The 134,288-nt window shown below is 33.6% G+C and overlaps 9 protein-coding genes across 11 annotated transcripts; 5 read left to right on the top strand and 4 right to left on the bottom strand.

Annotated features, from left to right (window-relative positions):
* Positions 1 to 8,663: 8,663 nt before the first annotated feature.
* Positions 8,664 to 10,240, top strand: LOC133286259 (fasciclin-like arabinogalactan protein 10). The gene has a single exon (XM_061483654.1). It carries the CDS (start codon positions 8,810 to 8,812, stop codon positions 10,073 to 10,075), a length of 1,266 nt encoding a protein of 421 aa, XP_061339638.1. The 5' UTR covers positions 8,664 to 8,809; the 3' UTR covers positions 10,076 to 10,240.
* Positions 10,241 to 19,050: 8,810 nt separating this feature from the next.
* Positions 19,051 to 25,623, top strand: LOC133286258 (uncharacterized). The gene is made up of 7 exons (XM_061483653.1): positions 19,051 to 19,382; positions 20,133 to 20,563; positions 21,722 to 21,836; positions 22,588 to 23,262; positions 24,174 to 24,251; positions 24,872 to 24,985; positions 25,141 to 25,623. Exons 1-7 carry the CDS (start codon positions 19,065 to 19,067, stop codon positions 25,402 to 25,404), a joined length of 1,995 nt encoding a protein of 664 aa, XP_061339637.1. The 5' UTR covers positions 19,051 to 19,064; the 3' UTR covers positions 25,405 to 25,623.
* An 11,969-nt stretch (positions 25,624 to 37,592) lies between these two features.
* On the top strand, positions 37,593 to 50,453 carry LOC133286255 (uncharacterized). 3 transcript variants are annotated; one of them, XM_061483649.1, is made up of 13 exons: positions 37,593 to 37,883; positions 38,408 to 38,580; positions 38,692 to 38,795; positions 43,342 to 43,422; positions 43,724 to 43,827; positions 43,911 to 43,997; positions 44,343 to 44,545; positions 47,131 to 47,332; positions 47,418 to 47,468; positions 47,558 to 47,656; positions 47,746 to 47,805; positions 48,152 to 48,273; positions 49,095 to 50,453. In XM_061483649.1, the coding sequence occupies exons 1-13, from the start codon at positions 37,659 to 37,661 to the stop codon at positions 50,233 to 50,235; spliced, it is 2,652 nt and encodes an 883-aa protein (XP_061339633.1). In that variant the 5' UTR covers positions 37,593 to 37,658; the 3' UTR covers positions 50,236 to 50,453. The 3 variants fall into 3 exon arrangements, with proteins under 3 accessions (XP_061339633.1, XP_061339631.1, XP_061339634.1); XM_061483647.1 differs by having other exon boundaries at positions 48,149 to 48,273; XM_061483650.1 differs by lacking the exon at positions 37,593 to 37,883 and adding an exon at positions 38,243 to 38,312 and having other exon boundaries at positions 48,149 to 48,273.
* An 8,390-nt stretch (positions 50,454 to 58,843) lies between these two features.
* On the top strand, positions 58,844 to 59,856 carry LOC133286278 (protein LITTLE ZIPPER 2-like). Its single transcript, XM_061483672.1, has 2 exons — positions 58,844 to 59,220; positions 59,310 to 59,856. Exons 1-2 carry the CDS (start codon positions 59,108 to 59,110, stop codon positions 59,524 to 59,526), a joined length of 330 nt encoding a protein of 109 aa, XP_061339656.1. The 5' UTR covers positions 58,844 to 59,107; the 3' UTR covers positions 59,527 to 59,856.
* A 1,654-nt stretch (positions 59,857 to 61,510) lies between these two features.
* On the bottom strand, positions 61,511 to 64,414 carry LOC133286257 (4-hydroxy-tetrahydrodipicolinate synthase, chloroplastic). The gene is made up of 3 exons (XM_061483652.1): positions 64,147 to 64,414; positions 63,115 to 63,195; positions 61,511 to 62,598 (listed from the first exon to the last, which is right to left on the bottom strand). Exons 1-3 carry the CDS (start codon positions 64,236 to 64,238, stop codon positions 61,671 to 61,673), a joined length of 1,101 nt encoding a protein of 366 aa, XP_061339636.1. The 5' UTR covers positions 64,239 to 64,414; the 3' UTR covers positions 61,511 to 61,670.
* Positions 64,415 to 73,307: 8,893 nt separating this feature from the next.
* Positions 73,308 to 81,888, bottom strand: LOC133286270 (replication protein A 70 kDa DNA-binding subunit E-like). Its single transcript, XM_061483663.1, has 14 exons — positions 81,739 to 81,888; positions 81,622 to 81,649; positions 80,993 to 81,089; positions 80,769 to 80,893; positions 80,564 to 80,648; positions 80,336 to 80,468; positions 80,069 to 80,226; positions 79,860 to 79,983; positions 79,549 to 79,731; positions 79,402 to 79,467; positions 79,148 to 79,309; positions 74,027 to 74,132; positions 73,836 to 73,908; positions 73,308 to 73,314 (listed from the first exon to the last, which is right to left on the bottom strand). The coding sequence occupies exons 1-14, from the start codon at positions 81,886 to 81,888 to the stop codon at positions 73,308 to 73,310; spliced, it is 1,497 nt and encodes a 498-aa protein (XP_061339647.1).
* Positions 81,889 to 85,767: 3,879 nt separating this feature from the next.
* On the top strand, positions 85,768 to 87,975 carry LOC133286287 (uncharacterized). The gene is made up of 3 exons (XM_061483684.1): positions 85,768 to 85,834; positions 85,931 to 86,257; positions 87,830 to 87,975. The coding sequence occupies exons 1-3, from the start codon at positions 85,768 to 85,770 to the stop codon at positions 87,973 to 87,975; spliced, it is 540 nt and encodes a 179-aa protein (XP_061339668.1).
* Positions 87,976 to 89,565: 1,590 nt separating this feature from the next.
* On the bottom strand, positions 89,566 to 93,395 carry LOC133286264 (laccase-7-like). The gene is made up of 6 exons (XM_061483658.1): positions 93,303 to 93,395; positions 92,270 to 92,421; positions 91,896 to 92,140; positions 91,584 to 91,712; positions 90,138 to 91,103; positions 89,566 to 89,696 (listed from the first exon to the last, which is right to left on the bottom strand). The coding sequence occupies exons 1-6, from the start codon at positions 93,393 to 93,395 to the stop codon at positions 89,566 to 89,568; spliced, it is 1,716 nt and encodes a 571-aa protein (XP_061339642.1).
* Positions 93,396 to 130,094: 36,699 nt separating this feature from the next.
* LOC133286265 (laccase-7-like) lies at positions 130,095 to 133,851 on the bottom strand. Its single transcript, XM_061483659.1, has 6 exons — positions 133,762 to 133,851; positions 133,297 to 133,448; positions 132,574 to 132,815; positions 132,275 to 132,400; positions 130,783 to 131,745; positions 130,095 to 130,225 (listed from the first exon to the last, which is right to left on the bottom strand). The coding sequence occupies exons 1-6, from the start codon at positions 133,849 to 133,851 to the stop codon at positions 130,095 to 130,097; spliced, it is 1,704 nt and encodes a 567-aa protein (XP_061339643.1).
* Positions 133,852 to 134,288: the final 437 nt, after the last annotated feature.

Here is a 134,288-nt window from a genome sequence, read left to right as displayed (position 1 = left end):
TCTTCTCTCTTTTTATAATAATATCTTTTTCACTCATCCCGATTTTGTGGATAAAAGATATAATATAAAAAATAAATAAATATGTATTAAAACACGGTTATTTTATTTAAAATAACATAAAGAGATACTTTTTTCTTAAAATATATGTACAACCCTTGAGAAACATATAGAGCTATTTTTTCTGAATAACTTTATAAAACATTTAAGAATATCATTGTGTATCTATGAACAATGTTGTGAAAATCGATATCTTAAGTAAAATCGGAAGATAATTAAAAAATCGTAAAAAACGTAAAATCGTAAAAAATCATAAAAGCGTAAAAGCGTTTGGAAGATTAATAAAATCGTTTTGATGAAGAAAAAAAATCGTAAAAACGTAAAATCATAGTGATAAATTGAGATTTTAATAACAATGTCTATGAAAAGTCATATGCATTAATTTAAAACAAGGAAAATATTTTTCTTATTTTGTTGGAGATAGCTATCTCATGTTATACACTCATCGAATTTTGTGCCAACTTTTTTATTTCTTTTTCCTTTTATTTTTAAATGTAGACCCCACATATTCATCTCACATGAGAGAACTATCTCAAACAACATGAGATTAGTAACTCTCTTAAAACAAATACACACATGCAGTTTATAATTAAGAACCTTTGTTTGTGTTTTTTTTTTAATAATAATTTATAAAAGGACACGCTTCTATATAAGGTCGGTTCACAATATCAACCTTAAAAAAATATGTAAGAATACAATTTGGAAGAGAAAAATTACTGCCACTGGTTTAATTACATGCAAATTAAGAAGTTATATACAAATAAATACAAGCACTTACTATTACAATTTTTTTTTAATTTCTCCACCAATTCATCAATTAATTAGTTAAAGGCAGAGCGATAAAGCCCTTCTTATTAAATTTTTTTTTTTTTTGATAACAGTCTTATTAAATTTTTAACATTACCCAAAACTCGAATAATTAGAATAGATCTTCAATCACCGAAACCTCACAGGAGAGAACATTCCGTGGTAATTTATTTATCCACATAGGAAACATCCAAAACTGAGATAGAAATCAATAATCAATCATTCATGAAATCATCCTGTGACTTAAATACATTCTGCATACGAGATTTGTGTTCCAAATGCAATCTGAATCATTTGATATGAGTCAAACTCAGATCCACCCAAAAATGTCTTAAGGTTTATATTTTCACGTTAGGAAGCATCCAAAACAGATAGAAAGAAACCGAAACTGTAGCTATAGGAAAATATTTTGTTTTATCAATAAAATAAGAATTCATATATATACTTTTTGGGAAATAATACTCTCATGCCACATGAGATACTCTCATTTTTCTACACAAATTCGTTTTCCGTGCCAAATAATTTTTCTTTTCTTTTTTAATATAAAATATGGGACCCACATTTAACTTCTCTCTACTTTTTTTCTCTCCTACAATCCTACAACATAAGAAAAGCTAAACCCATACTTTTTATTCTCTCCTTAAGAAATTTGATCGCACACTCACGTCTTATTACTGATAATTAATAATTCATAAATGATTATGTGATTTAAATATTATATTAGATCAGTATCATTTTATACTGGTTTAAATTATATTTAGAGTAAAGATCCTTTTTGATCCCTATTAAAAAATATGGTCCCCACTTTAGTCCCTTACAAAAATAAATTAGTCAGTTAGTCCTTAACAAATTCAAGGTGGACTCATTTTAGTCCTTTTGAGGGACTAATATGGGTCTTTTTTGAATTTGTGAGGGACCACGATTTCAACTAAATGGGTCCACTTTGAATTTGTTAGGGACTAATTGACTAATTTATTTTTGTAAGGGACTAAAGTAGGGACCCGTGTTTTTTGTTAGGGACTAAAAATAGTATTTACTCTTATATTTATAATCTTGATTGTTGATCCTACTTAAATCTAACAGCTCTAGCTTTTTAGTAATGTGAGTCATTAAATATAAATAGACCAATAGTTAAAATTGAGTGTAACATATTTTATTCTTATACAGACGTAAGAATATCCTACCCGATATTATATTTTTATGTTCAAATATAATCTGAATCAAACGAAGCAGATCCACCAAAAAGAAGTGTCTGATATCTATGCACACGGTTGAGCTTCAATAAGACCATAGCAACACATGGCATACGATGAATAAGTGCGAAACAGCTTGTAATTTTGTATTCATGCCAGTTGTGTTACTTCGTTGCCTGACAATATCTTCTGTCTCAACCACCTCCAATCAAATTGAATCCATGTGTTCTTAAATACGCTTTTCATCTCCTTTATTTAGTGATAAAATAATTTTTAAAACAAATTGTGTGAAACTTTCTTTTCTCGTTCAAGTCTTTATATATTTATAACAATTAATCATTTAATGTTAATTTTTCATTTATGTTTTTTTGTTTATCTAAAGAAGTATACATATTTATTATCAAGTTTCTTGAGGCGCATTTGAATAATATTTTATTTATGTAATAAATACGTTATTTTTTTACGTATTTTATAAATGAAAATGAATTTTAGTTAAAAATATTCTTATCATTTAATGTTAATTTTGCATTTATGTTTTTTAGTTTATCTAAATCTCCGTAAAATAAAATGCATGTACCCTGAAGAAAATGAAAGCATTAAAAGCAACTTCTAATTCTTATCATTATTGGACTGTTATGGTCCATCCTAAAGACACATATTCTAGAAGGCCTAAGAACAATAATATTAAAGAGGAAAATAAAATAAAAATATATATAATGTACCAATAAATATATAAATATATATAGGGTTCATTTTTTCTGCAGTTACTGAATATAAGTTATTTGCAGTAAGCCCAATACGACGTCGTTTTGAGACAGAAATCATGGTGTATTTGTAATTTTAATTTATTTCAGGGTTATAATCGTCTTTATATTATAATTTTTAAGATTTCAATACCAAAAAGACGTCGTTTTGGGAATAAATGCAGATAAGTTATCTGCATTAACTGCAGAAATATTTTTCCCATATATATATATGTGTGTGTGTGTGTGTGTGTGTTTGATACTAATCCTAGTGCAACAGCCTATGAAACATCGACACTTCAAAAACCCTGACGTGTAGTGTCCGACACTCTTCGACACTCTGACACTCCAACACGCGTTGTAGATACTTAAAAAAAGTTCAAAGGGGGGGTGCATTGTGTTGTGTTTTTAGTTACAACTATTAGATTCGTTGGATTACGATTACCATTTATTGCATTTAATATAAATATTTGAGATATCTTATGTGTTCTTTGCAAAATTGATGGCTATTATAAGTTTAGTTTCATTTTTTTTGTTAAATTATTGAATATTAAATATAATATACACTACATAAATTAAAAATATTATTTAATATCAAAACGTATCCTAATGTCGAAATCTAATATTTTTAGAATTAACGTGTCAAAGTATCGTATCGTGTCGTGTCTCGTATCTCATGTCGGTATCGGTACTACATAGGCGACAGCAACAGACCAAGCATTAGGCCCCAAAAAAGTCTACTAAAGGTTTAGAATTCCATTACCCATAAATTCTATAAACAAGAGGTAAAGCCTAAAAAAATAACACTTATTCTTTCTCATTTCTTGCTGTTACTATGCACACACACCATCTATTTCACTACGTTGTTTGACTACCCATAAACTCTATAAACCAGTTATTTGTTTATCTCTAAGGCATTTTCTTTATAAATACTTAAGAGAGTCCTTATATCCAAGATCAACTTACTAGTTTTTGGCTAGACACTTCTATACCTATAATAGAACAAAAATAAATTAGATAAATTTATGAATTTCTTGTAATTAAAGTCAATAAAAAAACCCATTTCTTATATCATGGTTGATTGATCATTTTGCTTCTATTTTAATTATTATTATTTTACCATTTTATTTCTTTTCTCAAATTATGTATCAATCTATTTATTCCCTATTTAACCATCAACAATTAATTAATTAAGTAAATGGACAAATTGATCAAACAATGTCCCTCAAATATTGGTCAAAGAGAGTCAAATTAATATCTAGTTTGAAAAGAGAAGGAAGAGAGTAAGGTGATAAAGTAACTTTAGGGGGTGTTTGGTTCAAGTTTTTGGAGAGGATTACCGGTAATCCTTCTTTGGTAAATGTAATTACCACGTTTGGTAGAAGGAATAAATTACGATTCCCGGATATCCAAGGATTACCGGTAATTTGATTTATAAAGAAAAGTCACAATTCAGATTACCAAAAATAATATGGTAATTCGGAATACCAATCAGAATACCAAGTAAAGGGAAAGCACAACAATAAATTTTGAGACAAAAATACCCCAATACACATAAAAATCTAGACCCAAACTATCAATTACAAAAGTAAAAATAGTTTGGGGTTATTTTTGTAAAATAACCTCATATTCCAAGTCATATTTCGTTTTAAACCAAATATGGAATCAGTAATTTTTACCCAATATTCCCGGTAATATTTTGGCGAACCAAACACATCTTTCGTAAGATTCCAAGTAAACTCAATTTCTACTGAATTCCCATTAATCATGATTTCCGGTCACCAAAAAATTTCTCCTGTACCAAACACACCGACAAAATGATCAATCAACACTCGTAATAGGCTAATAGCAACTTGATGTAAAAAAATCCGTAGATTACAAAACAGTGATCTATTCCCACCACGCATATGTTGATGCAATTATAGAACTTTAGAAGTATTAGTCCTCAAGTAAACAAGGATTTTATTTATTTATTTATTTATTAAATTATCAACTTGTAAAACAAGCAAAATCTCACATTTTTGCCCATAGTACAAAGGTAGATTTATGGAATTTTTCTTTATAACGTTGTGAAGTAACAATAGAAGACAACTGTCATATTTAATTTTCTCTTGTAACAAGCAAAGGGATGGAAGCTTTTGTGAAGCCAAAGAAAGACAAAGGAGCTTGATTAGTACCTTATGTTGTTGGCATAAATAAGAAAATTAAGCTACCAGAATTGGTCTATCAGTGGGCATTTGGTTCAGGTAAAATTATTTTTGACAAGAGAAATGAAATTACCAGAGATCTGTAGAAAAAGTGAGTTAGATGGGAAAGTTAAAAAAAAAAGTTGTTTGGTTAGGTCAAATATTACTAGGCAAATTGATTAAAGTTTTTGAAATCTATGTTTGGTTAAAGATAAAATGTTGATGGGTAAATAATATAAAATTACAAAAGTAACCCCATAATAATTTTTTAATATTTTTTTTTTGATAAACCTAATTTTTTAATATTAAAACAAGTGGACATGCACATAACAACACAACACAAAAGTAACCCCATAATAATTTTTTAATATTAAAACAAGTGGCTATGCACGTGACAACACAACACAAAAGTAACCCCATAATAATTTCAGTCTATTTTTGGTCGTCCATGTTTTCATTTAGCCAGCTAAATGCATAATACCATGCCCAACTTGTCCTTCTCAAAAGTGAATTATGCTTGCCTTTCATGACCTTTTCTAAATTGCTATGCAATACAATGAATGAGAAAATATTTTGAAACTATGTACCAAACATAAATGTCATAGATTGCCAATATCATATGCATAGAAAATTATCTCAAAGTCTTGAATCAACACTCCCTTAGTGAAGAGTTTGAGTAGTTGTATTATATTATGTGTTCAATTCTTATATATATATATATATATATATATAGAGAGAGAGAGAGAGAGAGAGAGGTAGGATCCTTTGACACCAGTGTCAAATTTGAAGTTTGACACCTCATCTGAGAGTCGTTAGATCAAAAAATATCAATAGTGTCACATGCTTATAAATCAGAGTCGTTGATCTTTTTTGATCTAATGGCTCTTACATGAGGTGTCACTTCAAATTTGACACCGGTGTCAAAGGATCCTGCCTCATATATATATATATATATATGAGTTTATCATCTATCATTTAATATGACCACAAAAAGTTTCCTACACACACAACATTTTGTGGGACCCGCAGCAAAAAAAAAAAAAAAAACTTCGGCACGCAAAACGAATCTCTATAACATAACACAATCACTTTTCCTACAACATAACTCTTATAAAACCCTATATATATATATATATATATATATATATATATATATATATATATATAAACTGGCCAAAAGTAGTGAGTCATAGAAATGTTGGGGACATGTGCATGATCACTTACCTTATGATATGCAGCCCACTTTTCCCAAGCCATAAATGGATCATGCCGAGCACTAGGTCAACTCGTTAACAAGCTTTTTAGCATTTCACAATATTATTATATCTTTTTAGCATTTGTTTGGCCCCATCTCTTTTAACATTACAAGCACTAAAGTTGGCATCATTATATTAGTTTCTTCTTGCCATCCATTTGATTCAACATTTCTAAATGTATTGCAGAAATACTTTATAAAGATAGAAAGACACATCTCTCATGTGTAGAATGTTAGATAGTATGTACATTTATATAAAAATAATAATAATACAACTATATATAAGTATTTAAAAAATTACCTGTAAAGATTGAAAATTGAAAAAGCAGTTCCCACGTAAGAGCTGAAACAAACTCATCATAATAAGTGGTCTTTGAACGGGTCAGAGAGTGAGAGAAAAAGCACTTGAGTGCTGAACTTTCAAACCTACAGGTAAGTGTCCCATTTTCAAGAGAATGAAGACCCTTTATAATGTCAGTTTACGTTGTTTTAACTAACCATGTGCAGTATAGTCTTCCCTGTCAGGTGCAACACTTTTCTTGTTATGCAACTGCGGAGTCCCAGCTCAAGGAATAAATAACATTGAAACTACACACATATGTATAATATGGACAAGTTCTAAAACTGAACAATAATTTAAAGTTTAAGTTTTAAAATTAAAAATGAATAAGGCAAGTGGAGATATATATACATTAAAAGGCATAAATGTAACTAAAACTTTTAATTGTGTGAAGCGCTGATTATTTTTTTGCCTTAGCTTGTTAAACAAAACTAATGTTTTTTTATTTATTAATTTCATAATAAAATGTAGCATGAAACCCACAAACATAAATATTAGCTTATATAAGGGATATGTTATTCTACTTACCTTTTTTTTTTATGCCTACTTTGTCTATTACTTTTTAACATTATTAGATCAGAATCTATTAAATGTATTCAAATAGGATCATCCTAGAAAAAATGAAGTCTATAGTCCTATCTCTTTTCCTATGAACTAACAAGGACTGGTTTAATTAGTGAGATAAAATTGAATTAATACAATTTTTTTTGCTCAAACAATTTCATATCTTCTTAAAAAGTAAAGATGATAAGATTACCAAAAAAGAGAGTAAAGATGATAATAATATTTTAAATTTTGATTGAAATAAAGTATAAAATATTATGTTATTGATATATTAATAATTCTTTAATAATAAAAACTTCGCATTCAATTTTTTTTTAAATAAATGATTGAGGATATGTCAGGTTGATAAATTACTCTGCTGCACTAATAGACATGCACAATTTGATTACCATACATATTGCATTAATTGTAGAATAATGTATCAAAAGAAGATAAAATTTTCTTTTTATCTCTACGAATCATAGCAACGACTCCATGCTAACGTTACAAACCTCTCGCATACGTTTCTAATTTAGACCGTTACAAACACACAGAAGACACCAATTCATTAGACCCCAAACATTTTAAAACTCAGAAAGAGACCGAAGAAAGAGAAAGAAAAGGGCACACAAGTAATTTCATAAAAAAGAGCAACCAACGCAACAAATGCCACGATCACTCTTTCCATTTCCAGCTGTGACCAAATCATCCTTGTCCCCTTCCCTACCTCCGTCACATGGCCATTCCATTCATAACTCAACTCTAGTAAAGTAAACCTTTCCTTAACCATGATGCTTCCTTTTTCCTTCTAAAAAGCATAGTGATGAATTTACACTGATATCTTGTCTCTTTAGAAAATTAAAAAAAAAAATAATTAAAAAATGAATTCTATGCTATGATTGTTATAAAATGAAAAAATAATTTAATTTTTATTGCATACAAATGAAATCCACTCAAATTTTTGTAATGGACTTCATTCAATTTTAATTGATAATCTAGACACTCGTTTTCTTACTAATTAAATTGTTTAACTTGTTATATAAGTTGTCTTGGATTCTTAATAATTTTAAACAGAAAGCGACAAAATCAAATCTAAGCTAGAATTATTACAGCAAAAAAATAATGAAGAATCTAATATTATTTTGTTATTTACTAAATAAACGTAGGGATTAATATTTCTCATGTTAAAATAGATAAATTTATCACCTACATACGTAAAAATATATAGAGTCTATGTGAGACCATATAAAAAAAGAGAGAGAAAGAAAAAGTATAAATCCTATATATTTTTAGGGAAAAATATTTATCATTTTAAAGGATGTAAAGTTGTGTCATTTTAAGTGAGAGAAAAAGATAGATAAAGAAGGAGAGAGGGTGGACAAAAAAATACAAAGATATGAATCTCACCTATTTATGAGAATGAAATAACATAAATTATGTTATTTAAATGGACATCTCATATTTTTACGTGTATCTAAGAGATAAATTTATCTATAAAATATTAGACTCATAAATGCGATGAATAAAAATATGCAAAAATAGTGTAACCATGGTTAAACAAACCCAACAAACACACCACCACCTTCTTCCATCTTTAACTCCTGCTTCAACTCCTCACTTGCACACTGTCCAAACTCACTCTCTTCACTTCCATACATTCTCTCTCTCTTACCCATTTCACCAAAATGGGTCACCACTCAAACCTCTTACTCCTCTTGTCACTCACCGCCATCGCGGCCACCGTCTCCGCCCACAACATCACCGCCATCCTTTCCGACAACCCAGACTACAGCGACTACAACAACTTCCTCAGCCAGACAAAACTCGCCGACGAGATCAACAGCCGCCAGACAATCACCGTCCTTGTCCTCAACAACGCCGCATTCTCCGCCGTCTCCGGCAAGCACCCACTAGCGGTAATTAAAAAAGTCCTCAGCCTCCTCATTCTCCTCGACTACTTCGACCCAACAAAACTCCACCAAATCTCCAACGGCACAACTCTCTCCACCACCCTCTACCAAACAACCGGCAACGCCGAGGGAAACGCCGGCTCCGTCAACATCACCGACCTCCAAGGCGGCAAGGTCGGCTTCGGCTCAGCCACTCCCGGCTCCAAACTCGACTCAACATACACCAAATCCGTTAAACAAATCCCTTACAACATCTCCGTTCTCGAGATCTCCGCGCCGATCATCGCGCCGGGTATCCTCTCGGCTCCTCCGCCGTCAGCCGACGTTAACATAACGGCGCTCATCGAGAAAGCCGGCTGCAAAACCTTCGCCTCATTAATCGTTTCTAACGGCGTCATCAAGACGTTCCAGTCAGCAGCGGATAAAGGCTTGACCATCTTTGCGCCGTCTGATGAAGCTTTTAAGGCACGTGGCGTCCCTGATTTAAGCAAGCTCACCAACGCTGAGGTGGTCTCGCTCTTACAGTATCACGCCTCCGCTAAGTACCTTCCCGTTGGATCTTTAAAAACCACAAGGGATCCGATCAGCACTTTGGCCACCAACGGCGCCGGAAAATTCGACTTCACCGTTTCAGTCGCCGGCGACTCAGTCACTCTTCACACCGGCGTTGATTCTTCGAGGATCGCTGACACCGTGTTGGACTCGACTCCGCTCTCTATTTACACCGTTGATAGTGTCCTCCTTCCATCTGAGTTGTTTGCGACGTCTCCGTCGCCGGCTCCGGCACCGGAACCAGCCGGTGCCCCTTCTCCGTCTCCTGCTTCGACTCCTTCGCCGGCATCTGCTCCTTCTCCGCTTCCCGCTTCTCCTCCGGCTCCCGCAGGTGAGACGCCAGCTGGTGCTCCGGCGGATGCGCCGTCGACAGCGGCGGAGCGTAGTTCCGGCAAGTCTGCAGGTGTTCACGTGAAAGCTTCTGCGGTTCTTACGCTTACAGTGACTGCTTTGTCTGCTATTGTGATTTCCTCTGTTTTCATGTCCTGATTTGTAATTTTACGGTATTCTGCTTTTGTTTTGTAATTTTCTTTAGTTTTTTTTTTCTCTCTCTCTCGTTCCTGAATGTGATTGGTTTGGAGAATTTTTTTAATATTTTTTGTTAAAAATTAATTTAGGCATGTGATGCTGTACGTGAAGGTTTCGGTTTTTTTTGTGTGTAATTTTTAATTTATTAATTTTTGCGTTATAGAATTCCGCTATGGTGCTTCGTATTTTACGGTATATGTGCATTTGTGGGATTGGATGCCACGTGGTGCAGTCCGAGTGGGTCATAACTCATACGTGTTCCCTTTGGAAAGGACCAGCGCATGTTGTTGTACTTTAATAGTGGAACAACAGAACCCAGATCTGGTTCTGAAGACTGTGTGGCGAATGGTTTTCCAATTTCCAACAATTTTTTTTTTTAATTTAAGTGTTTTTAGAAATCTAGGTGACGCGCGAGGCGCGTAGCTTTTGAATTGGGAAATATCATTGACTCCATTTACCATCAATCATTGTGCCTTTTTGAGTTTTGAAGGACCAGGCTTTGGCGTGCTGATTAATATCGATTTCTTTTTTTTTTTCTTTTTTTTGGAATAAGGGAATTACAAACTAAATACAAGCTCTAAGGCTACCAAAGCCTATTTCATCTCTACGAAGGAGAGACAAACAACCGTCAGGGGGTTGTTGTAGGATACATAAATTCCAATCTTCGTGGTCATGACTAAAGCCTGCAAGCCAATCCGTTACAAAGTTACCTTATCTAAAGGTGTGAGTTAATGTAGTTGTCCAAGCTTCCCTTAGGTAGTTTCTAATTCTGGAAGCAAGAGAGGCTAAAGGGTGGTAATCACCACATTCGAAACCATGGAGCAAGCCCCAAAACTCTGCTTTCAGGGCCGAACCACTGCTTGTGTTTCTGTGGAAACCCATGATCCACTTACCATCTTCTCCCCTAATGACTTCTCGACAACTAGACTCGGAACCTCCATGCATGCTGGTTGCTGGATCCGTCAACATTGACCTTGATCCAACCTTGAGGGGGAGCCTTCCAAGTAATAATCCGCTCCACTCTTTCGTCTCTTCGAAGGCCACTGTTGGTCAGCTCCTTGTTGGCGTTGCATAAACTCCTAGCGTAGTCCACAGCTTTCCTGATGACTGATAACTGGTGAAAAGGCTCCCCTTCAAAAATGAGTTTGTTGCGAGCTTGCCAAATTTGCCAGCATAAGATGCCAAATAACACATTCCATTTAACACCCTGCACTCTGGTTTTCATAGCGTACTTAAGATTCCCATCAATCTACCTGGCAAGATCAGATTGGAAAAAATCTTTGTGTCTATTCGTAGGAACCAAGGACTCCCAAATAAGGTTGCTGCTGGTGCAGTTTCTCATTACGTGGAGACCGTCTTCAGTTTCATAGTTACACCTGGGGCATGTAGCATTAGGTGCGAGATGGCTCTTTTCTCTTGGCATTGAGGAGCCAGATGAAAGTTCTAATGCGTTGGGGCCCTCCCAGCCCCACACCTGCTTCCAGTTACTTAGGTGACTATCCTGATGGTTTTCCAAAAGGGAGTAGTAAGCAGTCTTAATGGAAAAAACACCATCTTGAGCTTGGTCCCACACCACTCTATCTTCTCCTTGGTTCGGGTTAGGAGGGATCATGGAGGCTGTCTTCTTGCACGCCTCCTCATCAAGGAATGATTGAAGAAGAGGCCAATTCCAATTACCATCCCCAGCTATAAATTTTTCCACCGTCCAAACGAGTTGTTCCTCAGGAATGTGAGCATTGGAATGCTGAGCCAAGCAGTCCCAGTTAGGAATCCATCTCTCGAACCAGAACTTAGTTCCTCTACCATTGGATGCTCGATCCTTCTACAATGTTCGGCCATAATTTGACGATCCCTTTCCAGATGAAGGAAGAGTTTCGATTAGACTTAATTATAGGAAACAAGTCATCTCCCACTCTGTACTTGTTCTTCAGAACTCTCACCCAGAGGTCGTTACTCTTAGTAAGTAATTCATGCCCTAGTTTCATCAAAGCAGCCTGGTTAACTTTCTAGGCTTGACGCATGCCAAGACCACCATCCTCCTTGCGCCTACAAACCTTGTCCCAGGCAACGACATGGACCTTCCGCTTATCAGCTGTGGAACCCCAAATGAAGTCCCTCACCCTCTTATCTATATCCATACACGTACGGGCAGGGAGGGGGCAAGACATCATGGTATAGAGGGGCATAGCTGACAACACGGATTGAGCCAGGGTAGTTCTTCCTGCCAGGGATAGAGTCGTTCTCTTCCAAGAGCTCAGCCTTTGGTCCATTCTCCTGAGGATATGAGAGAAAGTAGTTGTGTTAATCCTACCATGAACAAGAGGGATTCCCATGTATTTGCCAAGGTCAGAGGTAACAGATAAACCCAGAGCCTGAGTGATGGCAGAAGTATAATTATGGTTGATGTTCTTGGAGAAAAAAATTATTGTTTTCTCTCTGCTAATACGTTGTCCCGATGAAGAGCAAAAACACTCAAGAATTCCCGAAACAAGGTTGGCTTGCTCCAGAGAAGCCTCTGCGAAGAGGAGTAGATCATCCGCGAAGAATAAGTGAGAAATCAGAGGACCATTCTTCCTAAGGATGACCGGTTTCCAAATCTCTCTGTTACATGCTTCATTAATAAGATGGGCAAGCCTTTCAATGTAAAGCACAAAGAGGTAGGGAGATAGGGGATCCCCTTGCCTTATTCCTCTTGTTGGTTTGAACTCCCTCGTCGGTCTACCATCCCAAAGAACGTTCATTGAGCTGGAAGTGACACACTCCATGATGAGCTCAACAACCTTGGCCGAGAATCCAGTTGCGATGAGGGTCTCCCTAAGGAAGTCCTAGCTCACACGGTCATAGGCCTTCTCCAAATCTACTTTGATTGCCATCCACGCCTTTTTGCCTTTCTTGGTTCTCATGGAATGGAAGATCTCTTGAGCAATGATAATGTTATCTGAGCTATGTCTCCCCTTGATAAAACTGCACTGGTTAGGTTGCACAAGAGTGTTCATGTGGGGTCTCAACCGGTTGGAAATGAGCTTAGTCATAATCTTGTAAGCCACATTACAGAGACTGATCAATCTGAATTGTTTCAGGTGAGAGGGATTAACAATCTTGGGGATGAGGCAAATGAACGTCTGGATAATATCTCTTATTTTGTCAGGACATTCAAAGATGTCACGAATAAGGGTGGAAACAGATGGACTCACTTTACCCCACTGACTCTGGAAGAAAATGGCTTGGAGGCCATCTGGACCTGGCGCCTAATAAGGATGCATTGCGAAGATGATGTCCCTAAGCAACAGAAAGACTCCTCCTCGATCAAAGGAAAGTGATTCTTCATCGGCCAAGAGGGGAGGTTGACCTCACTACCAGAACATAAGTTCTCAAAAAAACCTACCACCATAATTTTGAGCTTTTCAGGTTCGATCACCCAGGAATCATTGTCATCAAGGAGCGTTAGGATCTTGTTAGTTCTACGCCTGATCACAGTTGATGTATGGTAAAAACGAGTGTTCCTATCACCATAGACCAGCCAATTGCATCTAGACTTCTGAAACCAATTAAGCTCCTCTTGGAGGTAGATGCGATTAAGTTCATCCTATAAATCGTTACGCAAGCTCTCCAGGCCATGGATGGGATGGTTGCTGAGCTCATCCTCTACCCCTTTGAGACGGGCATGAATTCTGAATTTTCTGTTGAGGTGGGCCCTGTAGGTATTGCAATGCCATTCCGTCGCTTCATCTTTGAATTTGTCGCAGGCGTTCGTCCACTGAGCGGCGTTGGTCCAGCATCTGTCCACGACATTCCCAAAGCTCTCACAGGTAAGCCAGGACGCAAGAAAACAGAAGGGTCTCTTCTCCCCAGCTCTTCTACGAGCTGCATTATCACCAAGGAGGATATGGCGGTGATCGGAGTTGAAGAAGGGAAGGTGCTTGACAGTCCTTGAAGGGAAGCACGTGATCCAGACTGCGTTTGAGAGGGCACGATCCAATCTTTCAAGGAGCTGGCCCCTCTTCCAAGTAAAGTTGGGACCAGAGAACCCCAGGTCTAGAAGGTTAGCTTGCCTGATACACTCACTGAACTCCTTCATTACACCTTGGCAAGGAGATTAAAATCGATTTCTTGATTCCAGAAATGTACATAAAATTATAGGGTTTTATTTTTCTTATGTTGCAACACACAAAAAGTGGGTGGGATCCACTTCTTTATTTTCTCTTTCTTCCTTTTTAGTGGGCCCCACTCACTTTTTGTGTGTTGCATGAGACAACTTGTCTCATGCAACATAAGAAAAATAAAACCCAAAATTATAACGTGTTTATTAAAATTGATATATTAATAAGAAGGATTTAACGTAGAAATGTATTTTTTTAGTGAATTAATAAAATTATTTTTGCCACCTCAACCAATTAGTTGATTTATCGATAAACCAATAGAAAAATTAAAAAAAGAAAGAGAAAAATTGTATAAGCATGACAATTTTTTTTACAGTAAAATTAAAATATTGTTAATAAAAAATAGTTAATGGAATAGGGTGATTTTTGTGTTTTCTCTGAACTTTTTACCTTTCAATTTAAGGAGATGCAAGTGAGGCATACGATATGATGTTTATATAATGGGCAATTATTTTCTCATTTATGACATAAGTGGGTCTCACTTTGAATTGTTTTTTCTCACTAATATTTTGTAAACTCCACTTATTCCATGAGTCAAGTAGGAGAAAATTCCTTTAAAAACAGAAAATATTTTCTCTTATTTAATTTATGGTTTTTTTGCAGGGATTTTCGCGGTCTGGATTGGATCAATTTTGGAAGCAATAATCATCTGATTCAGTCTCTTCGGTTTGATCATGTAATCTTCCATTCAGTTTGGATTTTTTTTTCGAATCCAATCCAATTTTTTTCGATTTGGATTAGATCAGTTTTCGATTTTTTTTATAATTATTGTGCAAATAACATACGTTTTGTATGTATTGTTTCGTAATTTTTTTTTTTTTTTGAAATACAGAAGCATCAGTAAACGATAATCTATTTTTTTTTTTTGCGCAATGAAATATGAAGCTCTAGACAAATAAAATTTTGCTAATGATGTGTGACTATTTAGTTAATGGGTTGATGGGTCTTGGGTTAGAATTTTTTGGGCTATGATTAGAGAAAGACCCAAGTAGGTAGAGAGAAATTAATATATTGGATCCAACTAAACCGAAAATCGATCCAATCCAATTAAAATTTGTGATTTTTTTCTTCAATTTTTGATTTTTCAATTTTCGGTTAATTTGGTTATCGATTTTTTGGTTTGGTCATTGCGGTTTGGATTGGTTGATGAATACTCCTATTCTTTTGGGTTGCACCGTGGGAGAGGGGTTAAGGGGTGATTACTCCTTCACTTTTCAATATCAACTATTAGTATTGTCTACATATTTGTATAGTCATGGTTAACACCATCCATCGTGTTATTACAAGAATTGCTTATTGTATTTTTCCTAATTTTGTTAAAATATAATGCTTGAATTAGTTTTAAATATACAAAACTATGAAACATAATGGGAATATATAGAAGAAGTGAATTTGTAGAAAGTATATTTAAAGCATAATAGAATTGATTTTGTTTCAAAAGAAGGTTATTCTTACAACTTATTTTTGTTTACGACCTCTTACAATTACATCTTAATCGTTGATTTCTGTCAATCAATTATAATTGTTGATTGGCAGAATAAAAATTGATTTTGTTTTCTATCTAATTTGAAAATAGATTTAATAATTATCTAAATATCAATTAATGAGGAGATAACTAGGGGTGAAAGTGGGCTGGGCTGGGCCAAGCTTTGCCCCGAAAAGCCCAAACCTATGTCAAAAAAGTTTAATTTGGCCTGGCCCAAGCCTAGTACGAGTCTAACTGTTAGCTTGGCTTGACCCGTTTATAAAAAAACAAATGGCCCGGCCTAGCCCGTTAGCCTGTTAATTTTTAACTTCCAAGCAAAACCATGAATCAACTTTACAAAATACTCAAATTCTGTTGCTAAACTAAAAATTTTAATGTCTAAACAGAATCATGAATCACAACAATACTCATACATTCTGCATTTAAGTCAATTTCAAAAGTAAAATGTTCAAACTAAATAACATATATTTCATCAGATCCAACAAACAAATTCATACTATGTAGATTAAAATAACAACATGAATCCAACAAACACATCATGATGCTTGTAATAAGTATAACATCTCCCAAAAATCTTTTAATATATTCATATACACAATCTAACATGCTGAGATGTTGGTTCCTTCTACATAAGAAATAAAGTCAGATTTCTATTAAAATATAATCGAATATAATTAAGTTATAAATAATTACAATTGATTAAATTTATATCTTTTGTTTTTTCTTCAAGTCATATTTATTCTATTTTATTTTATTTAAAATAAATAATACAATATAGCGGCCTGTAGGCTTATACGCCAGGCCTTGTGAAAGTGAGCCCACGGCCTTTTTATTAAACAAGTTTTTTCAAAGCCCAAGTCCGGCCTATTTTACGAAATATACTAGATAAGGCTTAGCCTGACGTAGGCCCCTGTGGGCCGGCCCGACCCAGTTTCACCCCTAGAGATAACCCTTATTTCTAAATATCTTTAAAGGGTGTATTGTATTGAGATTTCAAATGATTTTAATGGATTATTTTTGGACAAAAAAATTCATTGGTATTTAATTAGGATTTTAATGGATTGAAAAAAGTCATATTCGATTAGGATTTTAAAATATTATTTTAGAGTCCATCCAAATCCGTTGGTATTCAATCAAGATTTTAAACAATGGAAAAATAATCTTATTGTATTCAAAAATCTAACGATTTTAATAGACTTTCTATTTGTGTGGATTTCGTGAGACTTTTTAGTAAGAAATATAAATATGATGTTTCTCTCACAATCTCACCCTAATCCCTAAGATTTCTTGAAATTTCTCTATTGCATTGTTTTCTTCTTCCTTTGGTAGGTTGACCCGCTCAAAATTGGGTTCCGCCATGGAAGCTTCGTCAAAACTCTATTTCTGAGCGATTTTTATCACAAACCAACCGAGAAACAACAAACCAACTATATTTTAATATATTCTATCTCGAAACAGCATATTTTTAGCCATTTTTGAGAAATTTTGGAAGTTTAAAAAATAATTTTTCAAGCTATGGGTCGCAATTTTCTTGGCACAAAAATGTGTGATTTTTGTATTAAAAACAACATAAAATATTGGAAAAATAAAAGGGGGAACTAAAATCCTCAAACCAATTTTCGATTTACATCAATGAAACAATATCAATTTAAAGAAAGATTGAAACTTTCATAATATGAATCCTATATTTCGTAACAATACATTCATACACAAAAATCCTTCACTATAAGAAACTATTTCAAACAATTTTTGTGTCAATAGATAACTAAAAACTTATTTTTCAAAAGCCCTAAAGCAATTTAAGGTTTAAATGTATCGATTGAAAGAAATTTAAGAAAATTTCTAAACTTTCATGTAATAAAACCCAGAAATTCATATTCGAGATTTTCTTAGAATATTTAATGAAAATACACATATGATATATGGTTAGAAAACTCTCATCGTATAGAACAAAAACACTAAAGTTTTCAATATCAATTGCAAAAAATTCCAAACAAAATTTTATCATGAACTTTAGGTTCTATATGCATATTTAGAATTATTTTAAATTGGTTCTTTTAATCGTATATGCATATCTTTGATACCAAATGAAGAAGATAATTTTCAACCCATTGATAAATCCAAGAGCAGAACGAGAAATCCTAATGCGTGGATGATTAGTATAACTTTGGATATATGAAGAGTTATTGTTTAGTAATTTTCAATATTTGTTAAAAATTATATTATGTTTTATTAATTAAGAAAATTATATTAGGTTTTTTTTTTATTAATTTCATTGCATTTCTTTGTTTTTTTATTGACTCTTGTGATTTTAAATGTTTGCTAAAAATTCATATGGATTTTTAAATCTTATAAATTCATATTATCCTTTCAAATCTTATAAATTTTATTAAAATCCTTTAAAATCCAATCTTATGAGATCTTGATTGTAAAAAAGTATTTTTAAAAAGTTTTTAAAGTCTTTCCAATTCTAAATAGTCTTTTAAAATTTATAAAAATTTTATCTCAAAAAAGTCTTTTAAAATCCTAATCCAATACACCCCTTAAATTTAATGATATATTTTAATAGAAGAAAAAAAAACAAGTCTGTAAATTTCAATTTTTGTACTGAATTAAAGGTACCAACTGCCAACAGTTTTTTTTTTTTTTTGAAAACAATAATAAAATTTATCCTAAATTTTTTTGTACTGAATTAGATCATTTTGGTGTTACTGATTAAGATTTCAAAGGGTAAACTCATATAAGAGTTTATCCTAAAAATTTATTATATTAAAAATTCATTAATATAATCATGACTCTAAAAATATGAGAGTAAATCTTCCAATTCCCATGTAATATTCACGGAAATAATCATAATAAGAGATAAGAGTATTAATATTATAATAAAAAATAATAAAATCATCCCCGTTTATTTTATCCTTTGAAATTTTAATCAGTAACACCAAAATAATCCTAGGGCTGACGGCACCTTAAATTATCCCTAGTTTTTAAGGATATCATCTTTCGAAATAAAATTATTTTTTACGCACATATAAAAATAGGTAATCCCATATAGATCAATATAAAGAGAAAAAAGAATACAATAATATAAATCCTACACACTTTTATATATGTGCAAAAAATATTTTATTTTTTATATTAAAATTAAATCCTTAATTTAAACCGTATCCTTATACGGTTTACTTGCAATTTTATTTATTTATTTATATTATTTTTGCGATGGGATTACTCAATTTAAAAACCCGAAAGGTTACTATTTATTGATTTTCAGAATTTGATGAGCCAGTTGGGAGACTCTGCTACTATGGCAGCTAATATTCCCGCAACAAGCTCTTCTATGACGACGTCGTTTCACCAGAAACGACATCGTTCCATATTCGAAGTTCCACCAAACTTCTTCGATTCATGTCGTCTTCTCCCTTCTCTTCACTCACCCGTTTCTGAGAACCACAACGAAGGCCTCAAAACTATTGAACCACCCTCAAACGACGTTGTTGTTGACGATGCCCCTCCAAACGCCGTCGTTTCGGCAACTAGGTTGACATGCAATACCTGCAAGGCTCAATTCGATTCCCTTCAAGACCAGCGTTCCCATTTCAAATCCGACATCCATCGATTCAATGTAAATCTCTCTGTATTCGCCATTCAATTTTTGTAATTAGTGCTTTTTTTATTTTTTTTATTTTCAGATATTACTTCCAGAATGTTCCTTTTTCAGTAAATTTGGCAAAATTTTGAATACCCTTGTTTGGTTTAAAGAGAAAAATTCGAACTTTTTTAATTGTTTCGTGGACTTGCAGTTGTGTTTTATCTTTTTTAAAAAAATTTACTTCCAGAATGGTACTGTATTCAGTGAAATTAGGTAAAATTTAGGATACCCATTATGCTTTGAAGAGCAAAAACTCATAACTTTTTTCTGATTGAGTTCCTGGACTTGCAATTGTGTTTTGTGTATTGGAAGCTTGATATGATCATGTGCAAGTTCAAATGCCAGCATAATGTCTATTTTGGTATGTGGATATAAAAGTGAATGCTAGTGATTCTTGTAAAGAACCAATTCAACCCAAAAGTTTAAGTTATTGGGTGAGGCTACATTAATAGTTTTTATATATCTCAACATGCCCCCTCACCCGAGAGCCCACTGGGCTTGAAGAGTGGATGATGCCAGGCCCACCTACCTGTGCGAAAAAAGAAATTCCACTAGAAAGAAAGTGGGGGTCGGTGAGGATCGAACCCGGTACACCGAAGCTCTGATACCATGTAAAGAACCAATTCAACCCAAAAGCTTAAGCTATTGGGTGAGGTTACATTAATGTTTTTATATATCTTAACAATTCTCATTAACTTCTATAATGGGTTGTATTGATAATAGGTGAAGCTGACAATTGCTGGAAAGAATATTGTGAAGGAAGAAGATTTTGAGGTGCTTACATCTGAATCTGTCAAAGACTATGATGTGTCAAGTATTTCAGGATCAGAAAGTGATGATGACAGTGACATTGAGTCTCAAAGTCAAAAGGAAGTGCGTGACAAATCAAGTGAAAGTTTGAAACAAAAGCTACTTATATGTCTTCAGACAGGGCAGAGAGTTTCTGTCTGGAAGTGCTTGATTATGAATATGACTGAAAATGTATCGTATGAGGATGAAAAATTGAAGAACGAAGTGATTGAGAGGTTGAAATCTCTGACTATTGAGCCTAGGGATAAAACACACTTGAGGGTCGTTCTTCTTGCATCCGGTGGGCATTTTGTGGGTTGTGTCTTTGATGGTGATGCGGTTGTGACCCACAAGACATTTCACAGGTTTGAATATGCTTCTTGATAATAAACATTAGAAATAAATGGTTCTAGTTTTTGTAAGAATTATTAATGACAAGTGGATATGATTAGCTTTTCATTTAGGCAGACAGTGTGGGGCGGAGACTACCTATAGCGAAATATGCATAATGCATACACCATTCAACCATGCCCAAAGACTAATATTAAAATATCTGTGAAGCACGTATCTTTATCACTTTTTATTCTATTGGAGGTCTAATTCATTGGAATTAGTTCATAATGCATCACCCATTGTATATTCCCTTCCTGAGAATAAGTATAATGTTGAGAACACCTTTCCTCAAGGAATCCTTTTTCTTCATTGAGACAAGCCCCAGGAATTAAATCTCATATGACTTTGAATCGATTTTATTTCTGATTTAGCTATTCACATTATAGCTATCTATTACCGAATAGACAAGTGATTAGGTGCAGTAATGCCTATCAGAATGAAAATGTATAACCTCTTCATTCATTCATCTTATAGTCTGTTTACTAATTTTCGCTGGAGGTGTGAAATATTATATAATTTGTGCTTGAGCTTCTGCAAGTAGTTGTTTCACTTGTCAACGGTTCTTTTCTTTACTTCCCCCTGTTTTTATGCTCTAAGGCAGTAAGGCATATGTTGTACTTCCCAATTATTGACCAAATACCTGTATCACAATTTTCCTTTTTCATTTTTATTGTTGATAGTTCTATTTTCTTATAAATTGTAAATGGAGTGTTAGGCACGAGCCAAATCCTAATTAGGAGAATAAGCATTGGAGGGCATAGTCAAGGAGGAATAAAGATTAGGGGGTTAGTTAGTTAACATAATTGGTTACAGCAGTAGTTAGTTAGGAGTTAAAGTTTAAATAGCAGGAGTTGTACAGAATAGAGTAGACTGAAAAGATAGTTGACTAACCAAGGTTTCTTAGTTTTAAGGGTATTACCCTTGTGAGGGAGATATTCTCCTTGTACATCTTCTCTCTCCCTCTCTCTCTCTCCATAACTGAGTAAGAGAATTCTCCTTCTCCATCTCTCTGGTTTCTTTCTTTCCCTACCATTCATCCTGCAATTCTAGTCTATTTTTATATGGGTTCCTATTATGGAGTTTTAAAATTTGTGTCTATCTATTCTTAAACTCTCATTATTCTTATGCAGATATGTTGTAAGGGCCAAGGCAGGAAAAAAACAGTCATCAAAAGATGCTTCTGGCAGGGCTGCACATTCTGCTGGGGCTTCACTTCGTCGTTATAATGAACTTGCATTAAAGAAGGTATTCTAATCAAAGCTATATTGCTTTGCTTGCCAATTTTTTATTTCCATGTTAACCAATTGTTGTTTTTCCCTATGGTTTTCTGAAACTAATTGATAGAGCAAGCATATTTATATTTTATCATGGAATTGGAGGTAGTTGTATATATTATACAGGTTAATAAGTGTGTGATGTAACCAATGGCACTGTGCTTTCTTATTTCATTTGAAGATGTGGGAAGTGGGAACTTTTGTGTGGAGGGAAATATAATTAATTGAAATTAGTATGGCAAAGTATTTTTTGAAAACTACCAAGTTTCTTTCTTCTTTACTTAATGGGTAAGGGCAATATAATTTGTTATTGTGCTTTTTGCTATATTGAAAAAGGTGTATAATATGTGTAACTTTAACTGTATTAAGAATTTCTCCCCATAAAGTACAGACTGCCTACTCTCATTTATTTATAATTAAAATAACAGCTACAAAGCTTGGTTTCTCTATAGATTTTAGAGTGACTAATGTCAGCTGTGTGATTGCATATAAATTGTTTTACTAGTAGTAATACAAATGCGACAATTGGCCCTATTGGTCATGAATTTTGACAAACTAACTGTTTAAGTCATTATTCTTACAATTTTACTTACAGTTCTCAAACACACGTGGAGGTGCAGAAAAATTCTTGCTTATTGCCTTCTTTGTTTGTGTGTGTGGGTGCATGTACATTTGTGCACAATTTAAATCGGGACTGATTAGTGGCATACCAACATTTTTAGGAAGTTCACGACCTGCTTATTGCTTGGAGACCTTATTTCGATGCTTGCAATTGCATTTTTATAAATGCACCTTCAAGTAGTCGTCAACTGCTTTATGATGGAGAAAGACCATATTTTACCAATCGGCAGTGTGCTATTAGAAATATTGCTTTGACTGTACGGAGGCCTACTTTCAGGGAAGCAAAGCGTGTATATAGCCAGTTGACCCAAGTATCCAATGAAGCAGATGAGAAGGAAATTTTACAAAGCAACCAAGAGGACTTAGTATCAATTGACATTGCTAAAAGAAATGGTAGCCCACCCTCCAGCAAAGGTGACATGGCTGAGTTGGATGACAAAGATCACACTGAAGCTTGTTCGAGTAAACAAAATGATAAACTCCCCATTTCGAGTGATGAAGAGAGTGAAAATGAGCAACCTGGTAAATCAACTCCTTTACATCAAGCAGCACAATCTGGTGACTCTCAAAAGATTATGGAACTCCTGGAACAGGGCTTGGATCCTTGCATCAAAGATGAAAGGGGACGGACCCCATATATGTTGGCAAATGAAAAGGAAGTCAGGAATACATTCAGAAGGTTTATGGCGTCAAACCCTGACAAATGGGATTGGAATGCTGCAAAAGTGCCTAGTGCATTGACTAAAGATATGGAAGAATCACAAGCTGCTAAGCAGGTGATTCTGATAGTTGTAGGAATAAGTTTTGAAATCTGATTTAAATTCAAAATGATTGCATTTTTTATTATCCGCATTGTTCTCTTTACTTTGGATGACTTGCTGATAAATATTATTGGCAGCAAAAGAGAGACTAGGGAATAAGTGTGTGTGATTGAAAAACGTGTTCTTCATATCAGGGAACCTTGTTTCTGAATATGTTTCCTGCCAGATCCCATTAGACATGATGCATTTCTATTGTCAGACGTTGATTATGTGCCTAGATGCTTATATATAGCTAGCAACATCCAATAGATAAGGAATATTGTTTATATTTTTTTTAATAGGAAGGGGCATGTGAATTTTTTATGTGCATACATATCAAGGGAGGATGTTCTATAATTATATTTATATAAACCTGTTCAACAATGAAGTGAAAAAGAACACATAATAAAGTCAGGAATTTTGAGTTTTTCCTATGCCAGATTTGCCACATAAGTGGCATGTTTAGTGGTTGAACAGACTAATTTTTGCAAGACATCCAAGCATTAAATAAAATTTATTTGCAACATGGCCTTCCATTTGGTAGAAACATTTGTTGGATTGTTGTTGCTGTGCAAGAGGTATATTTTACATTATCTGCTTCTAATATATACAATGTTCTCTGCTTCTTAATGTAATCAAATCTCCATGGCTTATTTGGCTTAATAAATGATCAAATCTAACAACTTTTAACTGTATCCTGCCCTTTTATTTGTTGTATATATATATATAGCTTATTGAAATATTTCAACTATGGAGGTGGTTCTTTTTCATTCTGCTAATAATATCCAATGTTCATTTCTTCTTGATCTTGAAGTTTTGACTTTTGATAATCAAATCTAAGAACTTCCTTGTCAGAGTAATGATTGCCTCCTTTTGTGCTTGTACAGGCAGAAAAAGATGCTAAGAGGAAAGCTAGAGCAAAAGAATTAAAGAAATTGCGTAAAGCAAAAGAAAAGAAGGCTCAGGTACATCTTAACTGGTTTCTGTCTCCATGTTATATGATGGACGACCTTGCATCAGATTTTAGGACCTATCTCTGATAGTATTTTACCTCGGTTTATAAAATGAAATTCATTTGGTAGTATCATATTTTTTGCACATACAGCATTCAATCTCGTGGCTTCAGTTTATTAGGGTTTACCTTAAATATTTGAGAGTTAGCATGGTAGTATTGACTGTTGAAGTAGTTGGCCGAGTGAAAATGGTACATGCTCCTTCAAATAACATTCCTCTGTTTCTTCCACCTCTGGTTACCAAACATTACACGATTAGCTTGTGATTGAGTCTTGAGCAAGTGTGCATGAACAAATGAGCTTTCTTGTGTATTATGAAAGGGACTTTTACACTTCAACAACCGATTTTTAAGTTCTATTATTGTTCTTTGTCCTGTTGCTCGTGGTTTCGGTTTGAGGGGCCAATATTTCAGCCAGCTACAGATTTTTTTGCAGAATTTTCATCAAAAAAAATAAATTGGTTTGCCATAATTTGCATCTTCATTAATACATGTTTCTACTTTTTTACTCATTAATATTCATTCCTTCTGTTGAAAAACATTACTCTGACGAATCTCGAATATGGTGTTCAGGCTGAAGCTGCCTTGCCTAAGAATGATTCCAAAACTGGAGAAAAGCAAGTGACTGCTCAAGCATCTACTAAGGGACAATCCCAACCAAAAAGTGGTGTGCAATTATCTAAAGAGGTTGATACTGAATTTTTGGTGGCTGAAAATCTAAATAAGAAAGTCTTTTGCACTTTTAATGATGGGTTGAATCATGCTACACATTTAGGAGATTTCATAACTCTTCCATGTGAGTAAAATTTTAATTTTATCAATCCACTTTTTATCTTAAACAGGAGGAAATAAGAGCATCTCAGGCTGCAGAAAGAGAAAAGAGAGCAGCTGCTGCAGAGAGAAGAATAGCTGCACTCAAAATTCAAGTTAATAGTGGAACTGCTGCACCTAGCAATTCAGAGCCTAAAAGTGGATTAGCCAGTGACATTTACTGTTCCTGTTGTAATTCATCACTTGCTGGTAAAGTTCCCTTCCACCGGTATAATTACAAATACTGCAGCACATCATGCATGCATGTACACAGGGAGATCCTAGAGGATGGATGACAATGTGTTAAGATGTTTTACCTCCTTTTTTTTTTTTTGGTACATACACTCCTACTTTTTTTTTTTTTTTTTGGGTACATACCTCCTACTTTTTTTGGTGTGTAAGTTAAGATTACTCCAAATATCCATTGTTATTGATATGGTTGTAAGGAAAGAAAAAAAAAAAAAAAAGCCCTGGTGGAAGGAGTGAATGGAAAATAACATGAGTTTAGGATGTTTGAAGGGGAAAAAAAATTGTTTTCCAAGCAACATTGATGCAGCTAGAATCATAGGACCCAAGCGCACATGCCAAGGGTAACAAGGTAGCATAACCATGGTAGTTAAAATCGGAACAAGAATAAAAAATCGTAAAACGTAAAATTATAACGTAAAAAAATTTGTAAAAATTTGTAAAATTGTAAAAGCGTTTGGAATTTTGATGAAATTATTTTGATTAAAAAAAGTCATACAATCGCAGATTTAAATTGGAATTTTAACTGCCATGAGCACGACTATTAAAGAATAAAGAAACTAATAATTAAATATTTTCATAAATAGTGTAAATATGTATTGCTATGTCATTGAAAAATACGACCTCTTATGTACTTTATTTTATAATTAGATTATTTTAATTATGTAGCTATACATGATTGGATAAAAATTATAGAAAGGGTTTTACGCTTATAGCATATAAATCAAAATTAAGGTCATGATTTGAATATGGATAGTTATAAATCTTTATTTGTATTATACTCAAAAGTTCAACAAAATCATACGGGAATATCAACTGTTAAGATCTATTAAACTTTAAAATAAAAATTAGGTATTAAAATTACTTTAAACTAATCTACGAACATGAAATCTTTGTATAAAATCGTAGAAAAATTAAACAAACAATAAATCTAACAAAATATAAACAACAAATACCTGTATTTAGGGAAATGGATATATGGTATGTTGTCAGATAAGGTTTTGTCGTTTTTCCTTAACTAATGGAAACCAGAACCTAGAAAATAAGAATGAGAAGGTGAGAATGATTTTGGAGAACGTTTCTAGTGGAGAAAAAAAAATTTATCGGAAAAAAATAATTTTTGAGAATATGATGAGAATTTTTTTTTCCTAGGTAAGTTACTAAAGGTATTTGGTAGGTCAAAATTTTTTGAGAAATGTTGAGCTAATTTTATTGATGTTGTGTGTTAATTTTCTCACCACATGAAAAAAAAAAGACAATTCCATCCCTTTCAATGATAATCTTTCCCAACTATTTTATATAAAAAAGCAAATGATGGGAAAAAAAGAATTTCAATCATATTTTTACTTCATCTCCTACCAAATATAGACAAATAATTTTCCTTAAGAATTTTTTTTTCACCTCTTACCAAACACCCTGTTGATATTCCTTGAAGATTGATCCAGCTACTGAGAATTAGTGGCAATAAAAAATCATAAGATAGTAGAATTTAAATAACTTGATTCCTTGCCAGCTTGATACTTTGTGCATTTTTTTGTTCAAACTTGCAAAATACAAATCTTCAAAGCAGGGACACTCCAAGTTGGATCCTCCATCGTTATCTCAGACTTGGCATTTTCGGAAGTCAACATGGATCCTACGCTGTTATCTCTATTTTCCATTTCCTTTCGTTTTCCAAAATTTTTGTTTGTCATTCCATAATTGGTTGCAAGTTGTAAGAAAAATCTTGTAGGGTCGTAAAAATCCAAGACACCAAATTAACATCAAACACGGCATAATGCATTGGCCATGCATGGATAATTTGGTTGATAACAACATTATGCTCAATTGATGTGACAAGAGTAATGAGAGACTTTTAACATAATATGTATATATTGTTGTCACATAATCACGTTACGCGGAGCCATAAAATTTTGTGACAGGAGAAATAAATTTCACACTAATTTAAACAAGGTTACACTAAGTGGGTTTATATGGAACCCAATTTAAAATGAGTATTATTTTTCTCACAGAAAAATCATCTCGTGTCCATACAAAGTATAATGTGGATCCCGCTAAATAAATGAGAGAAAAACACAAAGTGAAATTCACATTACACTTCTTGTGTGCATGAGAATTTCTCTCATGTAACATAAAAAAAATAACACCCATTTAAAAAAGAGGTTGCATTTTCTTATGCAACATGAGAGGAGCTTTTTTCCTACACATACAACCAAGTGGACTCATTAATTTAAAAAAAAAAAGAAAAAGAAAAAAAATATTAACACGAAAATCGAGCTCTCACTAACATGAGAGAAACTTTATTTCTACGATATAAGATTTATTTATCCCTTTAAAAAACTCTAAGTTTTCATATATAAGAAATAATAGGGACAAAAGTTCAAAGGCTGAACTTGAGGGGTGAGGAGCATACTTATTTATATCAAACAAATTTGGAAGTTTGAATAAAGATTTACACGAACTTAAAGGGGGATGATTGCCCCTCCTGTCTCCACTCTCCACCATTTACATTCACATAACAAATGAATGAACCAAGTATAGAACTTTGAGAGGGAAAAAAAATTTAAGCTCCCGTCCCATCTTAAATTCTTGTGGTCCCTCTCACAATTCAATTTTTGATTTTCCCATTTTATTCCTGTTTTGATTTTCATTTTCCTTTCTTATCCTCTCACATGTGAGTGGGAGTAGCTAAGAATTCTATGAGCCTGGACCATAGTATTTTTTCTCCTTTGAGAGATGTTATGCTTGTAACATTTTTTTGCTTATAATCTCTTTCAATTAAATTTTAACAGTTGATTTTCATCAATTTGATAGTTATACTTATTAAGTCACACTTATTAATTAATTATTAATTTTCAATAAATTATAACCATCAGATTGACAGAAATCAACGGTTAAGATCTGGTTGTAAGTTTACTAGTTTAATTTCCATAAAATGAAATCTAACTAACATTAAAAAATTCCCAACACAAAAATAAATAAATAAAAAAGCAAAAGAATATGCACCTCTGCACACCTACATAGCTTAATAGCATACATCACAGCTTATGAATATGGCTGGTCCATTTGAAGCCACCTTCTTTGTCCACCAGCAAACCTTCAACCTAATCACTCCTGTCTCAGTTGTTTGCAACTTTGCTCATGATTCCTTCATTACCCACCGCCATAAAATCAATACATTTACATTTCCCACATTGCTAATGCTGGGCTTCCAAGTTCAAAACTTCCCCATTCCAAGTTCACCCTGTGACCACTAGAGCTTCTGTGTTTGGTATATTAGGTTACTACTTGGCCTTCAGGGCCTGGCTATGTTTGCCCTTATATGCTACTCAGTTAAGCATTGCCATGGCAGTTTTTGGCTCATTTTCCTTGTCTTCTTTGGAACAGTGACCAAAATGTCACTGTTCATCAACTTTTTTACCTAAATACCACGCGAACAGTGTTATTTTCTAATCTGTCACGGGGGCAAGTTTGCTACCGGTGTAGCAAACTCGGTTTGCTGACGTGTCACGTTTCTAGTTGACACCAACTTGATTTTAACCAAGTTCGCCTACCATCAGGCGACCTTCATTTTTTTTTATTATTATTTTTTTTAAATTTGATACTTGTTATCCATTAAAAATGTGACACGTCAGCAAACCGAGTTCGCTACACAGGGTAGCGAACTTGCTCCCGTGGCATATTGGAAAATAACACTGTTCGCGTGGCATTTAGGTAAAAAAGTTGATGAACAGTGACATTTTGATCAGAATTCCGTCTTCTTTGATGTCACACTGCTTCAAGTATATTTTTTATGTTTTACTTGCAGTGATTGAGTTTCATCAAATGGTCACAATTTTGTATAACAAATATGGCGGGAGATTAATAATATTGCCCATGGGGATCATGACACACATACTTAGATTTTGCCACTGACATACATGATTTTTATTTTTACAAACTCAAAGTGTCCTCATCTCGTAGGACGAGATTAATCCCTTTGTGACTTGGAATATAACGATTTTCACCACTGGCTCCAAAATACTTTTCTTAAGAATCGAAACTATAACTTCATTAGTCAAAGGAGCGTGACCCTTTAACTACTTAGCAACTGAGCTACACCTTAAATTTGAGATACATGGATTTGATAGATAAGGCCTAATTAATAATGGAAGCATCAGCAAGCTACTCTTTCTTCACACTCATGCTAATTTGCCTCATAATTGCATGCTTCCTATATTTGCTAATGGAAAACCTGTCTTGTAGACAATTTTAAATTACAAAGACAAATTTAGGTATACAAAAGTGCGAGGTTGTTTTTTATTTCGGTCATAAAAATAACCTTACCGCAACTCAAAGGTTTACTCTCAAACTTTCGAAAAAAAAAAAACAGGCTTACTCTCAATTTTATTTAAATTATAAAAGTATACAGTTACACGATGTAAAAAATTAGTTTATAGGCATGTTGCTTCCAATAAAGTCTATAATCAACTTCTGCAATAAGAAAATTCTATTTTTTTTTTAACATTGAAGAGGTCCTTGGTTCAAATTCTAAAAAAAAATTCTTAATAATAAAAATATTGCTACGTGATGGCAATGGAGGAAGGAAACCCATCTCCTTTTATGAAGAATGACAGAATAGGAATGTTTGGCGAAATCATTTTTAGGAATCAATTTTGGATGGGAGTGTTTTGAAAATCTTGTACAAAACATATAAATGGAACGTGCTCATGTATAGATTCACATCAATTAAAAAAAAAATCCTCAAACCAAATCATTCATTTTTTGTATTTTGGTTCTCCTGGAGAATGCAGACAAAATAAAAAAACATCCAGTTATGTTTTTTTAAGGGAAAAACTATTCTTATGCAATAACATAAGAATAGTTTTATCTTCAATAGACCCATTGAGAATTGTGACATTTTTTTTTTTAAATAGCGGGCCCCACCACATGTGTGTCTACAATATGAGAGATCTTATTTTATGCAACACTAGTAAATTACCCGTGCAATGTCCGGGAAAAAAGAACAAAATCATTGTCGCCGTCGTTGGTTAATCATCACACCAGTAAATCTAACACTTTCATCTTGTTATTAAGCTCTGAACGGTACTATGGTAGAGGTATAAACATGAAGGAACAAAAAATAAAAAAGCAAACCTATTATTTGAGAATTATCTGAAATAAAAAAGAATTGTCTTACTATTTTTGAACTTTAAAAGGCTACAACATTCATATAAAACTTTGTAAATATCAACCACAAACAAAATTTTGCAATTCAAAGGCATTGATTATTATGCAAATCAAATATAGTTATTTACTCAATAATTCAATCTTCAAATATAACTACCAATGAACCTTCTGCTTTGCATTATTATTCAATATCATCCCGTCTTATTGATTCAACAGTACACAAAATTTGCTACAAAATAAAATCAATTAATATACATGAAGAAAAAAAATTAAATGTTCTGCTGATTGTTCATTTTGTTTAGATGAACTTTTATTTATCACAATATGATTGTTCATTTTATTTACATGTTTGTTTCTGAAATATTTACAGCAATAAATCTAATTATCTTAACCATACAAAGACGGGTTTGTTAGACAGTAGATATAATGGGGGCAAATGTGTTCGCGGACAGGGTAGGCTGGCCCTCCGGCCCGAGCCCATTTTGCCACCTCTAATTATCAACGTTTTATATCATCATATAAAAGAAGAAGGATGAAAATTCAATTTAATTATAAAAATGTGTTGGTGGGCCGGCCCTCCGAGCCGAGCCCAGTTTACCACCTCTAACTTTTAGCATTTAATAGATTTTTATATTTATCCACACAAAAAGGCTCTTATAGTTGCGTCTAGGTTTTTATATTTTATCTCAGAGATGAACTTTCATTTATTACAATTAGATTTAAAAAATAATAATACATAATTATTTTTTTCCAAGGATTTGTGTCGTTATTATTTGGAATTTTCTAAATTTGTATTTACAAAAATTAAAATATGTATTAGGAATTTAATTATAAAAAAAGAATAGTGGAATTTTAATTTAATTATAAAAACGTGTTGGCGGACGGGGCGGACATGCCCTTTTGGCCAAGTCCAGTTTGCAACATTTATCTATCAGCATTTTATGTAAATAATTATTTTTTTCAAGGATTTGTGTCGTTTGTATTTTGAATTTTAAAAAAACTGATATCAGATTTAGGAATTTATTTATAAAAGAAGAATGATGAAATTTTAATTTAATTATAAAAATTAGTTGGTGGGCTCGCCCTCCGGGCCGGGCCTAGTTTGTCACATTTAACTGTCAACATTTTATATCAGCATGTAATAAGTTTTTATATTTATCTACACAAAATTGTTCTTATAGTTACATCTAGATTACTATATATCTATATTTTTTACAGTTGCCTTTCAATCGACTCTTTGTGGTCTGTGTATTTGTGACATCTATAAGAGATAAAGAGTTGGAAAATATTTGAGTTCGTACGTTTAATATTCTATCAAACACTTTATAGTTGAAGTTGAATAAGGTAATATCAAAAGATCATTCATTAGTTGAATTATATAATAATAAATATTATTAATAGGGTTAAAAAAATAATATTAATAGACTTAACAATTTTCGATGCAGAAAGTTATGGTATTATTAATAGGCTTAACAAATCACCTATGCAAAAAATAGTGAGATATTAATATAGCTGTTTAACATCCAATTTTAAACTTTTTTCCCACCTATGAAGTTTAAATTTTAAATTTAAATTATTTTTTATCATCTATAAGTATATTTTTATAATTTTAAATAGATTTTTTGTTTAATCTATAATTTTATATTAAATTCAAATTTATTATATATATCTTTTTCCCACTGCAAAAACATTAAATGTTGAACTCTTTTCCAACCTATCAAGTTCATAATTAAAATTAAAAAGTTAACTTTTAAATATTAAATATTAAATATTTTCTCTCCCAATTGTAAAAATTATTAATAGACATAATAATTTTTCATACAAAAAGTAGTGAAAAACATCCATAGAAGATTGTGTACTTTCTCCAAATAATAACTTTTAGTTATTCATTCATGACATAGGAAATTGTGTTAATTATACTTTTGCAATAAAAAAATAAAAGTTTAATTTCTTTTTTATATATTAAATTAAAATTTTTATTTTTATAGTGATTAAATTTTAGAAATTTGTTTTTTTACAGAATGATAGAGGTCATTTTAATTTTATTTAAATTTTGATTTAGATTCTTTTGTATTAATTACACATTTTTATATGGTTTTTTCTCTCTTTTAATTTATAATTTTTATACATGTTTTTAAATTGGTTATACATGTATATTTAAAATATTTATATTAAATATTTTTTTAAAAAATACTTGTATGAACTTTTTTTTCTCTTTTTGTAATACGTTTTTAAGTTAAAATTTTAATAAATTTTCTTGTAAAGTATAAATACTTCATTTCTTATTTTTTATTTAAATTTTAATTTTAATTTTTTTTATCAACTATACATACATTTTATAATTTTAAATATATTTCTTGTTTAATCTATAACTCTATATTAAAATTCAAATTTCTTATATATATATATATATATATATATATATCTTTTTCCCATTATATGAACATTAAATGCTGAACTCTTTTTTTACTTATTAAATAATTTTCCACCCAATAAACATAATAATTAATATTATTAGTAGGTTTAATAATTTTCCATACACAAAGTAGTGAAAAACATGCATAGAAGGATGTGCACATTCTCCAATTAATAATTTCTAGATTTCATTTACGACATAAGAAATTGCAATTATTTTTTACTCTTACATCAAAAGAATGAAAGTTTAATTTCTTTCTTATATATTAAATTAAAACTCATATTTTTATAGCTATTAAGTTTTATTATCATTTTTTACAGAATGATAAATGTCATTTTTTATTTTTATTTAAATTCTTTTATTTTATTGAACATATTTTTTTATATTTGTAACACATTTATAATGAAGAAATATGAGTTGATACAAAAAGTATTCTACTAATCAAATGTTTGGTGAATTGAATTGAATTGCATTTAATATAATCGAATATTTTTGTATTAATTAGACATATTTTTGAAAAAAAAATTCTCTTTTAATTTATAATTTTTATATTTTTTAATATTGGTTATACATTTATGTTAAAAAAATACTTGTGTGAATTTTTTTTTCTCTTTTTGTATTACTTTTTAAAGTGAAAGTTTTAATTTATTTAAGGTATAAATATGTCATTTCTAATTTTTTTATTTAAATTTCAAATTTAAATTAATTTTTATCAACTATACATATTTCTTTATAAATTTGAAACAATTTTTTGTTTAACTTATAATTTATTATTTAAAACTAATTTTATTATATTTTTTTTCCACTACAGAAACATTAATGCGGAATTCTTTTCCCACTTATCAAGTTAAAAATTCAAATTTAAAAGTTTGAATTTTAGAATATTAAATATTTTCCCACCCAATAGACATAATAACAAATATTATTAATAGATTTAACAATTTTCCATACTAAAAGTAGTTGGAAACATGCATAGAAGGTTGTGTATATTCTCCATGAAATGATGAGTTTTCCATTTTCAAGTAACATTGGTAATGCACCTTCCACCTTCCAATAGAATAATTAAAATCCTTACAATTCCAATATAGAAAAGATAGTGGGACATTAATTTGATGTCTGCCACTAACACTTTAATTTTGAAATTTAATTTACTCAAAACTTATTTTTTAGTTATTTATTTATTTCAAAATTGGCAAGCAAGTGAGAACACACAGGAGGTAGAAGATTAAGCGTCTGAATGATTTGAAGGTTATAAGAAAATATCAAATGATGATTTTTCTATTTTCAAGTAACATTAGTAAAGAACCTTCCATCTTCCAATATAACAATTAAAAACCTTACAGGTTCCAATGTAAGAATGATAGTGAATCATTAATTAAATGTCTCCCACTAATTTCTTAATTTCGATTTTTGATTTAAGTAAAAACTTATTATGTAATTTTTTTTAAATTGACATTCAAGTGTGAACACAAAGCTGAAACTGCATGAGAGCTTGACACATCAATTTTTTTGGTTCTCCTTTTAAGTATATAATAGATGGAATTTTTTTTTTTGATGAAGATAATAGATAGAAATTTAATATAGTTGTCTCCTGCTAAAAGATGTTAAACCCCTTTTCCCACCTATATCAACTTCAAATTTTGAATTTTAAAAAACTAGTAGGATATCAATACACTTGTTTGCCATTAATTAATGCTAAACTCTTTTCGCACTAACTATTTAGTTTAAATATCTTAAATTTCAAATTAAAATAAAATGTTTTTCATTCATATGTGATTTTAAATTCTATATCTCGTATAGTTATTTTTCGTTTTCCATCTTATCATTATGAACATTGGCAACTCCCATCTTTACGAGGATTCCATTAACATCTCATTCATCTTAGGATTAACGATTTCTCATTTTTATTCATCAAATTGGCAACTCATAATTAGCATCAGCAATTACAACAATTACACAGTAAATGAAATATTCCTAATAGGTATATTAATTACTATTATTTTTTTTAACTGTTAAAAGACTCCTCGTAATATAATTACTTTGTGTTCTGAAAATGTCTATGGTGACCTTTGAAATTTTCCACGCAATCAGAATTATAATAGGAATTCCTTGAAATTTTCAAGACATTCAGGTTTGCATAATTTCAAAAGTTATTTTCTTTTACTATGAGATGTTTTTTGTATTTTAATATTTTATTTAAATTTAAAGCATATTAATTTTTGGAAAATTTTACCGAAATAAGTTTTGAATATTATTTAATTTTGTTGGAGAAAAACAAAAGAAAATAAAAAGGATAAACAAAGGATACATCATAAAAGTCATACAGAAAATAAAGAAAATTGATTTTTTTTAGATATACAAAAGATATTAGTAATGATGTTCGGTGAAGAGAAAAATAAAAAAAATAAAAAAATGAAAGGATATATAATAATACATCCTTTTGGTTATTATAAAGTCACAATTGCAATGGTGCACATACAAATAAAAGAAAAAAAAATGGGAAGCTGCAAAATTGAAAAACCAAAAGAGGGTAACCCATATCTTCATCCTCCACCTAATATACGCATAAACTATTCTTCTTCTTCTTAACCCTAATTTCATTAATGATATTGGTTTCATGGTTAATTGTTTGCTTTCAACGTTATAAAGACTTGATCTTTTTATTTTTCACCATTATGCATTTTTTGCATTTTCCTCACTGATACCCCTGAAACATAAGCATTAATAAAGAAAGAACTATAAATTTTTTTTCCCGAAATCCTTTTTCCATATTTTGAGGAGACTGATTATATGCTAAGAAAGTTTGTACTTGATCTACACATCGCTGCCACAAAGCACACTCAGGCTTGTGACCCATAGATTCTAAATTTCGCGTGCAAGGTTAGACCTTTAGACTGTTTCTTATAAATTCTTCCAAGATGCTAATCGCTAGCCACCTACAACCAATCTATTACGTGAACCATTAAAAGCAGCTCTTTTAGGACTAACAAAACAACAGGTCAATGAAAATGGATGAAAAAAAGAAGCAAGGAAAGCAAGCCATGTAAAGAGAAATTAAAAATGAGATAGATGCAGTAATAAATGAAGAAGAGAGACCTTTGTTCTGAAAGGGTGTTGCTGGAGTTGTTTCAAGTAATTTTTCAGTCCGATCCCTTTTTCACTAAAGATCCCATCTTGCTTCCTCTTTGACTGAAAAGAGGTAACTAGGTCCATGACTAATGTTTAAGAAAATGAGAAATAGAATGAGAGTGGATGAAGGGAAAGAAAAGGATGGGTTTGGGTAAAGAACGCGTTGTGAGGGAAAAATAAAAATGTCATTTTAGAATTTGGTATTTATAAAAATAAATGAGAGAGGGGAGGAACTGAAAAGTTTTGTTTAGGTAGTATAATTTCCAATATTATTAATAGAAATCAATTTTATGAAGAATGACAGAATTAGGAATGTTTGGCCAAATCACTTTTAGGAATCAATTTTGGACGGGAATGTTTTGAAAATCTTGTACAAAACATATAAGGGTTTTATTACTATAATGTTACATGATGTAAGAACATTTTTCTACCCTCACAATAAAGAAGAGAGAGAAGGTGGAATGATGAAAGAGAAAAAAAAACATGTGGACCCCACCTCTTAATTGTGTGTGTAGAAAAATTTTCTTGGATTATGTAACATGATAGTAATAAAACCCAACATATAAATGGAACGTGCTCATGTATAGATTCACATCAATTAAAAAAAATATCCGCAAACCAAATCATTCATTTTGTTATTTTGGTTCTCTCGGAGAATGCAGACAAAAAAAAAAACATCCAATTATGTTTTTTTAAGGGAAAAACTATTCTTATGCAGCATAAGAATAGTTTTATCTTCAATAGACTCATTGAAAATTGTGACATTCTTTTTTTTATTAAATAGCGAGCCCCGCTACATGTGTGTCTATAATATAAGAAATCTTCTCTTATGCAACATGAGATTAGATAAGCCTTTTTTTAAATCTAGTGAGTCCATGCTCTTTTGTTTCTAAAGGAGAGTTAATAGTTTCTCCACCAATTGAGAAATTTCTCAAACAGAAACTATTAATGCTAAGGGGAGTTTGATACAATATATTTTTTAAGGATTGATGAAAAGTTGAAGATGATAATTTTATTTTATTTATGTTTGGTACAAGATTTTTTAAATTTTTTTGAAGATGATTTTTTCGGGATTTTATTTTGTGTAATTTTTTTGAAAATATGATTATTTTAAAATTTTATTTTGTGTGTAATTTTTTTGAAAATACCATCTAAGAATATCACCTAGGAGTGATATTTAAGGATTCCCATGACAAGGAAAAATTTAACACAATCAAATTCAAAGGTAGCATCAAGTAAATTAATCCAACATTCTTGGGAATATTTTGCCTCACCAAATAATTTTTTTGATAATATTTTTGAAAAATTTATTTTTCTACCATATTCTTGAAAATCATGATTTTTCGATAAAAAAATTTCTCATCTACAAAAGACAGTAAATTTATTTTAAGAAAAAAAAAACCTTTAATTAAAATCTTTTTAATTTTTTTTTAATTGCAAGTCTTCCAAGGCAAGCTGTTTCGCACTTCACACGGTTCACACTTCACACTTCACTTCAGGGTTCACACTTCCACGCACAAAAATCAGGTAATTAGGGTTTCAAAATCCCCGCCAATTCTCTCTCTCTCCCTCTCTCTCTACGCAACTGCAATGGCGATGGAGGGAAAGAAACTCGAAACCCCCACCCTAGCCTCTACACCCATTGGTGGTGTTGGTGGAGAGGATTCTCCAAAGAACCATCCATTGAGTTTGAGCCCCAGAGATCGCATTGTCTCTGTTGCTTCCAACGTGGCTTCACAGCCTCTTATCAATTCTGATCCTAACGTTTGGGGCGTCCTCACTGCCATCTCCAACAATGCCCGCAAAAGGCACCAGGTTCGCTTTCTCCTCAAATCCCATTAACCCCCAATTTTCCTTTTGAATTTTAATTAGCTTGTAATTTGATTCTTAATTTAAATTAAGCATCCCATTCAGTCTTTAAATTTTACATGAAATTAGTTTTTTTTTTAATTTAAAGGATCAAGGTGGTTATTTTTTTTTATGAGAGTATATCTACTTTTTTGGGATTAGTGACTAATATTTTGGCACGTGTTTCATTTAATTAAAATATAAATACAAAATTAACTTGCTTTATTATATGACACAAATGTTTAAAATTTTGAATTTATTAACTTGTTATTAAACTGTGTTGTATTTGATCTGTAAACATATGTGAACTTCTAGAAAAAAAAAGTTATGCTGGAGTTAAATTCTGCATGGGGGTTTACTCTTGGCAGTTCTCGCTGTGACCAATCGATTAATCATGTTAGCACTTTGTTTGTCTTCATTTAATTGTTCTTTTTTTTGTTTGATTATACATTGCTCTATCAAATCTCACTTGTTTGAATGATTGTAACCAGGGAATTAATATTTTATTAACTGCTGATGAGCACTGCATCGGGCGATTGGTAGATGATGTGCGTTTCCAGATTGATTCAACCTCTGTTAGTGCAAATCATTGCAGAATATACAGGATGAGGATTACTACCGAAAATATGGAGAACACCTCATCAATATTCTTGAAAGATACAAGGTTGTGGATTCTTTTTAGAGTTTGGATCCCCCCATCCCTCCTCCTGTTCAATAGGAAAATAGATTTTTTTTTTCCTTCCTCATATTCTGATTTTTGTAAAGCCTTGTTCAGCACAAATGGAACTTACCTTAACTGGGAGAAGTTGAAAAAGAATGGTTCTGCTGTCAAAGTCTGCCATGGTGATATTATATCATTTGCTGCTCCTCCTCAGTATGGTAATATGAATTTCTTCCAATGGCTTAATATTTCCATATTTCTTCTTTTATTCATATTCCATTTTTTCTCACCATAGTTGTAGACTTGTAGTAGCAGATTTTTTATTTTATTTGTCAATGACTCAATGCTTCAGTTCTAATGGCTAATTTCCTATGTCTGCTCTTTTAATTTCCTTTATTTATGAAAAGTGCCATGAACCAGCTCTCCCAAAAGCTTTAAGTGTTAGGTGAAGACACGTGAATGTTTTATGTTATATTTCTAACATACCTCCTCCTATAAGAGCCTTTTGAACTTGAAGTGTGGGAAATACACATGCCCATCTATCTTGTGTTAAAATTCAACATTTATTAGAAGAACGGGGCATTATTTTAACTTTATTTTATTTTATTTTTAATTGTTTATTGCTATTTTTATGTGATGAACCTATATGATTTTTCGTTGGGGCGTACCCTTCATAGCGACGCGTTGCACCGGGCCCCGGGTGTAGCGAAAAATGGGCTAGGGTCCTTGCCACAAGGCAAGGCGCTGCATCGGGTCCGAGGTGTAGTGAAAAGTGGGCTAGGGTCCTTGCTCCAAGGCAAGGCGCCAGGTCTTCACCCGGATTTGGTGAGAAGTATGCCAGGGTCCCAACACGCAGATGGGCGAGCGTGGCGGGCAAGCACAGCCCAGGGGTTAAGGATGAGATTGGGAAGCTGGAACATAGGAACCTTAACGGGTAAATTGAGGGAGTTGGCAGATGTTTTTGCTAGAAGGAAAGTGAATATTGTTTGTTTGCAAGAAACTAAGTGGGCTGGAGAAAAGGCCAAGGAAGTGGATGGAACTGGTTTCAAGTTATGGTACACAGGTACGAACAAGAGTCGAAATGGTGTTGGAATTATGATCGACAAAAGTTTCAGAGATAAAGTTGTGGACGTCAAAAGGAAAGACGACAGGATTATTCTGGTTAAGCTTGTTGTGGGTGACTTAATCCTGAATATCCTCAGTGTGTATGCACCCCAAATTGGATTGCAACCAATTGATAAAAGCCAATTTTGGGAAGACTTGGAGGAGGTTTTGAGGGGAATACCTCGAGAGGAGAAGATTTTCGTAGGAGGAGATCTAAATGGTCATGTTGGTAAAAGCAACGGAGGTTTTGATAGAATCCATGGAGGTTTTGGCTATGGGACGAGAAACGAGACTGGAGAAGATATCTTGAATGTTGCACTAGCCTACGATTTGATGTTAGTGAACACCTTTTTTCAAAAAAGGGAGTCACACCTGATCACTTATCATAGTGGCCATAATCGTAGTCAGATTGATTTCTTTCTGGCTAGAAGAGAAGATAGAACTTCTTGTGTCGAATGTAAGGTCTACCCTGGAGAGTGTGTTGCTACGCAACATAAGCTGGTAGTCTTGGATGTTCGGTTCAACAAAGTACGTACAATGAAGAAGAGGGCTCAGAATCCAAGGATAAGGTGGTGGAAGCTTAAGGAGGGAAAAGAGAGAGTTCAATGATAGAATGTTGCACGAAGGACTTTGGGAGTTTGATGGAGGAGTAAATGCAATATGGAAGGAGATGGCTAAGTGTATTCAAAATTTGGGAAGGAGGGTGTTGGGAGAAAGCAAAGGAAATTGATTTCATACAAAGGAAACATGGTGGTGGAATGGAGAGGTGCAAGAGGCAATTAAACATAAAAAGGAGTGCTTTAGATCTTTGCATAAAAGTCCCAATGAAGAGAACCTGCAAAAGTTTAGATTGGCGAGAAAAAATGCAAAGAAAGCAGTGCGAGAAGCGAGAGGCAAGGTTTTCGACGAGTTGTATAAAAGTCTTGGGAGCAAGGATGGTGAAAGAGGTATTTATAAACTTGCAAGGATAAGGGATAAGAAAAGTAAAGACCTCACTCAAGTTAGATGCATCAAGGATGAAAATCAAAAACTTCTGGTGAGAGATGAAGATGTAAATGAAAGATGGTTGAAATACTTCAACAAGCTGTTTAATGGGGATGGAAATACAAGCGAGGTGGACTTAGGGGACGCGTATGATGATATGAATAGAAGATTTGTACGCAGAATTAATACACATGAAGTTAAGGAGGCTTTAAAGAGGATGAAGACTAATAAAGCCTTGGGGCCTGATGGTGTCCCTATTGAAGTGTGGAGAGGCCTGGGGGATGTGGCAATAAAATGGTTGACCAATCTTTTTAATAAGATTCTCCAGACGAATAAGATGCCTGATGTATGGAGGAAAAGTATGATTGTGCCTATCTACAAAAACAAGGGAGATATACAGAATTGTTCAAACTATAGAGGCATTAAGCTAATGAGTCATACTATGAAGCTGTGGGAGAGGGTTATTGAACATCGCTTGAGGAGAGATACCAAGGTTTCTGTAAATCAATTTGGATTTATGCCAGGAAGATTTACCATGGAAGCCATTTTTTTGATGCGACAACTAATGGAAAGATACCGAGAAAAGAAGAAGGACTTGCATATAGTGTTCATAGACCTTGAGAAAGCATACGATAGGGTTCCAAGGAAAGTTTTATGGTGGGTCCTGGAGAAGAAAAAGGTTCCATTAAAGTATGTAAAGGCAATCAAGGATATGTATGATGGGGCTACTACATGTGTAAAAGCTTGTAACGGATCACCAAGTTATTTTCCTATCACGGTAGGTGTACACCAAGGGTCGGCTCTAAGTCCTTACCTATTTGCCTTAGTTATGGATGAACTAACAAAAGATATTCAAGAGGAAGTGCCATGGTGTATGCTTTTTGCAGACGATATTGTGCTTATTGATGAGAGCAAGGAGGGTGTTAATAGAAAACTTGAATTGTGGAGAAGCACATTGGAATCCAGAGGATTCACATTAAGTCGAAGCAAGACTGAGTATCTGAAGTGTGAGTTTTCTCTGGTACAAGATGAGGACCAAGAACCTGTGCATCTAAATGGTCAAGAGGTACCTAAAAAAAATGCTTTTAAATACTTGGCTCCATTTTACAAAATGGTGGAGAGATTGATGAGGATGTAAATCACAGAATCAGAGCAGGGTGGATGAAATGGCGTAGTGCATCTGCATTTTTGTGTGACCGCAAAATTCCCCTGAAGTTAAAAGGAAAATTCTATAAAACGGCAGTACGACCGGCAATGCTATATGGAGCGGAATGCTGGCCAGCACATAGGCAACATGAGCATAAGATGGGAGTAGCAGAGATGAGGATGTTAAGGTGGATGTGTGGGTACACAAGGATGGATAAGATAAGAAATGAAGATATTCGACGAAAGGTCAGAGTAGTACCGGTAGCCGAGAAGATGAGAGAACATAGATTGAGGTGGTTTGGGCACGTGATGAGAAGACCCATGGATGCTCCTGTAAGAACAGAAGTTTGTTACCAAGAGCTAAACACAAAAAGAGACAGAGGTAGGCCAAAGCTTACTTGGGGGAAAGTAGTAAAACAAGATTTAATGGAGTGGGATATAGATTGGCGGACAGTATGTCTTAGAAAGGAATGGAGAAAAGCTATAAGTATGGTGGAGGGTTAGACCCGCTGTTATTCCTATGTTCCAGATGGTCCTTTTTTAGTCCTTTTCCCCTTCATTTCCCCCACTTCTTCTTGTCCCTTTCTTTTTTACTTTTCTTTATTTATATATACATATATTTTTATTTCATTTTATTTTATTTTATTATTTTATTTGTGTATTTTTATTTATTTATTAATTTATTTATTTATTTATTTTTTATTTTTTATTTTTTTTACTTTTTGTCAACTGTTTTGTATCTTTCATGTGGGTTCATCTACCACCGACCCCAATTAATTTGGGATAAAGGTGTTGTTGATGTTGATGTTGATGTTGATGTTTATTGCTATTTTTCTAATTTATATGGTTACTGATATTTTTGTTTTAAATTTTTTTTACCCCTTTTTTGTTTTGATATTTTTATTTTTCCTCAATCTTTTCGCACTTTTCATTTGGATTTATCAGCCACGGACCCCAACTAGTTTGGGATAAAGGTGTTGTTGATGTTGATTGGAAGAATGGGGCTGCAAATCTCAAATCTTAGACCACTTGGTCATACAGGCTCTAATACCTTATCACAAACCAACATTTCCAAAAGCTTAAGCTTTTAGGTGAACACACATAAATAAATTTTTATTACATCTCTAGCAAAAATATTACAAAAATGGAAAAAAAATATTAGATAAGATTGAAGAAACTTTATATTTTAGTGCTCTTTTGTTGCAAATTGGCATTGGAAAAGTTAATATAATGATATTTATTTATGTATCCTTTCTTTTTTTAAAATTTCGTTCTTATTTGTAAAAAGAAATAAACATTGTCCTAAATATAATATTTTCTTTAATTTTTATTGTATTACAACTTTTGTTACATTTTCTTTTGCTTCCGGATGTTGTTTATTTTCTGAAGTTAGACAGTTGCTGTGATTTTCTTGTTAAAAGTTGAGGAATTGCTGCTGTTGAATATTTGCTGTCTTCTGTATTTGCAAGCTTTTTGAAGTATGGGTTTGTTCTATTTCCATATTATTATAACTTGTCTCTTATCATGCAGAACTTGCATTTGCTTTTGTATATCGAGAAGTGCTTGTGTCTGCCCCATTGCCAGAAAATTCAGTTGCTAAAAGAAAAGCAGGTAGTGAATGATCAGTAGCACATATATTTACTATTTTTTTAATCATTCTTGCATTCTACTCTGATCTATGCTTGTAAATGAATTCATGCTTCTAATTTTATGTAGGTTTGAAGATTCACGTATTTGTTGATATTCATATTTCCCTATACGTTTGATTCTGACTTGCAATTTACTTCATATTGTATTGATAATTAAGATATATAACATAATATATTGATATTATACTGAAACTGATATTTGCTTTTGTTTCACTTATGCTTTTTTTCTTTCTGTCTTTCCTTCTCTTTTCTTGAATGTGTAGAGGATTTTGTTTCTGAGAACAAGAGATTGAAAGGTTTAGGTATTGGTGCTCCTGAGGGTCCCATATCTCTTGATGATTTTAGAAGCCTTCAAAGATCAAACACGGTGTGTTAACTTAGAAGGATTGCAGTATTAATTAGTCGTGCAAACTTTTTTTCCTTTAATTGTGTCAATTTTCTTCTTGACAGGAACTAAGAAAGCAATTGGAGAATCAGGTGGTTATAATTGATACTTTGCGTAGTGACAGCCGTGCAGCTATTGAGCGTCATGAAAGTGTATGTAATCATTGGTGAACTTACAGGGGCAGCACCTATTGTTAGCCAAGGGTCCCCCAAAATTTTTTCAAACTTAATACTTAACATACAATTTTATTTTACAATTTTTTATTTTTTTAAGATACTTTCCCGCCTAACCAATGGTATTCATGATATTGATACTCTAAGCTCTACCACTGAATTTATGACCTCTCCTTGTCTTACAAAGAAAGGCACATGTGATCTTCAACAACTATCTCTGCATTCTATGGATTCTAAAAGAAATATTTAATCTTGATTTAATCTTATTTATTCATGTATTTTGTATTCTGCAATATGCTACCTAATTTATGATCCATTCTATAGGAATTGAAAACAGTCAAAGAGTCGGTTGCAAAATGTTACCTTGATCAATTAAAAGAATTACAGCAAATGGTGGATCTAAAACAGAAGGAACTGGGGGATGTCAACAGAGCATCTGCTGAACAAAAACATGCTCTGGAAGACCTTAATGAAAGGCTTAGTGCTTCTATGCAGTCATGTGCTGAAGCAAATGCTATAATAAGTAGGTATGATTTAATTCTTCACTAAGTCGGAAAATGATATCATTTTCTTTTAATAGATTGATTCATTGGTGTAAGTATTGTAGACGTAAGTAGTTCATATATATATATAATGTTTCAGCTGCACCTTGGGTGATTGATTTTTATGTTGCCATGAGAATAGACAATATAGTAATGGTTTTCCTCAGATATTCCCGTCATTGTAGTCTATTAAGACTACATTGAATTGGTGCTTAGGTCCATGCTTTTTATTTGTGGTGTCAACGATCTCAGGGATGCAAGAATCCCTTCTATTTGCTGTATCAGAGGTTTATTGTCATGAACCAATTATTCCAAAAGCTTAAGTTGTTGGGTGAAAGCACATGAATGTTTTTTATATTTAACATACCCCCTCGTACAAAAGTCCTTTAGGATTGTTACAATCCTGAACCAGTAAAACAGAATTAAAAGGTAACAAGATGAAATTGTTGTACTATGATCGTGTAAAGAACCATTTTAATCCAAAAGTTTAAGCTGTTGAGCGAGGCTACCTTAATAGTTTTATATTTTTCTAACACACCCCCTCACACAAGAGTCTATTGGGTTTGAAGGGTGGATGATGCATCAGGCCTAGCGTACTTGTGCTAAGAAACTCCACAATATTTAATTATTTTTATTAATAAAATAGGGGCGGTGAAGATCGAACTCATAATCACTTAGTCATGTCGGCTCTGATATTATGTAAAGAACCATTTTAAGCCAAAAATTTAAGTTGTTGGGTGAGGTTACATTAATGGCTCTATCCAGAACAAGACATTAAGTTTAATAAAAGAGACATTATGTAGTATTAAAAAGATAATAATTGAAAGTTAATTTGAGGTGGCTTTTCTGTATACAAAACGAAATTAAGTACCTATTGAACCTAGGGTTGGCCAAAATGGGCCAACCCGGCCCCACCTGCATGCAACTCGAAAAAAATGATATGGGTTAGGGTTGGCTTGAAAAAAAAAAATCGAGACAGAAAACCAATCAAACCCGACCCGAGCCGGGTTAAGGTTGGCTCGAAAATATGGCTCGTGGGTTGGCTCGAAAAAATGGTTTGCAGGTTGGCTCGAAAATTGGCTCGCGGGTTGGCTCAAAATGGCTCGCGGGTTGGCTCATTTTCAGCCTATTTAAATGAACCTATAGTATTAATTCACCAGCTATGTGGCTTCCATAAGCTTAAACAATACAATTGTCTTACAAAATAGTTTATAAAAAAGAAAAATAGAAAAAGGTTACAGAATGAGAAGCAAAAGCAAAATGTTCTAGTTTCGAATTTTCTTCACAACAGATTTGCACCAACATTGAGAAACAATCAGAATACAAGAAGCTGGGAAATCAAAGAACAGAGCTAGGCAAACTTCCTAAAAAAAAATACAAACCTGATGTGTGGGTGTTGCAAAAACCGAGAATACAAGAAGCTTTCAAAGCAGGAATCGAGGCCAAGACTGAGCAGCTAAGGCGATGAAGCCAGGGGCTAACGGAGCGCGGACGGTGGTGGCTGGCGGCTGCGTCTCAATTTCTAAGTGAGAGACCGAACAAAAATGGCCCTAATATGAGAAGATTAGGGACTTAGGTTTAGAGAAGGAAGAAAGACGATGACAACATGTGTGGGTTTTGTCCCTTTTTTTATATTATATTTGGTATTTAAATAATAAAAAAACTCAACCCGCGTGCTAGCCCTTTTGACTCGCGGGTTGACTCATTTTTTTCCCGAGCTGGCTCGGGTCGGGTTGGCATCTCATTTTTGCCAACCCAACCCGACTCATTTTTCACGGGTTACGAGTCAACCCGACGGGTTGACTAATTTTTGCCAACCCTAATTGAACCCATGATTCAATCTTGGCAAACAAGTGGGTATGTAAGCTTGGTGGTTTGACATGAGTCAAGCTTGATGGTTTAGCTTGAGGTTGATTCACTTCGCTAACCACGGTCCAGATTCAAGATTCAGTGAACCCAAGTCTAGCAACTCCCAACTATTAGTTCAACTTGCGCATACATGTCCATGTTTGCTCACCTAGAGATACATTCATGTTAGACCTCATTGTCTTCAGTAAAAAGTGACTTATGTGGCTAAAGGTGGGATTTGTTTTGCTTGTCTATGTCGAAGTTGTGAAACACTTAAATTAGTTTTGAATTACTTAGTAGTTAGTACTATGACCATCATAGGAGGATGTATATGACACCATCCCAAAAACTTAAGTTGTTATGTGAAGACACACAAATAACTTTATATTACATTTCTAACTTGCCCTCTCAAGCAGTAGTCTTTTGGGCTTAAAGTGTAGACAATGTACAAGCCCATTTATATTATGCTAAAATTCAACTTTTTATTATAAGAATGAGGTGGCAAGAATTGAACTCTAGACCACTTGATCATAGAGGCTCAGACATCATGTCATGAATTAACTATTCCAAAAGTTTAAACTATTAGGTGAAGTTTCGTATTACATCTCTAACAAGTTGCATGCTTTCCACTAATTTGTTTCAGATGGATAAATCTAAAAGTAATAATAATATATGTTGCGCAGTTTAGTAATTGCATCTCTCTCTCTCTCTTATGGTTGCAGTCAAAAGGTGAATATAGCTGAACTTAAGGAACAATTAGATGAAGAGAGGACTCAGCGAAAAGAAGAGCGAGAAAAGGCTGCAGCTGATCTAAAAGCTGCTGTTCATAGAGCCCAGTCTGAGGCTCAAGAGGAATTAAAACGACTCTCAGATGCTGCTTTAAGAAGAGAAAGAGAGCTACAAGAAACAATAAATAAGCTACAGGTTTGAAGTTTTGATTTTAAATTAGTTAGAAACTGTTCTCTTTCTACTTGAAGGAGCTCACAAGCTTTCTTATTATATGTTTTAGGAGTCAGAGAGAGAAATGTGTTTACTGGTCGAAACCTTGAGGTCCAAGCTGGTATGGTTTCGTTTTTGCTCCTGTTACTGTAAGATAGGCCAAAATTTATGAACTTAATATAGGTCCTCTTTATTCCTTTTATGTTGCAGGAGGATACTAGGCAAAAGTTGGTTGCCTCTGATAATAAGGTTCGCCAGTTGGAAGCCCAAGTACATGAACAGAAACTGGCCACTGAAAATGGAATGAAGGTAATCAGATAATTTTATATCCAGTATAATGTGCTTTATCATATTTTGATTTATATCTAGCTGAAAGTAACTGCTAATTCATGGAGCAGAAAGTCGAAGAACTTGAACAGGAAGCAAGAAGATTAAGGAAAGAGCTTGAAAGTGAAAAGGTAGATATGAGAAATTCATGTCATCGAATACAAAGTTGTTTTTGTGGAAATGATGTCTGCTTTACACCCATGTATCTTGCTAATGTTATTTCAAAGAGACTGCAGAGTAAGTTATTGATATGACAAATGCCATGACTTTAACTGAGTAGTGCCCATAGTCCATAGAATATAGAATCTTATAACTTATACGTTGCTTGGCTTACTGATTGGTTCTTTTTCTTTCTTTTTGATTTCTATCTTATCCTTTATTTTTATTTATTTATTTATTTTATTTTTTTTGGGGGGGGGGGGGGGGGGTGATGTTTCCTTATTTGAAGCTGATATATTTTGTTGCTGTTGTTAGCAGGCAGCTCGAGAGGAAGCATGGGCTAAAGTTTCTGTTCTTGAGCTTGAGATAAATGCTGCAATGCGAGATCTTGATTTTGAGAGGCGGAGGTTAAAAGGTGCCAGGGAAAGACTTATGCTTCGGTAAGGATTGATTTTGTTGTTAATATGATCATGGGACATCTGCTATTTGAAAAGTATGTGGAATGAATTTACATGATCATTTTATTTTCCAACAGATACTGCACAGGCGTGCTGGCTTAGAATATCAAAGGATACAGTGCAGCCCTTTAGCTGCCATACTTCTTCCAGCTACTTGTATATTGCTATTCTTTGGTTTTCTGTGTTATAATAGTAATACTTTATGTAGATTAAAATAGATAGGAATTCTAAGAATTTTTAATAAGAATCTTCAAAACATTACTTTCATGGATCTTAAATAATTTTTATGCAGCTCTAAAAAAAATGAGATATAAAGGATGTAGAAACATATTAAACAAGGATAAGATTATCTAATGGCTCAGGGAACCTTATTTACATGAGATCTTTAGAGTAATTGCTGCTCATAAACCCTTGTTCTATTCATAAACCCTTAAGTGCAGGATTGAAGGGTATTATCTCTCTATAGGGCATGTCTGTACAAGCACGTGATCATAGCAAAAACAAAGAGAGGGTTCTGTGATAAATTGTATTGTTTTGGTTAGAATATTCTCTATTTGACATGTTATTTCAATTGAAATAGAGGATTCTGGTGTCCATAAGTAGGTCGTGTCATTCATGTTAATTTGATTCCAGCTGTATGTTTGCAAGTCTCTGTTGGTTGGCATGCTGCTGCATTGTACTGTTTGTATATGAAATGCTGTTTGACAGTTTTGCTTTGTGATGCAACATGTACACCTGCCTTATTATTCATGGTGATTGAAGATTTATAGATTTTGCAGCTGAAGCTCAGTGATGTCATGCAGGGAAGCACAGCTACGAGCATTTTATTCCACTACGGAGGAGATACAAGGGCTGTTTGCTAAGCAACAGGAACAATTGAAGGCTATGCAGAGAACTCTAGAAGATGAAGAGAATTATGAGAATACTTCTGTAGATATGGATGGAGTCGTAGGTGGAGCCTCAGGCAGGGAAAAAGAAGTTGCAGGATACCATAGCAACAGTGCTGCCAAGGCAGGATCAACTACTTCCGCACAGAAGCTCAACAGAGATCAAATTGAAACATCAAGCAACGAAGCAAGTGTCACTGAGAAGCATGACTGTGATATAAGAAGTGAAGAATGCCAAAATACACAAGAGGCAGAATTCACCAGTGCTGATCACAACCATGGTGTCAGAGGTGGCTTTGGCTCTGATATTGAACATGTTGGCACAGCAGCTATGATGGAGGGAGATGTTGTAGGCACTGAGCGGGTTCTCGAAACTGAAAGTCCTGCAAATGATGGTGAGCGGAATATTGATTTGAACAAGTGTGGTCCTCTAGATGGAGACACTATGCAGTTAGATGATGATATCAATGTACAAGAAACCGAGGAGCATGCTCAAAGACCTTGTCGTGAAGTTTTACATCACTCACAATCCAATAATCCAGTAGACACTCAAAAGACCCTTGAGGATGCAGAAGCTGGAGGCTTAATCAGAACAGCTGACCTTTTATCTTCTGAAGTCGCTGGTAGCTGGGCTTGCAGTACAGCCCCTTCTGTGCTTGGAGAAAATGAATCTCCAAGTAGAGACAATAATGAAGCTTCTGGGGCATTGCATGATTCAAATACCCTGGTGGCTGAGAGTCAGAGCACTCATTCTGATGCTGCTGCCGCCAGACAGAATGAACGACTTGCAGTAATTGAGATGATTGGCATTGTTGCTCCAGATTTAAGGGAGCAATTTGGAGGTTCTGGATATGATGGTGATCAAGGGAAAGAAGACCATGGTGGTTCATCTGACTCAGATACTGAGAGTTGTAGCGACCCTGGCAATGATGATAGAGCCTTTGCAAAGGGTGGATCAATATCTGATGAAGAAACTCAGGGTAGTGACCATGGCGAGGAGGTTCAAAAGCAGGATGATGCCATGGATGAAGATGATGAAGCCACTCAAGAAGATTGATTTTCTTGGATAGCTGTGGACTGTACGTAGATTTGTTGTAGATGCTGAAGGAATCTCCTGTATTTTTACTGATCAGTCTCTTGCTTTCCTCACCCTCTATAACTATATTTAAGGCTTTTTTTTTTTGTAATTAATTTATTAATCTTATGGGTTTTGTTGCCATTCTGTTTCATTAAATGCAAATAATGTATAAATGAGGTATGAACTTGCTAGTTAGTAACAGGCTTACATCTTGGATAACCAGCAAAAAAACATCCCAGTCCATTTAGGAAAGTACACCTTAATGATTTTAACTTCGACATGAATTTACAGTTGTTTAGCCAATGAGTTTCTGTCATATATGCTTGGAATCTGAATCTGAAGTTGGCTAGGCTTGACATGATCGCCTCAGTATGTTGCCACTTTTCCTAACGATATTGTCAATATAATATATATTATAGATATGGTTGAAGTGAAAATTAGCATATGACAATAGAAAATCAGAGACTCGCTCATTGTCTGGTGTATAGGAGGGGAACAAAACTTGAATGGAATTCATTGTAATGATTGGTATATAGGAGGGGAAGAGAATACAAATTAAGAGTGGTAGAAAGGAAAAGAAAGATGAATGGATGAAAAATCCCCTTACATTTGTTATGCATGTTCCATCATTGGAACGCTCACCCTTGTTCATTGTCTGGCCTTTATGAAGGGAAGAAAAATGATTGAATGGAAATCTTCTTGGTTGTTTGGTATACGGGAAGGGAGGAGAATAGAAATTAAGGAAGTGAAAAGAAAGATAAATGAATGAAAAATCCCCTTTCAATTTGAATTTGTTATGGGTGAGAGCACTTGAACGCTTACGCCCAATATAATAAATCACTCATTCAAATATAAAAGTTGACCAGGATGGGTGTTGCATATCTCAATGCAATACCAATCTAGATCAATGGCGATGGAACATGAGTGTTTCAAAGCTCAAATTCTTTCAATAATAAAATGTTAGGGCTAATGTTTCGGAAAAAAAATTAATTTATTATTTTTTTAATAAAAAATTACGAATAAGTAGTCGTTTTGCAAAATATTACGAATCTATAGCACCCAAACACGCCCACATGGGGCGTATTCTGATGGAGAGAGACACGCCCATGTGGGGCGTGAGCTACTGAAGGGGACACGCCCAATGTAGGGCGTGAGTGGCAGGAAAGAGACACGCCTCTTATGGGGCGTGAGCTGTGATGGTAGACACACCCAACATAGGGCGTGTGTTGCAAGAGAGAGACACGCCCCTGATGGGCGTGTTCTCCGTGGTCTATATATATGGGTTTTTCACCTTTTTACCTTATTTCCACCCTCCCATCCTCTCTCTAAACCTCCTCCTCCTCCTTCTCTCTACATTTCTTTTGGAGGGTTTTGCGCGGCGAAACTCTGTCTCTCTCTCATGTAAGTCCCTATTTATTGTTTATTTTTTTTATTAACAGCAATTAATATGTTAATGCTTTTGAACCTAATGTTTTGGTGCTATAGATTCGTAATATTTTGTAAAATGACTACTTATTCGTAATTTTTTATTAAAAAAGTAATAAATTAATTTTTTTTTGCCCTAATGTTTCTCTTATGATATGAGATAAATTTTTCTACTGCAATTCCAAAACATCATTATTTTGGGGTTTGAGAAAAATAATAAAGGGTATTGTAATAAAATTTATTATACAAGAGAAAAATAATTTTTTAAAATATTTTACATTTTTTTTCTAAACCTCAAAATAATATCATTTTGGGATAGCAGGAAATAATTTTTTTTTTCAGAAATCAAATAAATGTCTTTCAATTTAAGTTGAACCTTACGTATTTTTTATATCAATCATGAAATAACAACCCTTTATAAAATTAATTACGTTAACAAGACAAAGTATGATTATTTTTGTCGTAGAGATGTTAATGCTTGTTCTGCTAAATTTTTTTGTCATTTATTTTCTGATGAAATACCTGTCTCATGCTGAATAATCATACACTTATATAATTATTTTATTATGAGTAGTGTTATTTGATAACACTTTAAAAACTGAAACGATGTTAATGTTAAATCAAAGGCCAATTCCAGAATAGACTTTGTTTTTTGTATACCATCCTTATACTTTATTGGAAAAATGAAAATAGGAAGTATGTGTATTAGAATGTATTTTTTATTTTATTAATAAAAAAGGAGACATAAAAACGGTGTAATGAAAATGATATAAATAAGATTAGTTTATTTGGAACCTAACAATCGAATTCTCATGAAAAAGTAGTACTTGAATTGGAATTTCTTCTACATCCAAACAACACAATATATTTTGTATTAAAAAAAAAACATTTTATAATTATATAACTTACTGTATTGAGCTTGGAGAGTGTTAGTTGAGCATCAACAACACAATCTGACAAAAGAATATTTTGAGTGGAAAATAGTAGCATAGACAAATTGCTAATATGAAAGGTGAAGATATAAGGGTGTTAACAAAGCTTAATCAACCCTCTGCACAACTGTAAATTTGTAATATGCATGTTAGATCCATGATCTATTCAATGGCCCACTACCATAAGATATTACCTATATAATAGTTTCCACTAAGGAGAACATCTAAAAGTGATATACCAATTAATATGAGACTCAAGTATTACACACACTTTTTAAGGAACTCTGAAAAACTAAATTTATAAACAAGGTTTAAAACTACAATCATAAGAGGGAGAAAGAATCCCAGTTAAAATTCCCAACAGTTCCTACAATGTCTTTGAGAGAAGTAAATAATGTACATTAAGATTCTCTATAATACATCCAAATTTGTTACATTATGTGCTATAATAAGTTCACAGCTAGCTAGAGATACAAATATTATATTGTAACGTTATGGGCAGCTACTGTTTTCTGTACTGCATGAGATTCCAACCTCTCTGAGTGTATCTGGTGAAAATTCATAGAGCTATAATTGTAAATGTTTAAAAATGTCATGATGATGATGGTAATAGAAGACGAAGCTAAGTGATAATGATGATGAGGATGTGTACCAATTTTGAAGGCAATCAATGGCAGTGGATAATTGAGTGGCAGGAAGATCATAGATTTCTAATTTGAATGGAAGGGAAATTGTGATGTTGAGGTGGACCACATTGTTGATGGTGAGAGGTGAATGAGATAGCAGTCAATACATAAATAGTGCATGTGAAACTACAGCTACTCTCCAGTTAATTATAATTGTTCACATATATCTCCATCCATCCATCTATATATATATATATATATATATATATATATATATATATATATATATATTCTATTCTATTACTTTATTTTATGATATATTTCACCATGCATTTATCAAATGCAAAAAGGAGTTTAATATTTACATATAGGACATTTTTGGTTAATAGAAAATTTTAAGTATATTTTTTCTAATTAATAAGATACTTTGTAACAAAGGTAATATATAGTTTCCAATGAGTATATTGGCCCCCCACCTTCCGAACCACCTTAGAATCCTTTCATGAATTACCTATGGTTATCTCACGAAATCGGTTATATATCTTTCAGAATATATTTTTTGATTTCACGATCATAGTAATGGATTATTCTGCTTTGATATGGTTATAATTATAGGGTCTTTACACTCTGATACATATTTAACCTATTTGAATTCTCCATCCTAATATTAACTTGAGCGTAAGAGTAATTTCTGCATGTAGAAAACCCTCGATTCTATCAACGGAACACCACCATCAACCAACTTACAAGAAGATTCAAAGAGTTTATTCATATATTTCATGTAATTACATTGACCAATAACAAAATCATACAGACTATAATAATTTGATAAAAAATTTATGCAAAATGAAGTCTTCTATCAATATGAACTACTTAGAATTAAAAGGACTTAAATAAAAATACATAATTGCATGACGATAAATTTATATAAAACTTTTACCGTGACCACATATTATGGAGTCATACACAGTCAAGTGAAATTCAATTTACGAAATTATTTAATCTATGGACAACAACATTGTGCTAAAGGCCATAACGTCGGAGGAATCAATATTGCAAGGCATAGAAGGGGAGTTCATAAACATCTATACCGTGAAATCAATTTTCGACGAAATGAAAAAGAAATATATGACAGAATCTATGACACTAATCAAGTCACTAGGATTGGTCTAGTGATGAGAGGTTTGTGTAAGTTATTTTAGGTTATGTGTTCAATTCTTACTTATATCCAAAAAAATATGACCCAATTCAAAATGCATGCATTTGTCTTACACACTTTAATATGAGTATGGCAGGACAAATATTTTTTTTCAATGTATATATAAAACTTGATTTTTAGTGATAATGTAAAATTAAAATTATTATTTTTAAAATAATTTGAGTTTTCTTTTTGAATTCTTAAATGGGATTATAAGGTTTTTATTCTTTTTAAGAGGAATTCAATAGTTTTAGTTAAGTGAAATTAGGAAACTCTTTTAGTGAAAATGTATGAAAAAAATTATTTTTGATGAGCAAAATGAGTAATAAATAGGTGGGAATAGCGATCAAGTAAAATTGTTTCCTTTTCTTTCCGTTTTAGAAACTTGGATGTGAGTAAAAGATAAGCTGTACTCCTATTAATTAAAGGAAAAGACAGGTCTATCCCCTTCCTTCCTTCAATATATATCACCACACAAATCTCAAATGCCACACACCCCACATGCACCCAAAAGAATCTTCTCTAAAATTACATAAAATATATATATAGATAAGTTGTACACCTATAAACTATACCCAAAAATATAAGCAATAAAATCATCTTGAAAATAATGGTGAGGGATTTTGATATCATAGTTGACTACCAACATCTTCCTCCCCCGTAGTGCAAGTATTTTGGAGGTAGTAATACAAGAAATGAGTGAAGGCTTGTGGTCCTTGTCCCTCATCAAATGGCTCAACCTTCCTTGTTCAAAAGGACATGATGAGGGATTCAAGAAGAACCCATCTTTGAAATCTATCTTTGGTAAAAATCAAACATGTACAAGTATTTACATAATATATGCTAGCATGAAAAAAGATGCATATCACCATCAAAGTCATACGTAAATTACTTTTTCCCCTTTCCCTCTGCTTTTCCTTTCTAGCTTCTCTACTAAATGAAAAGGACTCTCTTTAAGATCAAAATAGCCCCACACGTTTTGCCTTAGTATGAAACTTCGCTTTCCTAGCTATAGCATCTCCACATTAGCCATACCTATATGTCGCATTGCTGCTTCTTTTCATCTTAAATTTTACTTCACAAACATATAAAACAATCAATTCAATTTACCATCTTGGTTATTAGCAAACTATTATATCATGCATGTAAAATATATAAACTATGTCCATTATATATATATATATATATACCAAGGTAATATTTGTGACACCATTGTGTTAAGGGGAACATGTGAAGTGGCTTAGCTGAAGTTGGACGAGAATACTAGATTCCACTATATACCATCATGATATAAACAAAAACCATCCAATGAATGTGAGAGAGGGGACACAAATGGTCATGATGATAGTGAAGAAGATGAAGCCAAATGGGGTTCATTTTCCAAATAAATGAGCATGGCTTTGGTACTCAATTACATGAAGAAAAGGGACAAAAGAAGGGACCTAACCACATTGACTATTTACACCCTTCATACTTGTTACCAATACATCACTCATTTTCCATTGGCTTCTTCTTACCCCCCATGTGATTTTCACGTGCTATTCCATGTGACTCTTCTTTTGAAGTTGGACTTAGATTGGTTCATCTAAAGTAACATACCCAAATTAAATTTGTAATTATATAAAATAATGTATGCCCTGTAATGAAGCTGTATCTATTTTGTCTTTTGACCATTGTATCTAATTGGTTGCATTTTGTTTCTCCAAAACTAAGTATTTAATAGTGATTACGTCTTTGGTAGGCTATCTAGACGAAATTAAAATTTTGAGCTAGCCTAACCAGGTTGACGATAAATAAATAAAACACCGGGGGTTATGTAAAAAAACAAAAAAAAGATTAAGAATAATGACAATGTTTTGAATTTTCATTGCTTGAACTTATAGAAGCCTAACACGTAAAGACATTTCCATAATGTGAAAGGAACAAAGAGGATTAGAAAGATTGAGTCTGCTTTTCAAACAAAACCTTTCTTACGTACTTAAGACCAGTCTTAACTATTATATGAAACAAATAATCACTTTTTGACCCTACAATGTTATATATATATATATATATATATATATATATATATATATATATATATATATATGGGGCAGGATATTCTTACACCGGTGTAAGAGTTAGAAGTCTTACACTCAATCTTGACCATTGATCCACTTGTATCCAATAGTTCACATTACTAAAAAATTTGAGCCCTTAGATATAAGTGGGATTAACGGACAAGATTAAGAGTGTAACTTACACTGGTGTAAAATGATCCTAACCCTATATATATATATATATATATATATATATATATATATATATATATATATATATATATATATATATATATATATATATATATATGAGACAGGATATTCTTACACCGGTGTAAGAGTTAGAAGTCTTACACTCAATCTTGACCATTGATCCACTTGTATCAAATGGCTCACATTACTAAAACAATTAGAGTCTTTAGATATAAGTGAGATCAATGGACAAGATTGAAAGTGTAACTTACACTGGTGTAAAATGATCCTGACCCTATATATATATATGGGGATAGATCTTTTGACTTTGGTGTATGACTTTGAAGTCTTACTCTCCATCTTAACCGTTGATTTCCGTCCATTTAACAGTTACAGTTTATTGAGTTATACCAATTATTTAATTATTAATTTTAAATAAATAATAACCATTAGATGGACGATTAAAATAGAGAGTAAGACTTCTAAGTATTACACTAGAGTCAAAAGATCGCTTCCATATATATGTACCTTAATAAAGAGAGAGAATAATATATATTCTTCTTTATTCAAATATTTAATTATTATCAAAATTAAGTAAGTATTTTAATAAAATTATATGTTATTAAAATAATAGAAATAAAGAATACAAAATATTCAAACTATGACTTACTAATTTCTAAAAATGAAATTCTTAAGAGATCATCATATTTGAATCCTATGATTTACATCTTCCTCAATTTCCCATCACTTTTAATAATAGATATAAGATACCTAAATTGTCTGACTAATTGTATGGTATAATCTCCAATTTTCACCTCTACTTTTAGCCCCATCATTCCTATCCTTAATGGCCAAAGTATAAGCAACATGAACTCCCTTCTTCTCTAGCACCTCCCAAAGGATTTCTCTTTAATGCCCTATTGTATGCCTTTTTTTTTTTTTGGAGATATATATATTGTTTTTGCAATTCGATCGGATATAATGAAGGCCAAAGGTATTTCCAAAAATACTTCTCCATAAAGCTCACGTTATTATATCTTGTTGTTTCCTCCTACACCTCTCTATCAAACCTCGCAAAAAGGCATATTGCTTCCATGGGTGGCTTTGGGTATAAAACTAATCTCAACCTTCGGTCATTTTTTTAGGAGACTACGTTTCTTATGTTGTGACAATTTTATCTTATGCAGCAGATAAAAAAATAAGTGAGACGTACTAAGGAGAAGAAAGAAAAGAAAAGTAGATACCATTTATTTTTTGTATATGTATAAGACAAAATTATCTCATACAATATGAGAGACGTATTTTACAATAGAATGTATAATTTTGGTACACATTTAGTTCTTACGAAAAAAACAATGAATCGTTTATCATCTCCCAATCTATGAAGATTTATATACCATGAAACAAAACAAAAAAATTTGGTTTTTCTTTATCAAGATGCCCTTGACGGTTAGTATTTCTATCCGTGGCACTTGTGTTACTTGAGACAACCTGAAGTAAAGGGGGCAACCCCTTGTCTATAACAATAAATATGGAAACTACAAGCAACCATAAAGTGGTCCATTGTAAATGAACCTGGAGTAATTGTATGTTGCCCATTTTGAATATGATGTCAAACTTGTCTTCTATTCTACCATAATTAGCACAACTAATTTGATTACAATCCACATGACTTTATGACTATTTTTCTCCTTTGAAGATCCCATAGTAAGAGTGAGGACCTTGAAACTGAAGGGGAAACTTCTAAATTCGAAAAAAGTGTAACTCAACTTATAGGATGGGGTACGGTACTTTTTTTTTTATGTGCCCCCATCTTAATTTCTCACTCAATGTTAGCAAGGAATACATTTTTTGTGCTACTGTGCACAGTAAAGATTCAGTACATCCCATCAATCAAAATATTACATGTTAGTTAAAGTTTTTTTTTGTCTGTTAAATTTTTTTTCTCTCCTATGATATGTAATGCTCTTATTAATAAGATACACTGAATTTTGATACTAGTACCAAAGATTTATTCCAGCCAAGTTCAAGTTAGAACCTTTAGACTCTGAAACAAAGAAATCAAAAAGGCCAAGAAAGCAGAGAGGTTTTTTTCTTCATCCCCTTCTGCCTTTCCCTCATATATTGCTGCCCTTTGTAATCATGAGTCCTTGTGTCATCATTGCTATAGAACTCTCTCTCTCTCTCTCTCTTGCATATACAATAATACAAATACAAAATCACAGCTATATAACTTTTCTTTCACCTTACTAGTTTCTTATCATTTTTCTCACCTATAAAAACCCCTTATAGCCTAATTGTTACGCCTCACTATCATCTCTTAAGTTTTCCCATTTTTGTTTATTTTTATTATTCAGTTTTGCAAGAGAACCTTATCTCTCAAGCTTCTAACCCCTTCTCAGAGAGAGAGAGAGAGACTTGGTTTTAAAGGGTAAAGTTATGTGCTCTTTCTCTTCAAAACAAACCCCTTATGGTGCTCTCTTTTTGACACTTCCACGTCCATGGCCATCCAAGAGACACCACAAGCACCTTCAGTTGGGGTTGCTCAACAGGTACGTACTGTTGTTTCTACCATGTTATTTTTGCTGTTTCTTGCAGCTTCTATGCATGTGTAACATTGGCTTGTATGATCATGGTACAGAAAGAGAGCACAATTGAAAGAAGCAAGACAAAGGAAAAGGATGATTGTGGTGAAAGCAGAGATTGAGATGAAAAACTTGAAATTGTACATGGAGAACCAAAGCATCATAGAGGAGAATGAGAAGTTGAGGAAACAAGCCATGCTTCTGCACAAGGAGAATCAGGCCCTCTTATCTCAGCTCCAAAAGAAGCTTTCACAACAAAACAACAATAACTAGCTATTAGCTGATATATACAGTTTATTCAGTGTGGCCAAGAGTAGGAAAAATTTAAGGGTCTGTGTCATTGATCCTTTTTCTGATATATGTTAGCCTTGAATCTTAACTCTCTCTCTCTTTTCTCTTATTTTCTTCTTAGTTCGAGGTTAAATTAATTAATTTTCTAGCAATAAGTTTAGAGCCGTAAAATAAAGATAAATAGGTAATATGCCAAGTGTAACCATTACATGGAATATGGATTAGTGCAATGCTGTGTTAGTTCAAATTTGTCACTTCCTGTTAGTTTCTCTGATGGTATGTTTTGAGAAGGCAACACTGAATAGTTAATCATGTCTTGGCTTTTCTTCTTGTGGGTATAATTTATTTATTTTTATACTTACCCTAATTATATTTTTGAGATTATTCGGGTTTTCAGGTATCCCTACAATATGAGATTAATCTCGAATCTCCCTAGGTATCCTTACAATATGAGATTAATTCCGAATCTCCCTAGGTATCCCAACAATATGAGACTAGTCTCGAGTCCGAAACGGAACAATTTCATTTATAATTATATGTTCTATAATAAAATGGGATATCTCTACAAATCAGATTAATCCCGAATCTCCCTAGGTATCCCAACAATATGAGACTAATCTCGAGTCCGAAATGGAACAATTTCATTTATAATTATACGTTCTACAATAAAATGGATAAATTATTCTGTCTATCCTTGTTTTGCCCATCTTTACCTATCTCTCTTAACACCATTAAATTATAATCTCATCCAACGGTAGAGATTTGCAGGATAAAACAAACATTTTTACTTCTTCCTCTCCCCCACTGCCTCCCACCCCCTCTCTCTCATGTGACAATGCTCATTGAAATGTGAAAACAAAAATATTTATTATCAACAAAACGTTTCAGAGAAATCCAATCTCACGAGTTGGGAAATTTCTGAAATCATGGCTCCAATTAAGGCTACACAGAGATTCAAGCCAATTCGATGGTTCAATCAACTAAACCTAAATCAATAAAAAAATTCCCACGTTGATTCGAGTCGTTAGTCTGGTTTTGGGACGAGATTGATTTGTACAACTGATGCCTTGATAATCAACGAAGAGGATGGTGGTCAAAAGACGTAGGAGGAGAAAGAAATGGCGGGAGGCAGTGGGAGAGAGAAAGGGATAAAATGATTTATTTTATTTTATCCCGTGAATCTCTATCATTGGATGAGATTGTAATATAACAATATTAAGAGAAGTAGGTAAAGGTAGACAAAATAACTTATCCCTAATAAAATCATATTCATTTTCAATAGAATAAGCATATTTTGTAATATAATAACATCCAGTAGTTAGCTTACATGTCCTTTTGTTTTGTTTTTTTGGTAAATAGCTTACATGTCTTTGTAAAGGCTTAGGTACTACTCATTCTTGGTATTTGTTATACAAGAGCAGTGTATAGAAATATCACAAGATTCAGCTATTTGATTCGGTGCAATTACAATGGCAGCAGATGCCAAATGATATGTTCGTTCTCAAGAGCAATACACAATCAGTTCAGTAAATACATGATTCAAGACCCAATATCATAAATAATTAATCTTCCTATCACTATTTTATCTTCCCGTGATCATAGTTAATGTAAGCAGCGGTTGCAGATTACAGGACTAAAATGTCCAATAGGCAAAATTCATTTGAGATAATGAGAAAATTTACACCAGAAAACTAAGAAGGGGAAGGAAAGCAAAGACATGATCTTCACTTAATGCTTCAATAATAATTTCCTCTCTGCCTTGTATATGTATTATATGCTAAAAATCTTCTGAAAAGAAAAGCTAAGCTACCATACAGAGGAATATAAGGGAAGTAAATCAGGGATTTGTTCTTCATTATAATGTTTCACTGCTTTGATGTAAACCTCCTTTCGTTTTAACTTAAGCAGAGCTCTGATTTCTATCATTACATCAGTGAGTTTGTGTCATTAAAAGGATATTTGGCAAGATTTAAACAAAGTTAATAAAACATGCAGTTGCATTATAATTCCGAACAAATTTGAACCAGTTTCCAACTACAAAATAGTCACTCAAAACAAACTAGACTTGAACTCACTACTCCGCAAAACCCTGGAAAGGATACAATGAGCCTAGAAGGTAACCTAAATTAATAACGACTAACCAAGAAAAAGTCATCATCATCAAGAACCTCAACATCTTTTGTTCCAACAAAATGCTCTCGACCAATTTTCTTCACCAAATTGACAAATTCTATCCTTTTCTCCAAAGGGAGCGGTACAAATGGTAACCTGAAAACTGGCCTCACAACCCCAAGTTGAGCAAGAGCTGTGTTCAAACCAATGGGGTTTGGCATGTGGAAAAGCCAGTCAATCAGAGGCAAGAGCTTAGAATTCAGTGCAGGATTCTTTCCCCCAAACATGAGTTCTCGCATTAAACCAGGAATCAGGTTGCTTGCAACAGATATCACTCCAGTAGCACCATAGCCCCATCTAGCATCATGGCATTGATCATCGTTCCCACTCCACACAACAATTCCATTACCTGTATACTGTTTGATCCGGTCATTTCCCACGCACTCCTTGACACCAGCCAAGTTAGCACTTTCAGTTAAGGATTGAATTACATGTGGAGGAATGTCTTGACCGGTCCGTGAAGGCACATTATATATGATTGTTGGCCCCATGGAAAGCACACAATGAAAGTGTGAAACCATACCATCCAAGGAGGTTTTGCCATAGTAAGGGTTTATATGAAGCGCAGCATGCATTCCAACAGCAAAACCCTGCTCGGTGGCATGAATTGCTTCCCTGGTGGAGTTGCTTCCTGTATTTCCAATAACTTTAATTTTCCCACCAAAACAGTTGACTGTGTGAGCAATAAGCATTATGTGCTCTTCCCAGCTCATTAATTGGCCTTCACCGGTTGTGCCACCAACAATAACACCTTCAGCTCCATTTACAATCTGCATATTCACTAAGTCATCATATGCTTCAAGATCAAATCGACCATCAGGTAGGTATGGAGTTTTAATGGCAGTAATCAATCTCAGACACTTTATGTCCTCTGTAGAAGTCCTGTAAATACAATACATATAGCTTCATTTGTACAGATTCTTATGATTTAGATTTGTAAATGAAACCAGCAACACAAGTAGATAGTCATTCATGAAGCTCGAAACACATATCAATGTTTTTTAATACACTCCTTAAAATATGTACTTATAAAATTGCACTTTTAAAAAAAAAATTATAAATCATTATAAATCTGCTGTGCAATCAAAGATACATATCTATATGACATATGAGCCTTGTATTACAAACTAAGTCTCAAAGTGAATCATAACGGATAAACACATGCAAATTAAGTTCAGAGTACAAATTAGTGAGAGAATATTGTTTAAAGCTCTAGATGCTTGCATCACAAACCAGAAATGAAAACCATTTTCTGCGTCTCTTCCAGAAATCCTACTCATAGCATACATTCTATAGTTCCATCCTAATCTACACAATATACACATAATATACAAAACATCATCTGGAAAATAAAACAATAAATGAATTTGAAACAGTAAACTCATAATTCAAACTCACCTGTTTTTCATCTCAAAACTACGCATTGGGAGGTGGAAATTGGATCTCACAGCTGCTTGTGTAGGCTTCCAGCATGAGTTCCTGATTCATACAAACAAATGTATAAATTAACAGAAAAATATTTCTGCAGTTAATGCAGATAAATTATCTGCATTTACTTCCAAAACGATGTCGTTTTGGGATTGAAAGATTAGAAAATTATAATTATAAAAACTATAATAACCCTGAAATAAATTAAAATTACAAAAACACCATGATTTCCGCCCCAAAACGACGTCGTATTGGGCTTACTGCAGATAACTTATCTGCAGTAACTGCATAAAAAGCTAACCCATAAATTAAACAAACAAAAATTTTGATTGATGATATAAAATTGATATTTTTCTGCAGCCCAATCGACACCAATCACACTGGTCTAAGACATACAGAACCCCCTAAATAGTTTCACCAACGACACTGACAAAATCATATTGCAACATGAAAAGCTCAATAAGATACTAATTTGAAAAGAAAAAGGATTAACCAAACTAAAAAATCGAGAACAAGGATCTTTCACACCAATAGATCATTTTACTACTTTTCATTATGCCAAACAGAAAGCATTATTTCCTACAAAGAACTGAGAAGAGGTAACTACGAAGTTTGACCGTTTACCCAAGTTTGCAAAAAAAAAAAAAGACAAAAATTTTAATAAACCCACACATTAATCCAGTTCAATACCATCTTATGTCTCTGAAAATCATTTTTCTCCTCATAATCACTTATTCACACGTATAGCTACATTGTAAAAAATGGTCCATTCATGCATACAAATCAACAATGATACTATTAAAAAAAAAAAAAAAACCCTTTTTTTCATTAATTTTCCATAACCCATATCTATATATGTCTACAAATCAAAATCAGAACTAAAAATATTCAAAAATATAATCTATCCAAAACCAAAAAAATGCATAAATAACACTACTATTAGTCAGATCTCAGAAATATAATTTCAAGTAATAATAAATAAATTAAAAAAAAAAATAGAACCTGGTGTTTCTATTATGGGTGACATTGGAGGGGCAAACAGGGAAAGTTGTTCCTCTGAAGCAGAGGCTGCTATAGCTCTTCAATATCGCCATCACTGAAACCCACTTCGCAGTTCAGAAAAAAGATGGTAATCCGGCAAACCCAGAAACGGCGTCGCTTTAAGCGTGGTTGGTGGTGAGAGAGATTTTAGAGTGAAAGAAAATAAAAAATGGCGGCGAAGATGGACTTTGATTTGGGCGTGCGTGCTGCTTATCTTACTAAAGCCAATAAGGAGCAGAGGTAGTAATAGTATAGTGATGGCACTCAATGATGTTTATATTTAGTTTAAGTAATTGAACCTTAAAGTTATTCAATAAAAAATTTGGCACGAGGACGCATCATTATGTTTAAATAATTAGGATAGATTATTTTATCTATCATTCTTTTTTTCCTATCTTTGTTTATTATTCTCTAACATCATAGTTAGATCATAATCTCAATAGAAAAGGGAAATAATAAATATAGATGAGATTCTGATCTAACGGTACTAAACAGTGATAGACAAAGGTAGGTAGAAAAAAATGATAAATAATATAATTTATTCCAAATAATAATAATAATAAGGAAAAAATATTTCTCCAGAGTTACTGGAGATGAAATTATCTCCGTTGAGCTCAACACGACATCGTTTTGGGATTATAAGAATTAAAAATTATAAGGATAAAAACTAAAATAACCTTGCAATATAAAATTACAATGATAAAGACTAATATAACCTTTCAATATATTAGAATTACAAAAACACCTTAATTTCTGCTCAAAAAATGACATCTTTTTGAGTTCATTGGAAATAATTTATCTCCGTTTACTGTAGAAATCTTTTACCCTAATAATAATAATAATAATAATATAATTGCTCTTGATTAGTTTGGGTAAAAGATTCATACTCTTCACCAGATTAGCTAATTTCTTTTTGTAGTTGGGATCACGGACCCGATATTAATCCTTTATATTTCCTATACTGTTTTTATAAGTTAATTAGTTAGTTTGTTTTATTCTACCTGTGTTAATTTTTTCATATCCTGATTAGAACTGATCACTCTAATTATAAGGCTTTGAGGGTTAGAGCTCACAATAGACATATTGGGGTTTTAATCTGAACAATGGTAGAATAACAATTTGTGCATGACCTAGACATAGACTTACATAGATTGCAGACTTTTAATTCATTTGCTTAATGCTTAATTCAAGAGAGATTACTAAGACATTAGGATTCTAATTGGGTTAAAGGGTTGAGATCACTAAGACATTAGGGTTCAACTATTTTATAGGGAAATAATGAATTGTCTAATCAAACCAATTAGTTAATTATAAAATACAATATAGGAATATAAGGGAGGATCAGAGATGAAGTGCGTCATGTGACTACGGTCTTTTTACAATTTTTAATCAATTTTATAATTTCTTGACGTTCTTGATAATTTCTTGCATGCTTTTAAATATTATTGTTTTTAAAATTTTGTTTTTAAAATTGCAACAATCAATCACTTTTACAATCAAACCAATCTTCTTTTTCAACTTAAAGAGAATAGTTAAATTAATACTTGGTGCATTAATTCTCGAGGGAACAATCTTTACTTATCACTCTTATTACTTGAAACGAACGGTATACTTGCCGATTTTGCAACAAGGTGCATTCCTTTTATTTGTTTTTTTTTGCTAAAGTATATAGATCCAGTTCAATGTTTTTATTCTTTTGTGTTTTTTACTCTCCTTCAGGTTAAAAGACTGAAGCTTCGTAAAAACAATTGGGATTCAGACACTTATGAGTTTGATGAGGTGCTTACTGAATATGCATCACAGAAACGGGTCTATGAAGTTGTGGCTAAGCCAGTTAGTTGTAGAGGTCTGTTATAATGGTACACCAATCAAGCGTCATATTTCATTTTCATGGTCCCTTTCTCTCTCATTCTTCTTTCTTTCTCTCTCTTCTCTTTTTTTTTCTACCCGGTAGCACCAAATATTCACTTGTCATATTGAGCTTGCACTCAGCCCCTTGGCACATCATGATAATGACACTTCTCATCATTTAGTTATTTCAAAATATGTAGAAAGTAATGTGTATTTGTTTGCATTTCATATACAAATACATTTTGATTCTTTCAATGTATTAAACTTCTTTTTTATTTGGAATAAAAAATAATAAACAATTAATAACATACATATCTAATTTCTTATGTTATCACTGTTTGTCTTAGTTTATTTAGATGATTTTAAATGTATTTTTGTAATCATTAATTAGTATGTATATTTAATTAAAAACAATAATTTTAATTCTTTATTCAAAGATAGTTGGTTGCGTAACCTAATTTGCAAATTTTGATATGTTTTAATCTGATTGAATATATAAGTTGAATGAGTTGAAAGACATTTCAAACGCTTAGGGAAAATTGTGTAAGAAATTTGATAAATATCAGCATTAAAAAATATTTCATTTAAATAAATACTTTAAAAAATAAAAAAACAAATCATTAAACTTATTACTTTCTTAATTTCTAATGCATTGTGATGGGCTTCTCAAAAGCACTATGTAAGTTTTTTTATTTTTGAAAACACACTGGGTTATCTTCCTTTCCTTGTGTCTTAGCTTTTAAATAATACAAGCATGAATTTCTTTAGGTCACACAATTACAACGGGTATTATCATATGTGTTGCATGAATACTTTTGTATTTGTTCATCTGTATTTGGTTGTCTAACATAATTAGTTTTTGGGAAAAATGTTTGTCCTTTTAAATGACACAACTTATATTCTTTCACTCTCACAAAGAGGTAAGATAACACAACTTATATCCTTTCACTCTCACAAAGAGGTGAGACCCGCACCTTTATAATTTTTTGTTCACTCTCTCTCTCCTTCTTTATCTATCTCTTTCTCTCACTTAAAATGACACAATTTTACAACCTTTAAAATGATACACACTTTTCCCTTAGTTTTTTAAGTATCAAATTTATTTATTTCTTTTTCAGAAATAAAAAACAATAAAGTACAAAAGAAAATAAGATTTATTATGCATTTGTTAGCCTCCCATTTTTATATTGTCATTGCAATTATTTGCTTAGTTTTTTTTGGTAGACTTATTTGCTTAATTTATTTGGATACCTTTTTATTTATTATGTTTATATCAATAACAAAATAATGATATTGACTATTTGTTTAAGGACAGTTAGTTGCTTCGACTCACGATTATACAAGTTTTGTCACGATTATGCTATTTTATCTCTTCTTTATTGTAATTTTATATATAAGAGTGCTTTTTTTTATTTTAACATCCAAACAACTTTTTTTATGTAAAAATAATTTTCAGATCATACATCCAAACGTAAAATAACTTTACCTTTTAAAAAAAGTTATTTTAAAAAAAATAATGCATAAAAAATCATTTTTTTTAAAGTTCATCCAAATGGGCCCTAATATTATATAATTGTATTAGAAAATTAAACATTTTCTAATACTGCTAAGTCTCGTCAAGTTATGAAGAGTGCCTAGTGGAATTAGGTCTTGATAAGTTCCTAAGTGAGCTAGAATTTTTAGAGTGGCGATCAACATAGTTTCCCTAAGACTTCTGGAGATTGCTGTGACCAAGACTATAGAAAATATAGAATATGCAAACTTGCAAGTAGATGTTATATCCATTAGTTGTTAACCCATATAGGTTGCTTATACAAAAAATATGATTTTTATAAGGCCTTAGACATTCTTATCTTTTGAGCTAGCTTTTAAGGTAGTGATCTCAAGATTCATAATGATTGGCTCTTTCATTGAGAGTTTAGATCACAGAAAAACCTACATATATACTCGATTAAAGTGTCTTTGAGCACTGAATACTAGTAGATGAATATCCAGTGTATAGAAAAATCATCAACCAAAGAGGAGATATCTAAGTAACATTTAGGAGAGAATCATAAATATATATTAAGAGTGAATAGCACATTGCTGACGACTGAAATGGAATGCCAATCGACCATTCGCCCATATAAGAGTTGTTGACCATCCAACCATGTAAGATGGATGCCATCCGACCTTGTTAACTGCTGACCATTCGACAATGTAAAAGTTGGTCATCCGGCCAAGTAAATGCTGGCCATTAAGACTTGTAAATGTTGACCAAAAAATTGCATTGGACCTGTTTCATTTTCCAAATTCATGCTGTAAAATCCAAAAATCAGTAACAATTAGTTTAAAATTTAAACATAAGATTCTATAGTCGTCAACAATGATTGCTTTGCAGTTAAAATTTAAACATAAGATTCTAAAGTTTCTCCAAAATAAATGATCCTCAAGTATAGTTTAATTATTTGTTTAGGGTTTAAAAATTTTAATGTTATAGGAAATAAAATTATTTTCTACCCACATATAAAAATGTGTGGATCCATGTAAAAAGAATAGAGAAAAAAGAAAAATTAGGCCTAACACATTTTTATATATTTGTAGAAAATTTTATATCTTACAACTTGAGAAATTTTAATTTTTTTTTATTGTATCCGATTATATATATATATATAATAAAAATAAGGCTTTAATGTTTCTACATATTCGTTCTCAAAACGACGTCATTTTGAGTTGAAAAATTAAAAAATTATAAACAAAAAGACTATTATAATCCTGAAATAAATTATAATTACAAAAATACTTTGATTTCTAAACGACGGCGTTTTGAACTCAATGTAAATAAGTTATTTACATTGACAGTAGAAAAAGCGAACCCTAAAAATAATAAAATAAAATAATTTCACACAGATTAAGAATTTTAAACTAAAACTTCCAAAAAAAAAGAATTTTAAACTAAAAAATCAACATGCTATATAACTACACACATTTTAAGGCAGCGTGAAGGCTAACAATCCTGGACACTGCGTGGGTTGTGGCATTCTTGTCTTCGTCCTTTCCCATATTTCCAAATATACCGGCAACAACAATCAGGCTTAAAAACTATCTATGACCAAAGGGAAGAAGGAAAAATAAACAAGTTAAAAACCATCGAACAAAAGGTGAATCTAAAAAGCATTGAACAAATTAATAGGCTTTTTGACCATTTTGTTCTTCATTAATTAATTAATAATTATTTTGCCTCTTATCCGAAACTATTTATCAATCTGTCCCTTTTTAATCGATTAACTTGAAGATTTAAGATTAAATGATCAAAACTAACAAAAATAGTTGACTTAAAGATTTAATCGATTAAATATCCTTCTTAATCGATTAAATCTCCCTCTTAATTGATTTAATAGATTGAAACTTATATTTAATCGATTAAATATACCAAATGAGCGTGAAAATATTGATTGATTGCGTTTTGTATTTAATAGGAGCTGATTGCATTTTGTATTTAATATGAGTTGAATGTATTTTGTATTTAATAGAAGCTGATTGCGTTTTATTAGGAGTTGTCATTTTATGAATAGGTTACAGATTGTCACAAATTCAAATTTATTTGTAATTTGTAATTGTGAGCCTATTTATGGGCAACATTTCAATGAAATGAGTAAATATACCAAATGAGCGTGAAAGCATTGATTGTGTTTTGTATTTAATAGGAGCTGATTGCGTTTTGTATTTAATAGGATTTGAGTGTGTTTTGTATTTAATAGGAGTTGATTGCGTTTTATTAGGAATTGCCATTTTACGAGTTGGTTACAAATTGTCACCAATTCAAATTTATTTGTAATTTATAATTTGCGCATAAATAGACTCAAAATTACAAATTACAAATAGATTTGAATTGGTGACACTCTGTAACCAACTCGTAAAATGACAACTCCTAATAAAACGCAATCAGCTCCTATTAAATACAAAACACAATCAACTCCTATTAAATACAAAACGCAATCAGCTTCTATTAAATACAAAACGCAATCAGCTCCTATTAAATACAAATCGCACTCAACTCTTATTAACTTGCTAATTTGCTTCATATTTATGGAGGAGATTTGACCTTTATTGCTTGTTGGGAGATTTAATCGATTAACTTGAAGATTTAATCGATTAAATCTTCAAGTCAACTATTTTTGCCAGTTTTGACCATTTAATCGATTAAACTTCAAGTTAATCGATTAAAGAAGGGCATATTGGTAGATAGTTTCGAATAAGGGGCAAAATAGTTATTAATTAATTAATGAAGGGTAAAAGGGTAAAAAAAACCCAAATTAATAAGTATAACTCACGGGTGTATTGGATTAGGATTTTAAAAAATTATTGACATTAAATTTTTTATAGATTTTAAAAGACTTATATAGAATTGTAGTGGTTTTAAAAACTTTTTTTACAATCAAGATTTTATAAGATTGAATTTCAAAGGATTTTAATAAAATTTATAAAATTTGGTATATTTAATCGATTAAATATACCAAATGAGCGTGAAAATATTGATTGATTGTGTTTTGTATTTAATAGGAGCTGATTGCATTTTGTATTTAATAGGAGTTGAATGTATTTTGTATTTAATAGAAGCTGATTGCGTTTTATTAGGAGTTGCCATTTTACGAGTTGGTTACAGATTGTCACCAATTCAAATTTATTTGTAATTTGTAATTGTGAGCCTATTTATGGGCAACATTTCAATGAAATGAGTAAATATACCAAATGAGCGTGAAAGCATTGATTGCGTTTTGTATTTAATAGGAGCTGATTGCGTTTTGTATTTAATAGGATTTGAGTGTGTTTTGTATTTAATAGGAGTTGATTGCGTTTTATTAGGAATTGCCATTTTACGAGTTGGTTACAAATTGTCACTAATTCAAATTTATTTGTAATTTATAATTTGCGCATAAATAGACTCAAAATTACAAATTACAAGTAGATTTGAATTGGTGACAATCTGTAACCAACTCGTTAAATGACAACTCCTAATAAAACGCAATCAGCTCCTATTAAAGACAAAACACAATCAACTCCTATTAAATACAAAATGCAATCAGCTTCTATTAAATACAAAACACAATCAGCTCCTATTAAATACAAATCGTAATCAACTCTTATTAACTTGCTAATTTGCTTCATATTTATAGAGGGAATTTGACCTTTATTGCTTGTTGGGAGATTTAATCGATTAACTTGAAGATTTAATCGATTAAATCTTCAAGTCAACTATTTTTGCCAGTTTTGACCATTTAATCGATTAAACTTCAAGTTAATCGATTAAAGAAGGGCATATTGGTAGATAGTTTCGAATAAGGGGCAAAATAGTTATTAATTAATGAAGGGTAAAAGGGTAAAAAAACCCAAATTAATAAGTATAACTCACGGGTGTATTGGATTAGAATTTTAAAAAATTATTGAGATTAAATTTTTTATAGATTTTAAAAGACTTATATAGAATTGTAGTGGTTTTAAAAACTTTTTTTACAATCAAGATTTTATAAGATTGAATTTTAAATGATTTTAATAAAATTTGAAAGGATAATATGAATTTATAAGATTTTAAAAAATCAAGTGAATTTTTAACGAATATTCAAAAAAGAGTCAATAAAAAATAACAAAGAAATGTAATGATATTAAAAAACAAGTAAGACCTAATATAATTTTTTCAATCAGTAATTTGATGTCTTACAAAGCTGCATATCTCCATATATCTATACGCCCCTCCACGCATTATCATCCTCTTGTTTCTGCTCTTGGTTTTGACCAATGAGTTAAAAATTATCTTTTTCATTTAGTATAAGAGCTATACATATATTGTTATAAGACCCAAAAAAATTTTATTTATTAAAATAATTTAAAATTTGCATATTGAATCTAAAGTTAATGATAAAATTTCGTTTTAAATTTTTTGCAATTGATCTTGAAAACCTTGGTGTTTTTGTTTTATGTGATACTAGTAAATTACCCGTGCGATGCCCGGGGAAAAAAGAACAAAATATTTGTCGTCCGCCGTGGTTGGTTAATCGCACTGCAAACCTTATACTTACAAAAATCTGTGTTGCTATCTTGTTTTATATTTCAGATGGAAAAAACTACAGCATTGACACAGAATTTTACAAATAACAATCATAAACAAAAATCTGTTATCCAGAGTGATCAATATTATGCAAATAAATATAGTTATCTGCTCGATGAGTTATGAAAAAAAAAATACGCCATAGTTGACTATGTTAAAATGAGGATGGCTAAAAAGAGAAAAAAATGCATACAACTTATTGCTAACTATAACAGCCACTAATAAAATCAAGGTAACAAACAGACTAAGCAAATATGGAATAAAAAGATCAGCATGTACCTATAATAAGAAAACGCTATTAATTCAGTATCATTCTGTAGCAATCATTGGAGGGATGAGTTCAACACATACCAAACATGTGATTTTCTATGTTTATGCATTACCAGGAACGTCCTCTTCTACCATCATATTTATGCCTACGATACAAAATGCAAATGCTCATTAAATAAATTACGCTAATTAATAGTCTTAGAAAAAAAAATGGGTTATTTTTTTTTAGAACCCAAAAAACGTTGTTTGAAAGGGATTTGAAAGCAAATTAATCAAATGGTCATGTATGAGTAAAAAATTTTGCTTACACTAGAACAAATGTGTCTAAACAGCATCAAATCAATATACATGCTAAAAACTTGTAACAATATAAAGAACCCGCGATGATAAATTTTTAAAAAACAACAACATACATTCGGGTCCACCAAAGACTTAAAGAATGAGGTGACAATAGCTTCGCTGCTTCAAACACTTGAAACATGATATTTTGGCTCATTATATGACTCAAAATTGTTTTTTTTACGTTGACCTTAAATAACATGGATTTTTAATTACGAACGTTAAGTTTTATTGAATAATATTCAAAACCAACACTCTACTTAAAAAACTCCTTCAAAGTTAAGTATAACTCGTGCGATGCACGGGGAAAAAAGAATAGTGAAATTTTAATTATAAAAAAAGAATAGTAAAATTTTAATTTAATTATAAAAATATGTTGGTGGCCCGGAAAAAAAATTAAAAAGAATAGAAAAAAATGGCACCTTGGAATCATCCATATCCATATATATAACACAACAGGAAAACGTAATAAAAAAACTAAAAAGAGAGCCCATCACGAACAAAGAGTTGTGATTTAATATCTGAAAATTTAAAATCGATAGAAAGAGAGCCCATCATGTTCTCTTATTCATTGTTATCAGTATCTGTAACACAAAGCAAGAGGTAACAAAAATAATAAAGACATTCTAATATAAATAAATTTATTCTCAGCGCATTTAATTAAGCAAATGCGCACCAGTATAAGTCGTAAACAACTGTTCTTGAATATGCTATGTAAAAAATCAGTGAGTATAACATTTATCATTCAGACATTTAATTTGTAATTAAACAATAGAAAATTGGAAATAATAAATTTAGAGAATAAACAACGCTCAAAATAATTAATTTACTATTATTTTTTTCCAGTTACCATTCGTATAGAAGCATTCGTGCTTGCATTTTAAAAATCCAATACAAACAGAGACAGGTTTTTAAACTCACTTTGCTGATCCAAATCAGCTGAAGTCGTACTTGTACCGTTATCATATGGGGAACTACATTGTATGTCACTGATAAAAAAAAAAGGCTTTAATGAATTTATATGACGTCAATGAAGGATGTGCATGTAAAAATATTTAATTACAACATAGTGTTCCCAAAAAAGTATTCACAGGTATAATGATACCGTGATATATAGTTTTCATCACTGAACGCAGTAACGGTTGAAAGCACTGAATTCTCACTGTTCACATCAATCCCTATATGAAAAAGTCCAATGCGGAATAAATAATGGTAAGTGAAAAAATAGTTAATACATTACATATATTATCCTCTTATAAATCATGGTTGTAGTAAAATCAATCAAAGACGAATTACCTGTCAAGTCAAGCATCGTTGGTATATTGTTTATCTTGACATATTGCTTAGAAGTCTTCTTTTGGAACATGATACCTTTCCGCCTTGATCTAGCATTTCTTGCTTTCTAAGAAAAAATAAAATAAAATAAAAACTTAACGGCAGCCAATATAAATTTTACATTTTATTTCACAAAATTAAAATAACGTGTGTTGTAGAAAATGGTAGCTTATTGAAAAGATTACCTTGTGTGGGATGAGAATGAAGACAGTCTCTAGCAATTGAGGAAGAAATATTGGATATCGAATGGTTTGTGTTTGCGTAAATACTGATTAGTTGGAAAAAAATATTATACAACATATGAAGCAGTTAAAAAAACTGCTATATATGAAATTTAAACAATCAAACAGCAGATGTCAATTACCTGCTAACGCATGAGGGAGTCAATGGAGATAGATTTTCTACACAATACCAAAAAAGTAAATGAGGTGCCAACATTATAATGCCAACTTTCCTAAGGATAGTGATCTAAATAAAGTTATCAGTTGAATAAGAGAAGGAAATCAAATCGCAAGCTAGTGCTGATATAATAATAAAACTCATATGTTGATGTACAACCATTAGAATATGAGAATGTATTTACAAAAGAAAATAGTGTACAAAAAAAATAAATAGACATTGAAGTTAATTTCTTTTCACCTACTGTTAGTTATATCATCAAGAGAGCACCTGTTGCAGCTAAACTCATTCCGTTTACTGGTCATTTGAGAAATGCTGTATGTTTAAAAAAGATTAATAAATCAAGGATTGTTAGTCATTGTTGAATGAGATAACCGAAGCAATAATCTTACATGGCACTGGTGGAGTCAGAAAATGGAGTAAGATTTTCTACAGAAAAATTGAAAAAGTCAATTAGATAAGAACACAAATAATCGAAGTTCATTGAGGAAAGCCTTCGCACGCATCATTCAAAGGAAACGATTCCACAATGTTTGGCTGGTAGGAATTAGATATTATTTTATTATAATCACAACCACGTGGCATGCTATGCGCAGTACCAACTTAGAACAATACAAAATCGAAAAAATAATAAATCAAGCTTCCAATAGTATAACGTTGCTAAAGCTGTCAAATTGGTATAAAAGAGTAACAAACCGTTTTTAATATTATGCAGTCGTTGTCTGTTGGAGCTTATATCATTCTAAATATTGCTCACCTTTGAAAGTCTACATGTTTTAAATATGGGGCAATAACAAAATCCACTAAAGAAGTTCCGCAGTTAAATTTAAAAAATCAACAAACCATGAATGACATAAATGACGAAATGAAATTACCTGCCATCGGTAGAGGGAGAAAACCCCAAAAGTTGTTCTACACAGCAATGAGTAAAATTATTTAGTTGTGAAAATGAGAATTGATTGTCTGTTGCAGTCAACCAAGATTATTCACTCAGACCTCTGTTTCTTCTTTTCCTTGAAGGAGTATGGAATTCTGATTTGCATTTGCTCATTTTGATATTGTCTCCGTAGCAGTTTGGGCTTCAAATGATATGGTTTTTTGGTTTTTTAGCTCGATACCTTACTGCAAGAAATGCAGTTTTTTAGCTCGATACGTTCAGGAAAAGAAATGCCAGAAATGCGTTGGGATTCAGTAGTTATAAAAATGTGAAGTTTTTGAATTAAACTGAATAAAGATTTAAAAAACAAAGATAACGACAAAAGAGTGATTCAGTAGTTATAAATGAGATTTTCATGGAATAAAACAGTCATTTGTTTTAATAACAAAACACTCATACCTGATTCCACTGAATCAAGAGGTTAATAAAAGATTCAAATTTAAAAATATGAAAATAAGGAACAAAGGTCGGGATATGTATAATTTTTTTTTTTACTAATTAATTTTTTTTCGAGTAAATAGAATTGTATTCTTTAAAAAATGTGAAGTTTTTGAATTAAACTGAATAAAGATTTAAAAAACAAAGATAACGACAAAGAGTGATTGAGTAGTTATAAATCAATGAATATCCCGTTTTTTAACAGTCATTTCATGGAATAAAACATTCATTTGTTTTAATAACAATGAATATCCCGTTTTTTTTTTCAAAAAACGTAAAGATTTGAATTAAACTGAATAAAGGATAAAAAAACGATTAGATTACATGATCAACATCAATTATTATAAAAACAAAGATGACGACAAAAGAGTGATTGAGTAGTTATAAATGAGATTTTCATGGAATAAAACACTCATACCTGATTCCACTGAATCAAGAGGTTAATAAAAGATTCAAATTTAAAAATCTGAAAATAAGGAACAAAGGTCGGGATATGTATAATTTTTTTTTTTTTACTAATTAATTTTTTTTTCGAGTAAATAGAATTGTATTCTTTAAAAAATGTGAAGTTTTTGAATTAAACTGAATAAAGATTTAAAAAACAAAGATAACGACAAAGAGTGATTTAGTAGTTATAAATCAATGAATATCCCGTTTTTTTAACAGTCATTTCATGGAATAAAACAGTCATTTGTTTTAATAACAATGAATATCCCGTTTTTTTTTCAAAAAACGTAAAGATTTGAATTAAACTGAATAAAGGTTAAAAAAAACGATTAGATTACATGATCAACATCAATTATTTAAAAAACAAAGATGACGACAAAAGAGTGATTTAGTAGTTATAAATGAGATTTTCATGGAATAAAACAGAAATTTTTTCTAATAACAAAACACTCATACCTGATTCCACTGAATCAAGAGGTTAATAAAAGATTCAAATTTAAAAATCTGAAAATAAGGAACAAAGGTCGGGATATGTATAATTTTTTTTTTTTACTAATTAATTTTTTTTCGAGTAAATAGAATTGTATTCTTTAAAAAATGTGAAGTTTTTGAATTAAACTGAATAAAGATTTAAAAAACAAAGATAACGACAAAGAGTGATTTAGTAGTTATAAATCAATGAATATCCCGTTTTTTTAACAGTCATTTCATGGAATAAAACAGTCATTTGTTTTAATAACAATGAATATCCCATTTTTTTTTTCAAAAAACGTAAAGATTTGAATTAAACTGAATAAAGGTTAAAAAAAACGATTAGATTACATGATCAACATCAATTATTATAAAAACAAAGATGACGACAAAAGAGTGATTTAGTAGTTATAAATGAGATTTTCATGGAATAAAACAGAAGTTTTTTCTAATAACAAAACACTCATACCTGATTCCACTGAATCAAGAGGTTAATAAAAGATTCAAATTTAAAAATCTGAAAATAAGGAACAAAGGTCGGGATATGTATAATTATTATTTTTTTTTACTAATTAATTTTTTTTCGAGTAAATAGAATTGTATTCTTTAAAAAATGTGAAGTTTTTGAATTAAACTGAATAAAGATTTAAAAAACAAAGATAACGACAAAGAGTGATTTAGTAGTTATAAATCAATGAATATCCCGTTTTTTTAACAGTCATTTCATGGAATAAAACAGTCATTTGTTTTAATAACAATGAATATCCCGTTTTTTTTTCAAAAAACGTAAAGATTTGAATTAAACTGAATAAAGGTTAAAAAAAACGATTAGATTACATGATCAACATCAATTATTTAAAAAACAAAGATGACGACAAAAGAGTGATTTAGTAGTTATAAATGAGATTTTCATGGAATAAAACAGAAATTTTTTCTAATAACAAAACACTCATACCTGATTCCACTGAATCAAGAGGTTAATAAAAGATTCAAATTTAAAAATCTGAAAATAAGGAACAAAGGTCGGGATATGTATGAGTGTTTTTTTTTTTACTAATTAATTTTTTTTTCGAGTAAATAGAATTGTATTCTTTAAAAAATGTAAAGTTTTTGAATTAAACTGATTAAAGATTAAAAAAACAAAACGATTAGAACCTACTTAAAAAGAACAAACGAATACATTAATAAACACAAACGAATAAGCAATCTTGACCATTGATTTAAAAAACAAAGATGACGACAAAAGAGTGATTTAGTAGTTATAAATGAGATTTTCATGGAATAAAACAGTCATTTGTTTTAATAACAAAACACTCATACCTCATTCCACTGAATCAAGAGGTTAATAAAAGATTCAAATTTAAAAAACTGAAAATAAGGAACAAAGGTCGGGATATGTATGAGTGTTTTTTGTTTACTAATTATTATTTTTTCGAGTAAATAGAATTGTCTTCTTTAAAAAATGTAAAGTTTTTGAATTAAACTGAATAAAGATTTAAAAAACAAAGATGACGACAAAAGAGTGATTCAGTAGTTATAAATGAGATTTTCATGGAATAAAACAGTCATTTTTTCTAATAACAAAACACTCATACCTGATTCAACTGAATCAAGAGGTTAATAAAAGATTCAAATTTAAAAATTTGAAAATAAGGAACAAAGGTCGGGATATGTATAATTTTTTTTTACTAATTAATTTTTTTTCGAGCAAATAGAATTGTATTCTTTAAAAAATGTAAAGTTTTTTGAATTAAACTGATTAAAGATTAAAAAAACAAAACGATTAGAACCTACTTACATTCGGTTCAGTTAAAAAATAAACAGAGATGTAAACAAAGGAAATTGAAGTTAATAAGGTTAATATAATTAAAGTTAAAATTTGTAGCTTGTGATGTTAAGATGAGTACGGATATTGTGTTTGTTTGGAAAACAAAAGAAATACTTGAATTCCAGTTATTAACGTTAATAAAAATAAAAGAGTGAATTATATCCCTTACACAAACAATGAATTATTTTTTTTCTTAAAAAGAAAAGCGCAAACGAATACATTAATAAACACCACGTAACATTTTGTTTTTGTTGTACTCAACATAGCAAAACATCACAAACTTGGACATTTAATAAACGTAAGTTAAAAAAGATGCAAACACTTAAAGATGTAACTCCAACAAAAAAAATGTCTATGCAAGAGTTTGTCAAATAAACATCATGTCCCAAGACGCAAAATAACACTCTTCAGTCACAGCAGCCCAATCTACAGCGTACTCTCATCTGCCTCTGCATCAAATCTATTTAAAAAAATAAAGAAAAAATAAATTATCACTGTTTTCACTTCGCGTAAGAAAAAATACATATAAACACAAATGAATTTTAAATAAAAATATAAGAACCACAGTACGTAACTCCTTTTCAAGCTTTATTTTCTTTGTCGGCCGAACAGCTGAAAATTTAAATTCTCCAGCAATGGAATCATGAGAAGTGAGCACAGGTGTCAACATCGTCAGAGAGACATCACTAACGTCAGCACTGTCACAGGTCTGACTTTCAACATCCTGTGTTTTTTTTTTTTCATATAAAAAAGGTATGTCAAATATGTATTTATATATTTTTAATAACATGAATCTAAATCGAATTCATAGCTCACCGCAGCCTTTTCCAGTTCCGACGAAACAACTTCATTTTCGCGTGCATTATCGAAATTTGCTTCATCCTGTGATAGACAACAACCAACAACAGTAAATATAATGTATAAGAAAAATAGTTATCTAAAAGAAATATATAAGCAGCATACATTTGGATCTATAAGAGACTTAATGAACGCTGAGATTATGTCTTCGCTGATACAAATTTTGGAAACTTGATATTTGGGCTCACTATTTGTGTTCAAATCCTTTTGCTTAACATTTATCTTGAACAACATTGACTTTTCATTCAGAACATTTAACTCATTTGGAAATTGATCCAAATCGGCACCCTAAAAAAAATGAAAAGGGAAAAAAAATTATTCTAAAAAAAAAAGAACAGAACATAGACAGCGCAAACAGAGAGCACAAAACGACAAAAAATACATTTTAACCATAACACAGCAATTAAAAAACAAACCCTCTTGAAATGCAGCTCGCGCAATTCAGCAGCACTCATTCCCAACAAAGACACACAGTCGCGATCAAACAGAATAAAGGATGCGGAATCTGTGTTATCCACAACTCTGACCTGAACACTAAATCTGGAGTTTTGCGAAATTGTATATCAGCAACGTACATGAATGATACGGATTAAAGACAGGTTATAAACTAAGAAGAATATTTTACCTCGGATAATAATCTTCCCAATGTTTTTGGCAGTTCTTACAATACCACTTCTCAAAATCCTCATAAACGGAAAATGGACACTTTTTGCATGACTTGTACCACCAGTTGTATTTGCTCTCAATTGCCTTTATAGTCCCGTATGTGATGCAGGTAGTTACCTTAATTAAAGCAATCGCAGTTTAACATAAAATATCATCAATACAAAATTGACAGAATTAAAGGAAAGTAAAAATTAAAGAAAAGTAAAAATAAAATTTGAACATTTACCTCAACACAAAGTTTCACATCACTGATAGACTTTTTTTCAGTCTCCTTAAGAAAATCATTTTCGAAAGAATAGGATGACTGAGTAGACAATTGAGTCATCCTTGTACTACTTTCCACACCATCAATCGAGAGACTATAACGCAAAAATTAATAATTAAAAAATCAAAAAAATATGAAAATCCATTAATCAATAACCGAATAAATGAGCTAAAGAAAGAAGGTACACACCATTTTTTGAACTCAACAATCTCATTCAGTTTTGAATCCATTACAATCCTTGTTGTATATTTTGTATTTGTTATCCCGACCTTACCTATTGAGTTAAAAGGTTCAGATAAACATTGAATACAGAAGCAAAATTAATTAAAATAACGTGCATAAAAACTGATTATAAAAGCAAAAATTAAAACAACGTTGTTTGGAAAAAACATACCTCTAAAACACTTAATCCTTCCCAGTTGGACTATCAGGACGTTATGAGGATCGTCGTTGTCTGCCAAAAAAGATTGGACCTCATCCACATAATGCTCCCACAAAGTGCACTCCAACTTATGACCCCTACACGTGAGTTGCAGCAAGCACAACGTTAATACGCGTAAAATATAAGCTAACAGAGCTGGACAAAAATAATTCATTTAACTAAACATTTGTAAGTACCTCAGGTCGTCAAGCTCCAACACCACCATTTTTGTCTTCCTACCAGAAACCACACGATCACAAACTTTCCCAATTCCTGAGATTAAACCAATGACGTCTACAAAAAAAAACGCAGCAAAGAGTTTGTGAAAAAAATTATGCAATAATAAAAAACGAATACAGAAACATAAAAAACACAGTTAATGAAAAAAATAATGATACAGAATAAGATTACTCGTGACAAAACATTAAAAACACAAAACTATAACCGCAAAGAGTTTAAAAATAAGGAGATAGTCATGATACAGAATAAACCAATGACGTTTAAAAATTAAAAAAAGGCAGCAAAGAGTATGGGAAAAAAATAAAACCCGCAATAATTAAAAAAAGGATAACAGTGAGGAAGAATCTATTACCGACTAAATAAGGGGAGTCAGACGTTTCTTTCTCAATGATGTTATAATCAACAAAATCAAAATCACTCGCACAAATATCAGAAACAACAATCGATTTAACATCAGTCCTCAAGTTGAAAGACAAACGATACTGATGCTTGGTTGGCCTAAACACATCGCTATTGAATCCAACTCCAATTTTTTTTATAAAATAGCACTCTCCTTCGTTGATTTTATTCCGCACCTGCAAGGTACCTTTGACAGTGGCGTGGATCCTACCACCCTACAAAAGAATGGAGCCAACTTATGTCAACAACGTTAACTAAAATGATCAAAACAAAGATGGAAGATTTTTAAAACACAGAACACAACCTGTTCATCCAATAAAACCATTTCAAGATTGTCCTCCAAATTTTTACGCTGAAAGTTAGGAACTTTCCAAGTCCGAACCACCTTCACCTTAATCCTCCAGTCCTCCTTGGCAGGATTAACATCCTTCAGAAAATCATATTTTGAACTCATATTTTGTGTAAGAAGAAAAAACAGAGAAGCAATCACCGACGTTGAAGAATAATGCGTATCAGGAATTGTATAAATGAGAGTGATTTATAGTTTTTGAATTGTCTTCTTTAAAAAATGTGAAGTTTTTGAATTAAACTGAATAAAGATTTAAAAAACAAAGATAACGACAAAAGAGTGATTCAGTAGTTATAAATGAGATTTTCATGGAATAAAACAGTCATTTGTTTTAATAACAATGAATATCCACTTTTTAAAAGATTCAAATTTAAAAATATGAAAATAAGGAACAAAGGTCGGGATATGTATAATTTTTTTTTTTTACTAATTAATTTTTTTTCGAGTAAATAGAATTGTATTCTTTAAAAAATGTGAAGTTTTTGAATTAAACTGAATACAGATTCAAAAACAAAGATAACGACAAAGAGTGATTTAGAAGTTATAAATCAATGAATATCCCATTTTTTTAACAGTCATTTCATGGAATAAAACATTCATTTGTTTTAATAACAATGAATATCCCATATTTTTTTTTCAAAAAATGTAAAGATTTGAATTAAACTGAATAAAGGTTAAAAAAAATGATTAGATTACATGATCAACATCAATTATTTAAAAAACAAAGATGACGACAAAAGAGTGATTTAGTAGTTATAAATGAGATTTTCATGGAATAAAACAGAAGTTTTTTCTAATAACAAAACACTCATACCTGATTCCACTGAATCAAGAGGTTAATAAAAGATTCAAATTTTAAAAATCTGAAAATAAGGAACAAAGGTCGGGATATGTATAATTTTTTTTTTACTAATTAATTTTTTTTCGAGTAAATAGAATTGTATTCTTTAAAAAATGTGAAGTTTTTGAATTAAACTGAATAAAGATGTAAAAAACAAAGATAACGACAAAGAGTGATTTAGTAGTTATAAATCAATGAATATCCCGTTTTTTTAACAGTCATTTCATGGAATAAAACAGTCATTTGTTTTAATAACAATGAATATCCCGTTTTTTTTCTTCAAAAAACGTAAAGATTTGAATTAAACTGAATAAAGGTTAAAAAAAACGATTAGATTACATGATCAACATCAATTATTTAAAAAACAAAGATGACGACAAAAGAGTGATTTAGTAGTTATAAATGAGATTTTCATGGAATAAAAAAGAAGTTTTTTCTAATAACAAAACACTCATGCCTGATTCCACTGAATCAAGAGGTTAATAAAAGATTCAAATTTAAAAATCTGAAAATAAGGAACAAAGGTCAGGAAATGTATGAGTGTTTTTTTTTACTAATTAATTTTTTTTTAAACTGATTAAATATTAAAAAAAACGATTAGAACCTACTTAAAAAGAACAAACGAATACATTAATAAACACAAACGAATAAGCAATCTTGACCATTGATTTAAAGTAACAAATCCTGTCCATTGAAAATATAATTCTTTTTTGTATTTATTATATTCACCGATTTACCATTAAAGGAAACTTTTTTAAAATTTGTAGTGTGAACACAATAGTGAAATTGAACCACGGTGCGACACGTCAGCAAGGTTTCCACAAAATGGAATTCCTTTATAATATAAGATTGTGCTGAGATATATAGTCCCACATTGGTTGTATGGACAACTAATGTGGAGTTTATAAGGCCTTGGGCACTCCCACCCTTTGAGCTAGCTTTTGGGGTGGTGTATCCCAAGGTTCTTTACATGTTATCAGAGAGCTTGAGTGACTACAAGGTCACAAGTTCGATTCTCACCGCCCCCACTTTAAAGTGGAATTAAAATAAAAAGTACAAAAAGGTAAACCAAAATTGGGCCTGTGCATAATCCACGCTTCAAACCCAATGGGCTCTCGTGTGAGGGGGCGTGTTGAGATATATAGTCCAACATTGATTGTATGAGCAACTAATGTGGAGTTTATAAGGCCTTGGGCACTCCTACCCTTTGAGCTAGCTTTTGAGGTGGTGTATCCCAAGCTTATTTACAAATTGTAACTTGATGTTCTCCTATCGACTTTGCCTATGGTTCGAAAAAATGTTTCACTAACTTCAAGGGTTGACATAGTTGATAAATTAGTAGCAAACTATGATAGTTCAGTTGGCGCATGAGAGTTGAAGAGCAGGTGAGAGTAAAAATATATGTTTGATCCTCCCCAGTATCATTTTTGGAAGAAATTTAAACAAAAATTATCTCACTATTTCACTTTTTAAGTTCAACTTACATATATAAAAAGAGTAGCCATATTTGTTATAAAATAACTACTTCACAACTTATAATATCATTCTAATTACTTTTTTGGGCAAAATTGATTTATGTTTCTTTGAGTTTAAAGTACTTGCATACTATTAAAGTTTAACGTCATATATTATAATCATACTTTCTTAATAATATAATAAAAATGACTAATTGAAAGCGTAATTTTAATAATCAAAATTAAACACTATTTCTTTTATATTTCAATATTTTATTAGTTCTATCCATTTCAAATTCAAGCTTTCTTCCGTCAATGGCAGGTTGAGAATTATTATATAACGGGCAAGTGCAACCCCACAAAAATTAAACTTTTACCTTTTTATAAGAAAAGATGGAAAAAAAGACTTCAGGAAGCAAGCAATGAAAGTATTGGAATTTAATTTTGAAAAATTCATTTGATTTCAACTTCCTTTTCCCTGTCTATCACCTCTCTTAATTAAGACCCACAAATAGGACCGCTCTGCTAGGCCTCCTCAATGGAAGGTGCCATACCCCCAAAAAAATAAAAAAGGCGAGACATAGAAGTATAATGATTTTAGCTTTTCGAGTTTTTTTTATTGAATAAATTTAAAATAATTTGCACTCAACAAATAGCTTTTCGAGTGCAAATTGCTAAAATACAAGGCTTGCTTGACTTCTCTCCCAAAATTTGTTGGAAAATTCAGTTTACACATTTCTTCAATAATCAACGCAATAAAGTTCAACAAGAATTAAAAACCAAATTATCTGTGTATATTTCACAAAGGTTAAAATATAAATTCTTATAAAATATTGAAAATATATATTTCACACATATGATTTCTGGAAATTTTAATTAATTTAACAGACTTGCCAATAATATATATATATATATATATATATATATATATATATATATATATATATATATATATATATATGATAGGATCCTTTGACACTGGTGTCAAATTTGAAATTTGACACCTCATCTGAGAGCCGTTGGAACAAAAAAGATCAATGGTGTCACATGCTTACAAATCAGAGTCATTGATCTTTTTTGATCTAACGGCTCTCATATGAGGTGTCAAATTTAAAATTTGACACCAGTGTCAAAGGATCCTGCCTCTCTATATATATATATATATATATATATAGAGAGAGAGAGAGAGAGAGAGAGAGAGAGAGAGTTAGTTAGTTAGTGTGTGTTTTAAAAAACCTCTAGCAATTTTAAGTAGATTAATTAAATTTAAAAATTATACTTATGATTAAAGCTAACAAGAATGATTTGAATTTTTAGATTTAAATAATATAAAAGGGAATGGAGTAGACACAAGGCATCTTGTGAGCCATCCTCAAGCTTCAACTAAAGACACACAACTTTGAAGTCACTAGATTGATCTAATAAGGAGGAATTTAGGTAAATTGTATTAAGTTGTGTATTCAATTCTTATTTGTATGAGATACAGAGAGTTGTTACAACTTCCAACCTATATATAGAGACCTTTGGTGCCATTTCCATGTCGTTGTTCACATCTCTTCCATACTTACACAAACCCTTTTAACTCCCTCTCACAGAACAATTTCTGTTTTGTCAATCCATCCCAAAAATTTCTTTTTGTTACACTCCTCCTTCACTAACGATATTATAGCCATCATTTATATTAAAACCATGTCTTTCTCATCCAAATTGCCATTGGTTCTGTTCTTTAGTTCCCTTTTTATCCATGCATCCTTGGGTATGTATACAATGTAAATCCTACTATATATTTTTCCATATCTAATGCAATTGTTTTCTTTCATTCTAACATGATATGTGTATTCTGAATTGGCAGCTGAAGTTGTATGTGAGGAGTTGCCAAAGGATGTATGTGCTTTCTCCATAGCTTCTTCAGGGAAGCGGTGTTTGTTGGAGACGGCAACCACGGCGGAGGGCGGCGTGGAATACCAGTGCAGGACATCAGAAGTGGTGGTGGAGAGCATGGCAGAATACATAGAGACAGACCAATGTGTGGACTCATGTGGGGTTGAAAGGAAGTTTGTTGGCATTTCTTCTGATGCATTCCTTGAGCCACAATTCACTGCCAAACTTTGTTCCCCACCTTGTTACCATAAGTGCCACAACATTGTGGACCTTTACTTCAATTTGGCTGCTGGGGAGGGTAAGAATTGTTCATTGCTACCGTTTTACATTAATGTTCAGTTTCCACATACTTAAAATTATATTAAATTATCCATAGGGAAGAGCGAAAAATTTTATTGTGACTAAACACGGACTCAGGATTAATCTTAATTATTGTCAACTCAAAAAGTTAAAACTTGTGTGAATATCCGAAGCTGACTCACTTCAAAAAAGTAATTAGGTTGGTATAAAAAAGCAAAAGAAAATTATGTTAAACACTCAAAACAATAGTTTCATTTGGTTCCAAAACTTTTATTCACGATCATAGTTAATACGTGGGGTAATTGTTGGCTTTCCTTGCTGAATCTTCCTTCCTATTAGATGTAGTATTATTCATGGTCATTTTATTCTGTAGAAAGGGAAAGGAAAGGATTTGTGATTAACAGTTGAAAACTCAATGTTGTCACCTTAATTTGTAGAACTTCTCCAAGATTTTAGGTTCAACTAACAGGAATTGGTCATTCTCCCAAATTTCTAAGCACTAACGATGTTTACTTGTTTTTTTTTTTTTTTTTTTTTTTGTTTAATTTGTTTCCCTCTTTCTTGCTTGTATTTTGTTTATAAAACAGGGTTTAATATTTATGTGTTTACTGCAAATAATTTTGTTCTGCCACATAAGGATAAAAATAAACAGATCCCATTATAAAGAAGAAATAAAGAAAAAATTATTGAAACTCATTCATTTTTTATGTGAGTGTATTTTTTTTAAGGAAAAAATGTTTGTCCTTTTAAATGATACAATTTGTGTCATTTTACTCTCACAAAGAGATGAGACCCACATCTTTATATTTTTTATCCACTCTCATTCTTCCTTTATCTATCTCTTTGTCTCACTTAAAATGACATAACTTTACATCTTTTAAAATGATACACACTTTTCTCTTTCTTTAAAAGCAAAAATATTTTAAGGCCATGTCACAAGAAATTGAGTAAATACCCTTTTGGATCCCTAACAAAGAACACGATCCTCACTTTAGTCATTTCAACTAAGTGAATTCACTTTGAATTTCTTAAGAATCTCAAGACTAATTTTTTTTTGTAAGAGATTAAAATGAGGACCATATTTTTTGTCAGAAAAAAGAGAGAGTATTTACTCCAATAAATTTGATGGCCTTTCCTTAAATATAGGTTAAAGCTTATTCATGTGCTGCCCTACCTCGCTTTCATTTTGCACAATGAAAGCATCAAGATACCTTACCCTCAAGTACTTTAACTTCAAATTTAATCAAGGTATATAGTCATTCTTATTAAATAAAAGGGGGTTCTTAGGAGAAAATTTTATATTTGATTATTTGCATAGGACTCTGTTTTGTACTATTTTAGTTTCCTTGCAATTTGCAAAAACAGCAATGAAGCTTGCTTTGATGCTATGCAGGGGAAATATTTAATATACTTCAAGATCGTTCAATGATTTGATATTTCTTCTCATGACACTAATTTTTTTTTCTTTTTTTTTTCTGTTATTTTTTTTTTTAATTTTATCCTTTCATTTACACTAAGAGACTACTTAAAAAATGGTAATTCCGATTACAATAAATTCTCTCCTATGTAGGGGTGTTTTTACCGGACCTCTGTGAAAAGCTAAGGACCAATCCTCGTCGTGCTATGGTGGAACTTGTGAGCTCTGGAGCTGCACCTGGCCCTGTTTCTGATGCGTCAGAAGACATGCAAGCAGCACTTGCCCCTGCTCCTCAATAAACAACGTTTCTTGGTCCCTTGGACTTTTACTTTTTCTTTGCACAGATGGCATAAACTGAGAGAGATATTATATTACCTCATAGGGGAGGAACCGTGTGGTTCTTTAAAAAATAATTGTGATTTGTTAGTTTTAATATGAAATATTTTTAAAGTATGATTTTAGAAATAAATCCACATTACGTGTGGTTTTAGCTATAGTATAGCTATGTATAAATTTTTATGGAAAAACATTTTCTTAATGTTGTGATCTTTCGATTTATGTGCAAATTTTTTTTTTTCTTTTTAAATTTAATAAACGTGAGGTCCACCACTAATTGAGTCACAACATGAGAATTCAATTATTATCATGCAACATCAGAAAATCAAACTCCAATTTTTATATACATAAATAATTTGAGGATGACAACCATACAATCATCTTTGCTACGTTGTTGAGTTTTATAATATTGATTCTAAGCGCATGTAAGAGTTTTGAGATTAGATAATGTTAGATAAACAATATTTAAATGAGAAAATAATTAAGTAAGGTTATTCAATAAAATATAACAACCCCTTGGGTGGGAATTCATTAAAGTAAACTAGACGCTAAATTTAACAGCAAGGAAAGAGTGAGGCAAGAACTTTAGTTTTAAAAAAATTTAGTAGGAAGAGTTTTTCTGCATTTAAATTTATAAATTATTGAGTAAATACTCTTTTTAGTCCTCAGCAAATTTCATTATGTTCGCTTTAGTCCCTAGCAAATAAAAAGGCCCATCGTGGTCTCTAAAAAATTCAAAATGGACCCATCTTAGTCATTTTGAGGACTAGTATGAGCCTTTTTTGAATTTGTGAGGGACCGCAATTTTAACTAAATGGGTCAATTTTGAATTTTTTAGGGACTATAACGGGCATTTTTATTTGCTAGGGACTAAAGCGGACATCGTAAAATTTGCTGAGGACCAAAAAAAGTATTTTCTCTAAATTATTTTTTTAAAACAGATTAATCAACTAGTGAATAAATAAAAATAAAACTTTCGCTTTAATAAAATTAAGGGCTTTATTAATCTCATGTAACATAAGAGAAGCTCTCTTATGTTATAGAGATAGTTATGAGTGAGACTCACTCACTTAAAGAAAAAAAAAAAAAAACAACACGAAAGTCGATGTATGTGTAGGAAAGAAAAATACTCTCTTATACTAAAGGCATGGTTGCGTATATAATGTACAGTAGCGAGCTTAGCATGTGTCCCACACTCCATTTCGCATATGCTTACTAAGACCCAATCACTGTGTAGGAAATTTTGACGCCTCTTTCTCCAAAAGCAAAAATACAAGAATATAATATTGGAAAGAAAAGAACATATATATCCACAAAAATAATCAAACGACGTTAACATTGAGCGAACTGAATGTCAACTGTCAAGTAACATATTTGAAAGAACACGCTAATTAACATTTATCCCTTTATTATACTATCTATTTCCCCAATGATAAAATGAATAGGTATCCACATTACATAACGGTACATGAATAAACAGTAACGATTATATTTTTAATATTTTCAAATGTAGTATAAGGTTTAACAAGTAAGTGTTTTGGTCCATTCCGAACTTAGCACTTGGGAAAATCAGCTGGTGGCGGGGGAAGCGTTGATGACGCAGTAGGTCCGTTCTTAACCTCAAAAGCCATGGCAAATCCCCATGGCAAATGAACATCCAAATGACAATGCATAAACCACACACCTGCAAAGTATTTTAAGGAAAGATGAGATTAATGGTAAAAAATTAATTCAATCCAAAATCTGAAATTATTAAGTGAGGCTATATTAATAATTTATTTTTTAATATATTTCTCTAACATACACCTTGTGCAATAGCCAATTGACTTGAAATACGGATAGGGCTTACTTACTCGTGTTAAGAAACTTTGTAATATTTATTTATTTTTTAATAGAATGGGATGGTGAATATGAAATTCGTGACTACTTGGTCACATAGGATGTGATACCATGTAAAGAATCAATTCAAATCACAAAAACTTATCATTCAGTGAGACTACATTAATTATTATTTTTTATGTTATATTTGTCTAATTCTAATTAACCATAAGATCTGACATTTATAAGATTTGAAATCCAATTTCAACACAGATAAATATAGTTTAAATATTTGAAAATAATTAACCTGGATTATTTGCTTTGAATCTGATAACAGCCCATCCTCCAACTGGCACAGCAATTGTGTTACGCATTTGAGGATTAACAAGGTTGAACTTTGGTTTGTCTCTAGTGGAATTGTAGTTCCCAAACCCTTGAGCCAAAACATGGAAATTGAAGCCATGAATGTGCATAGGATGGCTCTCCACAGCAAGGATAGCTGTATTCTGAAGCACAATCTCCACTGTTGAATTGAACTTCAATGTCTTCACCTTTGTTGATTTAGGTGCAAATGCGAGGGAAGGGTTTAAATTGTTAATAGCAGGGTTGGTATAGTCAAACACAATTGGAGGCTTATTTGGAAAATCTTTGGTGTACACCCCATTTTTGTTGCGGAAGAATGCTTCCAATATAGAGAATCCTCTACCTCTAGGAAGCACAAAGGATTCATTATTCATGCTTGCTGAAAACCTCAATCCATTTGGTCCACCACATGTGTTGTTTGGACCTGGAAGGTTACAATGATCTAGGTTAACTCCAACGGTGATGAACATGTGTTCATCCACATCGCATGGAACAGGAACCCAGTGGGGGGCACCAACCAACCCTGTGATATTGCTATAGAATTTAAAGGCTGTTGGTGTGTCATTGAATGCAGGTAGGATTGGCATTTTGGGTGTTGCTGATGATGCACCATGATAAACCACAACTCCTCTGGTGGTTGTGTTATCGAATACTCCATTTAAGGTGTGGTATGGAGATGCAGCCATGTAATAAGATCCCTCCTTTTGGTTGGTTCTCAAGAGGACATCGGTGGTTTGGCCTGGTGCTACGACAACAACATCTGTGTCATAGGGTTTGGTATACCCTGCATCGATGGCAACAACTTTGAACTTGTGATTGGCTATCTTGAAGAATTGTTGCTCATTGAGTGCAACATTGATAATGCGCAACAAGTAGGTCTTTCCTTTCTTCACGTTGAGTTTGAATGTCTCTTAAATACATCAAAAGTGAAACAAAGGGTATGTGTTAGACATGTACATAAACTTGGTAAAGGATCCAAGTTAGAAGATAAGTTTTACATGCATATAAAAAAATAGTAAGGTTAGACTTGAAGTTAAATTCTTAAAAGAGGTAGGATCATTTGACACCAGTGTCAAATTTGAAATTTGACACTTCATCTGAGAGCCGTTAGATCAAAAAAGATCAACGACTCTGATTTGTAAGCATGTGACACCATTGATCTTTTTTGATCTAACGGCTCTCAGATAAGGTGTCAGATTCATCTGAGAGCTGTTAGATAAAAAAAGATCAACGACTCTGATTTGTAAGTATGTGACACCATTGATCTTTTTTTATCTAACGACTCTCAGATAAGATGTCAGATTTCAAATTTGACACTAGTGTCAAAGAATCCTACCTCTTCTTAAAAATATATATGAATAGATCATTTTTATATATAAAATTGACATACGATTTTGAGAGCATGGATAGAAATCACCAGGCAAGCCATTGATTGTGAAAGCATTTGAATTATTTGGAGCAGCACCCGTTGCTTGTGCTTGATTCTCAACATCCAAAACATTAGCATTCCACCACTCCCCTGCAATTTATCATAGCTTTTAGAAAATTACCTTAATTACATATAGTTACTGCATTTACATATATGCTTATATAAATGTGTCCTTCAGATCATATTTTTTAGTAGTCAAATTGTATATAAGGGAATTGATGAATTGATTAGCAACAAATGATAAATCAAGAATAAGGGAAAAATAATTAGTACCAATCAATATGGGGACTTCCTTGTATGGCTTAATGAATGGATATGAATGTCCTAGTCGAGGGCGAATGATTAGTGCTCCATGAACGGTTGCACGTAGCCAAGATGAATGAGCGTGCCACCATAATGTTCCCTCTTGTCCTGTAATATTGAATTTATAGGTATAACTACTACCAGAAGGTATAGGACATTGAGTTATATATTCTGGACCGTCTGACCATCCACTCAAAAGCTGAAAAATCCCATGCCTGCATATGTAGTAAAAAATATCTCAATTATTTACAATGTTTAATTTAAATATAAAAAAAAAAAACCACAATAATACTTAGATTTATTTATTTACATTTGATAGTAAAAGGAGAAAATTAGAGGTTTACCAATGAATAGTTAGATTATAGGGTGACTTGTTGAAAACATGAACGACAAGAGTGTCACCCTCTCTAACTTTAATTGTTGGCCCTGGTAGCTTTCCATTGACTGCAGTTATCGCTTGTTGTTTGCACAAACGCTGAACAGAAAAGTTCCCCACCTGCCACAAATGAAGTCTCAGTGAATATCATGAAAACATTCACGTGATACATGGCTCAAGTTCTATAAACTTGTTACTGAGTTCCAAATTGGTTGAATAGGAAATTAATGTGGGGTTTATAATGTCTTGGACACTTCCATCCTTTGAGTTAGCTCTTAGGGTGATGATCAAAGTCACAAATAATTGGTACTTTAATTGAGAGTTGAGGTTATAGAAAGAACTACTTATATAGGTTGGATTAAGGTATCTTTGGCCATTGAATACTGATAGGTGAGTGAAGCCGTCCCTTAGCACTCTTACTCTTTGAACTAGCTTTTGGGGTGGTGATCTCAATTTCCGTAACAAAATTATAATTAGTTCAATGGTCTAGTTGAATGGCGAAGCCTAAGGGTGAAAAAGAAAAATTGAAACTAACTTAAGCAAAGACAACACGATAGTGGCCGATAGTGGCTCCATACGTAGTAAGATTTGAAGAAATCTTGAAGTTTTTTTTTTGTACGGGAAAGAAGTTTGTGATTTTAAATGATACAGTTGTATCATTTTAATTTTTAATACTATGTATTATCGATAGTACACAATTATAATATGAAAAGTTACTTTTTTTTTCTCTTTCCTCAATCATTCCAGCTGATGTGGAGAGAGAAAAAAAATAATTTTTCATATTATAATTATATACTACCCATAATATATAGTGTAGAAAATTAAAATGATACAATTTATGTCCATTAAAATGACATACTTAACCCCTTTTTTATACATACATGAGGAATAATAAGGACGAAGGGGGCAAACAGAGGCTAGCTTGCTAATTCTCATAACTCAACATATGCTTATCATCTAAGGCAAGAAATGCGGGTGAATGAAGGAGCATATATTTATACATTGAAAGTATGTTCCACAACAGCAGCGGATGCCAAGGAAATAGTTAGCAGAAGAGCAAAAGCTGATGTTACTGAAAACCGAAAGATTTTCATGTTACTGAAGGGACTTGATGCTTGTAGTCTAATGAAATGATGCTAAATGTTTCTCTATGCTGTTTCCAAAACATGGTACTGAACCCTATATATATAGAAAGACATTAAGACTTTGGCTGCACGTATAGATATAATACAATAATGCAATGTGATTTGAGGAAGCAATTGAATTTTCCTCCCAATAGGAAGGATGGCATTTCGTTATCCAGCTAAGTTTTGGTCATCATAATTATCGGACAATTAAAGTAAGTCAATAGCTTAAGCTAACAGAAAATTTTGAACATGAATCATGTGATGTGGTTCTGGCTTCTGAGTATGGCCCAGAATATGATATCCATATTTATTTATTCGATCCTGCCAGTTCGTAACCATCACCTCATTCAACTTAGATTTTATCGGTTAAAAATGAGGTGACAGTATCTTCAAATTTGCATTTTACAAAATATATTGCAGAGTGAATCCCTGTTGATTAGAAATGGTTTTGAAGTTTTAGAAGGTATAATTCCAACTTTATATAATTATTCAAAGTACGTATCTGTAAAAAATGATTCATATGCTTTTTTGCTCACAGTAATATTTACATATAGTTGATAAGTACTCTATATTTTAGGTTAACCAAATCTGATAATTAAAATTGGATAGGTTAATTAGAGAAGCAAGTGAAGACGTGTAGAGCTAGTTTAATACTAGTCAATCTTGTCTGCATTAATAAGTCAGAAGGGTATTGGTTGACCAATTCAAATATATTCATTTTGTATAGTAAGGGGCCGGCAGGAAAAAAAAAGAAAAGAAACAAGGAGCAACTTTGATGTACATTCAAATTCACTTTGCGAAGTTTATTTTATTTATTTTAGGGTTTAATTAATATTTCTATGTTACATGAGATAAAATTATCTCCTACATACACGTAAAAATATGTTGGCCCATGTGAAAAGAAGAGAGAAAAAGAAAATATAGGTCATACATACTTTTCTGTGTGTATAGGAGATAAAATTATCTCTTACAATATGAGAAATAGTCCTTTATTTTATTTGCTCTTGTCTAAGAAATTTTTTTAGAAAATATAATATAAAATAATTAAACTTCACCTAATAACTTTAGCTCTTGGGTTGAAATTATTTATTATATAGAATAAAGTCTTCGTAACTAATTGCTTGTTTGAGAACTCCTTTTTTTTTTTTTAGCTTCTTTTATCCTTATAAGCATAAGTTATGCCAAATAAATTTTTGAGAAAGCTGTTATAATAAAAAGAGCTTTTTTTATAATGAAGAAAAAAGTCAAAAGCCAAAAGCTTTTCGGAGGAATTCTTTTTTAAGTTGTATCAGCTTATTTTTAATTTGAGCTTTTAAGCTAAGATTTTTATATAATCATCAAACAACTTTTAGCTTAAAAAAAGAGAGATGCCAAGAGCCGATTTGATATTTCTTTTTTTTTTTTTTAAACTAAAAGTTACTTTTAAACTAAAGTTAACAAAAAGAGTTTAAAAAATCAAGCTTAAAGCTAATAATTATATAAAGTTGTCCTTCGGGTTTTGAAGGGAGGAGATGAAATGATTTTTTATTTATGTTAAATTCTTAGGGTAAATAAAATTAATAATACAAGTTTTGAATAAGGATAAAATTGAAAAATAAAATAAAAGAACTTCAAGAAGTTTACATACATCTTTAAAAAGATTCTTTTTATGATAATAACTTTTGTAAAATTGTGTTTGACTAAACTTCTACTTATAAAAGAAAAGAGAAATTTAAAATAAGAACTCTCAAATAGGTACTGATTAAATAAATAATTAATGTATCAAAAATAATTAAATATTATGAAGTTTCTAATTATAAATAGGCAGGCCTGCGTATTGACTACTCTTTTAGCCCAATGAACTTTTGTGTGAAGGCGACTTGTTAGAAAAAAAGTAATATAAAACCATTAAAATAAGAGAAAAGTTATACTTTCAAGTTACAACATATTTTCGTTTACAACCTCTTACAATTATATCTTAACCGTTGATTTTTACCAATCAACGATTATCATTTATTGTGAATTAATAATTAATTAATGAGTTTGATTTAAATAAATGATAATCATTGATTGGCGAAAATCATCTGTTAAAATATGAGTGTAAGAGATTGTAAATAAAATTAAATTGTGAGTATAACCTTTCTCTTAGAATAATTTTACCCTAACAACTTAAGTTTTTGGATTAAAATAATTATTTTATGCAATTAGATTAATTTCATTGGCGTCAGTGAGATTATTCATTTCCAACCACTCATTTTGGCAGGTTTAAATTTCCAACATTAAGTCTTTGAACCGCTTATGCATATGTTTTATATACTACGTTACACTAGTTTAAATCATTAATTATATGTAAAAACATTATTTTTTAGTTTTCAAACGTTAAGCAATAAATGAGTTATAATCTTTTATATGTATTTGGAAATTGTTCCAATGGTATCTCTCAGCCGAAAGTTAAGGATTAATCCCCTCGAGACGGAGAGATCATGCAATCGTGGATACAATATCTCCCAACAAAATTTTTTCTATACATAAGGTCAGAGATGGCAAGTACAGGGTGAGTCAGAGATCTACACTCACAATACATGAGTGGATCTCATATTGACTTTTTTGTCTTTTCACTTTTTTGTGAACCCCAATCATGTATTGTGAATGTAGCGTGAAAAAATTTTCTCATGTAAAATGAAAAAATTAATTTCCTATTATACATATATGGTGAACTGTAAACTGTTATTATTTAATCATATTTCACCGTCAAAAAATCTTATAGGATCACGTAAACTAATTTGATTTGGAGACCTCAACACATAGTTGATTACACTGAACCCTAATGCTTAAAGTCATTTTAAATAGAAAAAGAAACATTACTTCACGTCATTAAACTGTTGAAATTATTTATATAAAAATCAAACGTCCACTTCGAGGAACAGAAGAAATCGATGAGGAATTGTCCAGGTAACTTTCGTCTTGTATTCGGCCGAAGTTGACTACTATGTTTCTTTGATTGCAAGATTATGTGGCGATTGGGTGGCATTTCCATCCAATACAAGTATTGCGAATTTGCGACTATTAACAATCATATAAAGAAACATCGTAACGGTATTAACATAGTTCACAACAGATTTTTTTTTAATGTTTCATAATTTGAGAAAATGATCAATAACGGTATCAACATTATTTTTTTCTTTATCTCCTCAGTTCTTAGTGTTAGGTGTTAGGAGAAGATGATCTTCTCCTAACATTAGGGTTTGTTAATGAAATTCAGGTCTAAAATTGAATTTGATACAACCTTTGGAGAGTCCCATACTTAAAGTGTAAGGTAAAAGAGTCTAAAGTTTATATAAACCCAATATCAGAATTTATGTTTCCAATGTCGAATTGTAAATACCGTACTTTGCAATTTAATCGTAACAGAATCACACCTTGTTCAATATTTAATCACGACAACAAAATTCATTGATTTAGCAAAAGAATAAATGCAAATCAAATGATACCCAAAATAAAAGTAAAAAATGCTTGTCACAAATTATAGAAAACTAAGAGGATTTGAATATGTTGTTATATTTAATGAAATGGCTGATAGCCAATATATACACAAGTCGGTTATACAGAATCAAGGAGGATCAACTAGAATAAAGTATACTGTTCAACAAACTATACATGGAATAATAACAAACTATTCTTGCTAAAAACTAGGACTTAGTTGCTAAAGGATAAGATCAAAGGTGATCTTCTCCTAACACGCCCCCTCAAGTTGGAGCATGAAGTGACGAAATGTCCAACTTGCTGCGAAGAAAACTGAATTGCTTCATGCCAAGCGGTTTGGTAAATATGTCTGCGAGTTGCTGATCTGTACGAACGTAGGTAGTAGTGATTGTATTGCTGAGAACATGATCGCGTACAAAATGACAATCAATCTCTATATGTTTGGTACGTTCGTGGAAAACTGGATTAGCAGCTATTTGCATGGCAGATTGGTTATCACAGTGCAACTGCATAGGGTGTGAATGTGGAACATCAAGCGAGTCCAGAAACGATTTGATCCATAACAACTCAGCTGTAGCTGCTGCCATTGAACGATACTCAGCTTCAGCGGAGGAGCGAGACACTGTGGGTTGCTTCTTTGTTTTCCAAGAGATAGGAGAAGTACCCAACATGATAAAATAACCAGTAACTGATCGACGGGTGAGTGGACAGCTAGCCCAATCCGAATCAGAATATCCACGAAGAAGGAGATCATTGTCGGATCGAAGGAGTAAACCTTGGCCAGGATCAGTTTTGATGTACCTTAAAACGCGGATGACAGCATCATATTGAGCAATAGTAGGATTTTGCATGAACTGGGAAAGAACATGGACGGAGTAACTTAACTCAGGTCTAGTAATTGTCAAGTAAACCAAACGTCCTATGAGTCTTCTGTAACGTGCGGGATCCGAGAATGGAGGACTTTCTGTAACTGCAAGCTTATGATTTGTTTCGAGAGGGAAGGCACATGGTTTGCACGCAAGGAGACCAGCGTCTTCCAATATGTCGAGAGCGTAATTTTGTTGGCTCAGAAAAAGACCTGATGGACCGTGAGCTATTTCGATGCCAAGAAAATATTTAAGAATCCCCAAATCCTTGATGTGAAAGCATGACTGGAGAAAGACCTTGACATCGGTGCATAAGGCATCATTGTCGCCCGTTAGAATAATGTCATCAACGTAGATGAGAAGAGCAACAAAGTGGCCATCTTTGTGTAAGGTGAATAGGGTGTAATCTGCCTTGGATTGGATGAAGCCATATGATTCAATGGAAGACCGCAACTTAGCAAACCAATTGCGAGGGGACTGCCGCAAACCGTAGAGAGATTTACGTAAGCGACATACTTGATGTGGTTTGTGATGATTGAAACCTTGTGGAACGCGCATGTAAACTTCTTCGGTAAGGTCTCCGTGTAGAAAGGCATTCGTAACATCCAACTGGTATAGGTGCCATGATTTGGCAGCAGCTACCGCAAGAAGTGTTCGGACACTCACCATTTTGGCTACAGGAGCATATGTATCGAAGTATTCTTCTCCAGCTATTTGATTGTTACCTGCAATGACCAACCGTGCTTTGAATCTCTCCACTGTACCATTTGAGTTGTACTTAATGCGGTATACCCACTTGCATGGAATGGCACGTTTTCCTGGTGGCAAAGAAGTGAGTTCCCACGTGTGATTTTGTTCAAGGGCATCTATTTCTTTTCGCATTGCTACACGCCACCTTTCATCAGTTACATCATCCTTGAATGTTTTTGGTTCAACACTAGAAGAAATGGCAGCAAGGAATTGTTGATGTTTGGGAGAGAATCTAGAACAAGAAACAAAGTTAGCAATATGATAAGACATACCTGAGGAAGGACTGGAAGAAGTAGAAGAAGCTAGTGGATTATGTGCGATGACTTTGGAGCATTCGAAATCTTGGAGATATGATGGAGGACGGCGAGAACGGTGACCACGTCCCAAAGGTGCAGATGGATGTGTGACTTCTGGGGGCTGTTCTTGTCGGATAGAAAGCTCATTGGAGACAGTAGGGGCAGATTCGGGCTGAGCCTGTTCAACAGGGAGAGTGTCTTCAATTAAAGGGACAGGGTTGGTAACAACTTGGGAATCAAAGGATGGGCTTTGTGGAGCAAGGGTTGGTTCGGGTGATATGGGGTTATGGGGGTTTGGGTCGTGAGGAATATCAGTGGTAGGAATGACTGTGGTTGGTGCAAAAGGAAAGGTGTTCTCTTCAAATACCACGTCTTTGGATACAAAAACAGTATGTGTTTCAAGGTTATAAAGCCTCCAACCCTTTTTGCCAAAAGGATATCCCAGGAACAGACACCGAGTTGATCGAGCTGCAAACTTGTCCAACGGTTTGGGACGTGGATGAGCATGGCAAAGACATCCGAATATGCGAATATGATCATAGCTGGGTGTGCGATTGAAAAGACATTCATATGGTGTTTTTCCTTGGAGAAGAGGAGTGGGGGTTCTATTGATTAAATGTACCGCAGTTAGAACACATTCACCCCAAAACTCGATAGGAAGACTAGCTTGAAAGCGTAATGCTCTTGCAACATTCAAAATATGTCTATGTTTCCGTTCAACACGACCATTCTGCTGTGGTGTGTCTACACATGATGTTTGATGTATAATTCCCATATCGGAATAAACCTTGCGGAGATTATGAGCACAAAATTCTGATCCATTGTCGGAGCGTATTATTTTGACCATGGTATTAAACTGATTACGTACCATGAGAAGAAATCGAGTTAAGTATTGGAACGTTTCAGACTTGGTGGTCATTAAATAAACCCAGACGTTTCTGCTATAATCATCCACAATTGTTAAAAAATATCTTGCACCGATTAGAGAGGTAGTTTGATATGGACCCCAGATATCGCAGTGAATAAGATCAAAGCATGCAGTAGTTTTATTAATGCTAATAGGGAATACAGTACGAGTTTGTTGTGCGCGTAGGCAAATGTCACAAACTGAAGGAGAATGACCCCTATTTTTATTAGCTGTAACAAAAGGAAGAAAGCTTAAAAACTGAAATGAAGGGTGACCCAATCGACGGTGCCAAACATCTGCATTCTGTTGAGTGTGAGCCGCACATGCAGTAGAGATGGATTTGTTGTTGGATGAGTCATGCACATAAACACCAGCTTGCAATCTACCCAGTCCAGTCTTGATCCTCGTTATGGGGTCCTGCAATTCACAGCCATTGTGAGTAAAAGAAATGATGCAATTTGTATCAGCAAGTAATTGAGCAACTGATATGAGGTTGCATTGTAATTTGGGAACATATAACACATTCTGAAGAGAAATATGAGATGTCAACTTGAGACTGCCACTATGATTGGAAACAAGTTGACCACCATCAGGTAAACCTATTGTAGTGGGTGGAATAGATGTAACATTGGAGATTAAATGGAGGTTCCCTGTCATGTGTTGAGAAGCGCCACTATCCACCAACCAGGTAGAAGGCAGAGTGTGCTTACCAGAAAGGGATGTAGTGTTAGCAGACGGTGTAGTGGAGGAAACAACCATGTTGGCAATTTGCTGTAGAAGCTCAGGACTCAGGTTGGGAATCGAGTTTTGGTTGGACACTATAGGTGTTGCAGCTGCTGTTTGTGATGCAGAAAAATTGAATGGGTTGGGACGCTTGTCATTAGCATTGATATTGACAGCGGAAGAATCAGAATCAGAATCAGCCATTGGGAAAGTGGATCGATACCTTCAAACTGATACCATATAGAAAACTAAGAGGATTTGAATATGTTGTTATATTTAATGAAATGGCTGATAGCCAATATATACACAAGTCGGTTATACAGAATCAAGGAGGATCAACTAGAATAAAGTATACTGTTCAACAAACTATACATGGAATAATAACAAACTATTCTTGCTAAAAACTAGGACTTAGTTGCTAAAGGATAAGATCAAAGGTGATCTTCTCCTAACACAAATTCCTTCCCTAGCTAGTAAAACAAATTAATCACGATTGACAACAAATTCAACTACAAACTAATTGCAGACCAAAAGTAAATTCATCTAACCTTAATTAACTAAAAGTAATCAGTTTGATAGTAACTCTGAAATTTTAACTCACCTAATGGTATAAGATACCTGAATTATTTACTTTGAATCTGATAACAGCTCATCCTCCCTTAGGCACGGCAATTGTATTTGCATTTCGCTTTTGGGGTTCACGAGACGTTTCCAAAGCCTTGAGCCAAATCGAATTTGAAACCTTGAATGTGAATGGGGTGGATCTGGATATCTCTGTTTCTGCAATGCAAGCTCTACAGTGAAATTGAACTGCAACTTCTTCTTCACTTTTGATTTTGGTGCAAATTTGTAAAAAATGTAAAGGCTAATTTTTTCGGGTTGGTGTAGTCTAATTCTAGGAGGCTTGGTTGGACAATCCTTGCGTATACCCAACTCGCATCATTGAAGATTGCTCCCAACATGGACATTACGAAAGATTCATTGTTCATGCTGGCAGAGAATTGAAATCCTTGTACCAAATGGTGGTAGTTGCGTTAGTAGCAAAATAGCTGAGTAAGTAAAAAGAAAAGAGCTTGGTTCGATCCCAACATGCCACATTTAGGAAGAGTTTAAATATCTTCATCCTTGACTTACCCTGTACTTCAGATTAGTCTCATAGCCGGCTCAAAGAGTCGAAGCTTGTGGAGATACCGGAAGAAGCCAACTTGCCTTAAAGAGATAATTAGGACTGGATTAACTCCTAAAAAAACAAGAATTGAAATCTTGTGGGCCTATGCATGTACCTTTGTTTGGACAAGGCTCAAGATTCAGCCCAAATGTTAGGAACAATTGCTCATCCACTTTTCTACAATAAACCATTATTCAAAATCAATCAATTTACATTAATATTAAAAGGTAAAAATTAAAAAAATATATGAACCATTAGCAACGCTGAGAGCCCAATATGTAACCCAGGAAGGTATAGTGATCATTGTAGGGGTATTACTGTTCAACAATGGTATAGACCAAGACTAAGCAGTGGTGTCCTAGGTGCAGTGTATGACAATAGAGGGGTGTGTGTGTGTGATGGTTGCAATGGCTCTCCAATATGACAGGGTAATGACTTATAAGTTTCGGATCCCTCTTTTGGGGAGGGGGAAGGTACTTATAGTAGGGATTAATGCCTTGCTTGTGTGTGAGAGTGAGCAAGGTCAACTCTTCTGGGAAAGAGCCAAATGTGTTATGCCTTGCTGTGGCAAATTGCTTTGTAGTTGTTGTTACGCGAGTAACCGCTGCTGGTGCAGTGGCACTGTAAAGGAAAAAGCCTGTATGTATTGCAATAACTTATGATGTATTGCTGTGTGTCTTGTCTTGTGTGTTTTCTCTGTTGGGTTTTGCTATGATGGTGCAATTGTGACCACATTGCGTGGGCCTGATCAACTCACTCTTTGTGTAACTTGTACAGAGTCATGGTAATGCCTAGGAGAAACTGAGAGACGAATGAGGATCAACCTGATCCTCCTGCTAGACTAGCCGATCAGAAGGCCGCTAGATTGGCCAACCAGGCAATGATGGACGTCGTTCGAGAGGCGAACCGGAAGGCCACGAAAGATGTTCTTGAGGCGAACTGGCTGGCAAACATGACCATGATGAGGGTCGTGTTGGACGAGATGAGGGTGACACGACCTGTCGAACTCGCGCAAATTAACTAAATCAGGTTTATTAGAATTTTGTAGTAAAACGTCAACCTGAGTCGTCTCTCAAGGAGTTTTCAATGAACTTAATCGCTCGGTTATACAAATAAAAATAAAATGGAAACAAAATGAAAATGGAAACTAAATGAAAAGAGAAAATAAGGAGAAACGAAAATTAAAGAAAAACGAAAACTAAAATGGGGGGTTTTAATATGATTGTAAATTTAAACGGAAATGAAAAATAAAATAAAAAGAAAGAATAATCAAATTAAAAGCAACCAACCCAAGAATTAGGAGTCCAAGGATATTCATCATTGGAAAAATAATTACCAAATCGTGATTGATCTCAATTGAATCAGAATCCTTGTTTCCAATTGAGAACCCTCTCTAAGCGATCGCTTAGCATTTGGTCGAATACGACGCGTCTACTCGAGCAATCGCGGAGTATCAACCCGTTCGACTTGAGTTCATTGGGTTAATCAACCTAATCATTAAATCTAATGGTTAATCTCTTTTCTAAGAACACAATCGCGTATCTCAGATTGAACACCCACAATCGCGCGATGCCAAACCGAGTTGGAAAGAGAAACGTAATTGGTTCAAAATATGGCGCAGGTCCTCAAGATTCAACCATGGAATCCTCAACCCTTGGGTTGATTAAAGAAAAGAGGAGAGAAAAGAGACGAAAATTATATTAATTTCAAAGCTGTATAATTCAAACTCAAACGAAATATCATCCACAAGGTCCCTACTCTCGCCCTTTTAACCCCTAATCAAGCTGGGCTTCGGGCTCTACAAATCCAACCCAAAATAAAAGGAAACAAAACAGAAATAATGGCTCCGGGCCTCATGTACATTGGGTTCAAAATTATAACTTAAGTCCAATCGTCAAAATAAATTTCCAGCAAAACACGTCCATCTTGGGCTCAGGTTTCGACCATTTTTCTGTGCGAATTGGGCTTCAGTAGCTGAAATAGAAATTGTATCCCTTCCTGTTAGCTGCAAAAAGCAATAAGAACGGAGCTAATAGGACATCTGTAGAGTGAGATATGGCCAAAATACGAAAGTAGTGTAAATTTGGAAAATTATAACGAAAATCAATTAAAATCTAGAATTCTGATTCGACCCAAAAGACCTTTATTTAATTCAAATAAAACCTAAAAATATCAACCAAGAGTAAATAATAAGTATAACAAAATATGTGTTATCAGAGGGCTGGCCGCAATGAGGGTCAGTTTCCTCCACCACCTCCTCCACCGCCACCGCCTCCGCCCAATCTTCCGAATGATAGCCAGAGTCACGTTGAGGGTGTCAGTCCGCGTACTGGTGTGATGCTACGCTACTTGGAGCCCGCTGAGGATTGTGATGCTATTGACCGCCGGCTTAATGCTTTCCGCAAGCATAAGCTACCCTCTTTTGATGGATCTTATGATCCTATTGCTGCTGCGAGATAGCTACAGGCTCTGGATAAGATCTTCAGAGTTATGCATTGCACCAATCCGCAGAAGTTGTTGTTCGCCACATACATGCTGGAGGGCGATGCACATCAGTGGTGGACGAACACCTCTCACGTCTACGAGATGCATGGTCATGTGATTACATGGCCATTCTTCGAGGATTGTTTCTTGGGTCGATATTTTCCCTATGATGCGTAGGAGAGGAAGCAGGGAGAGTTCGACAGACTGGTGCAGGGCTCGATGTCAGTTGACAAGTACTTGGCTAAGTTTAATGAACTAGTCAAGTTTGCACATTTTCGCATTGCTATGCCGACTCTGACGTTTTTGGCTTCTAAGTTCCGTAGGGGACTTAATGAGGAGATAGCTGATCGTATTGCTGGTGCTGCATCTAGAGATTTTGGTACTTTGGTGCAGCAGTGTAAGGACATCAAGGATGTCTGCATTGTGAGTAAGGCCAAGAAGGCCAAAGTTGCTGAGGTTAAGGGAACTGGTAATTCCACTTCCTGGAAGGACAAGAAGTTTGCTGGTAAGGGAAAGGGAAAGTAGTTGGCTGCTAGGCAGGCGCCTAGTCAGTTCAAGAGAACTTCTACGCAGGGAAGTTTAGCTAGACCTCCTACTCCCAGATGCTCGAGATATGGGAAATTCCATGTGGGGCCGTGTGCTACCGGCCAGTTGATCTGTTTTTAGTTTGGCCAGGCGGGCCACTACTCCAGAGATTGTCCGTCGTTGAAGACGAGAGCTGCAGCAGTTCCACTTCAGATAGTTCCCCTTCCACCTGCAGTGCCACCCGCCACGGGTCGTGTTTACACCTTGGACCGGCAGCAGTCGGATATAGCTCCGAACCTTGTCAGAGGTACTATTTCCATTGGTGGATCTGATATTGATGTCTTGTTCGATTCCGGAGCTACGTATTCTCTCATTGCCACCCCGATTGCTGTGGGGCTTGAGTTGCCCAGTGATGTGCTTTCTTCACCGTGCGAGTAGTGATGATTGACTGTTGTGCCAAGCGAGTGGTGATGTCTCCGTGTGATTCCACAGCTAGTTCCTCTCCTTATATTTCAGTGCTGCAGGCTAGGAGAGCCTTGAGAGTAGGGGCATTCAGATATGTCATGTTGGGAGGTTTAGTGAGTGGGACACAGGAGGATATCGCTGCCATTCCTGTGGTGAAGGAATTTCTCGAGGTGTTTCCTGAAGAGATTCCTGAGTTTCCGCCACAGCGGGAGATAGAGTTCTCCGTAGATTTGTTGCCTGGTGTGGGGCCTATTTCATTAGCTCCATATCGGATGTCGCCACCAGAGTTGGAAGAGCTGAAGAAGCACATTGAGGATCTTTCAACCAAAGACTTCATCCGACCGAGTGTGTCTCCATGGAGAGCACCGATCATTTTTGTGAAAAAGAAAGATGGGACTATGCGGTTGTGCACCGACTACAGGAGTTGAAAAGGTGACGATCAAGAACAAGTATCCTCTTCCTCGTATTGATGATCTGTTGGATCAACTTAAGGGTGCTTGTGTATATTCAAAGATTGATCTCCGGTCCGGATACCATCAGATTCGGGTTAAGCCGGAGGATGTCCCCAAGACCGCACTTCGCTCGAGATACGGTCACTATTAGTATTTGGTGATCCCGTTTGGACTCACCAATGCACCCGCAGTGTTCATGGACTACATGAACCGGATTTTTCAGTCGTATTTGGATCAGTTTGTGATCGACTTTATTGACGATATTTTGATTTACTCTAAGACAGAGGAGGTGCATGCTGAGCACTTGAGGATTGTATTGCAAGTGCTGAAGGAGAAAAAGTTTTATGCTAAGCCTTCGAAGTGTGAGTTCTGGCTCAAGTCTATGAAGTTTCTTTGGCATGTGATTTCGGCTGAGAGAGTTGAAGTGGATCCAAACAAGATTGAGGTCGTGCTAGATTGGGAGAGGCCCAAGACGGTTACTGAAGTGAGGAGGTTCTTGGGTTTGGCTGTTTACTACAGGAGGTTCATCAAGGGATTCTCTATGCTGATTCTACCATTGACTCGCCTTACCCGGAAGGAGACTCCGTTTGTGTGGACTCAAGAGTGTGAGGAGTGCTTTCAGGTTTTGAAGGAGAGACTGATGACTGCACCTGTGTTGATCCTTCCTGATCCTGCTGAGGAGGTTGAGCTTTACACTGACGCCTCAGGAAAGGGGCTGAGTTGTGTGTTGATGCAGTTGGGTAAAGTGATTGCCTATGCTTCGAGGCAGTTGAAGCCTCATGATGAGAACTAACCGACTCATGACTTGAAGTTGGCTGCTATTGATTTTACTTTCAAGATTTTGAGGCATTATCTCAATGGCATGAAGTTTGCCGTGTTTAGTGATCACAAGAGCTTGAAGTATCTGTTTGATCAGAAGGAGCTGAACATGAGACAGAGGAGATAGATGGAGTATCTGAAGGACTACGACTTTGAGTTGAAGTACCATCCTGGAAAGGCCAATGTGGTAGCTGATGCTTTAAGTCGAAAATTCGTGAGTCTATCCAGTTTGACTATGGGTAACTATGATATATTGAGCAGTTTCGAGATCTGACGGTGACCTCTTTGTTTGGGGGTGCACTTCTCGAAATGGAAACTGTGCAAGTTAAAAATGAGATCATGGAAAAGATTAAAGAAGTGCAAGTGTAGAGAGTGCCTAGATTATGTGAAGAACCAGGACGGTGTGTCTTAGAATGAGGATAGATTGTTGACTTTCCAGAAGAATATTGTGGTTCCTCGAGGTCCTTTGACTGAGGAGGTGATGACAGAGGCTCATAAGGGCCAGTTTACTGTCCACTCTGGTGCTAGAAAGGTGTACCAGGACTTGAAGAGAAATTACTGGTGGCTGGGCATGAAGAAGGATATAGCTGTTTTTGTGTCCAAGTGTTTGATTTTCCAGAAGGTGAAGATAGAACACCAGAAGCTGTCTGGTAAGCTTCAACCTCTTGAGATTTCGGAATGGAATTGGGAGAGCATTTCCATGGACTTAGTGGTGGGATTGCCGAAGACTCAGGCTGGTTGTGACTCTATATGGGTCATTGTGGACAGATTGACGAAGTCTGCCCATTTTCTTCTGGTGAAGGTGAGCTTCACTACTGAGCAGTTGGCCAGACTGTATGTTTGCGAGATCGTGAGGCTTCACAGGGTGCCCGAGAGTATCATCAGTGATAGGGACCCGAAGTTCACATCTCGATTTTGGGAGGCGCTGCAGGGAGCTTTTGGTAGTCAGTTGAGATTGAGTACATCCTATCACCCTCAGACCGATGGACGGACTGAGCGGACCATCCAGACCTTGGAGGACATGTTGAGGGCTTGCACTTTGGAGCAGGGTTCAGCATGGGATAGGTACCTACCATTGGTTGAGTTTTCGTACAACAACAGTTTCCATGCTAGCCTGGGCATGGCACCCTACGAGGCGTTGTATGGTAGGAGGTGTCGGACTCCTACCTGTTGGTCTGAGGTTGGAGACAAGGAGTTGTTTGGCTTGGTCTTTGTCAGAGATACCACCCAGTGGATTCTAGGTGATCAGAGAAAAGCTGAAGCAGGCGCAGAATCGCCAGAAGAGTTACTATGATGTTAAGCATCGTCCACTGGAGTTCAGTGAGGGTGAACACGTGTTTGTGAGACTTTCACCTATCACTGGTGTTGGTCGGACCCTCGTTGTGAGGATGCTGAGCCCGAGGTTCATTGGGTCATACCAGATTCTTGCTAGAGTAGGACATGTTGCCTACCAACTTGCCTTGCCTCCGAACTTGGCCAACATCCACGACGTGTTTCACATGTCTCAGCTTCAGAAGTACATAGCAGATCATTCGCACGTGGTGCAACCGGATGATGTGAAAGTTCGGGAGAACTTAAATACTCTTGTCGGACCACTCAAGATTCTCAATCGTGGCGAGAAGAAGCTTAGGAGCAAGATCATTCCGATGGTCAAAGTGCAGTGGACAGGAAGAACTCATGAGGAGTGTACTTGGGAGCGAGAGGACGAGCTTCTCCGGCAGTACCCCGAGTTTCGGGACAAGTATGTCTCTAATTTTGTGGACAAAATTCTAAAAAGGTGGGGTGAATGGAAGAACTCGCACAATTAAATTAGAAATTTAATTAGTTAATTATGAGATTAATGAGATAATTTCATAATTGACCCTAATAATTATGAGAAAGCTTAAATAATTATGGTAAGTGATTAATAATGTTGAAAGTCGCTTTTCTGACGAAAATGCAGATACCGGTTCTGCTCGTCGGTATAAATGCGTATCGATGGAGTATCCTGAAAAATTATGAAAAGTACGTATATGTCACTAGAATAATATATAGGACTAGCATAACAAGTTTCAAGTCAAAATAATGAGAACTGGTGTCAGAACTGATACCGACTATGTAAAAGCGCGTACCGGCAAAGTGCTGCGAAAAATAAAATAAAAATATGACAAAACTTAGAAAAATGGCTAGGTTTATAATCCTAAGTTTGGGATTAAAATGCTAAGTGTAGCTACTAGTGCTAATACAGTGTGATTACATTTAATGGGACTATAAATACTAAAGTTCACAAAAACCTAGGCCATATTTCAGCCTGCTACGTGCCTCCTTGCTGACGCCTTATGTTCTCCAAGCTTCCACCTCTTTTTCTCTTCAAAATCTCCCCAAAGTGATCACATTTCCTCACTTTTACTTCACCAATGCATCATTGTGAGTGAGAGCTAACCTTAGAGAGGGCAGTGCTGAACTTTTTTGGGAGGCATTGCTTCTGTTTGGAGAGAGGGTGGGTGCTGACTTCTTGGGCTTGTGTGGAAGGAGTCTCTTTTCTTGCATTTATAACCTCAAGAAGCTGCCTTTGGGTATGAGAGATCGTTTTTGGTGAACTCATTTTCGTGCTCCCATTGTGTCTGACCCTTGGAGCTGATAGAAGAGCTCCAAGTGCACCAATAGCCTCTTTTTTGAGCCTTGGGTATGTTCATCACCTTTTTTCTTGAATTTTTATTGGTTAAGATCAAGTTTTGGCATGTTTAATAAGGTGATTAAGTAACTAGCATGTGTACTGGTCTAAATAGGCTTAAAAATGAGTTCTTGGACGAATATGAGTGTTAAAAACGCAAACTTGGATGGATATCTTCGCAAAATGCAAAATTTGCATTCTGTCGCGAAATATCCGGATATGGAACTTGTGATATCCGGATATGAATATCCGAATATGTCCCCGACATATATCCGGATATTCTGGGAATTTCGAGACAGTGACGGTTCTGTTCAGACAGAACTGTGTTATGGGTTTATGAACCCATGATTGGTTAAGTTGAACCTCTGTAATAATTAACTAAGTCAAAATCAAAGTGATTAAGGGCTTATGGCTTTGTGAGAGGCCTAAAGACATGAAACGTAAAAGGAAAGCGTTGTATTTATGTCATATGCTTGTAGACTATGATTGTTGATATGATTGCTGGTCTAAAGCAGATTATGATTCTGCTGTTTGTGGACTTTGAGCTTGGTTGGACTCTTGGTTGGATAGTTAGCTTGCGAGGTAAACTTTCGTGTCCTCAGTTTAGCCATTATTGGTTCCACCATACCCTATGGGGGGATGGTTTATATGCATGATGTGTTTTCATGTCTTGATATTTGAAATGCTGTTGAGCTGTTATGTGCAAGTGCCTTATGATATGCATGTGTTGTTCCACCTAGACGGTAAGCCTGAGTATGTGGAGACATACAATAGGGTGATTCTGTGGGTGGGTGTAAGTGGTGTCTTGCACTTATTGTAGGTAATAGACGTATGTAAATCCTGCATTTCTCTAGCCAGTAGAATAGTTGACACACATGACATGATTATTTTGCTGCATTGCCCTGATTTTGGAACTTATACTGTTTTACTGCTTTTAGAACTTATATTGCACATGTAAGTGAGCTTGGGGTGGAGAAATCCTTGAGGACCCCTTGTCTTACTGAGATTTCTGTTTAGAGATCTCACCCCACGTTTGGGGCACATATTTCAGGTTCGGGTAACTCGGGAGTTGATACCTCAGGCGGCAGGAGGCCGGAGTTGAGTTGAGATTTATGCGTTATGATGATATGCTTGGATTGTGCTTGGATGCTGACCTGCTTTATATTTATTATTATGTTGTTGTTGTTGAGACTCTGTTGGGCTTTGTTGCCTTATTGGTGAGCACGGGGGTTGTCCATGCCACATTGATTGACTATGTCTTATTTTAGTTTCGAGTTGTATTAATGTATCAGGATTATTGTCCGGATTACGTGTTGTAGATCCGTGACTTAGATACTCACTTATTTATATTATGAGGTTATTCAGTGTAGATAGCCGTTTATTTGCAATTACATACAGGCGACATTTTGAAAGTGATTAAGTAATCAACTTGGTTAATAATAATGACGTCATAATTGAAAAGAAAAAGTTATTCCGCATTTTAATTAAGCAACGCTTAATGCGATGATATGTTAACAAACCAGGTATACACGGAGTGTTACAATATCCACATAGGGGTCTGAGGGGGTCAGAGGAAGGAGGGGATATCCCAACGTAGGATATTCTGGTGTCTTACTTTGGGGAACCTATAGCATGGGTGCTCTAATAGAAACCCTGGTATGACAGGGCTAATAGGGCTAATGTAACACCTCGTCTGCAGCCGGTGTATTAACATACAAAGGGTATTTAAAGCATAGCTTGCAATAATTAATCACAGAAGCAATATACAGTTTTATATATTTAAACAAGGCTAATCCTCATGGTGGATTAACTTTTCTTTTAATAACAATCCTTATGTAATTGCAATGCTAAAATAAAACCTGAAATACCTCGTACTCATAAATAACAATTCAGAAGCATCCATAACTCATGGTGCTACAATACAAATACTCAAGTCAACAAATGAATGAATTATTTAATAGTGGCATAGACAACCAATATGCTCACATCAAATAACAACAGAATCCAATCAAGTCTAGTCGTAATAAAGTTTTCCAATGACAAAATAGATAATCATAATATGCATGGCTCATAAAAATAATGAAATCTCCATGCTGGCCTCTTGCCTCTAACAGTGTCCGTCTCACGAACGTCATCTCTTGAAAAATGTGCCCCAGAAGGGGTGAGATTTCTAACATAAATCTCAGTAAGACAAGGGGTCCTCAAAGAATCCTCCACCCCAAGCTCACTTGCAGGTATAATATAAATTCAAAAACAATGTAGGCAGTATATAAAGAAGCAGAATAATAACAAGATAAAGGGAATGGCTATATCAGGCCATTTATAGCAGTAAACAATGCAGTATATAAAATGAGTGCTCAATGCAGTATCATCACGATAAAATAATCTGATTATTATATAACCATATATCTCAGTATATATATCATGTGATGTAAGCAAGTGCGGTTCAACTGGCCATAGAACGGGATAGGCATTACGCACGTCTGCAACCTACTAAAATATGAGAGTTGCTACCTCATCCCTTACACACCAGGGTTGTTGTCTGATCGTCTAAGTATCCAACATCACATCCATACATTACATCAACAAGCATATCCATATACATCAGGTAAATATCAATTGCCTTACACACCAGGGTTGCAGCCTGATCATGTAAGTGGTCAACATCACATCCACACATTACATCAATAAGCATATCCACATATATAAGATAAATATCAATGCATGAACATTTTCAGAAAAAGCATACCATGCACATCAAACCATCCTCCCATGGAGTTTGGTGGAACCAGTAAATGTAAAACCATATAGGCACGGTTACCATCAAAAGGAAGAGATTGCACGGCAGGTAACAAATTTTCTTTCCTCTGGTTTTATGAAGCATAGTAACAGTCCCTACTCTTCTCCAGTGTTATTGGTTAAGAAACAGGATAATACACTACGTATGTGTGTGGACTATGTGGCCTTAAATAAAATCACTATTAGGGATTATTTTCCAATGCCTGTAATAGATGAATTGGGTGGGTCTTTAGTGTTCTCAAAGTTGGATTTGAGCGTTGGATATCATCAAATAACATTGTTACCACAAGATATTCATAAAATTGTTTTTAGGACACATGAGGGGAATTATGAGTATTTAGTCATGACATTTGAGTTGACAAATGCCCCAAGCACCTTCCAAGCAGTGATGAATCAGATATGTCAACCATTCCTTCGAAGATTTATCGTAGTTTTCTTCGATGATATATTGATATACAGTGAGTCTATGGAGGAGCACATTCAGCATTTGCACACCAAACTACAGTGTCTGCATCAACATAGATTCTTTGTGAAGTTGAGAAAGTGTGCTTTTGGAGTTGGAGGAATTGAATATCTGGGACATAAGATCTCAAGCCTGCGGGTACATGCTGATCAGAAGAAGATAGAAGCCATGCCATCTTGGCTTGTTCCGAAGACAGTGAAACAATTAAGGGTTTTTTAGGCCTAACTAGTTATTATAGGCGTTTTGTGAGACAATATGCAATTATAGCTATTCCTTTAACGAATCTTTTGAAGTAAGGAGCATTTTCTTGGTCAGGAGAGGCTCAAGTGGCCTTCGAACAACTAAAAAAGGCTATGGTTAGTACACCAATATTGAGCCTACCTAATTTCAAGGTGCCTTTTGTCTTAGAAACGGATGCCTCGAACATTGGCATATGAGCTGTCTTACTTCGGTTGGAGAAACAGATAACATTCTTCAGTAAACGCCTTAGGCCAAGGTTGGCTGTTGCATCTACATACGTGAAGGAGTTGTATGCCATATCAGTAGACGTAAAATGTTTGTGCCAATACTTACTAGGGAGTCACTTCATAATAAGAACCAATCACAGGAGTATCAAAGAATTATTGGGTTAGACGTCCCAAACTTTAGAGCAGCAAAAATATGTTTGCAAATTAATGGGATATTCTTTTACAATAGAGTATAAACCAGGGAGGTTGAATGTCATTGCTGATGGCCTGTCTAGGAGCCTTGAGGAAGAGGCCTTGATGAATACAGTAAAGGTAGAGCCTATCTTTGATGTGATTAGCGAAGTGGAGGTGGAGAATAGAGACGACAATTATTTGCAGTCATTACACCAAAAGGTACAAAATGATCCTTGGTCCATGCCTTTTATTACGGTGAAGGATGGAATTTTATTCCATAAACATATGATGTTACTTGGTCCTCAATCCAAATTAATTCTATTAGTGTTGAAGGAAGCTCGTGATTCGCAAGTCGGTGGTCATGTTGGGGTTCTCAGAACTTTACTTTGGGTGGCCTCATCTTTCTATTGGGAGAAGATGCGAAAAGATGTCAAGGAATATGTTAATCAAAGTCAAGTTTGCCAGCAAATGAAGACGATAACACAGCCTCCTTTTGGTCTGTTGTAACCATTACCTATACGGAGGGAGTATTTGAAGATTTGACATTAGACTTTATTGTTGGTTTGTCACCGTGTAAGGGGCTAACAACAATTTTAGTCATTGTTGATAGGCTTGCAAAGTACGCCTATTTTGGTGTTTTGCCTACTTCATTTACAACAGCAAAAGTCGCATACTTGTTCTGTGATTTGGTGGTCCTTAATCATGGATTTCCAAAGTCATTGATCTTAAATCGCGATAGAATTTTTTTGAGTCAATTCTGGGTAGCTATTTTCAAGTATAGTGGAACAACGTTGAAGTCAAGCACAACGTACCACCCACAAAAGGATGGGCAGACTGAGGTGACAAATCGTTATGTGGAACAATATCTACATATATTCTGTCACGAGCAGCCGCAAACATGGTCCAAGTTATTATGTGTGGCACAGTTCCATTATAATACAACAGTGCATTCAGCTATAGGGGTATCTCTTTTCCAAGCTCTGTTTGGCAAGAGTCCAACATTGGTTCCTTTGTATTCGAGGGGAATGGTGAATATTGAGGCAGTTGACACCTTGCTGGAGCAGCGTAATCTGTTGTTAGCGAGCCTCAAGAAGAACCTTCATCAGACTCGTAACCAGATGAAGACACAAGTAGATAGACACAGACATGAGAAGATTTTTCAAGTGGGAGACTTCATTTGGGTGTAATTACAACCTTATAGGCAAGTATCAATGGAACGTCTTTGTAGTCATAAACTTGCAAAGAAGTTTTTTGGGCCATTCAGAATCAACAAGGTCATGATTGATGCGGCATACCAGTTGGAGCTATTGGAGGGAAGTAAGATTTGTTCTACCTTTCATGTGTCAATGTTAAAACCATGGTTTGGTCATCCATTGGATAAACCAATATTTATGCCAAAGTTTACAGTGGATAACAAACTTGTCTAGGAGCCAATTGCCATTTTGAGTAGCAGATCAGTGGAGCAACGTGGTAGGACAGTAAGAGAATTCTTAGCAATGGTCAGATGCACTCCCTTAGGGTTGGCAAAAACGAGGGTTGGCTCGTAACCTGCCAAAAATGAGTCGGGTTGGGTTGGCAAAAATGAGCTGCCAACTCGACCCAAGCCAGCTCGGGAAAAAATGAGCCAACCTGCGGGTCAGACGAGCCAGCTCGCGAGTTGAATTTTTTTTTATAAAAAATACAAAATATAATATACAAAAATGGACAAAACCCACACATGTTGTCATCATCTTTCTTCCTTCTATAAACCTATGTCCCTAATCTTCTCACATCCCTGCCATTTTTATATTGTTAGGTTGTGCTGGCTCTGTTTGGTTCAAATATCTTACCCACTTGGTAACAATTGGTTTTGATTGTTTCTTGATGTTGGTGAAAATTTGTTGTGAAGAAAATTCGAAACTAGAATATTTTGCTTTTATTTCTCATTTTGTAACCCTTTGTTTAAGCTGATGGAAGCCACATAGCTGGTGCATTAATACTACATGTTCATTTAAATAGGATGAAAACGAGCCAACCCGTGACCCAATTTTTGAGCTAACTCGCGAGCTATTTTGTCGAGCCAAACCACGAGCCATATTTTTGATCCAACCCTAACCCGACTCGGGTTGGGTTGGGTTGGGTTTTCTGGCTCATTTTTTTTCTCGAGTCAATCCTAACCCGACTCGTTTTTTCAGGTTGCATGCGAGTTGGGCCGGGTCGAGCCGAATTGGCCTGTTTTGCCAACCCTACACTCCCTGAAAATGCTTCATGGGAAGAAGAAGAATATATGCACAAAGCTTATCTAGATTGTAACCTTGCGAACAAGGTTTCGATCGATGGGGGGAGGGGTATGTTACAATTGGAAAAGAACGCGCACAGAAGGAAAAAGTTCCTTCTTCAAGGCTGAAAGATCACTATTATTAGGGATGTTAATTAGAGTATAGTTATAATAGATGGGATAAGTGATTGTGCTAGCTGGTGACACGTGCGTGTGTATCATTGGAGAACAAATTAATCATTTTTTTCTGCAGACTTGAATAATAAAGAAACCAATTTTTGATTGTTAATCTCTTGATTCCATCTAATTTCATCTATTCTTAGGGTAAAAACCCTAAAATAATAATTATATTAGTAGTTAAATATTTTCAAGCAATTTATGTTTATATATTAAATTAAAATAAACTCTTTTGAGAGTGTATTAATGTAAGAATCAGCACTGTTAAATTAAGAATTTAAATAGATTTATTATGAGTTTAAGAAGTAATTCCATGATTGACCTTGAATAAATATGGAAAGACTAAAATAATTAATATAAGGGCTTAATAACGCTTAAAGTCGCTTTTCTGACGAAAAGTGCGGATACAGATTCTGCTTCATGGTATAAATACGTACCGATGAAGTATCCTAAAAAATTATAATAAATACATGACTATTCCTAGAAAAATACCTAGGACCAGAATATCAAGTTTCGAATCAAAATAATGAGAACTGACATCAGAACTAATATCGGCTACGAATAAAACGCGTACCGACAAAGTGCTGCGAAAATTATAATAAAAATATGAAAATCCTAGAAAAATGACTAGGTTAAGAATCTGAAGTTTGAGAGTAAAATGATTAGCGAAGATATTAGCGCTAGTACTGACATATTAGTTTAATGAGCCTATAAATTCAAAATGCAGAAAACCCCAGGCTGATTTCCATCAGTTTCTATGTGAGTTTGCTGCTGCCTTTGCTCTTTTCCATGCCACCTTCATTCTTCTTCAAGAAAAAACCCAAGTGATCACCTTTCTTCATACTTCCTTCACCAAAATATCATAGATGAGTGGGAGCAAGCCTTGTGAGGGAGTGAGGCAACTCATTGCTGAGTTTTAGCTTCTGAGTTGGTGAGAGTTATGAGCTGAGTTCTTTGGCTTGTGTTGTAAGGGCCATTTCCTTAGTGGTTGATGCTCCAATAAGCTACCTTTGGAGAGAAATGACCTATCTTGAGGATTCATTTCGTGACCTTGCAGTGGCAGACCATTGGAGCTGAGTAGAGAGCTCCAAGACCACCTCTTGTTTCTGTTTTGAGGCCTTTGAGTATATTCCTCACTTTGTTCTTGAAGTTTCTATGTTAAAGATCAAGTCTTGGCATGTAATATGAGATGATTAAGTAACTAACATGAGCACTAACCTAAATGTGTCTAAAAATGCCTTCTTGGACGTGTAGAAGTGTTAAAAATAGAACCTTGGAAGGATATCTTCGCGAAATGCAAAACTGCATTCTGTCACAAAATATCCCGATATGATATCCGGATATGGGGTTTGTGATATCCGGATAGGAATATTCGGATATTGGGTTTGAGATATCCGGATATGGATATCCGGATATGCCCCCGTGAAATATCTAGATATTCTGGGAAATTTGGTGTAGTGATCTGTTCTGTCCAAACAAAAGCTTGGATTGGGTTTATGTACCCATGATTGGTTAATATGAACATCTGTAATAAGTTAACGAAGTCATAATCACTTAGATTAAAGGCTTATGGTTTTGAGAGAAGCCTAAGGGCATGAAATGAAAAATGAAACGTTGTCGTAATGCAATGAACTTCTAGATAACGTATATTGATAATATTCTTGATATAAACAGACCGTGATTGTGTTGTTTGGTGACCGTGGGCTGGTGTGGACTCTTGATTGGATTGTTAGCTTGATAGGTAAGCTTTCGTGTCCTCAGTTTTAACCATTGTTGGTTCCACCATACCTCATGGAGGGGTGGTTATATGCATGATGTGTTTCTGAAAATATGTGATTAATATTGATATGCTATTGAGCTGATTTTGAGTGCAACTGCCATATGATATGTATGTGGTGTTCCACCTAGACGGTAATCCCTGAGTATGTGGAGACATACAAGATGGTAACTCCGTTGGTGAGGTACAAGAGTACTGTGGGTTGTAGACATACGTAAGTCCTACCTTTATTTCTCTGGCCAATAGAATGTTTATACACACATGACATGGATATATGCTGAATTGCACGGATTATGAAATGATAATGATATTATGCTTTTGAACTTATATTACACATGTAAGTGAGCTTGGGGTGGAGAGATCCTTGAGGATCCCTTGTCTTACTGAGATTTCTTTTTAGAGATCTCACCCCGTGTTGGGGCACATTTTCAGGTACAGGTACCTCGGAGGTTGAGACCTCTAGTGGCAGGAGGCTAGAGTCGAGCTGACTATGCATCCTGTTTTACTATTATGCTTGGATGTTGATTATGCCTTGCTATTAGCCTATTGCTAGATGATTTGAAACATTTATTTGGCTGTGTTGCCTTATTTGATGAGCATGAGGGTTGTCCATGCCACATTGATATCAGACATGTTTGTTATATTGAGTTGTATAATGTATCAGGATATTGTCTGGTCTACGTGTTGTAGTTTCGTGACTAGATACACATATATTGAAAGAGGTTATTCAATTAGTTATTTATTGCAATTTACATACAGACGATATTTTGAAAAAGAATAAGTAATCCACTTGGTTAATGATTAATGATGTCATAATTGGAAAGAAAAAGTTAGTTTTCACATTTATTTAGCTGTGCCATTACCATATGTATGTTTAATACACCAGGTGCACACGGGGTGTTACACTTAATCTATAAATTTATTATCTTAAAAATAAAAGGTATTATTATTAAAAAATTATTTTAAAATTAAAAATATTTTAAATAAATTATGCTTTTTCTTTATTATGATTTAATTTTGTATTTATTTTGTTAACTTTTTCTGGAATTATCTATCTATATCTCTCTCTTATGATTTTTAATATTTTTCAAGAATAAATATTAATTAATATTTTTTAAATTTATCTAAGTTTAAAAACATTTTATACAATACAAAAAGGATTTCATATTTCTCATGTTACTGAAAAAAATTATCTCATGCAAAAAAAATAATAATAACTATATACTACAGGTAATACATAGCATAATGGTAACATTATTTTTTTCTCTCTGTCACGTTAGCCGATAACATTTGAGGAGAGAGAAAAATAAAATAACTATAATATTATTACTACACTACAACAAATTCGGGATCTAACGGTGTTGTTTTTTGTGTCTAGTGGTGATTTGAACCGCCCCAGATATATAAGATGTCGGTTTACCAATCCGCCATCTAAAATGGCGCCACTAAACCCATATTAGAATTCGAAGACGGTTTTGGAAAACCGGCGGAATAACCGCCCCTGTTATCTATGTTATTTTTTTAAAATATAGCTTCGGTGCAACCGTAGCTATTTCTAAAGAAATATTAAAAAAAAAACTCAATCCAAATCCTACCAATTTGACATCAAGAGAATAGGACCACGAAAAGCAAAAAACATCCAATGCTCTGAAACGCGGAAAACTTCGTACGGGTTGAAGAACCTTTTTTTGTTTTACATTATGATGTTACGAATTCCACTGAATAATTCATTGATTAATATATTATTGAAGACATACAAGCAACTCTTCAAAATTTGAACAGAAAACCTAGAGGAAGAGGCAGTATAACACAAACATGCATATCTGAAGAAAATAAATCAAAACAAGCGTACCAATAAGGAAAAAAATGAAAATGAAAATAAACCAAATAATGATGATGAATGTTGAGAAACCATATATAAATCCCCCTGACCCAGGTTCAAGCAGTATATTGAATATGCTTATGTAGGAATAGTAAGATACCCAACAAAGATTATTAAGATGATATGTCTAGGACACTAGAATAAAAAATCATAACCTGATACCAACATATATTTTAACAGGATCAAAGAACAAAGCAACTAACAAAATCAGTTCATGAAAAAAAAAAAAACACCAAGATTAGAATTTCTGAGTTACTCACAAAACGACTGTCTCCATGCATGAGAAAGGGAGAGAAGGGATAATATATACTCTGCAGTTAGCTATAGTGTTACGAACACAATAAATAAAAATAGGAAATTAGCTTTATTGAGGAAGCCTGACCTCAAATGGCTTTACTGAGGAAGCCTGACCTCTTGCACAGAGTGCCTTCTGGATAACTTTTTTAATCTGATATGATACTTTTATTCAAATACATAAAGGTTTAAATAGATAATACAAGACAACTTTAAAAATAACTATCCACTAACACTAAATAGGCTCCACTAATAGCCATGACCTATTCTTTAGGAAAGTTAAAATTCAAATAACTACAAACTACTTAAACAACCCAACAATTCAGAAATTAATAAAATAATAAAATAAAAAATCGTAACATTCCCCCCTAAAAATAACTCTTGTCCTCAAGAGTAAATTTAACATCAAGTAATTGAATCATCTTCAATATTCGCTTCTCCTTCACTTTTGTCCATCACTGCCTCTTTTGTCACTGCTTGGATGGTCAAAAATTGTTTGCAGCGATGGCCTAGAGTGAATGCATCATTACAGCGAAAAAGAGTCGAGCCGATTGAGGAGGCGCCACTGCCGGAAGATGCAACAGAAGATGCAACACCACTGGTGGGAGTGGATAAAGAGGAACAATTGGTGTTGCTGACTGTTATGGTTAATTTCACATTCTGAGCAGGAAAAATGATCTTCTGATTGTAGGCCTCATATAGTTTTTCAAGTCCAATAGCATATGAGAGGGTGTTAGGCATGTTAGCCACCAAGACGTCCAATTTGTTGGAGAATTGGGTGAACATCTCCTTTTGGACTGCGTCTTCCAAATTCTGAACGCGTTTGTCCATGCCTGAGCTCTGATACCAATTGTTACGAACACAATAAATAAAAATAGGAAATTGGCTTTATTGAGGAAGCCTGACCTCAAATGGCTTTACTGAGGAAGCCTGACCTCTTGCACAGAGTGCCTTCTGGATAACTTTTCTAATCTGATATGATATTTTTATTCAAATACATAAAGGTTTAAATAGATAATACAAAACAACTTTAAAAATAACTACCCACTAACACTAAATAGGCTCCACTAATAGTCATGACCTATTCTTTAGGAAAGTTAAAATTCAAATGACTACCAACTACTTAAACAACCCAACAATTCAGAAATTAATAAAATAATAAAATAAAAAATCGTAACATATAGTTGCAATGCTTATTATATAAAGCAAATTATATAAGGATTAGAATATACATTTAGTCATCAATCTTTTGAAAACATTCACTTTCATCCTTCATAAGGAAGAGTAAGCTGGATGAATTTTAGAGCAAATTTTCAGCAACTTGTTTCAAAAAAGGTCTCTGCTCATTCAATATCAATGTTCTATTCACCATAAGTTTTTTTAAATATTATATGATAATGAAACTTTAAGATAAAATGCTTTAGACGATGCAAGCCAAATTGAAATGAGAGAGCATGAAGATTAACTTTAAATCAGAAGGATTTAAGAGAAATAGAACACACATTGCATGGTCGTGTAAAATTAATACCTTCAAAAGTGAATTTACAGCAACATAGATCTCACTTCTAGCAGAATGTTCAATTAGGTAACTCACTCAAATTTAAATACTTCTTCAGCGGAGGGACTGCACATACCCTAATTCGGTGTCATTTTCCAGAGGTTCCCTTCACCAAACACATATCATAATTCAAAAGTCATTTAACATTGAATTTCCATTTAATAATTTATCTTGCCTCTGTTACATAGTATAGTAATGTTTCCAACGCTACAATTCTTTTAGATGCTTCTGCCACCTTCAAGGCAACTCTGCTTTTTTCTTTCTCCTTATCTACAAGTGTCAATGCTGCTTCTTCAGCTATTTTTCCTTCTCTACAGTTATGCCCTTAGAATAAACCTAATTGTTAATTGTGAGCAAAGCCAATAGGCATTATCACCTACTGCAAATATAGTCTAATGCACAAAAGTGTAGTCTTATGTACAATAAACTAAATGAGGCATAAATTTAACACACAATCAATTTATAATAATATTAATAAAGTCTAATGGTTTGGTGCGTACCTTAAACTCCTCCAAGTACTCCCCAGCCTCATCTCTGATCATCTCAGTTACACGTCCAAGTGGTTCGTTCCATGTATCCTCCGAAATTGCAAATGCCCCATCAGCTTTATATTCCCACACATACCTGAAAGTCCAATAATTTTCTAATGACTATGATGGGGTGGATTGCATAGAAAACATTCAAAACATTCTGGTAAATGGTGATCAAAAGGCAACATCAAGTGTAAGGAAGGCTTACTGCTTATCATCGTTATGTTTGCTAATGACTTCAACATAATCAGCCACAAGATACACAAAGTAGAAGCCAACTCCAAACTGCCCAATAAGATTAAGATCTTCACTTATCTGCATTTTCTTAACAAATGTTGCATGCATGGATAGTTCCAATAACACATTTCACTCCATATTAAAAATGGAAAATTCTTTCAGCAAAGACCACATTATAAAGATATACCTGAGGTTCTAGATTTTGCAATGGGCGCCAACTTCTTTATCAAATCCTCCTTTGTCATACCAATACCCCTGTCTCAAATGGAAAGGATTTTGTTTTCCTTGTCCAACTTAATCAGCCATTCATCAAACGCAGTAAAAAATTTTAGGTACAATTACAAAACAAACCATGTACACATAACAAATGATGGAAATACATTGAAACGTTAATCTCCAAAGTATACATGTTTGGTTTCTTCATCATAGTGGATTTTCTTATGAATCATTTAACTAGTTTAATTATCTTGTGGTTATTAAACTTTGTAATTAATCCCTCTCCAAAAGATAACACAGTCAAATATCAGAGAATAACATTAAGGGCAAACTTCTATTAGGTTGGGATATGGGAACTCCCCTGTTTATTTTCCATCTCAAATTGGGAGTTGAAGATTTGGCCCCTTTCTGTTCTCATACATTGCAAAGGAGGGAAGGCTGTTTTTTTTTAAAGAAGGTAATTCTCCCATTTAATATTGCTACCTACGAAAGCAAAGCATATATTGTAGTCAATAATTCCTACAAAAGGTAATTCAGTTTTGTTGGTCTATGTCTATCATTTAATATTGTAGTAAAATTTTAAAATTTTGGATTTCATTACCTGTCCCAAGGGATTTATTAAATAGTTACTTTTTATAAGTGCACCTTGCAAGGTTGCACTAAATTATAGGTGTTTCTCATAACAGTCATGAGGAGGTTAAATTATTTTTATGAAGAATGACAGAGGCAGGACCAGTGCTAATAAAATGTTATATTTAATAATTAACATTTTCTTAAAAATTCATTAAGTTATCTTGAATTAGTTTTTTATTTCTATGGTAAAATTAAATAAGAATATTTTATCAAGAATCAGATGCTACCTTCTCCAACAACCCAGAATGGTAGTGAAAGCTAGAAACACAACCTTTAGGTCACTCCCGGAATATATATTAGTCATATTTGCTATTGCTTTCAAATCAACATCAGGTGCCAAATCTTCTTTCGCTAAAATGACTCTCGGAAATTTTTTCTCTGTTTCAAGCATCTGACAAATTAACCATCAAACTACAAATTTAAAAAACCAGAAAAACTAATTAGTCAAGGGATTTAAAGAAGAAGAAAAAAGTGACTACTGCATAACATTTCGCTAAACCAAGCCTTTAATGGAAAATAAAATTCTTCTAGCATCAAAACAAAAATTAGGAGAGATGAAAATGACAGTTTACTTTTGCCGGGAAGAATCGTTGAGCTGGTTCACCATGAATCCATCATCGGAAATGGCGGAGGTGGCATCGATTTAGGTGCTGGAGAACATATGCGAAACCCTAAAGAGAGAAATCAAAGAAGAAATGATTAAATAGGAGATGAAAATGCGAAGAATGAATAAATCTAAAATGAGATTTTTCTTATATTGTTTCACGCAAGTAGATCCAAGCCTGAGAACAATAAACCTCTAAAATGCGAAGAATGAATGATTTTTTGCCGTATTAAATTTTTAATTGTAGTTCTATGGATAGTATTTATGAAAAATTCTGCATGTATTCCCGAATTTACCCAAAAAGTCAAAACCGACGTTATGATATCGCCAGCAAACCCCGAATTCGGCGTAGTGCTATATACTATCCATAATATATAATTTTTTTTTTTTTGCATGAAATAAATTTTTTTTCAACAACATAATAAAAGAATTTCCGATATATTATGAATGAAGAAACTCATTGTATTGATTGATAAAAAAAAAAAGTAAGTACAAAGTGCTAAGACTACTGCTATATATATCAGTGAGCCTATGTACATATCAGGAACAAAAAACTAACTGAATCTAACAAACTAGTTAACTTAGCATAAACAGAAATATAACTGACTAACTAATTATAACTAACTAACAGACTTGGCATTTATATGTTAATACCCCCCCTCAAGTTGGAAGGTGAATGTCCATGAGCCCCAACTTAGAGATAATGGAAAGGAAAGGAGAAGGATGCAAAGCTTTAGTCAGCACGTCAGCTAATTGATTAACAGTGGAGACAGGCAATAAATAAAGCAAACCATCTTGAATTTTCTCACGGATTATGTGGCAATCCAATTCAATGTGTTTGCTCCGCTCATGGAAGCTAGGATTATGAGCTAAGTATATTGCTGATTGGCTATCACAGTACACCGAAGCGGGCTTGGAAGGAGTAACACCAAGATCCTTTAATAGATAATGGACCCACTGCAACTCACATGCAATGCTGGCTAAAGCACGATACTCGGATTATGTGGAGGATCTAGAAACAGTCATTTTTTCTTTGATTTCCAAGATATAAGGGAGGAGCCAATGAAAACACACAAACCAGAGACAGATTTTCGGGTATCAACACAGCAACCCCAGTCGGCATCAGCAAAGCCTGAAACAGATAGCTCATTCTGGTTAGGAAAGAATAACCCTTTGCTAGGTGATCCTTTTATATAACGAAGAACTCTGGTTGCAGCTTGCATATGAGTATCCATTGGATTTGAGACATATTGGCTGAGCTGTTGTACAGTAAAGGAGAGATCAGGTCTTGTTGTAGTGAGGTACAACAATCGACCTATAAGTCTCCTATAGGAAGATGGATTAGAACATGGGGAACCTTGGACTCTTTGTAGCTTTCTCGATGGATCCATAGGGGTGGAACATGGTTTACAACCCAATAAGCCATTGTCAGATAATAATTCCAAAGCATATTTTCTCTGATTTATGATGATGCCAGCAGAAGATCGAGAGACTTCAATGCCAAGGAAAAACCGAAGAGAACCTAGGTCCTTTATGCGAAATTGAGCATCCAAATGTTTCTTAACATTGGATATTTCAGTAGAGTCATTCCCTGCCATGATTATATCATCGACATAGATAAGCAATGTTGTAAAGGATTCACCATGCCTCTTAGTGAATAAAGTATGATCAGCTGATGAAGAGGAGTAACCAAGAGTTTTGAGAGCCGTGGACAGCTTAGAAAACCATTGCCTACTTGCCTGCTTTAGGCCATATAGTGATTTCTCCAATTTACAGACTTGGCCAGGTGTACAAGCAGATATTCCAGGAGGAAGAATCATATAGACTTCCTCATTTAGATCACCATGCAAAAATGCATTGTTGACATCAAGTTGCTCTATAATCCATCCCTTTGCAGCTGCTACTGCCAACAAAATTCGAACCGAAGAAAGTTTTGCAACTGGTGAATAAGTGTCAAAAAAAATCAACACCCTCAAGTTGGGTGTAGCCTTTAGCCACAAGTCTGGCTTTGTAGCGTTCAATAGTCCCATCTGCTTTGTATTTAATTTTGGACACCCATTTACATCCAATGGGCTGTTTTCCTGTAGGGAGGTCAGTGAGAGTCTATGTCTTGTTTTGTTCAAGAGCTATGATTTCTGCATTCATAGCTTGCTGCCAACATTCATGCTTGACAGCCTCATTGTAGGTCTTAGGTTCAATGTTAGTGCTAATGTTTAAGCAATATTTGGTATATCTAGGAGAGCATTTATTAAAACAGACATATGAGGATATGGGATAAGGAGTAGTGTGCTTAGGATTAATACCTGAAGTTGTTGATGCTATAGCTGTAGAAGAAGGAAGATTGCAGTAGAAGTCATTGAGATAAGAAGGGGGACGTCTTAGACGATTTGGTCTGTTATTAGCAGTAGAGTTTTGTGGAGCAGAGGAATTGTTTGGGTCAACTGAAGAAACTGAAGGTGCACTTGGAACATTGTTGTTAGTCCATGATACAAAGAAAGGATCAGATGAATCATTTTGTAAATCAGAAACACGAGTGATATTGGGTTGTTCATTGGGCTTTGAAAAAGGAAATACAAAATCATGAAAAACAACATTTCTTGAAACACAAATTTTATGGGAAGACAAATCAAGAACAATATAACCCTTGGTTCCTTCTTTGAATCCCAGAAAAACACACTTGTAAGCACGATGTGAGAATTTTGTTCTATGGTTTAGTAGTGTATTTGCAAAACATAAACAACCAAAACTTTTTAGCTGTGTGAGAATTGGGGGTGATCCATACATTAATTCATATGGGGTTTTATTATTTAGGAGAGGAGTAGTGATACGATTGATTAAATGAACCGCATGTGAGATACAGAAAGACCATAGATTTAGAGGTAAGTGTGCTGGGAAAAGAAGGGATCTGGCAACATTTAACAAGTGTTGATGCTTACGTTCAACAATTCCATTTTGCTTAGGGGTTTCAACACAGGATGTTTGATGTAAAATGCCTTTGCTTTCATAGTATTTGGGCATGTCAAATTCAAGTCCATTATCACTGCGTATGGTCTTTACTGTGATATGAAACTGATTTTGAATTAAAACTATAAAATTTTGTAAATGCCTGCGAGTTTCATGTTTAGCTCGCATGAGTTTGATCCAGGTAAACCGAGAATAGCCATCTACTATTGTAAGGAAATAGCGGAAGCCATGTATACTGGGAGTTTTATATGGTCCCCAGATGTCTACATGAATAAGCTCAAAAGCATAAAAGGATTTTGCGATACTGGAAACATAAGGCAGTTTCCTTTGTTTAGAAAGATGACATATATCACAAGGAATTACAGAATCTGAAGGAAGAAAAGGAAATTTACATGACATGTGTTCCATGGTAGATGGAGAAATGTGTCCTAGACGTAAATGCCAAAGGGCAAATTTATTTGAAACAACTGACTTAAGACTATAAGTTGTCTTCAACTTATTCTTTGCTGGAACATCAATGACAAACAATCTGTCTTCTTCCTTAGCTATACCAATCATCCTCCTGGTATTCATCTGGAAAATCAAGCATTTGGAGTCAGTAAAGGTTAGGGAGCAAAGGGAAATATGAGAAAGTTTGCTAACAGATATTAAGTTTACTTGGAATTCAGGCACAAATAGTACATTGTAAAGTATAAGGCTATCTGTTAGGTGAATGGTTCCAGAATACTTGGCATACACTTTGGAACCATTTGGAAGGGTAATAGGGATAGGCTTAATCTGATTGATGCTATCAAAATGTGAAGAAATAGGGGTTATATGATCTGTGGTTCCAGTATCTATAACCCACCGAATATGGACATTACCTGTTTGTGGAGAAATCACATTGAAAGAATTAGATGTATTCACATTGAATGTTTCAGAAGGAGTTTGAGCAAGATTGGAGACATGTACATCATTAGGCTCATTCACTGGATGATGTTGCTGTCCAAGATTGGATTGTATCATATCCAAGATTATCTGATATTGAGTCTGAGAGAATACATCAGCATCATGTTTCATTTCCTGTTGTGGATCTTCAAATTCTCCCACTTCTTGAAATGCAAGATTAGCAGCTCGCATTGGGATATTTTGCTTGAAACCTTGTGGATAACCGTGCTTCTCAAAGCAAGTTTCCACAGTGTGGTTGGTCCTACCACAATAAGTGCAAAGTCTGTTAGCACGTCCTCTTCCACCATTATTTCGACCTCGGCAACGAAATGAATTATTGAAACCACCAACATTGTTTCCACCACGAGCATTGAAACCACCAGCAGTGGTACTACCATGAAAAGAACTGTTAAAGACTCTTTGAACTGCTGTATTTGTAAGGATCTTTGGTTCTTCATTGACATTCAGCTGTAATTCAGAGTTCAATTGTCTTTCTTGCTGACTAACTATTGAAAAAATTTCATTAACGGATGGCAGAGGTCGCATAAGCATGATTTGTGAACGAACATTGGAGAACTGATCATTCAGTCCTCTAAGAAATCTTATTGCTCGATCCTTTTTCTCTTCCTTCTCGTACACGAGTGGATATTCCACAGTTACAAGGAATAGCACAAGTGCAAGTAGGGAGAGGTTGTAAAGTTTCAAGTTCGTCCCAGAGACCTTTGATTTGAGTGTAGAAATCTGATATTGTTCTTTCTCCTTGATGAATTCTATAGATCTCTTCTTGAAGATCTGAAATGCGAAAAACATCAGCCTGCGAAAATCTTTGATACAGATCGTTCCAAACTTCCACAACATTTTCACTCCATAACACTGACTGCAGAATTGTGTCATTTATCGAACGATGGATCCAAGAGAGGATCATCACATTGCACCTTTGCCATGCATCATACATATCGTCTGTAGGATCAAGAACATTGATTGTGCCATCTAAAAAACAGAATTTATTCTTCGAACGCAACGCCATCTTTAATGCCCGAGACCAAGAATGATAATTCTTTCCATTAAGCTGAGTTGAAACAAGATTCGGCGTAGGATTCTCACTCGGATGTAAAAAGTATGGATTCGCTGGGTTTGTAAAGTAATCTGGAAGAGGATTAACATTTGCCATATTTCTATAGTGCAGAAACTAGCAAGAAACTGTAAGAAAGAAAAAGAAGATGAACCAGATGAATACCAGAGCTCATATGAGCTCTGATACCATATTATGAATGAAGAAACTCATTGTATTGATTGATAAAAAAAAAAGTAAGTACAAAGTGCTAAGGCTACTGCTATATATATCAGTGAGCCTATGTACAAATCAGGAACGAAAAACTAAGTGAATCTAACAAACTAGTTAACTTAGCATAAACAGAAATATAACTAACTAACTAATTATAACTGACTAACAGACTTGGCATTTATATGTTAATACGATATAAACATACTTACCAGTAAATTACCAAATACTGAGTAGAAAAATAGGTTGCTGCTTGTACCCAAAAAAGAAAAAAGAAAAATGCTGCTATTGCGGCGCTGTTCCGTTCCAGTCTCTCGAGTTGTACAATTTGTATTGTTTTTCTTCAGCGGCTCAGAACTTCAATTTATAACTACGTTTTCCCAAATCATATCACGTACGCCAATGACAGCGATGCTTTTACTGTTTTGTTTTTTTTTCCTTTTCTTTGTTTTTTTCAACACTTCAGAGTTCAGAACTGTTATTTATGGTCAAATATGCTTTTGGCTACATCTTTTATTGTTTCACTTCATGTATTTTGCTTCAATTGGGCCAACTACTTATATACCTCTGGCTTGATATTGGGCCATGGGCTTTGTGATGTAATCTTTTTCAACGCTATTTTTTGGAACAAACACTACGGAAAAATGGCTTCTATTCTTACTGTTAATTATCCACAATTTAAAAACGAAGCCAATCCTGGAAAGTAAATTATATGTTCTAGGGAAATAAAATAAGAATCAAAATGAGAAGACACTAAAAAAAATAATGTTATCAAACTCGAATCGGTCATTAACTCAGTTAGGGCATTAGATCAATGGATTACTAATTCAACTAGTGGATAGTTCAAATGCTTGAATTAAATGTATATAATAAAATATAATAAATACGAAAATAGAAGAATTATAGCTAATAAATATAGTTGGTTTAATGATAAATATTGTAATCTATAATCCACATGTTTAGATCTAAATTTCATTGGTGGTATTTTTCAAGCATTTTATTCAAAATTTCACAAAATTGGTATTTTTAAAAAATCAATGCGGGTGTAACACCGGTTGAACCAGGTTCAAGACCAGTTCACTCATTTTATATCGAATCAAATGTATAATCGATCTAATACTTAAACCGGACCAATTGCGGGAGTGATTTACTAGCCAATTGGTCACATCGGCCAGGTAAGATCAGTTTTTATAACACAACTAAAAAAATGCAGGTATTAGGTTCTTGTGTGGGTTTCAGACTCATGAGATGATTTGGAAAAAGATTTTTAATGGGTCAACCTGATCCATTGTATTCCGACCCGCCCCAACTCAAAAACTTTGACCGTAATTGCACCGCTTCAATATTAGAACTAATGATTTTTTTCTGTTCTATTTGTCAATTTGTGCCACGTAATGACAACATATTGCAAATAAAGATGGAAATAATTTACAATTCTTTTGGTACTGGAAATAATTTAGTTTGACTATAAAATAAAATAATATGATTATTAATGGTTATATCGTGATTCTTACATATCTAGAGCAATTTGTCGTAATCATATTATAGACGTGTATTGTCGTTTACAGAATAATTTAAGCCGGAATAGATGCCCACTTTTTTCTTTCTCCAAAACTATATTAAATAAAGCAACTATATATGTGGAAAGGTAAGAGGAAGAGGGAAATTTGGTGGAAGATGCCAATCAACTTAGTTTGTAATACATTTTGCATCTCTCCTTCCATTGCATGTGTGAGTAGAAAAAAATATTTTCTACTTGAAATTTATATGATTTTACTGATTAAACTATTTAAAGGGAAAAAAAAAAGGAGTTGGCGATGTTTTCTTATAAATACAGCTGCATTCTGGCACATAGCTAACATTTAGGTAGATCAGGAGGTGGTGGAGGGAGAGAAGTTGAAGGAGTTGGTCCATTCTCAACCTCGAATGCCGTGTTCAGTCCCCATAACATATGATCTTCCACATGACAATGCACAAACCATACTCCTATAAAAATAATGAACATATTAGCACCCTATCTCAATCCGATTTTAAGATTTACATGAGCAATTATTTATAGATAAATTAACAGTTTTTTTATTTTATTTTATTTTTTTAACTCTCTATCTTAATATTATCCTTTATTTGTTTATATACAATTTAGATGGTATCATATGATGAGATTATGTTACATAAGAAATATAATCCCAAAATTAGCTGATTAAAACTAATGTTACATCTAGTCATTGTTTAATTTTAATTTAGAGTAAAGTCCATTTTGTGTACTCAACAAAAATTACATGACCTATTTTAATTCTTCAGAAGAAAAAAAATTGATTTGTGGTTCTTCTAAAATTCAAAATAAACTCAGTTAGTCGAAATCGTGGTCCCTCTGACATTCAAAGAAAATCCATGTTAATCTCTCAAAAGGACTAACATAGATCTATTTTGAATTTCAGAAGAATCACGAGTCGATTTTTTATTCCAATAAGATTAAATTGGCTCCGTACTATTTATTGAGGATCTAGAAGATACTTTACTATTTAATTTATTACTAATTTTACCTGGATTGTCTGCTTGGAATCTGATGACAGCCCACCCTCCTGCAGGCACAGCAATTGTGTTGCGTCTTTGAGGATTCACCAAATTATACTTGGCTTTGTCTCTGTTGGAATTGAAATTCCCAAACCCTTGAGCCAAAACATGGAAATTAAAACCATGAATGTGCATGGGATGGCTTTGCGCATTCAAAATGGCTGTATTTTGATACACAATCTCCACCGTTGAATTAAACTTGAGTTTCTTCACCTTGGTTGATTTTGGAGCAAATAAAAGGTTCGGGTTCAAACTGATTTTGGGGTTTGTGAAATCAAAAACCACTGGAGGGTTGTCAGGGAAATCTGAAGTGTACACACCACTCACGTTGTGAAAGAATGCCTCCATTATAGAGAACCCTCTCCCAATGGGAAGCACAAAGGACTCGTTGTTCATGCTTGAAGAGAATTTCTGTTGGAGTGCACCTTGACACGTGGCATTCGCGGGACACCTTTGTATGTTTACGTTAACGGTGATGAACATGTGCTCATCCACCTCAAGTGGGACAGGGACCCAATGTGGGCCCCCCACCAAGCCAGTTATGTTACTGAAGAATTTGTGAGCTGTTGGCGTGTCGTTGAAGGGTGGTAGTGCTACCTTCACAGGCTTCGATGATGTTTTGTCACCGTGGTAAACGACAATGCCCCGAGTTGTCGTCTTATCAAAGAGCGGCAGCGGTTCGCCAACAACGTAAGGAGAAGCAGCCATGTAGTATGAACCTATGGGTTGGTCAGCTTTTAAAAGCACATCAGCGCTCTGGCCAGGGGCTATGACAATGACGTCGGTTACATATTTTTTCGTGTATGTAGCATCAACAGCAACAACTGTGAACTTGTGATTGGCTATCTTGAAGAAAAGATTGTTATTGAGTGCAGCGTTGACCATTCGTAACAAGTACGTCTTTCCTCGCTTCACCCTTAGTTTGTATGTCTCTGAATTATGTTCAAAATATCATAAATGTACACAGATAGACCTTTTTATTAAAATTAAAAAAAAAAACTAATAAAAATTTAAGTAAAATTAAATACCGATATTTTACTAAAATCAGAGAAAAATTACCAATTTTTTTCGAGAATTTTCGTGAGAGACTTTTTACCTTTTTTTGAAACATTAGAGAGACCATATTTTAAGTGTTAAATAAATGAATACGTCAGATAACATTTTTTTCATGATCGTCATCACATCTAATTATAAGGATATGATATGATATTTAATTTTTTTATACCTATTCAACTCACTCCTTTTCAATACTATTGGATCAGACTCACCACAAACCTTCACTCTTTTTCTCATTTTTGTAAATTCTAAATCAACAGTGTTAGAGTGGAATAAGTAGAGTAGACATAAAAAAAAAAGTAGACATAATATAATATCCCCTAATTAAAAATGCAATTATGCTTGAAAAGTAGGAGATTGTAAGTGTAATTATATGCATTAGTGTTTAATAAGGTAAATACATACGATTTTGAGAACAATTGAAGAGATCACCGGGCAAACCATTGATGGTGAAGGCATCAGATATTCTTAAGCCGCCGGTGGCAAGTATTTGGGTCACAATATCCATAATATTACCGTTAAACCAATCACCTGTATTTAAATAAATAAAAAATTAAAAAATATATATTTTTCTTGTCGTGGAATTTATTACTATATTTTCAAGTAATTGCAAATTTAATAATTATATTCAGAGGTTTGACTTATCATGTGAACGGGGAAATAATATGTCAAAAAGATAAGACAAGGTCAGCAGAAGTTAATACCTAATATTATTGGAACTTGCTTGTAAGGTTTAGGAAATGGAAATCGACCCGAACGAGGGCGAATAATGAAAACACCATGAACTGTGGCACGTAAAAAAGACGTGTGAGCATGCCACCATAATGTTCCTTCTTGATCTGTCACGTTGAATTTATGGGTATAATTTTTTCCTGGACTAATTGGGCATTGAGTTATATATTCAGGACCATCTGCCCAGGCAGTAAAGAGCTGACGTACTCCATGCCTACATACATAGTTCAAAAAATTCATCACCAATTAGTCATTAGTTAAAAAAAGTATCAAAATATCTAGTGCAGGTGCTAATATTACGAAAGATGGAGGATGTATATTTACCCTTCATAAATTATACAGTCTACCTTGAATAATAATAAAAAATAAGGGGGAGAATCAGTTTATAATTTTTTTTGCAAATTACATCATATATTCCTGAAAATACATAGTGTACCTTCGTGTATTTCTAAAAATATATAATGTAATTTGTAAGAATTTTTAAACAAAAAATTTGTAAATATAATCCCCTTCAAAAATTAATAACAAAATATATGTCGCGTCCAATGACATCAGGAATAAGAAATAATAGGTGATGAACCATTAATTTTGATTTGAAAAAAAGAAGAAGAAAAGATAAAGAAAAAAAATAGTAATCATTGATATGATCACGTGAGGTAAAATTATGAGAAAATAACTTTATCCAAAATGTTTACCAATGAATGGTGATATTGTAGGGTGACTTGTTGAATACGTGAACAATCACAGTATCACCTTCCCTGACACTTATCGTTGGGCCAGGGAAAAGTCCATTGACTGTGACAATCACTTGCTCTTTGCACAAACGTTTGATAGTCTTGTTTTGCACCTGCAACAACACGTACGTGAAATTTCAATAATATAATAATATCATTAAGTACTGGGCAGAAAATATAGACATTTATAATTTTATTTTATTTTTTAAGATGTATACTAGCTAGATGACAATTTTATGTCACAACGTGATATTGTGTGAGAAAGGGTCGTTGCTACCAAGTATATTGCAAGTGGTTAGGTAGGTGGGTAGTTGAGTAGAGTAACGATCGGTCAATAAACAAACAGTACAAAAACAAGAAAACAAGAAGAAGAAAAAAAATAAAATAGAGATGCTAAGGTATCGACTCAAATGGTAGCCAAATTACATTGAAAGTATGTTCCACTGTAGCAGCAGAAGCCAAGGAAGAAGCTAGAAGAGAAAAAGCACATGCTAGCCAAAACACGAAAAGCTTCATGTTGAAGTGGCGAAACAAGAGAAAAATAGAAGGTGGAAGCTTTCTCTGAAATCAAGTGATGAGACTATATATAGCTGTGAGAAACTACACCTAGATATTTTGGTTAGTTACTGGATGTGTAGACCAGTTTGTTTTCCTGGTTCTACAACACGGGTTTCATGCACATAAAGACCTGTTTGTGTGTTCTGTAGGCAAGGTTGTGTGGATCCTATATATGGAGTCAGTGGTGCTCACTGTTTCCATGATTTCGTGTTTACTTAGTAATTATTGGTTAAAATAATAACAATACAATCGTCGTCGCTGATATATTATTTGTCAATTAAAGCTGCATCATCCTTTGGCAGAAAGTCTAGTTATCTTGGTTTGGTCACGTGGACACCCCACAAAGAAAACGACAAGTCAAAAACTCAGAATCATAAGCATGGCAGACTTTTTCA

The sequence above is a fragment of the Gastrolobium bilobum genome, unplaced genomic scaffold (genome assembly GCF_033153095.1).
Source record: "Gastrolobium bilobum isolate Gb01-03AN ecotype WA unplaced genomic scaffold, APGP_CSIRO_Gbil_v1 utg12063, whole genome shotgun sequence".
Classification (NCBI taxonomy): Eukaryota; Viridiplantae; Streptophyta; class Magnoliopsida; order Fabales; family Fabaceae; genus Gastrolobium; species Gastrolobium bilobum.
The sequence above is the reverse complement of the archived record's forward strand: the minus strand, read 5'-3'. Positions and strand labels throughout refer to the sequence as shown.

What these genes read in the sequence shown, in the direction of transcription:
- LOC133286278 (XM_061483672.1), top strand. Translation starts at nt 59,108, where the DNA reads ATGTGCTCTTTCTCTTCAAAACAAACCCCTTATGGTGCTCTCTTTTTG. An exon ending in CAGTTGGGGTTGCTCAACAG is followed by an intron (nt 59,221 to 59,309) that starts GTACGTACTGTT and finishes ATCATGGTACAG; the next exon opens with AAAGAGAGCACAATTGAAAG.
- LOC133286255 (XM_061483647.1), top strand. Translation starts at nt 37,659, where the DNA reads ATGGCGATGGAGGGAAAGAAACTCGAAACCCCCACCCTAGCCTCTACA. An exon ending in ATGCCCGCAAAAGGCACCAG is followed by an intron (nt 37,884 to 38,407) that starts GTTCGCTTTCTC and finishes GATTGTAACCAG; the next exon opens with GGAATTAATATTTTATTAAC. An exon ending in CCACTGAAAATGGAATGAAG is followed by an intron (nt 47,657 to 47,745) that starts GTAATCAGATAA and finishes TTCATGGAGCAG; the next exon opens with AAAGTCGAAGAACTTGAACA.
- LOC133286258 (XM_061483653.1), top strand. Translation starts at nt 19,065, where the DNA reads ATGGCAGCTAATATTCCCGCAACAAGCTCTTCTATGACGACGTCGTTT. An exon ending in ACCCACAAGACATTTCACAG is followed by an intron (nt 20,564 to 21,721) that starts GTTTGAATATGC and finishes ATTCTTATGCAG; the next exon opens with ATATGTTGTAAGGGCCAAGG. An exon ending in ATGAACTTGCATTAAAGAAG is followed by an intron (nt 21,837 to 22,587) that starts GTATTCTAATCA and finishes CAACATTTTTAG; the next exon opens with GAAGTTCACGACCTGCTTAT.
- LOC133286265 (XM_061483659.1), bottom strand. Translation starts at nt 133,851, where the DNA reads ATGAAGCTTTTCGTGTTTTGGCTAGCATGTGCTTTTTCTCTTCTAGCT. An exon ending in TACAATATCACCATTCATTG is followed by an intron (nt 132,816 to 133,296) that starts GTAAACATTTTG and finishes CTATGTATGTAG; the next exon opens with GCATGGAGTACGTCAGCTCT. An exon ending in ATTCCAAGCAGACAATCCAG is followed by an intron (nt 130,226 to 130,782) that starts GTAAAATTAGTA and finishes TTATTTTTATAG; the next exon opens with GAGTATGGTTTGTGCATTGT.
- LOC133286287 (XM_061483684.1), top strand. Translation starts at nt 85,768, where the DNA reads ATGTCTTTCTCATCCAAATTGCCATTGGTTCTGTTCTTTAGTTCCCTT. An exon ending in TTTTATCCATGCATCCTTGG is followed by an intron (nt 85,835 to 85,930) that starts GTATGTATACAA and finishes CTGAATTGGCAG; the next exon opens with CTGAAGTTGTATGTGAGGAG. An exon ending in CAATTTGGCTGCTGGGGAGG is followed by an intron (nt 86,258 to 87,829) that starts GTAAGAATTGTT and finishes TCTCCTATGTAG; the next exon opens with GGGTGTTTTTACCGGACCTC.
- LOC133286259 (XM_061483654.1), top strand. Translation starts at nt 8,810, where the DNA reads ATGGGTCACCACTCAAACCTCTTACTCCTCTTGTCACTCACCGCCATC.
- LOC133286264 (XM_061483658.1), bottom strand. Translation starts at nt 93,395, where the DNA reads ATGAAAATCTTTCGGTTTTCAGTAACATCAGCTTTTGCTCTTCTGCTA. An exon ending in TTGTGGAACATACTTTCAAT is followed by an intron (nt 92,422 to 93,302) that starts GTATAAATATAT and finishes CATTTGTGGCAG; the next exon opens with GTGGGGAACTTTTCTGTTCA. An exon ending in ATTCAAAGCAAATAATCCAG is followed by an intron (nt 89,697 to 90,137) that starts GTTAATTATTTT and finishes AATACTTTGCAG; the next exon opens with GTGTGTGGTTTATGCATTGT.
- LOC133286257 (XM_061483652.1), bottom strand. Translation starts at nt 64,238, where the DNA reads ATGGCGATATTGAAGAGCTATAGCAGCCTCTGCTTCAGAGGAACAACT. An exon ending in ACCCATAATAGAAACACCAG is followed by an intron (nt 63,196 to 64,146) that starts GTTCTATTTTTT and finishes TGTATGAATCAG; the next exon opens with GAACTCATGCTGGAAGCCTA. An exon ending in AGTTTTGAGATGAAAAACAG is followed by an intron (nt 62,599 to 63,114) that starts GTGAGTTTGAAT and finishes TTGTATTTACAG; the next exon opens with GACTTCTACAGAGGACATAA.
- LOC133286270 (XM_061483663.1), bottom strand. Translation starts at nt 81,888, where the DNA reads ATGAGTTCAAAATATGATTTTCTGAAGGATGTTAATCCTGCCAAGGAG. An exon ending in TGGTTTTATTGGATGAACAG is followed by an intron (nt 81,650 to 81,738) that starts GTTGTGTTCTGT and finishes ATTCTTTTGTAG; the next exon opens with GGTGGTAGGATCCACGCCAC. An exon ending in GATCCACGCCACTGTCAAAG is followed by an intron (nt 81,090 to 81,621) that starts GTACCTTGCAGG and finishes TTTTTTTTGTAG; the next exon opens with ACGTCATTGGTTTAATCTCA.